General features: G+C 45.0%; 6 protein-coding genes and 1 long non-coding RNA gene across 14 annotated transcripts; 5 read left to right on the forward strand and 2 right to left on the reverse strand.

Moving 5' to 3' along the window:
• Nucleotides 1-8,564: 8,564 nt before the first annotated feature.
• LOC131578779 (uncharacterized) lies at nt 8,565-9,616 on the reverse strand. Its single transcript, XR_009277564.1, has 2 exons — nt 9,406-9,616; nt 8,565-9,029 (listed from the first exon to the last, which is right to left on the reverse strand). It is a non-coding gene; the product is annotated as an uncharacterized LOC131578779 (long non-coding RNA).
• Nucleotides 9,617-10,415: 799 nt separating this feature from the next.
• On the reverse strand, nt 10,416-25,505 carry RASSF6 (Ras association domain family member 6). Of its 3 annotated transcripts, none has more exons than XM_058837179.1 (11): nt 25,340-25,505; nt 20,645-20,734; nt 16,686-16,764; nt 16,195-16,346; nt 14,520-14,611; nt 13,907-14,079; nt 13,709-13,810; nt 12,489-12,540; nt 11,854-11,972; nt 11,670-11,767; nt 10,416-11,372 (listed from the first exon to the last, which is right to left on the reverse strand). In XM_058837179.1, the coding sequence occupies exons 2-11, from the start codon at nt 20,713-20,715 to the stop codon at nt 11,297-11,299; spliced, it is 1,014 nt and encodes a 337-aa protein (XP_058693162.1). In that variant the 5' UTR covers nt 20,716-20,734; nt 25,340-25,505; the 3' UTR covers nt 10,416-11,296. The 3 variants fall into 3 exon arrangements, with proteins under 3 accessions (XP_058693162.1, XP_058693160.1, XP_058693159.1); XM_058837177.1 differs by lacking the exon at nt 25,340-25,505 and adding an exon at nt 25,121-25,261; XM_058837176.1 differs by lacking the exons at nt 20,645-20,734; nt 25,340-25,505 and adding an exon at nt 25,121-25,332.
• Nucleotides 25,506-45,923: 20,418 nt separating this feature from the next.
• LOC131578475 (interleukin-8-like) lies at nt 45,924-47,866 on the forward strand. The gene is made up of 4 exons (XM_058837184.1): nt 45,924-46,094; nt 46,268-46,403; nt 47,171-47,254; nt 47,836-47,866. The coding sequence occupies exons 1-4, from the start codon at nt 46,031-46,033 to the stop codon at nt 47,864-47,866; spliced, it is 315 nt and encodes a 104-aa protein (XP_058693167.1). The 5' UTR covers nt 45,924-46,030.
• Nucleotides 47,867-50,738: 2,872 nt separating this feature from the next.
• LOC131578473 (interleukin-8-like) lies at nt 50,739-53,607 on the forward strand. The gene is made up of 4 exons (XM_058837182.1): nt 50,739-50,893; nt 51,522-51,660; nt 52,616-52,699; nt 53,309-53,607. The coding sequence occupies exons 1-4, from the start codon at nt 50,830-50,832 to the stop codon at nt 53,406-53,408; spliced, it is 387 nt and encodes a 128-aa protein (XP_058693165.1). The 5' UTR covers nt 50,739-50,829; the 3' UTR covers nt 53,409-53,607.
• A 5,332-nt stretch (nt 53,608-58,939) lies between these two features.
• LOC131578474 (interleukin-8-like) lies at nt 58,940-62,267 on the forward strand. The gene is made up of 4 exons (XM_058837183.1): nt 58,940-59,146; nt 59,926-60,061; nt 60,819-60,902; nt 61,477-62,267. Exons 1-4 carry the CDS (start codon nt 59,086-59,088, stop codon nt 61,505-61,507), a joined length of 312 nt encoding a protein of 103 aa, XP_058693166.1. The 5' UTR covers nt 58,940-59,085; the 3' UTR covers nt 61,508-62,267.
• A 10,237-nt stretch (nt 62,268-72,504) lies between these two features.
• On the forward strand, nt 72,505-73,433 carry LOC131578476 (growth-regulated alpha protein-like). Its single transcript, XM_058837185.1, has 4 exons — nt 72,505-72,559; nt 72,692-72,818; nt 72,937-73,020; nt 73,381-73,433. The coding sequence occupies exons 1-4, from the start codon at nt 72,505-72,507 to the stop codon at nt 73,397-73,399; spliced, it is 285 nt and encodes a 94-aa protein (XP_058693168.1). The 3' UTR covers nt 73,400-73,433.
• Nucleotides 73,434-79,705: 6,272 nt separating this feature from the next.
• On the forward strand, nt 79,706-114,420 carry LOC131578469 (epigen). Of its 6 annotated transcripts, XM_058837170.1 has the most exons (10): nt 79,706-79,880; nt 81,532-81,716; nt 82,047-82,169; nt 86,365-86,517; nt 87,194-87,301; nt 90,857-90,949; nt 94,929-95,054; nt 111,498-111,615; nt 112,291-112,443; nt 112,728-114,353. In XM_058837170.1, the coding sequence occupies exons 1-10, from the start codon at nt 79,741-79,743 to the stop codon at nt 112,780-112,782; spliced, it is 1,254 nt and encodes a 417-aa protein (XP_058693153.1). In that variant the 5' UTR covers nt 79,706-79,740; the 3' UTR covers nt 112,783-114,353. The 6 variants fall into 6 exon arrangements, with proteins under 6 accessions (XP_058693153.1, XP_058693154.1, XP_058693155.1 ...); XM_058837171.1 differs by lacking the exons at nt 111,498-111,615; nt 112,291-112,443; nt 112,728-114,353 and adding an exon at nt 101,911-103,569 and having other exon boundaries at nt 79,712-79,880; XM_058837172.1 differs by lacking the exons at nt 111,498-111,615; nt 112,291-112,443; nt 112,728-114,353 and adding an exon at nt 96,174-96,239 and having other exon boundaries at nt 79,712-79,880.
• Nucleotides 114,421-123,370: the final 8,950 nt, after the last annotated feature.

Here is a 123,370-nt window from a genome sequence, read left to right on the forward strand (position 1 = left end):
TCATAATGATACATTTCCCATATTGAATCAAATACCTGGAAAAAAATGGCTTGACAATGAAATCTTAAAATCTGCTGGAAGCCACAGAAAATTTTTGTTTTTGTGCTTTGAAACCACCTCGATATTCAACCATGCAGAGAATTCAGTGTTTGAGAGGGGTGTTTTTTTTGGGTGACAGAAAGGGAGTTTGCATTTCCCTTCACGCACTGAGCACATGGACACCAGAGGTGCAAAACGCAAGATCCATTCCAGACAGGGAAGGGAAAGGAGGGGGCAGTGAGAAGCGTGGAGACAGACCACGTAGGCAAAACAGGAAGTTCTGGCTGAAGAGGAAATGCTTTAATGCTATCTTAAAAACATTTTGCTGTGAAACTGCATGCAGCTATAGAGAGGTGAAAGAAAAGCAGCTTTCTGCAGATTCAGCAGTCTGAAGCTCATGTCCTGCCACACGTGGGCTGTTGTCCCTCTCCCAGAAGAGGGGAGGCAGCTTGTGCTGCCCCTGTACGAGCAGCTGGAGAGAGGAACCAGGCTTCTGGAAAGCAGCCTGAACACAGACACTTCCTTTTCTTGTGTGCAGGCTGCTTGTGTCCTGTCAGGTGGTTTCTAGAAGTAGGTGAGGCACGCTCATAATCCTTCAGCAGCACGTGCTCTTCTGCTTTAGAAGCAGCTTGTCCAGTGACCACATCAGCTACATCATGCAGCATCATTCCCAGTCTGGTTTTGGCTGTCAGGATCCCACACCAGGGCAATGTGGTTCAGCAGCAGCCTCAAAAGCCTCAGCAACACTTCATCAGCAGATTAGTTTCTCCAGGACTCCCAGAAAGAGTTCTGACATACAGGTTTTAAGAGAAAATGGATCAATGGGGTCACAGTGAACCTATCACAAGAGTCCCATTTAGAAGTGATGTACTGTTCATCTGCTTTAGCATATTGTACTGCCTGTGCAACTAGAGAGGAAGCACACTCCTTTTTAAGGGCCAGGAGATGAAAAGTGTGAGCAGTAAGAAAAGGCCAGAGGTGCCAAGTGTCTAGAGACGAGAAAAATCCTTGTGTATCAGGTTGTGATGTCAGGTAAGGCACAGATATCACTAATGACTCGCCTGGCTGCAGCCACACAGCTCCTTCCTTCTGTGAGTTATAATCATTACAGGCATTTATGCCTTCAGACAGCCTTTCTCTGAGCATTCAAGGGTACTCCCCATGAATGAATGACAGGATGAAAGTCAATGAGCACCGTTCTTCCTAATTCTGACATCTCAAGAAATAATTGAAACCTCATGGACCTCAGTTGTAACTTCCCATTTAGTTTGTTAAATGCCAGGACGCCTCTTGTGCCAAAGCAAGGCAGCCTCTTAAAGCCAATTTAGATAATCCCATGATCCACGGGACAACAAACAGGCAGAATTTCCGAGTACAAAGATAGCCCTGTAGTCAACATCTCTGAAGCTGAAAGACTCTTTGTGTTGTGCAGCCAGCATCATCTCTGAGTTTTCTCAGAAGCCAGTGGAAAGGGGCTCACTCCAGCCTCCTGTAGAGGGAAAAGCTCCAGTTCTCTAGAGGGTGAAGCTTCCTTGCCTGCTGTGCAGGGCTCCTCCAGCACAGAGTGCAGCTGCTGTAAGGCTCACACACACATGTACACACACACACACACACACACACACACACACACACGATCTACCCAAACTGCTTTTCTTGCTCTGGGGCTTCAGCAAAGCCTGTTATCTGTTTTGCTGAGTCGTCTTCTTTTTCTTTCTAATGATGGTGAAAGGCAGTTTTCAGTTTGCTGTCGGTGGTGATCTCAAAATGACAGGCCAGCGAAACATTGCGTAGACCACAAGGGAGTGTTTTCCTTGGCAGCACGCCCAACTCTGTCATATTAATGCTCAGCCAAGAGCTATTGTCCTTGACAAGTGACTCTGCACTGGCAGAACAGGATCCACTGCAAGAGTTCTTCCTGTGTGCTACACTCCTGGTGCCTTCTGAGCCTTTAGAAGGCTGAAACACCTGCCAGAGTCAGAAAACTCACATCCCCTAAAACCAGTTATTTATCTCACAGAGCTATGGGGCAGCGATTTGGTATTGGAGAAGAGAAGCTGTTCTGCCCAGAACTTAGCTACAGAACAGCACTAAATGCACCCAGAAGACACCTAGGCCAAAGAAAAGCAAGTAGGCTGTGGGACAGTGAGGGAAGGGCATTCCCACTGTGCGAGGGTACACTGCCAAGTGAGCAGAGTAGGCAGTGCACAGCTGGCTCCTGTACAGCTGGCTTAGGGCAGGGTGTAGAAAGCACTTCAGAGACAACTAAACCCCCATGTTTTATCAACACTGAAACATCCTGTCCTTGCTCTGCTTTGTTAATGACCTCTCATTTGTGATCAAAAAAAGTGCAGATTCACAAATACAAGATTGGAACATTTTCTTTTGGTGATGAACAAATCCTTCCCGTCACAGAAAACCTCCCACACAAAATTCTCCTTCCATTTATCTGTGACTTCCAATTAATAAATGCTTTGTTGTAAAGTCGTCAGCCCTCCTGAGTGGAGCAGGGCACAATCAAACTCAAATACTCAATATACTGACAGTAAGGATTTGCTTTTGAAAAAAGGAAATGAAAGAACACGATGTGAACGACAGAAAACAGACCTGAAAGGGATTCTGGGGAGCCAGTGAGACCAGAGAGTACAGCACAGGCATTTTGAGCACTTCAGATAGCTCTCAGCCTCAGTCCAGGGCCTGCATGTCAACAAGGCCTAGGGGAAGTGTGTACACACTAACCTTCACCAAGGAACAGAACCGCCTGAGTGGGCCTGAGTGTGCCCAGTTGGTGTTTAAGAGAGATGACTTTCCCCAGCAAAAGTTAGACCTTGGTTATGGCTGCTGCCTGTTAACACACTAAGCTGCTGAGCCCAAAGGAGAGGAGTCCCCAGCCAGCATGGTGCACAGAACCCCACTCACCTGCAGGCAGTTCCTGGAGCCCCCTGGAAGGTGTTCCCATGCTCTGGGAGGTGTTTGTGCTCCCTCCTACTAAGTGAGAATGTGGTAAGCTTGAGGTCATGACATGTTCTAGTCAGATAAATGCAGGAGCTAGAAGGACACCCATCCACGCTGTGCTGGCTGCTTCTGAGGGCAGAGGTCTCTGAGCCTGAGAAGTCAAATGGTTCCAATCTCCACTAATTTGTCTTTCAGCTGAAAACTTTCTGGTGCCTGTCTCATTCACTGGGGAATCTCACCCCTGCCACTTTCATTTTGCTTTTAAGACAGAAAAGGAAAGGAGACATTCTTTTTATTCTTTTTCATTCTGTAAGTCTTGGAACAGAACACTGTGTGTCTGTTTTATTTTTAATTGTTGATGTTGTGATCACTTTCTTATTTGGGATATTAGGCAAACCTTCCTTTCCCTGATGAAAGAGCGAGAACACCCACTGCATGTCTAAAGCAAGAAAATACAAGAGAAGCTCCACAAATGGTTTTGCTCTGTTTTTGAGATGGAATCTGAAGAGGAGGTTCGTGAATGAAGTCTGAGTTTTATGGAAATGCATCACACTTGTGGACTTTAAAGAGAAATCTAGTGTTGCTGTGCTCTGCCATTTGTAGCTTTTTGGTATTCTTTACATAGATCTTTTCTCTTTTCATACTTAGACGAGGTTGTCCTTCCTTTCCCACCCCAGGGGATTGCCACTGAGGTTTGAATAGAATAATTTCTTTTCCTAAGTTCAGAAAGTGTTACCATTTCTTTGGCTGAGTCACCTAAGCATGATCAGACACAATTTTCAAAGGTGGCTGGGGATTTGACTACTCAGTTAAACCAAGAGAAACGGAATCTCCCAATCCTCTGAGGTGCTTTGGGAAAATCTCTTGCTAAATGTAGCAGCTTAATGATGATCTAAAGATACATAAAGACATTCTCATCTCTTTAACTGAAAAAATCAAGGGCTACCTCCACACAGTGGAAACTTGACAGGCATTAAAGAACATCACAAATTCCATAGAGGCAAATATTACTCCATTCTTCTGGACTGCAGCTCAGGTAGTAGCCCTGTTTGTTTCCTGAAGCATGGCTATATTACAGGGCTAGGGCAGTATACCTGCTGTATTTTGGGGCTGCCTCTCCACAGGAAACATAGAGAATGGCATGTCAGAGGTTTGCAGCATGCTGTTAGGATACAGGAAGTGCTCATCTGGGTCAGGTGGTTTGATTCAAGTTCACATCTCCGTATTTCCATTCCTATTCATAAGTAAAGTAAGAATTGGCACGAGGACACTGACAAGGAAAGCTGTCAGAGCACCGAGGGCACCAGGTGCCCCTAGGTGCCCATTGGCCCAGCAGCCCTGCTTAGGCTCAGGCACTGGCTTCTTCTCTAAGTGCTATGCTCCCTGTTTAGTTTGTCTGTGTCGTGCTGTCCTGGCTGTGCTTGTGGCTTGTCTTGCTGCTGAGGAGTGGCCTGTTTCTCTTTAGGTGCTGCAGCTGCCTTCAGGAGGCCTGCTGTGCCCCGGGCCAGCGGGTGGCTAGCTGGACATCCCAGCTCCCCTGCTCCCGCTGCTGCTTGGACAGGCGTGCTGAGTGCTCACCTGACACCCATCCTTGGCACTGGGGAACAACACAAGGGCTTCAGTAAAACCCCTGGAAAATGCAGGCAGTGTGTTAATCTATCTTCCCACCAATTTCTAGCCAGTGGTTACTTTTAATCTGTTCCCTGTGTGGAAGGATTTTTGTCAAGGTGCAAGCCAGCCCAGTCACTGATTTTTCAAGAGGCTTATTTTGTTTCATTAAATCTTGTGCAGAGTTAAATACAGGAGCCCTTGGTACAAGGGAAGGTAATTGTTTTACAGACCTGGTCTGTAGGGAACTTAGTGGAGATGGCTTTTAATAAAAAGCATCTGGAAGGATGCCATGATTTAATTGAAAGGCCACCCCACGGAGCAAGGCACATGCTAAAACAGGAGGGTGTGGATTAAGCCCTGCACAGCCAAGTATGGCCATGAACATGTCATCCTGTGACAGCAATTTCTGGCCCAAATGGCTACCTGCCCCAGCAAGTCTTTCCCAGCTCCTGTGCTGGGAATATTTTCTGGAATGCTGTGAGGGGCTTCCCAGCTGTATGCCTGTGGGCCAGCTGGTCCTTTTAAGGGCTCCAAGTGTCTGAAATGAGACTCGGGGCTGGTGCCTTGTGCTCTTTTTGTTCAAGAGGAGCTGCCAGCAGCACTCTGGGGACACATCAGGGTGTGCCTGGCACAGCAGGCTGTGTGCAGTGCCAGACTGAGTAACCCAGCTTCACTAGAAACCAGGAGAAACTGTACTGCCTGGGTGGAGCTGAGAAGATGATGGAAGTTCCCTAAGCAGTCTTTCATTGAGAAAATGGCTAGACAACCTTCTCCTGCCCTTGTTTCTATGTGCTTTGGTTTGATGTCCATGTAGGAGTCACAGCAGTCCTGATCCCTGTTCTTACCTGGTGTGGTATTAGCTCTGTAACTGGCTTCCTATGGTCAAGGGTGGGCACAGGTTCATGGCAGCAGCTCTCCTAGGAGCGAAACCGGAGCCTGGATGTAGGAATACTGTGGAGCTTGGCAGACAGCTGTTTCTCCCAGTTTGATGCAGTGCCTCGTGTTCCACTCCCAGTGTGTTTCCTCTGGTGAGGTGACACCACCTGGTGCCAGCCTGCAAAGCTGCCTCTTTCTCTCCCTGGACACAGCCACCTGCTAGGAGCCTGTGCTGGTAGGGCACTAAAGCTCGGGCAGGGAAATGCAGGCACCGAGGACTCGAGTTTCTCTTAGCAGTATTCCCATCTTGGGTGGCAAGGCTGCACACAGGGCATGGGTTTATGTAGATCTGCTGAGTGCCTTCACGAAATCCTGACCGGATTTGGCACTTGGGAGATGAGAAAGCAACTCCTCTGCTCTGCACCTCATCTGGTATTTTGTACAAGGCCATAAGATCACAGGCAATTAGGGGATGACTCTCTCCAAACCCCAGAGATATAAAATCATGCCAAGGGGAGGGGGGAGAAAGTGGGAAGGTGTGGAAGAAAAAGAAAACCAAAACCAAACAAATCCCATGAAACCAAAACCAAACAGAAAAACCCACTAACAAAAATAAAACAAATAAAAAAGCACAAAGCAACAACAAACCCCCACAACTGGCATGTCCTTCCACCACAGTAACAGGTACCTCCCTTTTGTGGTAGCCTGGTAGATTTAGGGGTTTTCTGGAACACATGATTGGAAAGGGCTCCTTTACAGCCTACATCTTTGACTGCTAGAGGAAACAATCAGTGTAGCAGCAACCTAAATAACAATGAGGCATAAAATCAGAAACTGACACTCAAGCTTGATATAGAAACAGGCAACAAAGAAGCTCTGAAAAACTGTTCTCATTTCCAGAGAATTTCTGTGAGCATAAACACCCAAGCTGAAGTGGAAGTGACCATACAGAATCTGCAGCCATGAGAGGACAGGTCTTGCACCTTGGTCCACTGAGAGAAACAAAAACCTGTCCTGATCATGTGCTGGGTCCTGGGGAGCTGCTCTGTGAGCATGGACAGAATTGTGGGCAGTTTTACTTCCTCTCCATGGTCTTTGATTTATGTTGGATAGAGCAATGCATTGCCATTTGCTTGCCAGTTTGTTGTGACTTCTGCCCGCAGTCTCAAAATCTCTTTGTAAGGTTTTCCATCTCTGTTTGCTCTGATAATAGATATCAGGACAATCTGGAAACTTGTCCTTAAATGTCCAGCTGCGTCTCCAGCACTGGTGAAATCTGACTGGCACTTCCTAGCATGAGACAAACACATAAGTGAAGCAAAATGTCATACTCAGATATGAGTGGATTCACTGGGGAAGAATCCGAGGTCTAAGCAGTTCGCTGGCAAAACTCAGCTAGAAAACTGGGATTGGAGGAAGCTTTACCAGGTCGTGGCTCCAAAGTTATGTCACATTTCTTTAATTGCCACACAGCTGCTGTAGGGCTGGTAGTGCTTTCAAAGATGCTTTTATCTTGCAGGCAGCAACAGACTGTATTTGGCAGAACCAGCCTCTGATAATATTTAAGCACAGACCACAGCATGTGGCAAAATAACTGTAGCAACTGCCTGAAGAAAGCCATTAAAATAAGCAGCTGTTTATTCTGATGCTTAATGAGTTAGCAGTTAGAGTGTTGCAATTTTACACTTAGTGAAACATTTAAGAGCCCTTCAAGGCAAATGACACTAAACTGGGGTAATGTAAGTCTGGTGTTTATCTGGAGCTTACCTTCAGGTACCTGCTCAGAGCTTCTCAGCACAGGGGCCATGTGCAGCTCAGCAGTGTGAGACTGCCCGAGAGAGAGAACAAGTCAAACCACACGACAGGAAAGATTGGGGGGGTACTTCTGGCAGGTACTGGAACAACAGCTGTTGTTCTAAACATCAGTTTTTGCTATTGTTAACCTGCAACCTATCTTTTTTTTTTTTTTTTTTTTTTGACCTGAAAAGTGATGTGTGGAGGTAGAGATACTTGCTTTAAAAAAAAACCAACAAAGTTCTTGGGCTTGGGGGATGCGGGTTGGGTAGAAGATGACTTTAATTATTTCAGTGGAATTCATAATAATGAAAGATGGTGCTCTATAATAAACCTGCTCAGACTCACCTGTTGGAGGGGTTTTTTTTAGTTTGTTTTTTTCCCCCCTAATTTACTAAAGGACTAAATTTTTAGGAAGCTTGCTGGTGTTAATTGCTTGATAGAAAGGGTGGGTGGCCCCTGTTACAGTTTCTGAATTCTGTTGAACTCTGTTGCATTCTGTTGTTGAATTCTGTTCTGTTGACTGGCAGTGGTTTAAACAGATCCTAGAAAGAAGAAACAGTGAGTTGATTGTAGCTGATGTTTTAAGTTTAAATAAAGCTTTTTTTCTCAAGTCATTATGATACCAACTGCAATTTCTTTCCTAAGGAAGGCAGGTCCAGGCATATTTTAGGTTAACCTGAAAAGATTCCCATCTAGATTACAGGAATGCAGTGGTATTAAGGACTTCCTTAAAGAAATTGATGCCATGTCATCCATGTCGTAAGTAATGGTAAAAATCATAGGACTTAATCTAAGAGCTTTGTAATCTTCTAAAACTCAGTGATGACAGAATAGTGTTTGTACCTTTAACAGCTCATCTCTAAATTCAACATGTCAAAAGAAGGTGTGCAGAAACATATCAATAAGAATTTCACAAAGCAGTCTGGGTGAAGGTGTGCTTCATTTCAGATATGCATCAGCACCGCTGCTGCTGGCCTCTCCAGTGGTTCACATTCCTTCTGGGAATGTAGATACCTGCTCAGGGTGAAGGTGATACACTTACCTTACTGCCCAAAGTAAAAAAATACAACCAGAGTAATTACCCCAGAAATGTATCGGAAACAGATAGATAGAAATAATAACTGGAGTGCCAATATTTCATCCCTTTCAACATTGTGTCTCTCTCCCCAGAGTTCTCCTAGGAAGGTAGGCCAGCCCAGGCCCTGCAGTGATTGTGTTCAACAGCAGCAGCAGGAGAACTGACAGCCACGGTTCCCTCCCACGTTTTCAGTACAGCAACACACCCAAACTGAGCTTGGGAAATATATATTCACTGCATAATTTCTGTATCGCATTAACAAGCTTTGACACTAATGCTAATGCTTCATTAGAAGAAACATGACAAGTAGGCTGGTTCAGTGTGCATTTAGCACAGAAAGCTTTCTAGCACACACACTGAGACTTTTGTTGCCGCCTGACAGCTTCGGCTATTTCAAATCTGCTCAGTCGCAGGGGAGGTGCAGCCAGCAGTGCTTTCCCTCCCTTGGCTGTGCTGGGGTCCTGGTGCAGAGACCGATTCTGTGTGTACAGGCACGGACATTTCATCTCCAGGCCTGTTTCCTTCGGGATGTCCCTCGGCAGACGCTGCAGAGGAGCACAAAAACGGGGGACTGTGGCTTTGCCGGGCTGTTGAATGGGGCAACAAAGCCAGCACTCCTGACGCTGCGGAGAGTCCCGAGGGGGAAAAGTCGCCGTCTCGAACGTGGCAGTCCGACCTAGATCACCGCAACAACATCACCGAGATGAAGCGGCAAGAGCACTTGTTTCAATAGCTACAAACCCCGCCGTGCCGGGGTGTCTGGGAGCGGTGGCACTTGGGGCTGGAGGGCGCAGCGGAGCCGGCCGGGCCCCCCCAGCGGGCGCAGCTGTTCCACAAACCGGGAGTGAAGGAAGGGCCCGGCAGGGAGCCGGGAGCGGGCGGGAACGGGGAGCGCTCGGGATAGCGACTCCCCGGCCGCGGCGTGCGCAGGGCTCGCAGGGCCAGCGGGACGGTCCTGCCGCGGACTGAAATAAAGCCCAGGCTCGTGTCAGCCGGGGAGCTCTCGGTCACGGGTCTCTGTGTTTTCAGAGCTTGGGGGAGCTGATGCATACCTGCCTGAGAGCTTACGTCGCGCCCGGCCAGAAGACGGGAGGGGGAACCGGCTCACAGCACAGGAGCCCCGGCCCCTTCGCCCCGAGCCGCAGCCTCGGCACCGCCGCGGGGACCGCGCTCGCCCCTCCCGAGGAGCCCCCGTCCCGCCGGGAAAAGGCCGCGGGGCGCGCACGGCGCAGGCCCGGGCGGGGCCTCGTCACCGGCGCTCCGCCCCCGCCGCGGCCCCGAGCGCCGCCTGCGGGACCGCCCCGGTACTGCGGGGAGCGCCCCCGGAGCGCCCGCACGGCGGGCCGAGGCGGGCCGGGCCCAAGCGCTCCCCCGCAGCCGCTGTCCCGGGCCCCTCAGCGCTGCTCCCTCCCTTCCAGCGCCGCTCAAGCCGGCCCGGCGCTCACCGCGCGGTTCGAACGCCGGGCGCGACCAGGCCCGACCCCGCTGCCGCGGCTGAGGTGCCGCACGCTCGGCTCCTGTGCCCGCTCGGCTCCTCTGCCCGCTCGTTGCCCGCGGCTCCCGTGCCCGCGGCTCGCCCCTCCCGCCCCTGGACAGCCCCGCGTCCCTGCCGGGCCCTGCCCGCTCCCAGAACCGCACCTGCGGCAGCCCCAGCGGCGGCGGCCGGGTTCGGTCCCTGAGCATTCCCGGGGAGAAGCGATCCCAGCTCTCCCCGTTCCCGAGCGGCCGCCGCTGGCACAGAGGCCCGGTTCACGAGACCACACACGAGACCGGTTCGCGGTCCGAAGCTGAGCCGAACCTAGGAGCGGCTCCGAGTTCAGTCGAACCGAGCCGAGCTCGGCCGAACCCGAATACCGGCTGCGTGTTCAGCCGAATGCGGCCGAAGCCCGAAGCAGTTCCGAGTTCAGCCGAACCGGGAAGAGCTCGGGCGAATCTCGCGAGCGGTTCCGAGTTTAGCCGAACCGAGCCGAGTCCGATCGAACCCCCGAGCGGTTCCGAGTTTAGCCGAACGCAGCCAGCGAGTTGGAGTTCAGGAGACGCGGCCAACGAGTGAAGGAGGAGAATGAAGTGTGCAGAGATTTATTTTATTTACATCTCTATAATTCGAGCTCTAACATTGAACACGGCTCAGCCAGACAGGACCGGACATTTGGCTGCTGTGCCCTGACTGGAGCACTTCTCAATTCCCTTTCAAACAAAACACATCGAGGAACACAATCGTTTATTCCAACAGTAACCACTGAGATGCCTTTCAGGACCCAACAGTGTTTGGCCAGTTCTTTCTTGGCAGTTCACGAGGTATTTCATCGGTAAATTCCCTGTCATTGCTAAAGCAGGGCAGCTCCTAAGTGGGAGGGTTTCCAGTTATGTTTTTCTTACAGTAGCTCAAAGCTTAAGCAGTTTCAGCCTCCACCAGCCTGAAGCCGGTGGATTTCAGGCATCTTGCACGGATCTTTTATAACTTAAATGAAAATTCTGCCTGCAATCTTAAATACATAAATACCTTCTGCCACTTGGCTCTACTGAAAAGCTTTCTGGTAACATAATACAATATTTCTCAAACAGAGGGATGACCACATCCTTAATTTGCATATTTTCTATCAGCACATTGATTATTGCAACATTTTTCTACGCCAGCCTCTTGGTACCAGGTTGCACATCAGCAGGATTTAAAGCCTTGGGCTTTTCAGGGGATTTTTTGCCTAAGTTCCAAGTCAGATCCAGCATCTGCTGTTTGGGTGATGCAGTGTATCTCCTCAGGTGGTTCCTGCCTGCACCCAGCGCTGCAGGAGTGGTTCAGTGGTGCGGAGAGCCTTTCCCCACCTGGCACTCCAGGAGGCTGAATCAGCCTCAGTCCCAGCCCACAGGCAGCAGACTCTGCCCCCTTGAGCAGCCCAGGCTCTCCGAGGGGCCATTCCCGGGTGTTCCCAAGGGGCCAGCCCATCACACCGTAGTCTCTGTTTTTTTAACACTTCGACTTCGAAGGTGTTGCCGTATCAGGCTCTTCTCTCTGAGGTACCTGAGAGGGAGAATGCATTTAAATAACCTCTGCAAACTTTGGACCCAAATTCCAGCGAGCTGGTGAAATGGCAATGAAAACTTTCCCAACGCAGGCAAGATTAGGATTTTCTAAACATTTCCTGGACATTTTGATTCAACATGACTATCAGCCCATCATCCAGTAAGAGATCTATGGCTGCTGTAGCCTCTTAGTGCTCTTGGACTCACAGGTACAACCACATCTTATCCTCATGAGCCAGGCCACAATTGCACAGATTGCCCTGGACTCTGTGACACCTCACTCGTGTCTGTTTACCTTGCAACTGTCTGTTGGATCTCCTGCTCCTCCTCTTCATTTATTCTGTGCAGAATCGATTCCAGAAAGGGAAGATGAAATGAAATGTACTGAGCAACCTAACAAGGAGAAGACAAGAAAGGCACAGCTAACTACGGTCATGGGGAAAAATGCCATGGACTGTAAGAAGTGAGGATATACGTACATCACTGCTGATCTCTTCCACGTCCCCATCCATGAGAAAGAACTTGGCAATCTTCTCAGAGGGCCCCTGCAGCAGCCTGTGCAGCAAGGGAACATCTCCACTCCTCAGCTGCTTCTTTTCTGCAATTCATAAGCAATGTCATAAAACAGGGAACATCCCACAGGGGCTCTATCTACCGCCTGCAGCCATGAGCCTTTATTCTGACACAGATCCCATACTGACCCAAGTGCCATTACCACATACATAACAGTATTGTGCCATTTAAAGTGCCACTTCTCCCCCAGTTCCCTCCTACTGTCCCAGGCGTTCCCATTAATAAAGATCAAATCTCCCTCTCCCTCAAAAAGTAAGAGTAAACTGCTGTGGAAGTAAACTTTTTCCACTGAACAATGAGTACTTTTAACCATGGAATCCAAAGCTGTCAGCTGAAAGGGCCCACAACACAATTGTTCAGCCTTTCCTCTCCAGAGGAGACATCTCTGAAGCGTCCCTGATCAGGCAGAATGCCCCTCCACACACACAGTGAACAGACAAGGACAGAGGCCTGGGATGAGTCCTGTCACTCCAAGGGATACATTCCACACACACACAGAATGATTAGACATGAAGTGATCAGGCAGCAGTGGCTGGCTTACCTCCAGATGCATGGATAACGTAAAGTGCAAATTCACGGGGGCTGTTTTCTATCTGTGAAACAAAAGAAAATCCATTCAGGCTCACAGATCTTCCCAGCACCTCCCTCTCAGCACATTTTCCCTGCCTGTCTCAGCTCAGAGCTTTGGATCAAAGTCTGAGTCAGGGAGCCTGTCTGTGGAAGAGTTAAAGATACTGGATCTGGGTAAGGCAAAGCTGTGCTGCCGTGTTCACTGTGCCTGTGCCAGCCCCAACCCCTCATTCCCATGCTGCCCAAATCAGTAACACACTCCAAGCCCAGATCTTTCCTGCCTGGTTTCCTGGCAGCATCCTCAAGTGCTTCACACAGCTTACTTGTCCCATCACGTGCAGATGTGCTGCCATCAGGGAAAACACCCTCTGTGCCTGACAGCCACATTCAGAAACCAGCAGAGCTTCTGAACACTTACTTTGCAATTTATTTCCTACAACTTTACACCCTGCTCTGTAATTCCCTTCTTTATTCCTCCTAGAATTTAAGTTTTCCTTCCAAGACACAAGTCTTACTAACCACGTGAAGTAATTCTGCAATAGTGAAGTCTCTAGACAAGTTAAATGGAAAGTTTAAGACCATTAAAGTATAAATTAAACACTAAGCAGCCATGCAAAATCAAGATATTTGAGAAACACGCAGCAGTAAGGGGAAAGCTACTCCTGATCACACACGGCGTTGTTGGTGGGAGATAGCGCCAAAAAAAATCCCTTTTATAAAAAAAAAAAAAAAAAAAAATCAAATCCTTTTATCTCAAACCTTCGGGATTTCCCCCCACGCCTGGCTGTGAGCGAAGGCTCGAGGCATCCCCTGGCGCTGTCCCGCGTGTTTCACTCCAGCCGCAGTTCCGGGACTGTCCGCGGGAGGGCAGCACCGCCACGGACAAAGCACAGCCTTTGCCCGCCCCGGGAGCGCCGGGAGCGCGGAGCTGCGAGAAGCCGCCCTGCGATTCACGCCACGCACCCAGGGGAACTCCTCTGGCCTCTGAGAGCCGTGGAACACCGCTAAAATAAACCCAACCCGTGCATTTAAAATTGTCCGTGTGGGGCTTTTGTTCTACACTCCACTCCATGCACTATCCTCGCCCAGTTATTCCCCATCTTTCCCGCAGCGCTGGAGCGCACATCGGTGTGAACATTTCCAGAATACGGCCACACGACCACTGTGGCTTCCTCCTGCCAGCAGACTCACCTTAAACTTACGAAGGAGCTGCTCTATCACTTGTCTGGTTCTCATCTGGCTGTTGATTCTTATCTTGGTTTCTGACCCAAAAGCCGGAGTGAAAACCGATGTCTGGGAACAAGAACGGTCGCACCACGGCGTGAGCAAAACTCATTGGACAGGGTTCCCTGCCCCTCAGGTGACAAAGCCAAATGTAAAATTTCCCACCTCGTGGTTGTAGAAGTGGCCATTGATTGAGAACCTGTGAGTTTCTACTTCCATCCTGGTTATGGTGGGGAGCTTGGTCCTCCTGCGCACAGCCGCAGCATCGCTGCTGGTCCGGGGCAGGGTGGCACAGTCCAGCTCCTGCTCCCTCAGCGTGGGACTGTGACATGGATAACCTGGACAGAATAGAACCACACATCACGTGAGGCGGCTCACCGCTCCCTGCCAGCACCCCCAGAGGAAGGAGGCTCTCGGTGAAGGGCTTTATTTACTATTTATTATTTTTTGGAGCGGGGCGGAGCTGGTTAGGAACAAAGCACAGGCATAGGATAAAGAATAGAACTGATTGCAGTTGTTGTGCTTTGCTGTTTTGTTCCCTTGGGAATGATTTCTTGGATCAAAGCAGTGCTCATTCCCACTGGCTGTTCAGCAAGTCACCTGCACAGCACTGTTGGCCCTGAGCAGCCCTTGGTGGGTGTTTCCCCAGCTTGCAGTACAGGTCACACAGAGCAAAGAGATTTCCCTTCGCCGGTAGGGAAGGCCTGATGTGTGAGATCCCTTTTGCACTGTCACAGAACACAGAGCTTTTTGATCCCATGAGACCACCAACACTAACTTTGCTCCAGGTCTGGCTGCTCCTCAGTAGACTTCACTGTATCCCCGCTAATGTGATGGAGGTCATCAAATTCTCCCCAGCGAGTCATTCCCCTGGAAAACCAAACATGGAGTTATCATCGACTGCTCCTCATTAACTCTGTGATTTCAGTTTATCCTGTGGCCAGGGTTCCTGCCATACATTCCTCTCCCTGCTCAACTTACTGACTTCAGCATGGTAACTTCAGTTTAAGTCATAATAAAATCAGGTATTAAAATATGGTATGACCAGGGATCCCAGATGTTGCACATCCAATTTAGAACCTGTTGAACATCAACCAGGACATAACTCACGGTAATTCCTGATCTGTTTTACAACAACACGCTGGATTAGTCACACCCACACTACCAGGCAGGCACACAAAACACATACATTGTTGTTTAACAGTTACAGGTCTGTTACACAGGTCCACTTACACACAGCCCCTTGAGCTGCCCAAACCAGCTGTGTATGAGATAACACAGAATAACAGAAGACTGAAGATCCATCCAGCCTTTTGGAAAAACTATATTCATGTTAATATTTCCATAAACCATTGCCTAAACTCTTCAGCATAAGGTCTTCAGACAGTTACTGCTCTGACTGAGAATAAACCAATTTGTAGCACAAGATTAAAAGTGAATTTCATGTGAATGTATATATATATATTCCCAACAACATTCAGCTACCCCCAATTTACATGCCAAACAAGATCTTGGTTGTATTCCACACATTTACCAAGTTCATTTAAGATCAGACAGCCCAGCTGCTCTGCATACCTTAGAGCATGTCAGGGCAGCCCCACGTTTCTGGGACCATGAGTTAATGTTTACTTTAGGATACCGATTTCCACCAGTCAGGAGTTTTTTAAGAGTGCCATGTGCACCCTGCAGACCTGGTCAAGGTAAACCAAGAGCCAGATTTGCCTAAAACTCAGGTTCTTTCCTTGTTATTCCTGTCAAAATTCATCCCTGCATTTCAACAGCCAGAGATGGGGAGGAAGACTTTACTGGAACTCCAGAGCTGCAAAGGTGGCAGAATTAAATCCCCAGTTCCAACACGTCCCACATGCAGTCTGAGACAATAACTAATCAGAAAAATAAACTCTGCAATACACAATTTATCAGGGAGTCACTCAGGGCCAACACTGCCTCTGTATTACAAGATTCAGATTCAGCTCATCAAATTCACCACCCAAGGCTGGGGGAACAGTGGTTAAACAAAAATACACTGAGCACCTGTATCAGCTGAGCTCAGCACACTGGGATATAAAATGTCATTGGCAGCAGCTGGAACAGCTGGTCTGTGGGCATCTGAAGGGTTTTTTACACTGAATTCTGCACAGACAAAGCCACATTCATTCCTTGACTTGAACTTCACATGAGCAGCAATGGTTCCACACCTCACACAGCTGGGAATGTAAAGCTGGGACAGACAATCCCACAGCATTTACCCAGCAGATCTTGGCTTCATGCTCGAGTGTGTGCCCCAGCATGAAGCCTTGCAGGGGCTGTCACTGTCAGGTGCACATGGAAACACGTGGGGTTTGTTTGGTATTTTCATTTACATCAATTTCCCAGTCCTTGTATAGGAATAGCCAGTGCCCATGAAAAAGAGCAGCCTCGTGCAGCTCCTCAGCCTGAGGGCCAAATGTTACCTTTTAGTAGGGAAAAACCCCACATTCTCTGTTGACTTCAGGGTCACAAAAGCAGGAATCTGCTTCTCATCCTGAATTTTTAATCGGATAGGATGTCGCACTCCCCAGAATATTGAGAGGATTCCTTCAATGAATGGTGGGCTTCCTTCCCGCTGGAGAAAAACACTGAAACAGTTAATGCTGCACAATAACAGAGTAAAAATAATCCACTAATAACAATCTATCTCCCCTCAAAGAAACAGTAAATACAATGAAATCACTGAGGCCCACAGCCCTGGAACAGATTACTCTGAGAAGGTGTAACCTCCGTTTTGAGCAATTTCCAAAACAGCCAAAGCTGACCTGATCAGCTGAGGAAATCAGTTCTGGTTTATTATATTGGATGGAACATGTCATGCAACAAAAACACCACAGCAAGTTCTGGAGTCCAGTGCTGTGAGGGGAAGAGAGCACTCATTTGTGAGCAGAGTTTCTCACCCCTAAGTCCTTACCTGATTATATGTCAGTTGCAGATTCTCTTGATCTGAATAGTAAGAGTTATAATTCTTCAGAAGAGAACTGAGCTGCTCTCTAGAATAAAGATGACAGTGAAAAAATATTTTTAACACCTCTGTAAAATGCAGGAGGTACGTGGCAGGGTAACACCCCATCACTGTGCTACCCACTGCATCCTTGAATAGGTTTATTCATGATCCATACATCATTTTCTGAAGAGTAAAGTTTTGTCAAGGTACTGGTTGCTCATAAGTTGCTTCTTTAAAGACCCAGAAGAAATTACTTAGTCAGTCCCACATGACCCTAATAACATTGCCCCAGAACAGCTTGTACTTTGCACCTCTGCAGCAGTCATGAGGAGGAAGCAAACAGACCAACAGCCCCACACACCAATGTTGCAGGTTACTTTAACTAGGCTGCACCTGCCTTTCCCTGCATGATGGCTTCCAACTTTTAACACTGCTTCAGAGTCTTTTCTTATCTCCAGACACCTAACAGGATGTCTCACATTTCTCTTGCCCTCTATTTGAAACAAGCCAGCTTTGCACCACATCTTTGCTGAGAGGAGAAAGGAAGGAAAATGAAGAGAATCTCTGCCAGCAAGCAAGGAGCTGTGGAGACAACAAGCCAGCTGCAGCCCAGGCTGTGGAGGGCTGAACAATGACAGAATTAATTGAAATATACTTCAAGGCCATTGAGAATGAAGCACTCCTCCCCACACCATTTAAAGATGACTCAGACTGTAATTCAAGCAAGCAATTCCCACCAGCAGAGGTGGTTAGCCATGGGGAACAACTGCATGGAAGTGTACAAATTCTTCCCTATGGACTAATGATTCCAATGGTTTTGTGTCCTGTCTCGCAGTGATGTGTGCAGGCACCAACTCTGTTATTTCCACGTTTGTGAGAGCTGCTGGAACAGCAAGCCCACAGGTCAAACACACGGCACCTGCAAACTCTGCACCACACATTCCTCAGGGAGCTGCTGAAGCTCTTCAGAACTCATGTGCCATCAGAAACACTATTACAACTCCTCCACCAATTTTACATGAAAAGGTGCCCCAGAGGAACTGAGAGCCCAACGTGGGGACAGGCCCCAGGAGCGTGGCCTTCCCCTGAACCTGGCTGCTCACACAGCAGAGAGGAACCAGGGACATCAGGAGGGCAGGAAACATGTCCAGGCTGTGCTTGGGGCAGGCAACACGAGGACAAGGGCAGCACCACTAATCTCAAGGTTCATTGCATTCCCTGCTAATTCTGTGGATGTAAATTATTTACTTTACATTACTGCAATTCCACACACAAAAATATTTTTAACTAGCGTTATCATCTGAATTCTAAACAAGGATTTTCAATATTTACTTTGACTTACTTCAGTCTTAAATCCTCAGAATACTGGTGGCAAAACCCTTGGGTTGAAATAGCTCATTACAGGTTCCTTGAGTCCCGTGAGCCATGAGGGACTGCATTCAGGTCACCCCAGCAGAAGGGAATGCAAATAGATTTGGATAAGAATCAGGTGCCAGCCCAGTTCTGATCACGCTGGCTACAGGTAAGCAAGATTACACACGCCGTGGCCTCGTACGCAGGCAAGCTCCAGATGCAATTCATGATTAACAGGAAAGTAGGAGATAGGCAGTTCTGTCTGACAGATGTTGGGACAGACCTGCTGATCCTGCTCAAGAGGTGCTTCAAACTCCAGTCTCTTGGTACTTCACAGCATTTGGCAATCGTTTTATTGACAGCTGTTATTTCACAAGGTTTTCCCCAAGCAGGAAGTTGGGAAGGTGAGCTCCCTGAAGATGGATTGTAAATAAGGACTTGGGTCAATTCTCTGAGGCCCACCTATTACTCTTAGTCCATGTTGACTGCAAAGGCAAGTAAAATCACGGACTAACAGCAATAAGTGGTCTGGTAAGGGCCATCTCTGAAGCAGATTCTGTTTCTCAGAGCAAGCTCCCAAGATTTTCACACAGTTTCTTGCCTTGTCTAGAAAAACTTGCCATTACCTTCCTCAGAAGTTTGCACAAGTAAATCCTTCAGGTTTCAGCCTTGCATTAGTGCAACCAACATTGACAAACCACACAAGCAATTAGAAAAGCCCTGAGGGAGAGATTAACAGCAGCTCACTCTGACTTGTTTGTCCTTGTGCAGCAGAAAGGCAAGGGAAAAAAACACATTTTCCTTCTTTTTGCCCCAGAAGGGAATACGTGCACCAGCCTAGTTCCAGGAGTAGTCTTATTGTAACATATCTTCCCACTGCCCCAACCTAGAGACAGATGCCATCTCTGCTGAGTTTGGTGTCTGGAAAATCAGCAGCTGTTGCATTGCAAGCAGCTTTGTGACAACAGCCAAACACAGACATTAACAGAAACCAAAGCCAAGTAACTGGCAGAACAACTCACCCCAAAAACATAACGTGCCCTGCAGATTCACCACTTTCTTCAGTACCAAAAGCAGGACACAAAGGAGCTGCAGGATCAGGTGCCCCAGTGGTAAACCACAACAGAGCCCAGGCTGGATTTTCTCTGGAAACACTAACCCATGACAGCTCACCTGTGCCCTCTCCTGCCCAAGCCCTACACACAACCTGTGAATATTTATGGCAGTTATGCTGGAGATGCAGCAGCTCAGCCAGCCAAATCCTCCCACAAGCTTTGGTCAGCCTTTTGATCCAGCCATTGTGCAATTCCCAAACAGCAAGCTTGCCCCATCAGCAAGATTTGCAGGATAGAATTGGAAGAGAAGTAGTGTAACAGCAGATTCAAGGTACAGATGAGGGATGGCAGTCTGGAAATTGCATTGGAAGCAAGCCTGAGTGCATATGGAATGTCAGGGGTTCTTGAAACACTTATTTCACTTAACAAAGTTTAAACTTATTTCCGAAAAGAAAGTTTAAACCATAGCTGTTATGCAGAAAGGTCTCAACTGGGGTGCACATTTCATCACATGAACAGGCAAGGATCTAGGGGCGTAAAGCCCCAGGGACAATGGTTTGCTTAGTACATATCCAAATGCTTTTGCAAGCCAGTTTTTTGCACACCTTAACTACCTCTGACACGAAAGCACTGTGTCCCAAACTAGCAGCAGTATAAAGGAAACAACTCTTGAAGAGAAAGGGAGAGATGCATCTGCTGCCTGTGGGCGCTGGGAAAAGCCCTGCCACCCTTCCTTGAAAAGGGTGAAAACAGCATTGCTCAGGCCACATAGGAAAGCATCAGGATTCAGGAACAAATCTCTACTGCAGCATGACAAATTCCATTGCAAACCCCATCCCTGCTTGAGTCTACAGGTAGTTTCTTTCCCATGGGAAAACCAAGAGCGATGGAAATGAAGGGAAGCCCTTCCTCCAGCTCCTGTGCTCTTGTCAACAGGGAAAAATCAATCCCATAAGAAAGGGGATGGAGCTAAACGCCAGGTGGCTCAGAATTTGGGGCAGCAGTAGGAAAAATTCCTCCCGGGACACTGAACTGTGGAAAAGCATCCCACAAATGACAGATTGCACTTCCAAGCATTTTTTACAAGTAGGTGAAAGAGACACTGACCACAGCAAAGAGCTAGCAGCCCAAAAGTCTTCGTGCACAGACACCCTGCAATCTGGGGCTGCCAAACCCCAAGCTGCAGAAAAGCAGAGCTCAACTCTGGAACTTAAGGTCAATTCCAACAGATTCCCAAGACAGGAGGGTCTTCTTTCCTAACTTGTAGTTTTATTTCAGAATCCTCTAGAAGGGCTGTTGCCCTTAAGGAACAAAAACCCAAACCCAAATATTTAATGCTCTGTTCTCTTAATTCCATGTAAAGGCCAACTCTGTTCTGTAGGCTAAACTAACTAAGTGCTAGGGATTTCTGCTGCTACAGGCTCAGCTCTCTACAAGATCCCCTGTCAAAGAATAAATGTGGAATAACTTGAAAGAAAGCATGAAAGTTATTAAATATTCAGGGTTTTAATAATTTACCTGGTTATGAACTTCTCCTCATTGATGAAAACAGAAGGCAGATGCTGTGCCTTCATAGTCACTTTCTTCATTTACTCAGAAGAGATGAATCTAAGCAAAAGGTAAAAAAAAAGTAAATGCATTCACTAGTGCTACTACAAAAGATAGAACAGTAAGGACAAAGCTTCAGCTGGCCAAGTGAAACAGGCTGGGACACGCAAGCTGAGGGCTCACTGCACAATACTTTGATCACTTCATACAAAATTATCTCCCCCTCCTAATAAAAACAGCCATAAGCCATTCCCATCGAGTAAATAACAGCACCTTAAATCCCAAGTACTACATCTACCAGGACTTTCTCAAGCAGTTTCAGGACTACTTCAGCTCCAGGATTAGCTGTTAGCAGAGTGAGACAGCAGCCCATGTACCAGTCAGGATCCATGTGTCCACTATGGATGGAGCATCACCCAGGGTCACCAAAACACACCGTGACTCAGCAAACCACCTCATCCAGATTCCTAAAACTAGGCAAGGCAAGGAGTGCTGATGATTAGCAGGGTCCTGCAGCACAGCAGGAAAGCAAGTGGAATAGCAAAGAGAGAACAAGATGGTAAATTCAGGGAGGTAGCAATACAATTTACAGATTCCCACACTGGGATGCGAGTATATTATCATAGGCAACAAGCCAGACCCACGAGACTTCAAAAATGCCTTCCTCAATAAGCCCAGGCTCTTTCCTTCACCCTCAGCTACTAGAATAAAAGGACTGAGGAGTTAACTGAACAAGTGGCATCACACATGGCGGGGAAAAAGCCCTCAAAGAACTCCATGAAAAGCAGTAATAGCTCCAAAGACTGCCCTGGAAGTTGATCATTCCACTTCCATTTCTCTTACTTGGGCATGATGACAAAGGAATTTGGCTCACAGCACTCCATGTCCATTGTCCCTTATGCCAGGGGACTGACTTGAAACTGATTTCAGACTGCATTGGACAGGGCCTGGTCAAAGACATCTGCAAAGCAGTTGATTGTCTATAGCTCCAATGACAAGCAGCATTCCAAAACCTGATTTAGGGAACATTCAGCCTTGAAGAGATCATGGCTGGCCAAAGAGTAAACACCTCACCTCTGTGTGCTGCACTACTGAGCTGCTCTTTTAGATGTCACCAATTTTCCATAGACAAATAGCTTTTAAAAAACAACATACGTGGACAAGTGAGAAATACTGCATATAAAAACTATGATCTTCACCCTACAAAATATACAGGAAGTTATTTCATAACCCCTAAAACCAGAGTGCACTACCAAAATGAGCTTTACCTGAGCAGCTGGTGATTCCAGCAGTGCTCTGTCAGGAGCTCATGGAAAGGAGCAGCACTCCCTTTGTCCTTTGGGTGACATCCATCAAGACAAAACATACCTGAAAGCCAAACAAGCCCAGGGACTTCTGTACAGACATGAGTTTGTGTGTGAGGAATACACTGCTTGGCTTTTCCCTCTGAAATTACTTCAGGAGCCACACCCTGAAATCTGATTTTATGTGATTTACTTAAGACCTCTAAGGGAAGCAGCTGCCTGTGTCAGTGTAATGTCTGGCCTTTTTTACAAGATGCAGAGGAGTTTCTGTACTTTGGCACCTGAATAACTGAATGTGCACTTCAGCTTCCTCCCACCTGTCAGGAAACAACATATTAAGAGCAGTGCACAGCCAAGTCACCTCTATTGACTGGAGAGCAGTGGAAGAGACATTTCCACCGCTTCACTGCTTGTGGTTGCACTCTTTTCTACTGTATTTGGCCTGAAAATGATTCATCTGAAAGAAAAAGCTGATTTCTGAGCATGGAGAGCAGTGACCTTTACACACACAAAAAAGATATGAATGCTGTGTTTTCCTACACAGTGGATGGCTCCTAGTAAATTATTTGCCTTAAACACCTTGAACAGATTTTAATCAGCCCGCTGCCATTAAAATGCTGAAAATAAAGAGCTGACTGGAAGAGTGGGTGGTGATGGGGATACTTCTTCACCAATGCCTTTCTCTTTCTCTCCCTCACCCAGGCCAAAGCCCTTCTCTCCTATGGCTGGAGGAGAGACACAGCTCTCACTATGTTTTCCTCACTTATGTGACCTGCTGCACTTATCAGCCTCGTACCAAACACTTCCACACCAGCAGCTCACTCCAGAGATGATCCTCTTCTCCCTGGACCCCTCCCATGGGCACATTCTAGCTGCACATCTCTTAGACAGCCTATTTTTAGCCAAGCCCTAAACCTGTGGGTTGCCACCACGCAGTCACTTCCCCAACACCAGTACCCGACACAACAGATGTCAGGATATTTGCACTGGCGCTCCCTAAATGCACAAAGCTGTTAGATTTTCCATCACCTCCTGCTATCATGCTGCTTTCCATGTCACTTCCCTGTAGTCCTTTTGAGGAAGCAAGCAGAAGTGAAATGTCTCTTCCATTGCTCCCTTAGATTTGAACTAACCAAACCACGCTAATTTTCCAGCCACTCCAACCATATCTGCCTGTGTAATTTATTCAAAGCCATCTCCTGACTTACTTGGTACCACACAGGTGTCTTGACCATTATGTTAAACTGGTAGGCTACACCTGGAGAGTGGGATTTTGGCTGGACTAAACTGCTGGCCTGAGACTTAACCAAGTAGAAACCTAATGCTTGGAGGAAGACTGGCTGAAGCCTGAAACATGAAGTGAAGGAGAGAAAGGAAAGCAAAGGGAAAGTCAGGAGGAAATGAAAATTGCAGCAGCTGCAAACTGAGCATCTCTAGAGGAGGACTGCAACTATTGGAGGAGTCTAGGAAAAGCAAAGGGAAAACAGACCAGTGCACATCTCAGAGAGCATCAACAGATCAGGGCACAAGACACATCTCACAAATGTAATGAGCTGTACTCATCTGTAAGATTCATATCTTGCCTGAAAAGTGGGGTTTTCTTCCCAAAGAAAAACTCCAAGTGTCAGTGCAGAGACAGGTAAGAGGATTTTCTCCCTTCTATTCAGTACAGCGATATTTAAGTCATTTACTTAAGGGGACAGACCAGGGACAGTTGAGCGCAGGAATGACAAAGCAGAAGTTAAGAACAAATGGCTACACAGGTTTTTAGACAGGGATAAAAAAAGGCAGCTGCAGAGGAGGACTGGAAGGAGAGGGACACGCAGGACCCAGAACTGAGCCAAGCAGGAGCAGCAAGGCAGCACCTCAATTTGTGTAACGGCCTGGATGTGCTCTCTGGTGCATCCATCTATTAAGACAGGGCCCACAGAGCGCAGTGTGCTACACAGAGCCTCTGCCAGTGCTGGAGAAACTAAAACCCCAAACCTCAGCAAAGATCCCAAGGTATTTTGACCCAGTGCTTCCCAAAGCTCTTCCAAACTAGCAGGAAGACAGTATAGGGTGAACCTCTTCCATTTCTTTCATAGAAACCACAAAGCTCTCTGTTAACTCAGCTAGCAATCACACACACATGGAATATTTTGTGCAGCATAAAGCTTTGCACCATAGGCACAACACCATATCCAACTGAGTCATCTTCTAAAATCACAAGTGGCTGGAATTTAGCAAATCCTACAATCATGATTGGTTTCTATAAAGATGAATGTAAGGTTTGTTCAGCTAGATAAACTCAGTAGCAGCAGAACAATTTTACTAGTCACATACTCTAGTTACAGAACTTCATGGTCCCTTTGTTTTTTTGTTCTTTTTGTTTATGTTAGGTGTCCCTACCACCAAAGAAAAGGGTGGTAATTAAAGCAAAGCACTTACTCTGAACAACTGTGTTTTCCCCACTAAGAAAAAAAGGGCTTTGTTTTTTTTCTTGGGCTTTCAGATTTCTTCACACCTTATTTTAATAATTAGCTGTTCAGTACAGAGCATTAAGAGTACTCCTTGAGTACAAATCACAGCATAAGCCCTCTGCTCTGGCAGGCTCGGAATGGGATTTGCCAAAACCAGCAGTAAATTGGTTTATGTGGATACGGCCCCTTAACTTTTCCCTTAACTCTGCCAGGCACAAGGCAGGAGACGCACACGCTCCCTCCCCTGAGGCATCGCTAGAGCGGGGCTGGCACTCATCCCTTCGGAACGCTAAGTTACCCCATTTTCGGAGCAGAAGTTGCTTTGTTGGCAGCAGAGCGGCCCGGGCCGCTTTGAGGCGCCGAGAAGAGCGGGCAAGGTCACGGGTGTCACTTGTGACCGGCAGCCGTGGCGAGCGGAGGGCACCGCGGGCTGCTGGCCACGGGCACGCCGAGGAGCAGCCCTCCCTCCCTCCCTGCCTGCCCGCTCCCATCTCAGCTCACCCCCACAAACCGCTCCGAGACCTCTGCCAAGCGATTCTGAGCTCGCATTTCTCCTTCCCTGCGGCACCCCAAGAGCCCCAGAGCAGTGTGGCCGGAGATCGGGCGGCTGCGAAGGACCTGGCTTCCCCCGGAGCCGCAGCCCGCACACCAGAACAGCTCCAGCCTCGCCGTGCACTCACCTGGGCGAGCGATCCGAGCAGGAGAAGCACGGGAGGAGTTTCACGCACCTTTCCCCGGGCTCTGACAGAGGCATGGCAGGCTGGCCCTGGAGGACAGCGACCTCCGCTGCTGCATGGGACCCACAGAGCCCTTAATTCCTACTTGGCTTAACAAACCGGGAATGCTGGAAGCCCGGGACACTCCCCGCACCTCGGTGCACGTCGGGAATATTTACCTACCACTTTCCGTTCTCCAAGCGCTGACAGGAGCCCGCCCTTAGGGTTCCACCTCCAGGAGGCTCCGGTTAACACTTTAATCGCTAACTTTACAACGGGAGGCAACCTGCCGGTTCCCTGGAACCGTCTGGTGACACACCGGAATACATCCTGTGCCCAAAGCACTTGTTAAGCTTTAACCTCCTCGCTTTCCCAATCCACTGGATAAAGTATGCTTTCCCTCAGATCCATGCCCGTCTTCAGTGTTTGGGGGAATAACTGCTACAGTCCGTCACGCCCCAGGGTACACATATAGATTTAGAACATTATGACAAATTGTGACAGCACAGCTTGATCCCTTAACCCCACACAGTTATTTTTGGTGACCTGTGTAATACCCTTATGAATATTACCGGGCAAGAGTTGCATTTGTGAGAAGGAAAGCATTGCCTCTTTAATTACTCAGCAGTAAATTGCATAAGCAGATGCTTAAGCTAGAAAAAAGAACTGAACCAAGATACACCTTCCCAGCTCCTACTGTTTGCTCATCTGTTTCCAGCAAATAATTCATTCACCAGATCAATCCCAGAACAAGAAGTTACTGGGAAACAGAGAAGAGCAAGAAAAACACCAAGCCTGAATTTGCCTTCACATCCATATTATTGCACTGATTCATATCAAGTTACTTTTGCTTTATATAATTTGATGTTAGGGAGAGGCACAACAGACTCAAATACTCAAATATATTTGATTCCTGCTCACATCCTATCCTGTGGTATACTTCTCTCCAGAGACAGACACAGTGCCAAACACACACCACTGGAAACCTGCTATTTGGGATTAAAGTTTGTGCTGCAGTTTCTGGCTTTGCACCTTGAAAATATTGACACAAGGATTTAATTGGTATTTACTACATTGAGAATCACTCAAAACAGGAGGGAAGCAACGTGCAAGGTTTTTTTTTCTCAGTTCACAACAGCACAGAAGCTCTGTGCTGGGGCTTGGAGCTTCACTCTGAGCTCAGTCTCTGGAGCTGCTCCATCTCAACCGGGACAGTTGAGCACAAATCCACACAGCTTCCCAATTGCTGCAAAAGCAGAGCTTTGCTCTTGCCTGTCCCAGCTTCAGATACCTGAGCACACTGCCTGATGCTCTGGGATCAGGGAGCTGGAGCAGAGAGCAATAGCAGCCTGAGCCCTTCAAGCCTCAAACCCAAGATAATGTCAAATACCTGTTCCACCCCGCTGGACACTCACACCGTGGAGCTGCTGGGCACCAGGAGGCACCCAAGGGTTTTTATAACTGAAGACCACAGTATGTGGTCTCCACAGAAGCAGAATGTGATGTTACCCACCCCCCTCCCCTCAAGGATGAATCAGGTTTTCACCCCAAACTTTTCAACTTAAAAAGCAAACAAAGCCTCAAGTTTCTGAGGATAGCTCTTTTTTTTTTTTTTTTTTAAAGTTTATAACCAAGTTTTGAAAACCTGGTGCTTAAAGTACTTAGATTCATGCAGAGATGCCTCAGTAAGAAATTAATACAATAAAGCAACGAAACCTGTAATTGTAATAAAAAACTCCAGTTCCCATTTACAGTAAGACCAGATGTGTTGGTCCTTACCTTGGCCTGGCCAGCGTGGCTCTGGTTTGTTTCTAGTTTTGTCTCTCACCCTTGAACTCTTCCTACCAACAGACAAGTCTTGACCTCATGTGAGTCACACAAAATTACCTGGTGAGTGCTTGGGAAGGGCTGGTCAGTGCAGGCTGGGAACAGGTATGGGGAGGGGAAACACGTCTTCAGGGCCACAGAGCAGGAACTGCTTTACCATCAACTCCAAGAAGCAGAAGGCTTTGATTCTTTTCACAGAAATTAAACAATCAATGCGCAGAGACCATTATTTTTTGTCTTTCATAATCAGCATAGTTTGCATGCCCTGGAAATCTGTGAACAAGTCACAACTTGGTAATACTATTTCACCTCTTGAGTGAAAGGGTAACAATAATTTCTTTAGAACAGGCAGGGAATGTGATGATCCTGGAGTCTTTACAAACTGTGTTACACTTCTGCTCCTTGCATTATTAATAAGTAATTTGATGTTAATAAGTAATTGGAAGTTGGAGTCGAGCTGCTTCATAACCTGGCCTCAAATCATTAACAAACACACTGCTAAAGATAGGAGAGAACCTCTAACGGGAAAAACAGAGATTCCTGTTCTATTTTTGTAGTAGACAATCACAATAAGCAGGCTGCCATGGCAGCATCACATACACGTGCTGCACTTCAGTGGAAGGACTTTGATAAACACAAAATATTCTTTTGTTTTACAGTAAGAAGGAAAATCCCTACTCCTGTTTGTAAACACCTATTTCTAGACAACTCATTAACTTCAAACACAGAAAATTCTTTCAGTAATTTCTGAGCTAGCTACTCTAATGCAAAAGGAGATCCTCATCAGAAAAGAACTGAAGAACTTAAAAAACAAGTGATCAATTCTTTCATTCTCATTTCAAATGCTACCAGAGGGGTGGCATGATCATAGGAACAAATCAAGAAATTAAAACCTGAATTTAGGCTGCAGAGGGCCTCACACTCCTTAGCAAGATTATTTTCTGTCATCACAGCCAAGTGCCAACAGCAATACTTGTGTGCCAGGACATGCTCTGGAGCCACAACTGATAAGCACAGGAACCAGAAACTGGGTAAGAGATACTAGCTCAGACAATGAAATATGCAGTGCACACAGAGGTTTAGGCCCTGTCATAGGCCATAATCCCTCACACACACCATTTGGTGGATTTGAGGGCCACGAGTTTTTAAGGAATAGGAAAGAAGCAGAGTTGAAGTTGGCAGCAGCACATGTACTAACAGCTATGGCTTTAAGTATCACATCAAGAATTGGAACTTACCGAACACTGACCTTTGCCTGCATGGAAAGCAGCTTGCAGGTCTCACTGCTGTGATCCTCATGAGCCACTGCTGGAAGGGCAGGTCTGACCTAAGCATCTGAAACACCTTTAGTCATGCCTCGTGGCTGTCCTTGCTTATCCACACCCATGGAGTCATCCATTTATTATTACAGGACTTCATAGAGTCACACAAGGATTTTTACTGCCTGGAGCTACAAAATATCATAGAGGGCAGAACCAGAGGGGACTGCCCTGTCCCAAAGAGCTACAGTAATACAGCTTGTCACTCCCATTAGAGCTCAGCCAGGGGTAAAATCACTGCCTCATCACACCCAGCCACCTTGCACAGCACTTAGAAACTGTGACTCAGCCACACTCACGGTTTTCAGATATGCATTTTTCCTAAGTCCATAAAACATGATTTCTCCATATTTATTTTTTTTTTTCTGAAAGTCATGCTATATATCTGGGTTAGTCTGTCTTCAAGATACAAACCCCATGGTCTCCCTTACTTCTGTCAGCCACACTCAAGCCCCTCCCACTCCCCACAACAAACATCCACCAGTGCCTTCCTAACAGGATCCCTTTATGCTCAGCCACTCCTCTGAAATGACCAGTTGAGGCCATGTGACTGTAGCCCCTGATTCCCTTTTCCTATTTACAATGAGTTTTCTTCAATTTTTTCTTAAGGCAGGTAAGTCATCACAAGAACTGTCTCCTATTTTCTATTTCTTTAAAAAATGTCTGTCTAGAACTTCCCTCAATTGACCAGTCACTTCCTAGAGTTCTGGGGAAGATTCAGATCTCGATCCTGAACTGAAACTGTTCCCAGCATTCCTGGAAAGGCAGACTCACCTGCTACAGCTGGGACATCCTTGCAAAATGACCTGTCATTTTTTCTGGTACTTCCATTTAGATTAGGTATAAATATGCGTTTTCAATTCGAAAAGCGTTACACATCAAAGCCTCTCCTGTACAGACAAGAGGACAGTTTGTCCCTGCAGCAAAACACGCTGAAATAAGTGTCAGTGATCCTTACATTTGTAACAATTAGTGCAATAAAAAAGAGCGATAAACAGCCCTGTCTTGTTTTTGCTCTGAGTGTGCAGCAGGGGATCAGAGGCTGGTGGGCACTGGGGAATGCCGGCAGTGGGAGCGTGCCTGAGCAGCCCACGCTCCTGTGCTCAGCCCCTGTGCGCTGCAGGCATTCCTCACATCGTGTGCCCTGGCTCTGCCTTGTGTGCTGCTGAGCACAAATCCCTCCACTGATACCTCAGACTGCTGTGAAACCAGTCACATCTGAGAGCTAAAAATGTTCCTGTAGTGAGTAGGGGCAAGCAACAGCACTGAAGCATTAGAAAAATTGTTCACAGAGAGAATTATGTACTGTCTGTGGATTGGAGATCCTACAGACAGCAGAGCAGATGATCTAGAAGCATCCATGGCAGTTATTTCTTAATTTGGTCTTGAAAACATGAGCCCAGAGGGCACTGAGAAGGAGAAAGTGCAAAGCAGAACAGATCAGGCTGACTCACTGAGGCTCTGCCCTGAGCTGGGTGTGTTGAAGGGACCATTGTGACTCCTCTCTAAGAAAGTTCCTGCTCTGACAAAGACACTCCCCAACACAGCTCAGTCTTGGAAATCACCCTGCAGACACTGCAGTTGCCTGCTCTGTGTCGCTCCTGGCTTTCCTTAATGCTGCTTTTCCCTTATAGTATCAAAGAACCTCTTAGAGCTATCAAATAACCCCTTGGAGCACTGTGCTGTTGAGCATATTTTACCAAGAATAAATGAATTTATATACTTACTGCATCACATTCATATCCTTCTCCCAAGCCTCTGATTGTATGGATCACATTTTTCTTCTCATGCAGATATTCAAGGCCCAGATTCTTAGGGTCCTAGAGCTTCTGGCGGCATTTATATGTCCCCTCCAGGGCAGAGGCGGTGGCATTTCAGTGGCATTGGAGGAAACAATGGAGTCTCTAATTTGGAGGGCCAGCCCCTCTTTCATGCTTGGCTCCCACATTTACCAAACTATGCTAGGCTTTATGGGAATTAAGGGGGGCAAACTTCGGTCTGATTGTCAAGGACATCTGAGTGTCTTTCTGGCATAGAAATGCTTTGGAAAAACTAATCCAGATGAGAGGCCTGTGGAACATGGTGGAATATCAAACCACCAGCTGATTTGGACTATGAGCTCTGCCTGTGCCCGTGTAAGGCAATATAAATAAGTCAATATCTGTTTAGGAGATGCTGAAATTCTGGAAAGATTCTTCCCTGTGCGTTGTTTGGAGGGTGTGTCTTTTAATTTGGAATTTGATCCGACTGAAGCTGTCATTCTCAGCCCCATGGGCAAAACCTCGAGTCTAGCCAGTACACATGTCCTTACAAGTGAAGAATCTGAATGCACTGGGAAGGCAGATTCAGCCTCTGAGATGATGCTGTCCCTAGCTTTTAAAAAGAGCACAGGAAACCACAGGATGCGGGGTGGCAGAGCCCATCTCCAACAAGAGGATGGTCAATCAGCTGAAAAGCTGCAGTGTGTCTTTAGGATTGTTACCTGGAAGTTGTGCTAGCCCTGGTCTGTGCACAGGTGCAGGAATGGACACAGTTTCAGGCATGAAATATTGTGCAGAAGTTATTGCAGGAACAGGAACTGCACGGAGCGGTAAATGTCAGAGGCAGCTCCCAGGTGAGAGCAGAACCTTCTCGTACTTAAGTAGGTACATAGCTCGGGTGGAGTGAACTCGGTGTGCACGACCAGGGCCAACCATAGAGGCACATTTTGGCTCTGGTGCTGGACTGGCTGTACACAGTGAGGAGCGAGCCCCGGGCTCGGTGCCGGGGATGCGGCACCAGACACGGACACGAGGCGGTGCTGCTCACCCGCTCCTGAGCCGTGCCCGTGTTCCCGGGAGAAGGAAGGCTGTTCTGAGCGGGGATAGCTCGGACACGAGGCGGTGCTGCTCACCCGCTCCTGAGCCGTGCCCGTGTTCCCGGGAGAAGGAAGGCTGTTCTGAGCGGGGATAGCTCGGACACGAGGCGGTGCTGCTCACCCGCTCCTGAGCCGTGCCCGTGTTCCCGGGAGAAGGAAGGCTGTTCTGAGCGGGGATAGCTCGGACACGAGGCGGTGCTGCTCACCCGCTCCTGAGCCGTGCCCGTGTTCCCGGGAGAAGGAAGGCTGTTCTGAGCGGGGATAGCTCGGACACGAGGCGGTGCTGCTCACCCGCTCAGGAGCGGTGCCGGTGCTCCCGCGGGATGAACCTCGGTGTTCCCGAGGGGAGAGGTGTCCCGAGCGGAGATACCGCTGTCGTACACCTCCCCGCTCAAGCATACACGGGGGAGAACCTGACTTCCCGATTATCCCGCGCTCAGAGGCACTGTTGTTCCGTTTCACTGTGCTGTGCTTTAGGCAGTGGCCAGCGGAGGAACAGAGAAGGATGGACGCGGGTACGGCTGCCCTGCACACGCTGCGTGGCGCACGGTGAACACCCACACCAGCGGTTCCCTGCCGAAGGACTGCCCCTGTAGGGTCTGAGGCTGCAGGTGTGCATGGGAAACAGGAACGGAGCCCATCCTCAGGGATATTGGTGCATCTTCCCGCACAATAAGAGAAGGTAAAAGGCATGAAAGATTCAGTTTTGGTTACAAACTGCAATGGTTCAATGACAGGAAAGAGAATTGGTCCTAAACAATACGATACTACAGGCTCCCGCTTGGTTGAAGTTGTTAAAGAAGCACTTGCAAAGAGAAATCCCAATATTCCCAGAACGGCCAAATACTATTAAAGGAAAAAATGTGCACCAAAAAGGCTGAATCCTGGAGAAAACAAGAAATGGACATGGCCAGTGTAGCCTGTTCTGTCCTAAGGGCAAGATGCTCCTTCTGCCCTTGCTGTGAACAGGAAAATATCCTTTCTTTTAGCTTGCAGATCTGTGAGTTCCTAGAAGGGAAACAGAATCCCCTCCCGTCAAACACTGCAATCACATAAACAGTGATCCTATCAACTGGATCTAAAATGTTTGAGATACTGGTATTGGGAGGCATACTAGCATTGGGCCACCTGCAGGAAGTGTAGGAACTTGTTTTTATCCCAGCTGCTGCTCTCCTGTCTGTTAGACACTGTTTGCATTGGCTGTGGAACGGCACCTCATTAAACACTGGAAGTTTCTGACCCGTTATGATTCATCAGGATAACCTGACAATTTCTGGGTTCAGGCTGATGTGTCTGAAACTGACACAGCAAAACGTTACAAGCACAGACCTCAAAACAGATTAACAACACAACCCAGCACTTGTCTTCAAGAGAAAAGGCCCAGTTAGGCAGTCAGCAGCTTGCTATTTCCTGGGTGGTTTGTGTGTGCACGCAGGGACTTGCTGCTGCAGGTTACTTCTAGTGTAACTTCAGAAATTAATCTGTTTCTCATAAAATAAGACATGAGTACCTCTTTGTCATCATTTCTGAAAACCACATGGGCATCGGTTTGTTCTATTTCTGTAAAAAGCAATCCTCAAGGACACAATACAAGCCCACGTTTGGACACTGTTGGGGCAGAACCTGAAAATAAATGGGAAAGCTTTTAAATGTGTGATTCAAAGCCTCTACAAGATGCAACCATTTTATTTATCTGCTATTGTATTGTACCTTGTTCAAAAATAATTACCACACCAAAATGTGTGGTGAAACATTTAATTTAATTGTGTGTCATGTCAGGAAGAGCTACTTCTTCATTGTTTTTTTTGCTGTGGTAGTAAAAGCAATTTCCCAGGGAAAAAATGTGCAGTAGCTATTAATAGTAAAGAGCTGCCTCTATGTAATGACTCTCACTTGAGAACATGAATAAATTTAGTCTAAAACTTCCCCATTAGTGACTGAAGTATTAAAAACGTAAGGAATAGTGAAATCCATTGACAAGGATTTTTCCATACGCTGACATGACTTTGAGTACCTGTGATTCAAAGATACCTGGCTTACAAAAAGAAGGTTCACTCTGAAAATCACACCAGCCTTTCAGGAAAACCAAAAGCATTTGTAGACAACAAGTGGACCAGGAAGCACACTAGGAAATTTCTGCCACCACTTCCAAAGGACAGAAGTTCAAGCCTAGAGCAAGCACATGTGATTTAAAAATGTTCAGTGTCTCTCACTGAGCAAGGAACCTCACATAGGGAAGTAGTAAAGGCCTGTTTGCATTGAGACACCCATTGGAGACAATTTAAAAAAAAAAAAAAATCAGGGATATGTCTCTAAAGCTCAGCTGTTAATGAAAGATGGAAGGCCAAGAGATTCAGAAAAGGGTTTTCTGCTGTGCTCTAACTCAGAGGAAAACTTCTGTATTTTACCTTTGTTGTTCAGAAATTATATGATTTAGATGTGAGTTTTATTTCTGTTTAGAAGACTTAGGAAAAAAATCAGACATGCAGGAAGGTCACAGAAGGTATCACAAGCTGAAACTTGTTTGCAGTCTGTAGCTGAGGGAGGCTGAAGGAAAGTCTGTAGAGTCTTTTCCTCCTTCAGTATTTCCAGCTAAATCATTTCACAGCCCCTCAAACTCCTCTAGCAATTTACCTTCATAGTCCTGGGACCTCTCCATGCATCCCCTCTTGCCCACGGGCCCAGAAGCCCATTTAAGTTTGGTCTTTGGCAGTTTTCCTGGTTTTTAACTTGGTTGGAGGAGCGCTTGTGCTGGGCTCAGCCTGAGCTTTGAGTTTGCCTGGCCATGGAGGGCCCTGATCTGGGTGCCTGACCTGTCACTTGGTTTTCTGGCTCCACCTGGGACTGGCCTCATTGCCCTGAGCTTTCCTGGTGCTGCAGGCTCTCGGTTGGGCCTGGCTGTGCTCTCTGGGCCTGCCAGGATCTCCTTGTTCAGGTTCTGTGGGAAGGAGCCTGGGCAGTGAGGTGCCCACCCAGCCTGCTGGCTTTGGGTGCTGGGCTCCCAGTCCCTCGGGGAGCAGCTGGTCCTTCCTGGGCCCCAACATCCACCTGCTGGAACTTGCCCACTTGCTACAAACTGGAGCCCTGGCTCCTGGTAGCATTTCCTGGGGGCTGTCTCATGAAGAGGTAAAACCAATTGAAAATAAAAGTGGAAAAATTTGAATATTGTGATTCATGTAAGAGCAGGGGAGACACATAAAGATGCTTTCAAGTGGATGCTGTGAATTCATTTCTGCTCTAAGTAGCAACATTCCCAGTTGGTACTCTGCAACAGAATCCCTTTCTTACTGGTGTCTGGGCATCTAATGCTTCATCCTGGACATTTTGAAGTGAAATATTTCCGTGGACTGTCCAGATCATGGAATGATCAGATGCTTATTATATTCACCTCTTTCACACCTTCTGAAACAGAATCATTGAACCTTTGAATCCCAAAGAATGGTGAACGATGCCCACAAGAAAGGAATGCATCACGTGCCAACAGGAAGTCTTGATAGTGTTTTTAACTTCAGGGATCTTGTTAATGCATGTGAGATGGGAGGAAAATTATCATATTACAGAAGAGGAAAGTGGGACAGGGAAATCACCTCGATGACTTCAGTGGGGTGAATAAGACCCTTGCAATCCCCAACAATGTGTTAGGTCAAATAATGCAGAAGAGAAGAGAAATAAATCATGCAAATCCTTCATTAAAGGATTGATACCTGTGTAGCTTCAAGCAGGAAGTTCAGCTTTCAGGCGGTGTCTGTAACAGACACTGCTATGAAAACAAAATGGGCTGCGTTGAAACCAGTGTGTCACTGGTGGCTGAATTTCCTGGCTCTGAGGTGTGGAGTGAAATGGTAATCCACCTCAAATCCTTTTTCTTGTAGTAGTTTATTTGTTCATAAAATATGTTGAAGGTGAAATATATTGCTTGAATCCTTTCCAAAGGATTATAAGGCAGATCTGTCCCAGAAATAAAGAAAACAAGACACTATTTTTCTGAGTCACAGATTTACATGATTCTTTTTAAAGGGTTAAAGTGTCTGAAACATTAAAGATAAGATTATGTAAAGATAAGATTATTATTATAAGATAATTTGTGTTGTTTCACACAAAACTTAAAGAATCATCCAGAATAAAGTTGAGGTTTCTTTCAAGGTCTTCTAAATCCATACTTCCAAGTATACTCCCAAGCCCTACTTTTGAAAGAAAGAAAACCCAGTATCACTTACATTGTCCAAGGTCTGTACTACTTGTGTTTGAGAATTGTGCCAATTCCTTACTTAATCCATGTAATCCATGTCAATCCTCTACTCCTGTTTTTTAAAAATCCAGATATATGTATGGAAGTATGAAAATATTAATCATTAAGTTCTCAAGGCTGCTAACTTTTCTCCATACTGTGGATTTTAGTGTTTCTTTTTCTGAACCTCTATAAATGATCCTGAAAGCCTCGGTAACTCAAGACTAACTGGGAGACAGGCACCTTCAGTCTGCATGGAGACATGTAATTGTGTTGAGAAGTCAGGCACAAAGAAATTAAATTTCAATCTTCAGCAGTAATTAATTTGCTCTGGCAGGACCTTTGAAAATGACAGTCTCATCTTTGACGAGGATTTAGCAAATCCTGGCTTAATCAACTATCCCAGAGTCACAAACCTCTGTTCTAAAGCCAACAGCTGCACTGAAATCTCCTCAACTCCAGATTAACACTTTAGGCATGTGGTTGTCTTTTCTCTGAATCTATCCATCTTCCAAATCACGCACATGCAATAAGCATCATTTTCTTGGATACCCCTTATAGTTTTCTTTCACTACAGACTTGCCTAAAGCTGAAAATTCCTAATGAGTCCATGCTTTCACAGGCACACTTGCAAAGTAAAATACTGAAATTCTCTTGATTACTGCTTTCCCAGATACCCAGCAACTTCAACTGTAATTAAAAATGTGAAAATTGGGCCATTTATTTAATGGCACAGTTTGAAATATGAAAGACCAGACTGTTAACTTGCCTGTGGAAAGTTACCATCACATTCCATAGCAGGTAACACTAGCTAGAAAATAGGCGTATCACAAAGTGATTTGGAATGCTTGGGTTGAGCTTCAGAGAAAATTCCTGCTGCTGGGCAGGATGATGCCCTGCTCTCCTGAGAGGGATCACCACGGCCCTTTCAGTGCCACTGTCCTTGTGTACGTGCCGGGGCTGCAGCGGTGACGCCGCGCACAGGACTCCCGGGACGGCACTGCGATACCAGGACGTTGCAACATGATGTGGGGAGGGTTTGATTGTCTTGCTGGAACTCATTACCAAGTTCCTGCCTCCAAGAACAGGAATTACATGAAAATGGCCTTTGGATGTCCCAGCAATGAATCACTTTGAAAAGGGTGATTGCTGGTTCACAGATTTGAGGATGAGACCCCAAAAAACAGCAATGTACTGGCCTTTTGCAATTCCCCTGGGCAACAACTGTTCCTGTGCCTCCGGCCTGCTTGTTCTCCCTCTGTACCCTCACAGTCACAGGCAGCACCACACTGTAGCTGCAGTGCTCCAACTAGGATAGAAGATGTGCACAGGAAGTCATCCCAGTAGGGTCTGAGTGCTTCCTGGGCAGCACTGAGTGCTTCACACCCTCACTGGCTGCTGCTGAGGCTCATGGATCCAGCGTGTTATCAGAGATATCCAGAGCTGCTTTCATTTACAGCCATTGCTGTTAGCAGGAACAGCAAACGTGACTGAACTTGCCGTGAAATGAAGTGACCTGTATGTTAGTAAGGCCAGTTCTGTGATAAAAATAGCATTATGCCTTGGAATTCCATTGTGTTGTAGAATTAAATTAAATTAAGTATAATTAAATTAATTGTAAATGAATGGTACCTTGGCCCATAAAGGCTGTAGAGCCATTGCCACTAATCCTTCAGATATTTTCTGCCAGCTAATACAGTGTCTCATGCTTCATGCAATGCATCACAGTAAATATTTTTTCAGGCTGTGCTGTTACACTAATTGAGACGCACAGTTTTGGGGAAGCTACTCAGATGTTTTTATTTCTTTTCCAGTCCTGGCCTCTTCCCACCTTTGTAGTGCAGCTTTTGCACCATTTCCTCAGTTATTTCACCATCAGTGCCCTAGAGTCAGATTATCAAATGGACCCACTCAAAAAAAAAGAACGACCCTAAAAGCAAAATGACCAGCATTGAAACGAAAGAAACCTGTCTGTAATGATATTTCTGTCAGAAATCTCAGCCCATCCTATTCCCAGGTCTCAAAGTCAGTCCCAGAAGTCCTCCACCTAAAATCCACTTTGACTGCATATTAAGGAGAAGCACTATTCCTTTCTGGCTTAATCTGTTGAAAACACAGTAAAACAGCACAACAGCTGTAGATTGGGAACTATCTTTGATTCAGAAAACAAAGACAAGCAAATAAAGGAGGACTCTGAGGAACTCACAATGTTGTAACATAACCTCCCTTAATGTTCTGCTTAAAGAATAAAATGTGATTTTTGGTATCTTCAGAAGGAAGGCGATTAGTTGTCTGAACTTCTGCCACTTGACTTATGTTTCTTACTGTCAAAAATCACACAAATACTCAAAAAATGTGTTTAAAAACCAAATTTCTTTGATCTTATGTCTTCTGCTCCAGACACATGCTTTTCATCTGGAATTTCTTTTGCTAAATGATTACCATGATGTTTGGCATTTCCTTTTGGAATGGGCTGTGAAAAGGATAGGACATGCAGTGGCTTATACGGAATTACAAGCATTACTTTCAGAGTGCTTGGGATGAGTTCAGACCATGACACACAACTTTGTAAACAGGGATCACAAAACACCCAATCCAGAAAGTACACGATGAAAAATTCTACTGGGACAGAAAGCTTTGGACAGGATCTGACTGTCCATCATGGCAAGATTGCTTACACCGGAGCAACAAAGAATACAGCAGCTTTTTCATTCTGAGTGTATATTTCAGGGCTTTGAAGGTCGATAAATGGAGCCTACCTTGAAAGTGGACATGAAAAATGAAAAGTTTCGATGAGGTTGCACAAACACACTCCAGAACTCGTTTTCTGCTTCCTGTCCAATTCTGTACCTTAAAACGGAAGCTTTATTACTTAAAGTTCACAAGAAGAAAGGCTGCAAGTTCAAGTGTGATGCCCTTTCCCACATTTCTATAATGTACTTCAGGAACTTGTGTGAAAGGTGAACAGTGACGTTCAAGCCAACAAGTGAACATCCTGCACATCTTGCAACATTAGATGGAAGGAAATTGTTTACAAGCTGCAGTTTAGTAACCGTTCCTCGATCAAAACCACTGCCACATCGCTCTCACTAAAGTGTAAATCAAATCCTTATGTACTAATAATTGCGCACCGCCGCTGCTACAGAGCTGGAAATTGCTGTTTAAGACACTATTGCCTGAAAATTGTTTGTGTCCCAGCTCCTACAGAGCTCCCTAGGCCCGCTATGCTCATGCAGACGTTTGTCACTCGTCGTGCTCCATGTGCAGCCAGCACCAAAGTGTCACCACAAGAGTAACAACAAAGCTCCTGTGCAGCAGGAGGAAAGTTGGAGCCACCATGTCAATGAGCTGTGAGAGCGTTACTGGATTTGGTGGAACAGAACTTGGCCAAATGCCTCAAGTAGAACAGTAAAGCTAGAATGCATGGGGAAAATCTTTTCAGGAGAGAATCTTTAAAACCTCATATAAGCCAAAAAGTACATGAAGCATGAAGTCTAACCAAGAAGAAATGCTCCTAGCCGTCTTGCATTTCATATTTACTCTCTGACAGTCTATGAGACACTCTTCTGGAGGACATCTTACTAGCCAAGGAGTTTCTGTCTTCTAAAGCTGCCAAAACCCTGGGGATTTTGTAGGAGAGATAGAAATGTCCTCTAAACAATATGTGAAGAATATGTGTGATCGACGGGACGAGGCTTATGAAAGGCTGCCAGCTGGCGTGCAGTCACACATGCCACTTGAGAAATTAAAATGATAAAACAGTAGCTGGAATCAAAGCTCATAATGACTCTTAGCAGTTTCCAAGCTCTCCCGTGTTCATTACACTTCAGAGGAATGGGGAAGGGATATGTTTTTCTGTGGGTGATTAAACATTCGGCTCCATGCCCTGTGCTCATAATGGATGGTTTCCTGATTAACTGTACTGGCACTGGATACCTCAACTGGTCGGACCTAACCAACAGGTATTGTCAGACCTTCGGGAAAAAGGCGCTGGGGAAAATCAAAACTCCCTGCAAACCTACAAACCTGTAGGTTTGTATCCGTGATCTGCATTAAATATTCAGATGTTTGAGTTTGGGATCGATCACTGGTGTTCTGTGTCATGCAGCAATGCGGCTGTTTATGCTAAATAAAAGTGGCTCAGTTACTGGGTTCTAATCACATTGCTTCCTATAACAGGAAATTAACTCTATGCTGAAAGTAGGAGAAACAGTGATAAACAAGGGCGATTTCCACATTTCATTAAATCCAAATGACAAACACTTTTCCTCAAATGAAGAGGAGAATATCCCTTTAATTCAAAGAGAATCCAAGCCCAGAAATAGCAAATGCTGAGCCCTAATACTGAAGAGAGGGTAGGGTGGGAATGGCATAAGGATAGTAGAACTTTTCAAAATTCAGAACACACCTGAGGAATTGCTAAAGGTACAAACACACTTGCAGTTCTAACTGTGACTGATCTCGGTTGATGATGGTTTGGTAAACATCAGGCCCAGAGACAGAAGTCAGTCATACAGAGATAGGATCTACCTCTGATGAAGAAGATCAATTTGGGTAGGAAGTAATTACAAATCACTACTTTAAACTGCCCAGTCACTTTCTTTGAAAGAGTTGAAGATTACCTTCATCCTTTTCTCCCAAAGCACCAGGGTGAATTGCAAATGCACTAGGAAGTTGGTGCACAGAGGAGATATGATTCAGTATATAAATACCAAGATAAGTCAGGCAGAGATTTACACTGCTGAACAATGAGACTTTAAGTTTCAAGTTCCCAAAATATGAGCTACTTTATACACATATAATGTTGCTTTCCAAAAGTTCTGTAATTCTACAAGCAATCTACAGAGGCTTAGAAGAGTATGAATTCTGTCTTTGTACCACTGGGCCTTTAAAAATCTAGAGAGCTACCTGTGGGTGCTTGGAAAAAATCCAAGCTGCAAGTTCCCAAACTCTCCCTGTCACACAAGTATTCCTACACACAAGTATGTGCTGTTACATACCTGTGAGGGATGGGAGAAGGCAAACAGGTCATGCTTGAAGCATTTGTTTGACCTGCTGCTAACTCATGATCAGCGTTACAAAATTCACTGGAGTTAAAGGAAGTTCTTTAAGGCAGGAATTGCCAACAAATCAATATAATGTAAATTATTCCCTGGGGTTTTCCATTTTATATAGGAATGAAACAACAGGAAATGAAGGAAAGAAGAGGAATATCCAGTGATAAGAAAAATCAGTTTGATTTCCCTGAAAATCACCTTTCAGCACAGTGTTCCTGAGCAGGGAAAGCAGATGTTGGAATTTGAGGCCAATGCACCTTCTTTGTCTCCTCATAGCTCTTGTGCTTTGCACCATCTCAGTGCCTCTGAGTTCAGGACCTTGTTCTCTTCAGATCTACATCCAGTGCTGGAGCGTGACTCCATTGATTTTAATTTATTCCTGATTTACACCAGTAAGGGGGTGCTTAGAATTGCAATGCCCATAGCTTTGCCTTGTTAATTCTGCTTTGCTTAAATCCTTGAAAATACTATATCGTTGGAAAAGGTGTCATTATTTTATCCTCCTCTCCCAAGCAGGGGGAGAGGCACCCTAGAACACAGGCTTCTAATTTTGGGCCAGCTGAGGGGATGGATATAGCAAGGGAGGGAGCATAAGAAAGTGCTACTCCCAAGTATCTTCTCTGGTCCTTTCCTTATTCTCAGCTACCCTTTCTGCTCAGTCCTGGAAGTATGGCTTTGTCACACAGAATAAAATATTTTTCTGAGTAACTCTTTTGTTCATGCATTGTAATAGGTTTTCAGTTACATATGATGATTAATTTAAAAAGGTATCTATCCAATAGGAAAGACAATACATGCTGATACCAGCTGCAATACTGGAAAGTCCCTGAGTAATCCTACTGCAATTAGTTTTCTTCTTAAAAATGCAACTAATATAATGTAACTGGTCTCTTTTGTTCTTTGCAAAGGTCGCTGCATGCTGAGTAGCCTGAACACTCTTACCATGTTTCAGTCAGCATCCTGTCCATTTCTCTTTTCCTTTTTTTTTTTTTCCTTTTTTTTCCCCCAATATTACTTCCCTTTCTGGAGATGATTTCATTTCCTATGCAATTACTACATACATGGGGAAAACCCAGGAATACACAAAGACAGATATTTTCCATCAAACTTGATCAGTAAATGGCTTTTGTTGTATTGTGAATCTGCCAAAGGTCACAGAAAGGAAGGACTGCAATTCTGGAGTCCTTTAAAAAAATGTGAACCAAGTCCTGAGTTAACCAGAAATATTCTGCTGGATGCTCAGGGACTGCTGCAACAAAGCTCAGTGTCACCATTGCTGAATTTTAGATGTACAGCTGCAAGCATGGAGTATTAAATGCACAGCACTAGGACCCAGGAAAGCCAGCAGGATGAACACTGGGAAATCAAGCTGGCTAACAGAAAATTCAGGAGAGAGAGAAAGAAGTGCTAGCAACAGGTTCAGGTGTGCAGTGTAATTGTGTATTCCTGGAGCAGCTGCTTGTGCCATGTGCTCTCGAGACAGAATTCCAAAGCACTTCTGCCTCTGAAGCAGAGCTCTCACCAGCAGGGCAGGTGGAAAAAAATCATTCCCCAGCAGAAGTGTTGCAACTGTGCTTCTCTGCAGCAAGAATCATGGGCTGCATGCAAAATACAGGAATAGGGATCATCATCTCCTGTGCTGTGAGGAAGTAGTGCTGTGGTACAGCAGAGATCTGCCTCGCATCCTTGTTCGCAGAAGACTGTGCAATTTTATGACTAATTAATACTCCTTTCTTAAACCATTTGCACAGTGACCTTTGTAACACCTGCCCAGTGCAGGACTGATTTGGCAAAGACCCTCCACTCCACACCCAGCACTTCTAAAAATGAGCAAATGCTATTTCCATTTTTTTATTAATGAGGGTAAATATCAAAGCCGTTTCAGGAAGAGGGGAAGGAGGCAGCCACACAAATTTCAGTGAGCCTCTCCTGAGATGGAGGGGGCTCAGCAAAACAAATTAGGCTTGCAGAATTGCACATTAACTAAACAAAAGCGAATCCATCTTTTTGGACAGGGCTAATCAGAAGCTCATCAGAAGATAAATACTAAAAGTGACCCTCATGGTTACATTTCTAATTTCAGCCCTTTATTTTATGTTTTTCATGTAAAAGTCATTCAGTGTGAGAGATGGCAAACAAAATCTTGGGGAGTTTGTTGATATCTAATTAAGGAATAGTAGGGGGTAAAGACACAGAGTTATGGCATCTGTAACTATAATTAATTCTCTGTTTGGCCCTCTCAAATCAGCCAACTTGCCTCAGGAAAGGTTCACATTCGAGACCATCTCTCCACCAAAACACAGAGGATGCTAGAGACCCCAACTGCCAGGAAAAATAACACCAAGAAGTTGAGGTATTGCAGATCAAAAATATGAAGAGATTTTGCATACAGGGTCATAGAAGTGTAAGAAATTAAGAGGAAGAATTTGCCTAAAGGAAATCTAAACTGAAACAGGACTATCCTTCCCTGCCGAACCTATTGCTCTTCCAAAAAACCCCAGCAGGTCACATGGACTGACTCAGCTGCTCAGCAATTTTTAAATCATCTTTTACATGTTTGGATGTAAAATTCCAGGCATGAGGTGGGATTACTAAAGATAGTGGTGAACAATCATTGAGGGAAATGAGGACAAGGCACTGCAAGGAGCCCCCAGGGGAGAGAAATTCCTCACTGTTCATGTGAGCATAAGGAAATGTAAATTTCCTGGGCACTCAAGTCAGAGAAGAGCAGAAGCACACAGAAAATTACCTGAGAAACTGGTGTTTTCACTTGGGTACCTCAGCCTCTCTCCTGCCCTTTGTTAACTAGAGTATAACTGATGTGGAAGCCTTGATTAGTGGAATTACTGAATCTTGGACAGGGACTGCTGGACCACACACCAGTGTCAAAAGCGAGAGCAGGACAGCCTGGGCTCCTGTCTGTCACAGACTGCTGATAAGCATCAATACTCAGAAATCTTATCACTTGCTAGTGTTAAATGCCTTGGCACTCTCATGCCAGTAAAACTGAAGCTTCTCAATAACTGTATTTATGACCCTTATGACAAAAGAAGTGTTTATACAGCTGAAGGCTACCAGATATTGTTTATGACACTCATAGTTAAGGCTTAGCAATGGCTCTCTTCAGTGTGTGTGAGCTAGAATTCCAGCAGCTCTTAATTCACCTGCCTCATGTCTCCAAAACAAGGTCCTTTTAAATAAATTGGAACAAAGCTCCTCTCTTTGGCCCAGATCACACAGTTAGAATTAAACATGTTACCCTTTCATTCAGAGTTCACCTCTTCTGACTTCCCTCTGTAATCACAGGAGAGATTTTATCTTTGGCAACTCTGAGTTTTTTTGCAGGCCACTCCTGAGCACTCTGCTCCCTACATCCTAAATTACAAGTCAAAGTGCAGCCTCCAGAACACTACTCAGTTGTTCCCACTGCTCCACATCAAGATTTGTTACGCTGTAATCATTGTGTTGTCTCTGATAAATGTAAAACATCTAAGCCCTTTCTTTTATATTTGAGTAGAAACACACAGAACCACAAACGTCTGGTCTGTCTGGACCAAGAAAGCAGAAATTACATTTCCCTAAAACTGAACAGGCAGAAGATTTTGCACAAAGAACACACGGGATAAAAGATTAATTGCATATAGAGCACAGAAAGAATAACTTTTCTTTGAAATACTGAAAATCATTAGTGACATTAAAGAGGAATAAGAGTTTCCTGGATTGATTTGGAAAAAGAAATCCACACTCCTTAGGCAATGCAATTCATCCTTCCATTTTCTCCTTGTATGCAGGCCAGAAGACTTTTCCACTGATGCTGTAGCTTGCATTTCTGTAAACAGCTTGCTGTGCATGGAAATAGTGTGTGAGGGGAAAATCAAAAATCCAGAGTTAGGAACAAAAACCCAGCCTGTGCTGCTGTCAGGCAACAGGACAGCACGTTGTAAAAAGAGGCTCATCTGGAGACATGATAAAGGCCTACAGAATTATGAAGCCAGTGGAAACCAGGGTTAAGGATCAATGTCTACTTCTTGTTATCCTGTAAAAGAATCAGGAGGCAGCAAGTGAAACCAGAATCAGACTACTAGGGAAAAGTCTCAAAGACACTTGATCTTTTCTTACACGTTCCTAGACACCTGCTGATTGCCATGGTTGAAGAAAACAATCCCCAGGCAGACCTCAGGTCTGACGAGCAAGGGCTCTAATTAGGGATTTATCTGTTTATCTGTTAGCTAATCCAGCTGTATTTGCTGCAAGCTGTAAAGTGATAGGAAAACCAGATGCTTAATTCCATAGCTTCTGGAATAGCTACTGTTCAGTATTAACTAAGGCTATTTAGATCATATGCTCTAAGGCTATTTATAAACTACAGACAGTAATAGATACGGTTATGTTAAGTGGAATTCAGTCTGGCATATGTAAATCTCTGAGACCTTCATGATCAGTCAGAGAAAAATAACCTCCATTCATTCATATCTGGCCTTGTGCTTTGTTCCTTTGACTTCCCCATTACCTGGCAGAGGAACAGAAATGGCAGTCCTTAATGTTTAACCCAAATAAGGCAAACTTGTATTATAGTATTTGTCTCTGCTGTTAAATCAATGGTTGAACACCTCTGACTTCGTCTGAATAATCCTTTTTTGTGATTCCATCTTCAGTTTTCTTTATTTTCATCATAATGGGAAGAAATCCTCTCTTTACAGGGTCAAATTTAAATTTGCACAAGTGCCTCGTTTTATTTCAGAAGCAGAGTGCTACAGCAGCTTTTAGAATTTTCCTTTGCCCAAATTCAAAGCAGCAAATAACTTAGAAATTTTTGCTTTAGAAGAAGCAGTCATCCTCAAGAAACAAAATCCACCTTAGCTCAGGCAAAGCAACTCATCATATCATATTTACATATTCTGTGTGTTCTCAATGGTACTACAGAGTCTCAGTGGTACTATTGCTTATTTCAGTGAAGCTGGATTTGAATTCACCAAAAGAATACTGGAAATATTTCTGATGAAGTTATCTCAGCATATAAAAAAGGTTTTTTTAAATGTACATGAGTATAAGGACAAGGAGAGCTAGTATCTATAAATTTTAGAATTATTGGCTCCTACTTCTATCATGTCTTAAAACAGAAAAAATTAAAATTTAAGTCCAAAGACACGGAGACGAAAAATCACAGAGCAAATGCTTTTGACCTGTGGTGGAAAGTCACAAGGAGGACACCAGTACAGATTAATATTATCCCAAGAAATTACAAACTCTCTTCAGACTCCACACAGCTCAGTACAGGGCAATTCTACATGTCTTTATTTCATGAAGTGCTTGCTACTGATGAGAAGCAATTCTGTGGTCATGAAGGGAAAGGGGCTTACCCACTCACCTGTGACTCAGAGCCCAGCAGCATCTCGCAGGTTCGGAGTTTCCGTGGGTTTCTGTGAGTGTGACCTCCCCGTGATGCTGGAGTGCCCCGGCTGGCCCAGGCAGGATATAAACACGGCCAGTCCCAGGGCACAGGCACTTGCTACCCCGGCATCTGCCAGAGCTCACTCCACCACACAACCAGGCCCAGGCCACACGAGGAAGACAAGCTCTTGCATCATGATTGCCAAGACTGTGGCTGCTGTCCTGATCCTGCTCCTGATCTCAGCTCTTGGAACACGAGGTAAAGAAACCCTTCCTAAATCTCTCCTGTCTAATGGCCAGAGCAAACGCTGATGGGGACATGCTGTGCTCTTACCAGTGCACCAAAGGACTCTCCTAATGCTGTTAGCAAGAAACCCCATGTTGTGCTTCCTGGGAAGATAGTGAAACGCTCCACCTTTTTTTGTTTTCCAGCCGAGGCAGTGCCACGCTCGGCCGTTGAACTCCGGTGCCAGTGCATAAGCACCCATTCCAAGTTCATCCATCCCAAGTTCATCCAAAACGTGAACCTCACCCCCAGCGGACCTCACTGCAAGAATGTTGAAGTCATGTAAGTGTACATTGCAAAAGCTTCCTGATTACTTAACAAGAAGGAAGCAGATTTTGCTTTTTTTTTTTTATTTTTTTTGTGATAGCTGGCAGAAGCAGCTGCTCAGAAAGCAGAACAGCAACATTCCCTGCTCCTGCAGACGATGTGCTACATGTTGTGAACTGTGTGCTGTTTTGCCAATCTCTACTTGTTAAATACGTGCAATATTTTGACCTAAATTTGCAGTCATCAGGCAGCAAATAACTTTCTAAAATGCTGAAATCTAGTGGCTTGTGAAAATGCATGGAGCAATGCTGATCAAGAGATCAAAACATAATTTTTAAGGGCTAGGTCAAAAAAATTATCCCACTTCTACTCAAGTCAATGAAAAACACTACCATTAGCATACAACTCATTCCAGTTGCATTCCAGAATTTTACTGTAAGTAACCAAATTCCTATGAACTAGGCAGTACAATTTCTGAATTGAGATGGAAAGATTTAACTCTTCAGTGAAAGACTGACTCAAATACAAAGCCAGTTGGGGAAAAAAAGCAGTTTTGAAAAGAGGCAGAGTCCTGCAGATGGTTTAATGCATCAAACAAGCAGATATGAGAAGATAACTTTTTCACTGCCACGAAAAAGATCCCTTTATATTAGGCTACAACCTCAGTTCATACAGCTTAAAGTGGAACATGTCAGTGCATGCCTAGAATGATGTTATGAGAGAAAGGTGGCATTGCCTTGGATTTCACTAAATTGCCCTTTTCCCTTTCTTCCCTGTTGCAGAGCTACCCTGAGAGATGGCAGAGAAGTGTGCCTGGAGCCCACTGCTCCCTGGGTGAAGCTGATCATCAAGGCAATTCTGGACAAGTGAGTCATTTCTCCTCAATAAGCACCGCTTATTGAAAACCGGTATTTTAATTGAACTACCAAACAGGACGGGCAGAAGTGCTCCAAAATTCTGTCTCCTCAGGCACTTATTACCTTTTGTGTTCACTAATTGTGACAAACACTGTGATTGCTTTGAGCCTTAATTACAGCATTAGCTATTGAAGCCTTCCTGTGCCACACATGTCTGGCAAGGTTACTTTCTGCACAAGCATTTTGAAAACCTGCAGCACAACTGCTCAGAAAACCCAAGCATTAACTGGTTTTCTCATGCTTGCAATGGTAGAAAGCAGCAATCAGTTTTTTTAAACTAATGGCATATAGAAAAGTGAGGGGAAAATCAGGTTCCAGTTGTCAAGTGAAGCATCAAACTATGGAAATTCACTGCTATTGAATCCCTTTGGGAATGTTATGATGTGCCAGCGTCCCTTGAGCTCTGTCACAGCTTTTCAGGGGCTTGGGCACAGAAGCACGAAGTGGTGGGTTTCAGCTGACACCAGCAAGTCTTACCTGTTGTATGGTTGATTTTTAATATCTTCCTTTTCCATCTTCTTTCTTTCCAGGGCCAACAGCAAACCTGAGACAGTGTCCTAAAACAAAGAAGAAAAATGTCCTGACTCCTCCAGCGAGGCAAAAATAGGGAAGACACTCACCTGGCTTCTGACAGCTCACCTCCTCCTGCCTCACAGCATTCAGAATATGTATTCCCCAGTTTGTAGTTAGTTGACAAGAGTGCTTTTAGGCTTTTAAACAGGTCTCATTATGTAGGAAAGAAACCACTGCCACATCAACAAGAAGGCAGAAAAAGTGGCTTGTGAAGGAATATGGAGATAATTCTGGAATAATTTTTGCTAAACACTGCTGGAACAGTGCAATGTGTGCCCAGCAGAGCTCTCACTAAATGACTCCTTCCCTTTTTGCTAAGTTTAGGAAAAGACCAGCAATAACCTCCCCTGCAAAGCACGGACGACTAACTTCAACTGTACCTGGATCACTGCCACTCACAGTGGGCAATTGGCTGAAGAGGGGAGCTCCCAGAATTAACATGTCAAAATTCAGATACATCAGGTTCTGTGTCATCATTTTCAATATATTATTTATTGTGAATGAGTGTTGTGAAGGTATAAGCATATATTTTAATGCCATCTTTTGGCTAGAAAAAAGAACTTTACTTATTTATAAAATATTTATTTATTTATTTATTTATTTATTTATTTATTTATTGAAGATTTTTATGTTTACATACCTAATAAATGCTCATTGAAATGTTTTCGCTTCAATATTGTTAGTTATTAATTTTCTTGTTGAAACAGCAAACTGAAAAATAGAGGAAGCATTTTCTTTCAGTTTGTATCACGTCATGGGTTCCCAGAAGGGCAACGTGGGGATCTGAGTTGTGTGGGACAGCAAATTAAAACAGCAAATTATTTCGTCTGTAAAGTGTAGATAATTCAGAATCACAGGAATTATGGAAGTTATCTACTTTCTTCCTCTTTTCTTGTCTCAGACTCAGTATTTTCAGAAGTCAGGATGATAAAATTCCCAGCTAGTAATGAACAAATACTGGTTAGTCACAGAAATTGCAAGGCCATAGCAGTGTGGTGCTCTGACAGCACAGCAGCTGAGAACAAGGCAACGAACAAGGGTTTGGTTAACTTAAATAAACAGGCAAATCTGATAAACATTAAGGAAGTCACAGAGCATCCTCCCTAATTCCAGTCAGGAGGGAGGACCACACCAGAGGAAATTCTAAGAAAGAGAGCTCCATTTATATGGCCTCACATCTACCTGTAGCACAGCAATTTACAGAGGAATGTTGAAATTTGAGCAGCGGACACTTGACAAGTGGGAAAGTCAAGCAAATATTTTGATATTTGTTTAGGTTTGGCCTTTTCCAACAAGGAGCCACTCCATGGTCTGCACAATCAGCTCATGTTTGCTCATGGTGCAAGACAGAAGGGGTGTTTTGGCAGTGTTTGAGCAAGTTCTTGTGCAAGAGGACAACTATTCTGACCACACTTTGCTCCCTGCCCCACTGCACAGCCTGCCAGACCTCAGAATGGGAAGGAGTCAAAGTTTCTCAAGGAGACAGGTTTTGTTCAGACTTGTCTTACAAGTATAAGCCTTCCTGCTTCCCAAGGGATTTTTATAAGCTACCTTCTTTCAGAGATGTAATTTGGAGGTGAGGATGTTGCAAGTATCAGCCAAGAGTGGGGAGAGGTTGGGAAGGACCACTCTATCTGCACAGCCATAAAAGTATGGGTGTATCCTAAAGGACTGACATCAGTCCTCTACATTTAGTGTAATACAGATGCACGTAACCTTTGCCACCAGCAGAATCCCAGTCAGGTTATTGGGAGCTGAACCATGGCCACCAAAGCTCTTTTCCCATCAGTTTTTCTGTCCAAAATGGCCCAAAGTAGCTGCACTTGTAGGACCCCTGGCAGGGCATCTGCACCGTCCTCTGTAGGCTCATTGGTTAGGTGTGATTCCAAGGGTAGAAATGATAACATATCACATCTCTGTTCTGTATGCAGCCACAGAACACCTTCTGTAGAAATACAACAACCATCCTCATGCTTCCAGAAATGTGTTTCAGTGCTCTTGAAGACTGCTAGAAGTGCTGTGGCTCTTCCAACTTGGTGTCTCCCTTCACCAGACTTCTTCCTTGTCTGTAGAAGTGGCTTATGACGTGTTTATCTACCACCTTTGACACCTGTGATTATTCTAAATGCACGAGGTTAGAAAGAAAAACAAGCAACTTCCTAAGGGCTTATTTTAACCACGTATCATTACAGCCCTTTTTGCCAGATACTTTCTCCTTTCATATTCTGAACAGATGAAAGTTTCAGAGGAGCTTAAAGTGACTTTGGTGGCAATGTCACTCAGTCATTTTAAGCTCATCATTTCCTGCTTAATGACTAGAGAGACTTCTCAGTACAGTATAAAGCATCTAAATCCCTTTAGCCAAACTGAAAAAAACTAAATCCTTTCAAGAACAAGAGAAACTAGTTGTGTCTTGTCTTCATAAGACGCTGACTAAATAACTTTGTCGGATTCATATCAAAATACGGTGTGTAAGATTGGGATGAAGAATTCTTGTCATTATGCTGGGTAAATGTTTTTGCATGAGACACTTAAGCATGGTGCGAAGAGCTGAACAAAAATTCTGTATTCACAGAGGAGGGAAAAAGTCCCTTTTTGGTTCAGAGGGATGTCTGGCAATGCTGTATGGATTTCCAAATGCAAGCTTAGCATTGTCGGCTAAAGCCAATATCCCTTGAAGAAGTGCAAACAGAAAGTGATGGATAACAATAACAATTTCAAGAATAATTGAAAATACACAGCAGCAAAAGCCAGGGAAATTTGAAGTGCCACCCAATGGGCTGCACAGAGGTTTGGATTTCTTGTGCAACACTCTCATGTGGTAGGAAACCTGCGTGTGCAGAACCCACCTCTCAGCACTCAGGCTGCTGGGAGCGCACCTTTCAGGTATAAAACCCGATGGGAAACAGCACCAGAGCGGGACCTCTGTCAAGAAGAAAACGTGCGCAGCAATGGATGGCAAATCTGTTGCTGTCACTTTGGTTCTCTACTTGGTTTCAATGGCAGGGTCAGAAGGTAAGAAAATTATTTCTTTAAACTCATGGAAGAAATTAATAAGTACACACATGCAAATTCAAGTGGGCTTACATTATGTCCTTGATGGCTTTTTGCAAGAGAAGTACATCCTCAGTAAACAGTCATTCAGGAGTAAAAAGGATCATTTGTACCTGTTAGGATGCTGTGGATGTTTCCAGGAGTAAAACATGCTTCTGTCTGCAAATTAGTTTATTCCTATGCCACAGTATATGCTTTTCTCTAGATTTTAGTAAGTGTTTGAACTAAAACAGGACCTTTTCCCCTAAAATATGTCCACATGGCTCTTCTTTCAAAAATTACAATTTTATCCCTCTTGGTAGGCAGGTTGATGAGCGAGAATTATCCCGTTTGCAAGAAAGAATAAGGAATATGAGTAGATGATCACAGCAGAAACTTAGCAATCCAAGCGTAAATTCAAATGCACCTGCACATGAACAGCTCTGAAAATGCTGTGTTGTGCAGATGCAGTTAATTTTATCTCAGCATCCAGCAAATCAGAGTGTTAGAGGAACAAGAATGAGGCTCCGGGAGGGAATGCAGCTTGCTTCAGGGGAGCAAATAAAGAGACTGTTCACGTACCTAGACATAACAGAGTTTTGTTCCACAGGTAAAGCCCTGGAGAAGACAGATGAAAGAACCTCCCAATGCCAGTGCATAAGCACACATTCCAAGTTCATCCCTCCCAAGACTATTCAGGATGTGAGATTAAGCCGAAGAGGACCTCACTGCAAAAATGTGGAAATCATGTAAGCACTTTTCCTAAACAGCATCTTGCTTCCTACAGGAGGAACCGACTCAACATTTCTCATCCTATTTATTTATGTGCTTTGAGTGGCAAGCATGTTTCCCTAGCAAAGCCTCAGAGACATCAAGTATCAGGAGCAAGGCCTTATATCCAAAGGACTAAGCTAATTCCCAGACAGCATTACAAGCAGCTTCCAGACAGTATTTTATATCTCTTTCTACTTTTATCTTACTTATGAACATCATTAGAGGGGAGAATCAGATTCCCACAACACAGGGCACAATTAATAACTTAGACAAGTTATCAGTCAAAGATACGAACTTGATGCTCTTGACATGAATTAAAACAATCTCCTCTGTCTTGGCCTGCATGTTGCAAAGTCTGAAAGGCCCCAAGTTATTTCCTATGTCAGAATTGCACATGGAGCATTCCCCTGTTTGAGAAGTGGGGAAATTTGGATTATGCTTCACGTGGGCACAAAGTAAAAGAATACAGTAAGCTTTGTTTAAAACCACTCCTGGAACTAATCACAGACCAGCGCAGTCAGTAAACAGAAGGGCTCTGTCAGGCTTTTATGCTTTCCCTATGCTTTCTTAAGCAAATAGTGGTTGTACAATGACACCCTCTGTGTAGCACTGCATGGCACCCCGTTCCACCTCACTAGGAATTGGTAATTTAAGCCAGGTTTAGTTAAATAAAGTACTTTGCAAGATAATTAAGTTCCTGAAAGATCTGCCAAAGCACGGCCAGATAGGGAACTGAAACAAAATAGAAAATTCATTAGGCTCATTATAAGATTACAGCATAAACACCTGTACTGACATCATTCACAAAACCCCCCAAACACCTAAGACAAAAACAAACAGGTCCTTCATCTACTGGCTTAGAAAAATTTCCAGCCATTAAAAGTGTGGGGGACACACCTGGCCTTAGCTTCTCTGCTCCTTTCTCGGCAGAGCTACACTGAAAGATGGCAGGGAAGTGTGCGTGGAACCCGCTGCGCCCTGGATCCAGCTCACTGTAAAGGCTCTCCTGGCCAGGTAAGCTGTTTCCTTTCCTAGAACACCTTCACTTAAAAGCTCACTTTAGAGGGCTACTTAAATTCATGGCATGCAAATGTCCACCCTCTTCAGACCTTAGTAATTCCTTCCATCAGTTCTCTCTAAAGCAATATTTCTACATGCCTGAGGAGAGAAACTGTTTATTTTGATATCCTCCTTGTGTGATAAACCACCCAAAAGGCCATGGCTATAATGCCCCCTATATTTCTGCTGAGAGGCAACACATTTCATGTATTTGACACTTCCAAAAATCAAAGTCTCTCTCAAAGACCCACTTCCCCTTCCTGGGTATAATTCAGACATGAAGCTGGCATTTCCAAGAGCTTTCACTGCTGTGGACAAGGACAGTCAAATCCCTACTGTACACACAGGCAGACAGAAGTTCTTTCTGTTGGAGCAGTTCATGCAGGAACAGTTTTGGGGTTTTTTGTTTTTTTTTTTCTTTACAGAAATCTCAATTAGTTGGTACAGTAAAAATAAGTCATTAATAATTCTTGAGCACTTATTGCTCTCCCTTAACTTGTATATAAATAGTAATTGTCTTTTAAATTAATTTCTGAATTCGCTTTATACTTAATCTAATTACAGGGCCAGGGACAATGTTGAGTCACCAGTCAAAGAAAAGTCAAGGAAGAATAAACCTTGGATTTCTGCAAGCATAGGAAATGAGAGAAAACATTGCTGCTGAGAATGCCATCATTTCTGATGAGAATGCCCCTCTGCTACATTACTACAGTTGATTATTTTTCTTTCCATGAGATGGTTGCTGATTCATCTTATTTTCTTTGCTGTCGCTCTCTCTTAACTTCTGTCTGTGATAGATCAAGGAGTTCAAGGTTAATGAAAGTGTTTAACTGTTGTAGGGATGAGAATAAACAAGATGAAATGAGTTACCCTTGAAGTAGTCCTTATTTAAAGCAGAAACAGAATGGATACAATTAGCAAACACATGAATAAACACGTAAGGAAGCATCTGTAGCTTTGAAGGAAGTGATCTCTCACACACTCGTTGCAGTGGTTTAGAGGTGAAAACAAGACTGTGGATGTGGCAGGTCTCACAGGTAGAGTCAAACTGCCTTTCTGAAATCCTTTCACAGCCCTCACTAAACACTGGAAATAATGAAGCTCATCCATAAAGAACTGCAGAAGGACCTTAGAAGTCTCACTGATTAGGCAACAAGCTACCAGGTGAAATTCCCTGCAGGAAGTAGCCAAAGTGATTGACATAGGAAAAAAAATACAGAAGTAATTTAAAATTATAAATCATAGAAGTAAAATATAAGTAAAATTAAAGAAGTAAAGAACTCTAGGCTGACCATCAGCAGACAGGAGAGAGATCTCGGGATGACGCTGGGTGTATGATAAGAATATCAGAACACGGAATGAAGAGTGTTCATAAGTGACTTTAGCTAAATGGTATTTGACTGGGTGTAAGGAAGGTGCCAGAAAGCACAGGCTGATACCTAAACTACCTCCTGTCTCATCAACAGTTGCAAGTCGGTGTAAGCCTCAGGGTAAAGACTGGGAGTTCACAGCTTTCAGAAGAGGGCAGCTAAAAATAGAGAGACTACCTCATCTGTGTTCCCTCTATTTGTTGTGCTGCAGTTTCCACTCACAGACAGGAAGATGCAGACAGGGAGACACAGATATACATATATATCAAGAGAAGTTTCAGAGTCACATTTCTGAAGAAAATAACACATTATTTATTTCAATAGAGCAGAAAGTATTAGGTCAATTTTTTTCTCTCATGTTGGTTCACAGATTAGTCTGAGTTGGAAGGGACCCATAGGGATCATCAAGTCCAACTCTGACAGGAAAGGCCAATATCGGGATTGAACCTGTGATCTTGGCATTATGAGCACCATGTTTTATCTGACACACTAAGAGATCACATTTTTTGTTCTACAAAAGGATTTTGCAGCTTACATATTTATCCTGTGTTGTTTTTCCCAGAGTCCAGGGGAATGCTTTTATGGTTAAACATTAATGTTAATGTGTCAATTCCCACTCACACATGGTGAGGGTGATGGAAGACTCAAAAATGCCATGAGCGCCCTGTGGGGTTCAGTCTTGTGAGCCCCAGGGTGGGAGGTGGGGTTTGAAGTTTGACCCCCAGCAGCCCCCTCACCAAAGCAGCTCTGGACGCAGATCCGAATCCATGAGCTGACTGAACATATCCGCTGTTCCTCCCTGTTGCTTGAACCAGCAGGTTTTGGTGAGCAGCTAGATTTGACCTGCCCATCAGCTTGAGATCCATTGGATCATCAAATTTACACATTACAGCTTTTATGCCAAATAGATCTCACTTATAAGAGACAGAGATGAAGGTGTGATGTGTGTTATGGCCACTGACCGCTCCTAATTTAATCAGAAATTCCTAGCATGAACTTCTTAAAACTTACCATGTGTTTCCTCCTGCCACTTCCAAGTCTTACTTGAATACTCAGAAAATGCTTCCTGCCGAGCTGATGAGAGGCAAATGCAAGTAAGCAATAAATGAAGCCTTATAGGGCAGGTAAAGACCAGGTGCTGCTGCCTAACAATTCTCTAGGTGGACTTAGTATCTCTTCTGTTCATACCAGGTAGATAAATTTTATTTGTAGTATGTATATTTGTTAAGATTTTCTAGTATTTTATGTTAACACTACAGGTAATATTAATGCACCCTTTTCTAATATTACTTGTTACCTTCTATTAATATTTTCAATACATTTTTATATTCAGTTGGAGCAAATGAAACATTTCATTTAATCCACAACAATTTTTTAAGTGGAAGCTACAATACAGAATTGACTCTTTACAAGCAGAGCTGAAATATGTATCCAAAATAAATATGCAGTAACATAGTGCTATTTTTATAAATACATGTATTAAAAGGCAAATCAGCTTAAAAGCTGTACTGCTACTTTGTGATTCCAGAGGGATTCAGGAAAGTCCAGTACTTGCTGTGATCTGACTAGGGCCACATAATCATCTATATTTAAACACCAAAGTTTGAAAAACTCCACAAGCTGACCTAAGCCTTTCTCCTCTCCTTGCTGTAACTTCCTCCTATAGCAGTTCTGATGTCTAGCAGATATTTTGCTTTTTACGTGTCTGTTCCCTAAGCTTTGCCTCATGGCAGACTTCCACAAGTGTTTGCACAACACTGGGCACAGCTTCTGAGCAGCGGAAGCGATTATTTCCCAGCTCCTGTATTTGCCCCTTCAGCTCTCTGCAGCTCAAGTAGATGGCAGCTGAATGCCAAGGCCTTTGTGGGGAAAGGGAGGTGGTTTCAGAAGACAGAGTGAGGTTTTCCCTGGGTACAAGAGTAGCTGGAACAGGGGACACACAGGAGGCAGGGGTTGAAAGGCAGGCTGAACCTTCTTCCAGCAAAAGCTTTGCCTCCTGGACCTCTGGGTCTTGTGTGCACGGCTTCTCAGGGGAGAGGGTGGAATTTGTCTAAAACGAGACAGATTTGTAATTTTCTCAGAGTAACATTATCAGCCCAGGAGCTGGAGCACTCCTGTGGACCTGGAGCGACTCAGACCAGTAATGGACTGAAGCTCAGCCTCAGTCCAGCTGAATTTCCCTTAGTGTGTCCCCGGTGCAGGGGCATCCTTTGCTACATCCAAAGATTAATGGATTGCAGTCAAGATCCTAAAGGATGCCCTTTTAACTTTTGTGCTCATTAGACAAGGTGATGAGTCATGACAAACCACTAGTTTCCATCCTGCAACATGGAGAACACAAGCTATATCCTGCCTTAGAACATGGGCACGGGAGGTATTTGCTTCCTTTTTAGCAGTCTTTCAGTAACCAGGCGGTTGTGTAAGTGTTGTCTTGTTCGCTGCCAGCGTGGTTGTTACAGGGTTTAGCATGGAAGGTCTCTGCTCGCGGCAGTATCTGCTCACTCAGTGACGCCATCCCTCAAAAGGAGCAGCAATTCCATTTGCACAAGTCATCTCTGATGGCTGGCAGGAAAACAAGCTGCCAGAATCCCATCATGGATTTGCAGTTCCCATGACAAAGCCTGGATGAGATCTTGGGCGCAGTGTTTAAGGGATGTAGGGAGAACTTGGGCAAAACATGGCACTCCCAGAAATGCAGCTTAGGAGTGCCAGGCCTTTGGGCTTGATCTCATGCCTCGATGTTTTCACACCTCAATCGTCTCTCTCACTCCCCCTTCACACAGTCCCAATGAAACTGTAACATTGGTGGAAAAGTGCATGGATATATATTCCATTACAAACATCCTGCTCTTTTAGACAGATACTCACTCTTAGTTCAGGGGCAGGGCCCATCATAGGTGGAGCAGGCTCTTGGCTTCACTTCTGCCCTGGGGATTTCTCTGGATCCGCTACTGCCAGACGCAGGAAATAGCTGAGCCTGGTGGTCAGGAGCACAAGCACTCACTGATTTTGCTTGGGGATTTGAAGGGGAATTCTCTCTTTTTTCCTCAGGTATTAATAACATTTCACCACACAGCAAAATGATGTAATAAGGCTGCAAATAGTAACTAAGAAAAGTGTGATCTCTAATCAAATGTTTATTTAACCTCTGTGTGTGTGCACACATATGTGGAGACACAGAGAGAAATCAAAAGGAAAAAAAACAGCAAAACCAACTTCCAAGTGAGCTGGTTAAAACTCCAGCATCTATAACCTGGCACCAGTGAAACCACACACTAATACAACACAAGATATACATCATAATAGAACATAAGCAATAAAACATAACCCTAAGTTCCTAGCAGAACCCTCTCCTGGCTCACAGCTTCAGAGAACTACACGTATTTTTCATTGAAGTTCTCTAGGAGATACAGCTGAGGAGCAGCACAGTCAGGAGTCAGAATCAGTATCTTTTGTCAACTCAGTGTCAGGTAGGAGAGACAAAGCTGCTGGATCTTTTCCTGGGACAGCCCACAAAGCAATGGTCAACAAATGAATTTTTATCAACAAGTTCCTTTTATCAAGTTAATGACAGGTGGTACACAGGAAACTAAAATAAATTACGGGCAAAGTATTCCATTCTTACTGTAAATAAATTGCAATGCTTTACATGCTAAAGATGATTGAGTTTTTATGAAGTCCCCAGATTTGGGGAGAAGTACCTCGTTCCATCCACAGGTCCCAAAACCACAAAGCTTTGAGTCTGAAGACAACAAGCAGCAAAAATCATCATGTCAAAAGGGTGATGCTTTTACTGCACTGAAACAGAAGGCTTTCTCCTAATCACACACATTCCAGCTGGGTTTAAAAATACAGATCTTAATTTAAGCAGAAGTTCAGCATTTGAGCCCATCTTCCCTTGGAACTGTCTCCCTTGCAAGGTATTATCTCCAGCCACAGCAAATAAAAGCTCAGCAACCACTCAACAAGGGTCTCCAGCAGAAAAGTCTGTATAGTGCCAGAACTCTCACTCTTGTGTTCGTTTGCTAGGACCTAGGGTTGCTACCACTGAAAAAGATTTCAGAAAAGATGTATTAAAAATGTCTGGACTTAACGAAGGAAACAAATCAGTTGTGTTCAGCAGATCATGCTGTTTAGTTTGCATATGAAGCTTTCTCTGTTTATCATTCATTATGATAAACATATCATTATCAATCATACACATTCCATGTGTAACATGAAAAGTACAGGTATGATTTTCAAATCCATTCAGAATTCAATGTCTGCTTTCCACAGTAAGCTTTGAATACTGCAGAGTCACAAAGAATTAGTGATGAATTTACTTTGTGTCATGCTCCTTGAACGGAGGAAAAAAAATAACTAAAATGAAAATCTTTTATGCCAAAATAATACTGAGGTAAAATCCTGACCTAGTAAAGAGCTTCTCAGTAATTTCAGTACTGCCTGAATTCCACTCTGGTGGCTTATATCAGGTAAGCAGAAGCTGTTACTCTAAGTGGGAGTAAGAAATCCAGTATCTCAAGTATAGACCTGAAATATCTACGAAGAACAGTTGTAACATTGAAGAAAATAATAAGTGATAACATAAATGTAATTGAATCCATTCTAAAGTTATATTATTAAACAAGAATATGCTTTAGAAAAAGCACAAACTTACAAGTTTATTGGAAAAATTGGAACGTGTGACTATCATAGAAATATTTCAATAAATTAATAAATTGTATCACTATCTGCAGAATAATTCCTCGTCATCTAGGAAGAAGTTTCACAACAGTCATGTGACTCATTTTTACTGCAACTGGGAAATTCCTCTAACGCAATCTCCATGCCAGCAGAGTACAGAGGCTGGGCACAAAACCATATATAAGCAGGAATCAACAATGCTCACACACAGCAGGAATCAGCGATCCTTTGGGACTCGTGCTCACAGAACTAGACCTAAACAACCCAGCGAAAAACTCCTGTCCAACCATGAACGGCAAACTCGTAGCTGTCCTGGCTCTTTTCCTGATCTCAGCAGCTGTGTCTCAAGGTAAGTAAAGCTTCCCAAAGTCCCCTTGGCTGCAGTTTTGCCGAGGCATCAACTGAGCTGCTTGTCCTTGCAGAGTAGTTTTCTATTTCTCTCACTAAATTAGCCTCTTCTGAGAGATTTTCAGCACCTCTCTTCAGTCAGAAATCTACCATTGTAGACCTCAGATTGAAGAGCTACTGACATCTTGTGGGAAAAATTTTAAGGATGCAGTTTGCATTTGTTTCTGTTTTAGTTGCAGTGTATGTGGTTACAGAGGTTTTTCTGTGGTTAAGAAACAGATTTTTGATCTGAAGTATTTTAATGTGTCTCTCCCTTCCCACACAAATAACAGTTTATCATGTTTGTCGCTTAGTGGCCATGCCACCTCAAGCAAGTAATGCACAGGTGGAAAGGGAGAGCAAGCAATAAGAACAGAGAAACATGGGCAAACCTCCAATTAATGAACAAGTGCAGGGCTCTGTCTTTTGCAGAGTGGCCACGTTTTTTGATCCAGATATTAAAACAATGCAATTAACCATACCGTGTAGTCAGTAGGGTTAGTAACTACAAAATATGTGGGTTCAGTTTTAAAAGATCTGTTAATTTAGTTTCCAATATACTTGGGCATCAGCTCCCCTGAAACCTAAGTAACCCTCCCTATAACATGAGGATTTAGGCAGCTTGGACAAATGCAATGTTTTAAGTGAGAATGTTGTGACAAAAGAGCAGCTGTGCTTTATGTCTGATACACTGACCATCAGAGCGCCTGTCAAACCCCGATCTGCCTTTTCTGCTCACAGGTAGGGCCCTGGCAAGGATGGCAACCGAGCTCCGGTGCCAGTGCATAGCCACTCATTCCGGGCCCATTCCCTGGAATTCCGTTCAAGATGTGAAGCTGACACAGAGCGGCCCCCACTGCAAGAACGTTGAAGTCATGTAAGTAGCTCTGCAAGAGGTTCCTTCCTCTTCCCCTGCACTGCTGCTGGGCTTTTAGGCTTCACACGTACCACAGTCAGCATGCTGAACTCATGCAGTCAGACTTGGTTTTTATTTTGGGGGAGATGGTTTTAAGTGCAACACCATGTTTTCCACCATCTCCCTGGCCTTATATACTCCTGAAATGACCACTGTTTATCTGTCAGGGGACATATGAAGCATTTCTAGTAGTAGAACATGAATTTCATGGACTTACCAGCTCTTAGTACACAAGGTAATGATGTGGTTTGAATCCTGCATTTAAGAGGCAGGCAGTCTCAAGGACAAAAACTAAATTCCAGCAAGTAGATTTAGTGAAACAATGAACCAACCTAATCTGGTCTGAACAGCACAAAGGCACTAAAATGTTAAAATCCTTATTCTGCTCAAACACCTTTTCACCACTGTTTCACAGTTTCAATCATTGTGTAAGAAAGCTTTAGTAATATAAACAAAAATAAATCCAAAACAAGTATTCATATATAGGAGGATTTTTGGGAATATGTGACTGCTTTGAGAGCAGACACAGAGACTCACACAATTCTGGATGGTTCAGGTCTTCTCAGTTGTACAATGCACAAAGCAAAACAGACAAGTCTAACCTAGAGTAGTTGGGATGAATTTATACTATCCGATCTAAAAATGCCAGATTACTTTCTGTGAGCAAAACAAATCTGTGTAACAGTTTCCTGACTTTTCTTTATTCCCTGTTTTGCAGAGCTACTTTGAAGGATGGCAGAGAGATGTGCTTGGAGCCCACTCTTCCCATGGTAAAGCGGATTGTAAATGCAATTCTGGCCAAGTAAGTCCCATTCCCTCTCTCTCTGGGCAGCTGAGTGGCAAACCTCCCAGAAAAAGCCACTTTGTAGGATTCCATAGTGATAGTTCCCATTCTTTCTTAATCACATTTAAAGAACAGGAAGCTTCCTGCTTAATTATAGGATCAGTCTTAGTTATTCTGACTGTGCCTCAGGGTCCTTTCTCAAGCTGCTATGTCAGTAAGAAACCTCTGAGTACCAGCAACTCCATCTGCAGGGAAGCACAGGAGTGTTTGTCTCCCTTGGAAAAAAAAGGCTTTAAAAAGTCATCTTCCCCTTACTTAGTTGCTAATTTTGAGCTAATGAGTTTCTTGCTGTGAGTAACCCCAGAAGCTCCCAGCTGGGAGCAGACATGTAGAGTTTTCCCAGCTGGACACCAGACATGCACACACTGGGATTTCAGTAGTTGCTTTTGAAACATCGGCTTTATTCTCCCTGTGCTTCAAGATAGCACAGAGAACTGGAAAGAGACCCTGCATCCAAAATTGTTAGTGCAATGCTAAGCAGTGGTGTCTTGAACCTTCTTCTAAATTATCCTCTTCCCTCACCTCTTAACAGGGCTCAACAAAATTCTGACTCTCCTGTCTAAGAAACACCGGGACAGAAAAAAATCCAGGAACTGTTTCTGCTCCTCTGTCAAGGGAAATGTTTGGGAAGAGCATCATTCAAGCAGTGTACCATCTTCCACATCCTGCATCTGTGTTATGTTGTTAATTATGGATGGTTTTATTTATTTATCTATTTATTTAACCGTGTGTATTTAAGGAAGTCTTTCACAATGGTCAGTGTTGTCTGTGGGATATGCTGCCCATGGCACTGAAGGAAAAGTGATTTGCTGAAGGAGATTGAGAGCCCTTGGCAGCCACTTGAGCCAAGCATGTGCAGTGAGGTGCAATGCACCTGCAGCACTGCTTATTTACACTAAGCCTGATCATTTTGCTATTTCACCAGCAAACTGATGAATCCTCCTGCTCCCCTGGAGTGCACCAGTATGTTGTGTCAACAACAGCTTTCTGAAGCACGGTCAGCCTGTGGCCAGACTGTGAACTGTAATGTCTAACCTGAAAAACCTAACCTACAGAATGTGTAAGACTGTATTTGGTATTTATGTATTGTGATTTCCGTGGTATTTATAAATTTATTTATTGAGCACTTTCTATGTAAGACAGAAAATAATTATAATTTATGTAATTTCTACTGGGTTTTTCATTCCTGCTATTCATTTCTGAAGAAATACTCACAATCTTATTACTCTGTACTTGATCGCGTTTTTAATTAGCTACTGCATCAGCCAATGGAAAAAAAACCTGCATTTTACATAAATAAGAGTTTGATTGTGAGAGTGCAATTATTCCTATAAATGTACTATTAAAAGTTTTATATCTAATTTTTTTTTGTTATGTGTTTGATCTTTTAAATTTTTATTTGCTTTATTTGAAAATATGGCTTTATTTTTGCCAGCCTGATTTCTGAAACTGAAAAGAAAATTTTTTAATCCATGGTACCATAACTCCCCCTGTTGTGGTAACCTGGCACTCCCAACTACACTAACAGACTCTTAGGGTAGGGTAAGTGGCTCACTCTCCTCTTTTCAGGCTGTTCCAAATCCATGGGGACTGGTGGGCTCTGGGGCAAGGCCCCTTCTTTAATTCCCTTGCAGATAAAGGAGTGTTACCCCCAACTGCCTAAACACTGCTAAGTGGCCACTTCAGCCCCATAGCTGTACAATTTTTATTACAACAAAAGGCCACTCACTATCTGACCATTGAAATGGGGACTTGTTACCTTTACTTTGGACGCCCAAAGAGCAAGCACTTGTCCTGGTGTAAAAACTGCTTCCTATTCTGATCCTTGAAATGCAGGGTACTGACCACATGATGCCTGCCTCCCTTAAAGATCTTCCAGAAGGAAACAGGGAATAAGAGAGAAAGGGCATACGTTTAAAGACTATCGCTTTTAACTAGAGTATAAGTCTTTGTTTGAGGGCTGCACATTTTTATTTCGCTTTTCTCTACAATCTAGATATTAATAAAACAGCAGAATGGCCTGCAGAAGCCACGGGGGAGAAGTGCACACACTGGAAACATGCAGACTGTGCAGTCAGCGTCTGTGTGCGCGCATGTGCACGTCTGTGTAGCGCAGCAGGCGGCCGTGATTAAGGGTCAGGACATTTGCACCACAGTGAAAGGATGGACCCTGAGATCTCACTGCAGCTAGCTACGAGCTCTTGTCCATCTCCTCCTTTTCCCAATCTCATGAAAGTCTCTGCTCCCCTTGGTCACTTCATTTAGTGTCTAAACTGTCCTTCTACAGGACTGTCAGAAGACCGTTCCACTTTACAGCTGCTGTGTGCATTCATCACTTTCATTTCAGTGCCCTCCACATAACAAAATGCAGCAGAGGTGTTTACATATCCTTTCTGTCCTCTGCTGTTCTCTTGGCCCCTTACTTCACCTTCCTTTCAAATCACTTTTGTTTCCTTCTTCCACCAACAAGTTCATTTGGGGGGCAGGAGAAGTGGCGGCTACCAACTGACCAACAATGACCTCCTGTCATTTCCCTATCCTCAAACTCCCCTTCCCATGCCTGGTTGCTGGAGTCCTGCTCCTGTATGGAGAACTGCAATTTGCCTCCTCGAGTTTCTGTGGTTGCTGTCCTTGTAATAATGGAAGTATATTTCTCTCTAATGTATAAACACTGCAAACTATAGAGGAAGTCATGGGAAGAAATACTGGAAAGCCCCTGAAAAACACTTCTTAGAAGAACGGAGAATACAGACATGAGTTTATTGGCCTCAGCTTCTCTGTCTGTGGTGAATACTGGCTAACATAAACATAATATTGGCTAACACAAACATCCTGGTTTTGTGTTAGGTAGGTGACAAACACATAATCCATGCTCTACCTGCTTTTGATGCTTCCCATTCTAAAATGGTTGCTTTTCTTATGTTCTTAGCACACAACAAGGGAGAACCCCATTTTCCCCAGGAAAATCTCGCATAGGACGGACTTTATATTGCAGATAGGTTTCAGACATTTATTTTTGTTTATAACAAGATATCATGAGCAACTCTACAGGAAATGGATCCTTTGGAAATTACACAAACTGCCGTGGAAACTTTGGGGTCACCACACAGGCATTTTGTTTGTGTGTGCACAAGTGAAACAAAAATTTTGCCACCTATAAAAATAAACCTGAGATTTCTGCTGTTGAAAACTGTCATGAAAATTTACTTTAATACTACCTGCAGTTAAATTACTTCGAGGAGCAATCATTGGTGCCAGTCAGTGCAAAGACCGCTTCACAATTCCTGTAGAATTCTGGAGAGGGAGACTCTGTGGAAGAATCTGGAAGGTTATAGTTATAAACAGGCTCACTGACACTGTTTCCTCTACCCTTCCATGAAACAGGCAACAGTGTGACATCTCTACAACCTTCTGCAAGCAGATTTCAACATAGCTATGCTGAGTAACTTTTCATCCTTATGAAATATCATTTATTTTAACAAGCATCACCCTCTCATGGGTCCAATCACCTTATTCCATGGAAGCTCAAAGTCACAAGGACAATATATTTTTGAAAGGAAAGGGTTGTAGTAGGTTTCCCAGATCCCATCTCCACTGACTCAGCCAAGGACACTAGCAGAAGTGTGAAGCAGGACTGCACCACCCAGAGTGGGCATTGGCAATTCCAGTATCAGTCTGTCCATCTCTCCTATTCCTTACTAAGAGGATGGGTGAACTGGGGAAAATCTAACCTTTTTATCCTTTGCAGAAAACTTTTTCATACATAGACATCCTGTAAAAATCTGTGGAATTAAGAAGTTGTTAGGCAAGTGGCTTGAGAGCATGTTTGCACCCAGTTAATCAACTTTCCTCCAAAGAAGCCTTCAGTTTTTGAGAAGGAGAGTTAAGCAGCTTTTCTGACTCAGCTAAATACAAAATGCCAGAATTCCAAAAATAATTTTTAAGCATTGAAGTAACATTTACACTGCACTCCTAAGATTCATGATTTCTAGCTTTTTTTCCTTGCAATAATCTTCCAGAATGATGAAAGCTTCATAGCTCATAAGAGAAGCAAATGAAGAAGCAAAGTCCACCCTCTTAGCCTGATTTTTTTATTAAAGATGTATATTACATGTCTGCACAGAAATAAGGAGACTTCAAAAATACTGACAATTCTTCTTTTCTTCTTCTGTTTCCAATTTTTTATGAGTTTGCAAACAGACAGGAGAATCAGAATTCAACTATTGTGCTAAGGGCAAAATGTCAATAAAATTGCAAAAGCTTGAAATACCATTTCAAGTGTGTGTGTGAAGTGTGTCTAAAGCATCAGTGGCAGATTTCATGAACAGTGAGACAGGACATGAGAGTGAGATCATGGACTGCAGTGGCTTCTTTTTACTTGATGCAGAACTTTGTGAAGGAATAAGAATGAGAATGTGAGAATGTGAGAATGAGCTAATGCGGGGGGGGGGGGCAAAGCAGAGGCACAGATGAAACAATTACACTGTGGTTAAATGCAAGGTTTCTAATTGAAAGCCAGCAGGTATTCACAGGTACTCAGAAAAGGACAGCCACCTGCCACAGCAGCAGATAATCATGAGCAATAGAGGAGTGACTCCTGTTCTCCCTTTGGTCAGGCTTTTGCAAAAGTAAAAAGTAAAGAAGAAGCAAGATATAGTAAGCCCAGAAAAGGACCATGGAGCAGAACTTGAAACACCTCCTGCCATCTCTTGCTCTTACTGAAAAGTAAGAGTTTGTCCATGCAGGTGTCAGACCTCTGTGTGAAAGGCACTTCTGCACTCAGCACAAACAGTGAAGAGCATGTGACTTGCCAAAAAACCTGACTCTGTGAAAGCTTTGTGTTTGACTTACCAATAACCAATAAAGGAATGCATTGCCACCTGGCTGATTCATTGCTGAGCCAGATGCTGCCAGCAGCAGACCAATAACCAAGCCAATAGATACCCCCTTGCTGACTTACCATATCCCTGTAGTCAAAATTCCATCAGCTCCTCATTTTCTGCTTTCTTCTCTGCTTGGTACCTCACCTCTGACAGCAAAGCCCGTCATTCTGCAAAAGAAATTTACGCAAGCACTGCTCACTTTGATGGCAACCTCAAGGAGAAGAGCCAAAGAAAACAGGCTTTGCTGTGGCTGGTTCGTATTGAACACTGCAGCTTCACCCACTCCTTGTCATCACCAAGGAAAACCCAAGTGGTTTTTGCATACACAGGTCTTTCACCTAAGTCAGCAGGAGACTCAGCTGAGGAAGGAACATGGGGAAGAGCTGTCAATCTACCTGCACACACCAGACCTCTGTCATTTCCATGTCCAAAAGTTCTCACAAAAATTCCTGCCTGGAGGAAAGGATGAGGAAGAGCATGCAGTGTCTTCTGATCCTAAAATGACTATTAAAAAAAGAAGAAAATGCACGAAAAGTACCCTGTACAGTTTGTTTCAAATGGTGTGTACCAGGAATACAAGCCAGGGCCATCCAGATGCAAAGTCTGCTGGTGTTGGAACACTAGACAGCGTTCAATGCTCCCCTAGAAAAATGAGGATTTGAGCAAACCAAAAAAACCTCATTAGAAAGCAATGATTTTGTCAAATTTAGGCTTGTTTCAAGCCTTAAGGGTGAAGTTCATCTAAATTAAACTAATCTTAGCTCACAGCAAAAGAGTATTTGGAGCTAAGCGAAATTATTCTTTTCAGTCAATGTCCTGATCATTTTCATTTTATGGGGACTTTCACTGTTTAGAAGAAAACCAAAGGTAAAAATGTTGAATTTCAGTTAAATCAAATGTTGCATTTTTTCATAGCCTGTGTTCCATAGAATGCTCCTAGCTTTTTACTCTCTCCTGCCACCTTAGTTCACTCCTGACAGCAGCACTCACTAGCAATTTTAATTTCTTAGTTCTTAAGACAGAAAAAATGCTTTGCTCGTGTTTGTTGCCGTAACTTTTAGCACAATGTGTTGGCATAGTCCTGTACCCTGCATGTATTGAACCGATTTGGAGTCACACCACCTGAAAATTTAAAAAAAGGAAGAAAACAAAGAAAGAAATGCAAGATAATGGGGAAGATAACCACTGACAGTAAACCCAAGTGGTAACCACATTTACCGAAAATGTCATCAGCGTGTTTCCTCAAAACACCTCCTTCTCTAGACACCTCCCTGTAACAAGCTGAAAGGACACTTGTCCCTCTTGCTGCTTTGTAGGTGATTCTGGATAATTCAGTAACATTTAAGCAAATTCATAGGTATTACTTTTCCTTCCTTTCAGCAGATAGCAGTCATTGTTTGTTGCCAGGAACAATCCAATTCATTTTATTGCAGAGTCCAAATGCCCTGGAGACAGAACCTGCGTGTGGCACTCAAAGGGCTGTGAGGAAGTGTTCTCTGAGACGGCAGCTTCGGCGTCTCTGAGGGTGGAAGTCCACTACAATTCCCTTCATTGCCACACAGCCAATGAAAGGAACAGACAGGATTAAAGCCTGGGTGTCATGAGAGAAGAATTCAAAGATTTAGTGATGATGCCAATGAGTGTTCCCATTTTCTTGTGGTCAGATGTCTCGTGTCACTGTTTTCCGAGTGATGCCATCGCTTTAACCAAAAGACCACAACTATCCAAAGCACACTCCCCAAAATTACTCAACTCCATTGAGTCTGAAAACTGAAATTGCCTTAAGCCATGTTGGGGGGAATGCTGATTTTAGGGCCTCAGACTGGGGTTTTTTGGGGGGTGAATAGTTCCTTTTACAAGAGACTCATATTTTCTTTACTTCCAACTATCTGCAGATGGAAAAAAAAAAAAAAAGTATTTATTTCCAAGCAGCTCATTTCCACGTTGACTGAAATGTTTTTTATCCAGCTAAAAGCATAAGGATGGGAGGAATTTGTTTGCACAGCTTCTTTGAGGGGTCCCCATGGGAAGTAAAGGCTTCACCATAGTTAACAATGTCCTGGTAGGGGAACTGTATTTTACTGCATATGAGCTGTTCAGCTTGAACTGAAAACATGGATTTACGTTTTCAAACTGAAAAAAAAACCCCTGCTTTTTAAAATCAGTCTCTTGGTCATGCTCCCTGGGAGGCCCAGGTATTTCTATCCACTGCTGGCAGCATATCAGTGATTCTATTTCACTTCTGCCATGCTTGGGTAATACCACGGGAGCAACAGTTAGCTGTTAGAGGATACGCTGTAAATAAATGTAAATAAATGTAAAATGGATAGATTACACTGCATCACATCTGTGCAACCCTCCGGCAAGGTTTAAGTCCTGCTGTCAGATGGCAGAACCAGAATTCAATACAGTTATACCTGAATTCATGTGCAAACCATACAACCAGGATGTGCCCCAGCAAGCACAAAACCTGTCTGCAGGACCTAAGAGCCCAGAGCAAGCAATCCCTCAGTGTGCTGAGTAAAGGGGTGCTCCTGAAATTCACACAGATCCAAGGGCAAAAGCCTGCAGGCAGTTCATAGGATGAAGAGTATTTTCTGCTGCTGCTAAGTTCAGGAGGAGCTCTTTCTGCCTTTCAGAAGCTGTGATGACCTCAAAGGATTATCAACTGAACAACTGTGTGGGGGTGGAAGGAGTCACACAGTCGTAATCTTTGTCCGGGATCATGCCTGCCACTAAAAAGCCTCAAGATTCTTCCCCCTCAGCAGAGGCAAGAACAAATTGCTTAAACAATTGGGTTCCAAACTCAAAATAAAGCCCATCCTGTCCTTATATGTTAGGTGTACAATACCAGGAACCAGTGAGTCCACCACCAGCTACTCACTTTTTGGGAATTATATGTCCAGGAGTCCCACTAAGCAAGGTGACTGAAACTACAGTCCCTGCAGTGCCATCAATGATCTCAGAAAAGGTAAGCTGGCACCTGAAACTGAAAAACAGAGAAATGATGGCCAAACACACGGATTTCAGAGCCAAGCCATTCTATTTGCCAAGGTAATGCCTGAGTAATACAAACACATTCCTCTTTTCTATCAACAGTGTGTGTGTGCGTTCACGCTCTGGTTCCCAGCAGTGGGCACAGGTGAAGAACCTCTAATCCTGTGGAAGGGAAACAAAAAGACCTAAGGGTTCCTGAATGTTCAAGTTAGCTGAAGGTGCAGGAAGGCAGGCAGGAAGATACTGAGCGCCATTTGCTATAGATCATTATTTTAAATGTGAATTTTCACATCTCAAAAGGTATTAGAGAAATGAGCACACAGCACACACAGAGATGTGTCACGATACAGCTGGCAAAACAGAGTGGGAATTCTCCATGACACAAGCTGAACAACAGGACACTTCTTACATCTTCTGGTATTATTTTCAAGGGCATACGGGCTGGAAACATTTCAAACCTTGAGAAAAAAACAGGGAAATTGAAGGAAATAAAACATCTGATAGATACAAAACATACTTTGCACAAAACTGTAGTTTGAAGTTTGCTTACTGCCTCCAGCAAATATGTTTGAACTTCATGACAGAGCTGGATCCACAGGAGGATTCACAGCATCTCATCATAGCCAGGGAATACTATGAAACATAGTGGTATAGGTTAAAAAAAAACCCCATATGTAAGACATAATGAAGATGAGAGGATATCAGCAGTATATACCCTCTGACTTTAGACAGTACTAGGTAGCAGTGACTTGACATTTTACAGATCAGAACACAAATCATTCCTAATCAAAACTGTGGAGGAAATAATACTGCTCCTTCAGAGACTGGCCATGTTAAATGGTTTCTAGGCCATGATAAAAGTTCGCCTTACACTTGTGTCTGGGACACATGCTCCAAAGTAATTGTCATGCACGTAAATGAAGTCCTCACTTGTTGAAGTGAGACATCCCTTGTTTAATTGTCTTGTAGCTCTCCTCGGCCTGCTGCCAGTGAATGGCTCCCACTACAGGTGCCAAGCCAAATAAATACCTGCTGTGGAAAGGCACACAGCCAGAGTCTGCAACAAAGGAGCCAAATCACTTCCTGCAAGTGATGAATTAAGGACTGGATAACTTGAAGGCGGTAGAGCCATGGGTTTATTCTCTTTATGTACCTACTCAGGGCCTGCCTGAGGTGGGACTGCTTTCTATGTCCCAGTAACCCCGAGACCCATTCTAGGGACACAGAGATTTGACAGAATCACAGAATCCTGGTGTATCCTCACACAGCAGCTTCTGCTAAAGAGGTGGGTGACTTGAATGGGAACTTCAGTGAGGCAAATACAAACACTGTGGTGAGTTCTGTCCCGGCTACACTGACACCACTACTCACAATAACTAATTTTAACTTAGTTCAAGAGGATCTTCAAGGTCCCCTTCCAATCCAAACCATTCCATGATTGGAATCTGTACCACCTGCACCCAGTGCATGGCAAACTTTTCCATAATGAAAGAGATAGGGCGGTGGGCAGGGAAAAACCCAGCTGTCCAAAGTGATGCTGTCTGCTCCCTGTCTTTTCCATACTTGCTAAAGGAATTTTGACAAAGGTGGTGAAGGGAGACAGGGAAAAGGGTGTAATTCAAGAGAGTTCCTCCGCAGCTCAGCCTTGCTGCTGCTGTCATCTGGACCAAAGAGACCTCACTCACATTCCCACAGAAGGGAGCTAGGTGCAATCTGAAGTCTGCAGGTACAAAGCCTTGCCCAGGCAGATAGTCTTGCATGTTGAAATAGTCCCGGAGACTCCCATTTCCCTTGTTCCAGGCCTGCTTGTGCAAGTACTGACTCAGAGCACCAGGCTCTGCACCATCTGCTGCGCTTGCAGGGTGTCCATGACCTGGCTGCTGCTGTCCTTGGCGCACAGCTCTGAGGGAGAGCTGGCCGCAGAGTTTCACACATTGCTGCTCCATGTCTAAAAACAGTCTCACACTCCAGACCCCAGGAGACCTGTGGAATTTCCTCAGCAGTAACCACTGTGGAATGAGTCTGATGGGTCAGTTCTAGCGAGCAGTCATGCAAGCATAAAGCCAGGAGCTGTCACGTAAACTGTCCTTACTCATGTGTACTGTCCAAGCACAGAGTGTGATCTGACTGTGTATGAGTGACAATGAGTGATCTGCTCCCCACATCCATTCAGAGCTGGATCTGCCAGCCACAGCTGCAATGACCTGGAGCAGATTATCTGTGCATCATCCCACCTGCTTATTGCCTCAGCTTGCTGCAGCTGGGCAGATCCTTCTTCCTGAAAGGAACACAGCACCTCCTTGGTACCACCATATGGGGATTGTTCAGTCCGAGGCTTGTGTGGCTGTTACACGGAGGGAATGGTAATTCCACCTCCACGATCTCAAGGGATCCCAGTGAAGGTTTCTAATCAGTGCCTGACCCTAAGCTGACCATGTAACTTCCTCTTAAAACCAAGTTAAAAGCCAACTGCTTCCAAGGATGCTGTTACCAAGCTGCATCTGGAAAGGGGTCCAAATTAGTCATTAGATATTTCCTGATAACATGGGACAATCACCATTTGCTTGTGACATGCAATCTCCCCCAGGGCTGATCTGAGGGACTAAGCCAGCAGCTGCAGGAAGCAGCTGAGCCATAGGTGATGGAGCCCAGGAAGGTCTTTATGTTCCTTCAGCTTGCAATCTACCTAATCCCTTGCCATGACTGCTTTTCATGCTGTATCTTATCTGTTTGGTTTTGTTTTCAGACAGCACATCTGATCTAAGGCATTCAGGCAGATGAGGGAAGAGACACAGCAGCCTGACCCTGGAACAAATTAATTTGCTGAATCCCACTCATGTTCACAAACATCTGGGGAGGAAAACAGATTGGCTACAAAACCCCCAAACAATCCCCAAAACAAGACAAATAAAGTGAAAGAATATATTTCTTACTAAATATTAATACAAAAGAAAGTGTGCTGACCATAACTGATCTAAATCTATATGTAACTAAAGTTTAGAAAACCTGCATCTCATGTTCATTAAAAGTTCACAGTAAACTGCTATTTTGCTCCTTTATAACAGAGTTTAGCAAAATGCCTGGACAGAAATGAAGAAAAAGAGAGTGACTGTGTGTGCAGAGGAGTGGAACAGAAGGCTTTCAGTAGTGCAGTGTAGGTATAGAAACCTGAGGGTCTCCTAGTTACAGGGGAAAAAAAAAAGATTTCCGGTTTTCAAAAGCTGGGTGAAGAAAGGGGTGCTCAGGGGAGCAATGCCCACTGAATAAGAGAGCGTGGCGGCACACGGTCAGGCAGCAAGGCAAGCTCCAGAACCAAATTCCAAACTCCCCTTTGGCTCAACGCCCTGTACCCCGAAAGCTAACGGAGAACCCTCACAAAAAAGCCTCAGCTCCATTCAGAGAATGGGGTCCCAGCGGATCCTGGGCGATTCTCGGGATGGAGCAATACCACGCTTCCCTCGCTCCCAGAAGGAGCCGCTGTGCCGGGAGCGGCCGCTCCTCTCTCTCCGCCCTGCTCCTTTAGCCCCGCACACCCACCGATGGAAAGGGGCCAAAGGAGCACTGCCCGCCGGATCCACTCCGGGAAATTCCCCGGCAGCTCCCGGTAGGGAATAAAAGCACGGGAGGGAAAGGGGACCGTCCCGCCGGCTTCTGCACCCTCTCCGCCGCCAGCACCAGCCATGAACCCGCACCTCCGCATCCTCCTCCTCCTGGCCGCCGCCGTTCTATGCCAGGGTAAGCGACCGAGCCGGGCTCACCCATTCTTCCGCGGCCGGGCCTCCGCAGGGGTGCCTGAGGGGTCGGGAGGATCGGGGGGTTCCGGGGGACCCCGGAGCCGAGGCTCAGAGGGCTCCTCCCGCCTGCCAGGTGCTCCGCTGGCCGGGGAGCTGCGCTGCCGCTGCCTGCGGACCGTGTCCAAGGTGATCCCGCCGCGGCGCATGGCCCGCCTGGAGTTCCTCGCCGAGGGGCCGCACTGCGCCGTGCCCGAGGTCATGTAAGTGCCCGGCCCCGGCCCCGGCCCCGGTCCCGGTCCCGGTCCCGGTCCCGGCCCCGGCCCCGGCCCCGGCCCCGATCCCGGCCCCAGCCTCAGCCCGTCCCTGTCTCGCCCGCAGAGCCACGACGAAGCAGGGACAGATGGTCTGCCTGAACCCCGCCGCAGCCTGGGTCAAGCTCCTGGTCACCGGGATCCTCCGCAGGTACCTGCCGGGCCAGCTGTGGCCAGCGCTTGGGGCCAAACTAAGCTTTTGGAGGGGCTTAAACCCGAGAATTATGAGCCACATCCCGCTACTGATTCCTGTAGGGAATTCTGGTTAGTTAATACAAAAATGTGTCCAGAAAGTGGCTTCTTTGCTGGGGAGGAGACAACCCAGCAGGTTTTCAGGGAGAGTATCCACAACAAATGCCTGATTAATTGCAAATCTAGCCACAGTACGTTCCATCATCACCATCAGGCATCTTTTCCACACCTCCTGTGGGATTTATTATCTGGTGTATGCAAGAAAACCTGTGAAAAAATGTCCTGGCTGGCTTTACAATTTGAATTCTGCCCATTGCAGTTCACCCAACAAGCTCTGAGGGAAGGAGCACTTCGGAATGAAGCTACCTGTTTGACACCAGATACCAGGAAACAGATGCTGTGAGAACACAATAGCTCAGCTCTGTGGTTTTGATGAGTTTGTAGATCTGATGTTCTGTATTTCGATCCCTCTCCTCATGTTTGTTATTGCCTAATCCTATGTACGGTTTTATTGACTGAGATAAAGCGATTGAACCCATTTGATAAGGCAGTGGGAGCTTTGCTGGACACCTCTCAGCAACATCTCACAACTTGTTCCGCCTTTGTGCAAGCTCCTTCTTGCCAAATCCTATTTGCCAGTAAGTTATTTTAAAACTTAGGTATTAATATCTGAGAAGAGGACTGGCCCATCGTGAAGATGAATTTGCAAATGTCTGCAGACAGTGTGACAGGAGAGGTTTGAATGGATCATGCCAGTGCTTGGGGGTAATCCTTCTGTCAGGAATAACAAGGGTGCTGTCTGGCACTTAACATTTCAGTGCCTGTTCAGGATTACATGGGAATAAAACCTGGTTCAAGCAAGAATGTTTTGCCAAATCTCTTTTTCCTATTGGGACTCAACAGCCTTTAGTGCAGAATGCCTTGGACCTTTTTTCACAAGACACCATCTAATGAAATCACAATTTTTGCCCCTGAAGCCTTTTGCCCCTATTCAATACTTAGAAGAGTTTAATAATTTCTATGAAATTGTGCAATGCCTGGTTTGGTTTTTAACCGGTTCGTGTTGAGGTTGGTTAGTTGGTTTGTTTTTAAATGAGTTTACATTTAAGCATTTGGTATTTATGTGCAAGATCTAAAGGAACAGTAAATGTTCTGGAGTGACTTAGACATTTTATGTCTACTTGTATGACATACTGTCGTAACTCGTAAAGAATAACTAATTTTCATTATTCTGCTTTGGAAAATTGTATGTAAAGGGGTGGATTTCTCCTGGTAATGTAACGAAACATACGATGCAATAAAATTCTTTTCTTGTTGAAAAATATCCTGTCTTTTTGTGAATTCCATGTTAAATGGACCTGTGTACCCGTTGGGCTAGTGGGATGCAGGGAAGCAGTGACCTCTGTGTACCCAGGGATTCCTGGACACTCCTGCAGATCAGTTCTCTCTGAAGTGTCAGGGCACTTGGCATCAAGCAAAAGTGTTTCTACATTCAGAGGCACATTGCTTTGACCCTCTGATGTGAAGCTGACCTGAGCTGCTGATATGAAGAGAGATTAACCCCAGCATGGGTGTATTGACCCCCTGCAATCTGCAGGAATTTCTATCTGGGTTCACCTTGGAGTGGGCATTGTTTAAACACATTTTGCTGGGTGAGAAGGAGTAACAGAGTTTTCTATGGTAAGAAACAGGAAAAGTTTGCAAAGGTAAATTTGCTCCCAGGAAAAAAAAATTGCTCAGGTCCCAGCTGACACTTCTGAAAACCAAGAATTCCCTTGTCTGGATCCTTCAGTGCACATTCCTAGCGCAAACAATCTCTTGTCGTCACTAGGGTCACGGTACTTGTTTAGTGACAGACAAATCGACTGCCGTCCAACAAAACCTTGTCTGAAGGCACAGCCACATCCTGGCCTTGCTGACATGGGTGAGTTCTCCTGTGACACCTGAGGAAAGCTTGGCTCATCCCCAGAACATGGGACAGACAAATGCAGCTATATGGAAATCTGTCTCCTTTATCCACCCATGGGTAGGGTTCTTCCATTTCCTTGTCACCGTTTTTTTCCTGCCATTTAAAGGTGACCTGAAACTGTCTCTCCCTCTTCAGAAGCTTGAGACAGTCCTGTCTGCACTGGCCACCTCTCAAAAAAACTCCAGTGTGTCTGCACACATAATGGCCTTCCCCTGGGAATGGTGTCTGTCTGACATGACCCCACTGCCCTGTTACACCATGTCTCTCTCAGGAATAGCATGAATTCCAGAGAGAGCTACATCCAGCTTCACTTTATCAGAGCAGCAGATATTTGCAAAATCCCAAGGCAGATTTTTCACTTTCCCTGCCTAGTACACCCCAAAGACCATGAATAAAATGCTGACAATAACCAGATTCTTTTAGAAGCTGAAATGTAAAATTTACCTGCAGAAATAGATGCCTATTTTATATGCTGTTTTTGAAAACCATGGCTCACTACAAACTTCTACAATTCTTCCCTTCTGCTCTATGTCATATGTTTTTCTCCAGATGCAAGTCAATCTACTAAAACAGCAATGGAAATGTCTTGTGCAACTCTGGATTTTTGCCTCCCACCCAGTTTTCAGCAGGAAAGTACATTGCCCAAGAAAAAATGCTAGTAAAACAGGACATATCAAAGGCCTCTCAGGGTTTTGAAGTCCTCATGGGGCTCGGGAATCGTTATCATCCATTCTCTGAAATTCTCAAGATATTAAGCATGAATAAAGTTAATCTTCACTGCACCCTATGAGGTTCACATAAGTGCCGGTAGATAAGTCAAATGTACAAAGTCACAGTAAGACTACCATTGCAACTTAAAACTACATTTAACTCTTGAAATTGTTTGGGTTGTTTTTTTTTTCCCATGGAACTGGAAAGAGAGTTTGGTTTCCATGTAAAGTTCCAGCTTTGAGTAAATAGCATATTTTATACTATACTGTAACGAACTTGATGAACTGAAAGCATTTATAAAATATTTGGAGGAATGACTAGGAGATTGCTTAGGTCTCCATAGCTGCAGACTACGGAAGCAAAATGCTTTCATGGAGAAAATAAACATTCTTACTCTGCAAGGGTACTCAAAAATTATGACTGTCACCGTCTGAATAACATGTCAGTCGCTTGCAAAGACCTGTCTAGACTTTTATAGGAAAAGTCCTTGAAAAATATATTCCATTTAACACTAAAAATAGAGGAACATCTGCTTCTGCAAAAACCCAGCCGAACACTTTGTTACATGGATCGGAGCTCACTACCCTCTTCCACAGACAAAGAGCGCACTCAGAAGCTGTCACCCGACAAGACAGCAACAATAATTACAGAGTTTGGGGCTTTTCACCACTACTATTTGATTACAGCAGCTGAACACATCGCAAGTGAAGGCGCTACACTGAAAGGAGTTTTCCACAGTTACGATAAATAAAATGCAGGTTCTTACGCCCTCTGCAGAAACCGCTTGGCACAAAATAAATAAATAAATAAATAAATAGAAAAAAATAGCCGACAGGTTTTCTTAAAGAAAGCTCCCCAAGCGACTGCGGAGACTTACCTCAAGGATGAGCTCCTCCCTCCCTCAGCTCCGCCTGTCCCGCCGCGACCTGGATCTCGCTGCTTGTCCCGGCTCTTCCCCTCACGGCTCGGTGGCGGCGCCGCTCCCACCTGCGCGCTCCGGCCCACATGGCTGCGGCCCCCACAGCCTTCCTCTTCTTCTCCTTCTTCTTCTCCGCCCTGCTGCCCCCGGGCCGGGCGCCGCTCAGGGGCCGGCCAACCTTCACCTTCCTCCCGGCTCCCCGGGCGGGCTGCAGCGCCAGCAGAGCCCCTCGCAGCGCCCATCGGGGAGTTTTCCTCCTCGCTCCTTCCCCCCGGTGCCCCCGGTGCCCCCGGTCCCCTCACGCCGCGGCGGGAAGCGCGCGGAGGCAAAAAGGGCGCGAAACGCCTGAGGGGACGGCGAGGAACATTTTATCGGTATTTGGTGGGACATGCATAGGTGAAACAAAGGTTCTAAACTGCTTTTAGAAAGTAACTAAGTATCAGTAAAAGCAGTGATAAACATCTATAATGCCACGCACAAATATTACTGGATCATTTAAATGCATGTTTTCGTGGAGAAACAAGGAAATTATTTTGATCTGATTTATCTGAAATAGCAGTTTCTGTACTACAAAATAAGTGATAGAGAATAATAACTATTCCTGCTAGAAGTAGTAACAACTCTTTCTATATAGTCACAGTCTCCCAGTTCTGTCAGATATTTGCAGAAGTGCGTGCTATTTTGACGTTTTCTCCGGTTTTCATCATTAGACAAACAAACCAGGCAGTCCATTTGAACGGCAAGGAGCATAAAATGCTCTCTAAATTTAAGCAGGTTCTGCTGAGGCTTTGACATTTTCCAGTGCGGTTCAGATCAGCTCCATTTGTAACAGAGAGGAGTATTTGCTTTTCCACGACTGTGACTCATTATAGGAATCTGCAGGAGTGACAGTGAGGTGTCTCGTCGGTGCTTGAGCTCCTTGCCAGGACCACAACAGCAGAAAGCAGGGATTGTCAGCCTTAGGAAGCTTCTCTAAAGATTGATGGACGTATCCTAATTGGCTTTATGTCGTCTTTTACGTTATTCTAAAAGAATCGTTAAGAATGACAGATGTTGCCAAGAATTCTAGTGTGTAGTCTAACCGCGCATTACAAATTCTGTGTGATAAGGGGATCTTCCTGTGGATCTTACATTAAAGCTTATTCTATTTAAAGAAAAAAAAAATCACAGATCGAAATTATTTTTTTCTGATAATAAGTCATCAAAACAAACATAACATTTTATGTTGCTTTTACTCGGGTATGCAGATAAAATTAGCACTGCTGCTGAAGTCAACAAAAGATGTCTTTATGAATTTAAAACAAAGCAAATCCACATTGAAGTTCCCAGCAATCCCCATACCTGTTATTTCCATTCCCTTGTCACTTGCCAAATCATTCTTCTTTGGTTTTGATCTATTTGGTCTATTCCCCAGATGACTTTAAAGTTTGGGATAACACTCATTTACAGACAATCCCAAAAAGTAACTTCACTCCTGGTCAGTCACATAACTAAAAAAAAACCCTAGAAAATTACATGTCAGATCTCAATTTTCAATGTACTTTTCATGTTAAAAGTTTAGCAAAGATGTTGTATTCCTGATGTTATCTATGTAAGCATCTCTAAGATCGTGGCATTTACCTTATTGAAAGTGTGTGTACTTTTCCAAAGCATCTTGAAAATTTTATAGACTCCAAGAGAGTTGCGCCTGTGTTACAGTTGGTATTCCCTTCCATAAATTCACAATGTTACCATATTCTTTGTGGGTAATTAGAAACACTGTAGCAATAATGTCCCTACAGCTACAGAGTTCCCGACTCTTCACATCTGGGTTTCTGAGGTACTTTAAACAGTAGAAATTTTGTTCCCAGCAGAGATTTGAAAGTCTCTACCTTACCCTTGATGACCTTGTGTGTTTTTTCCTGTCAGGCAAGGACCTATGCATGTCCCACCAAATACCGATAAAATGTTCCTCGCCGTCCCCTCAGGCGTTTCGCGCCCTTTTTGCCTCCGCGCGCTTCCCGCCGCGGCGTGAGGGGACCGGGGGCACCGGGGGCACCGGGGGGAAGGAGCGAGGAGGAAAACTCCCCGATGGGCGCTGCGAGGGGCTCTGCTGGCGCTGCAGCCCGCCCGGGGAGCCGGGAGGAAGGTGAAGGTTGGCCGGCCCCTGAGCGGCGCCCGGCCCGGGGGCAGCAGGGCGGAGAAGAAGACGGAGAAGAAGAGGAAGGCTGTGGGGGCCGCAGCCATGTGGGCCGGAGAGCGCAGGTGGGAGCGGCGCCGCCACCGAGCCGTGAGGGGAAGAGCCGGGACAAGCAGCAGGACCGGGTGAGCGGCGGATAATGGGGTGCTTTTATCTAGGGTATAATTTGATAAGAATAATATTTTAGAAAGGCCAAGCCATTAAAACCCAGCAGGCACACTGTCTGTGGAAGCACCTGAGCCACGTTCCTTTTGGAAACACTGAACTGGTCAAAAAACTTTACCAGGCCCATAGCAGACCGAGAAGCCTCACTAAGTTGATGCACCTTTCCAAAGATTTTCCTAACTTTATAAAGGAATTTTCCCGCTGCCAATAGGGTGGTGAGGGTGGTGCTATTATTTTGGCCTGCTTTTTATATGCTATTTCAGATATTGTTTTGTTTTCTGCTTCCGCTCTGCACGGACGATATTTTACTATAAAATCTGCCATTTAACGTGACACAAGGCACCAATATGCGAGTTGCAAGCAATTCCACGAGACCTCCCCCTCAGAAAACACCAGGGTGTAGGGAATACCTATGAGGGGGCATCGATGCCTATCCGTGGAGCTCTGTCTGCCCACTCCAAACTGCGACGGGAGCAGCAGCTCACGGCAAACAAAGGCTACAGCCGAAGCCCGTATTTGCGGCATCGCTTGCCTGGCTCGAGCTGCGGCTCGACGTCCCTGTCACGACTCCGCCCGTGCCTCAGCGCCTCCCCTCCCTCAGGCCCGCCCTTCCCTCAGCTCCCGCCGTCCCTGAGCTCCGCCCGCTCTGGCCGCGGTCCCGGTGCCGGCGCTGGCCCCGCCTGCTCCCCTCGTCCATTGGTGGCGGCGGCGCTTCCGCCCGTGAGGACGCACAGAAATGGCGGCGGCCGGCGCGGTTTTCTCCTTCTCCTCCGCCTCGTCCTCCTCTGCCGCGCTGCTGCGCCCGGGCTGGGCGCCCCTGAGGCGGTGGCGAGCCCTCGCTCGCAGCACCAGCAGCTCCCCTCGCAGCGCCGCCAGGTACCTTGCGCCTATCGGGTATTTTCCTTCTCTTCATTCACCTCCCTCTCCTCATCCTCCTCCTCCGTCCTCGTACCCCTCATGGCGCGGCGGGTCCAAAGGGCGCGGAAAGCCCGAGAGATCAGCGGGCTCGGGTCCCCCGCGATCGCCCTTCGGTGTGGATGCCCTCGGATCCCCGCTGGGCTCCGCGGTTCTTCCCGGGGAAACGGGGAAGAGCGGGCGGCCAGGGGGCCGTGGCCCTGGCCTTGGTGATCCATCGGGGGTTTAAGCGGTGCTCTTTAAATTGAAGTGGCCTTTGTGATGTGACCTTCCTGCCCCCTCCCAGAGGGGCATCTGTGAGTACACCATGGCTTGCTCCTGCTACCTTAAAGAGCCTGTCCGTGGATTTATACAGAATTACTACATATATTCATACTTTGGTGGCAAACAGGGCATGCTTTGGTGCAGTGGGGATCAGTGTCTTGACAGTAATCGCCCCCCGTGTCTAATTTATTGCATTGTGTGCAGAGGGATTCTGGTTTTGCAGCACTGCAGCTCTGGGCTCTTGCCTGGGTGTGCATGGGAGTGTCTCTCTGAGCTCCTGCTTGTGAACCTTTTCTTTCGTATGTCGTTGTCTTAAGACCTGGCTGGAAGTTGACTTAAGAGATTCAGCAGGTCACAAGTGCCGATGCTGAAAGCACTATCTTTGTGATTTCAAGAATGAAAAGATGAGTGAACTGAACAGCCATTGAAATAAGCATGTGACCCCTCCGATGTTCTGTGTATTGAGAATTGATTTTGCCAGTTTTGGGAGAAACAGCTGTCTTTCTGCACCAGTGCATGTCCTGCTTCTGTTCTGCACTGCTAGTAACTGTATTTTCCAGTTCTACAAAACATAGATGTTCCTGCACTAATAAATTTCCGCAGGTTTTTATGGGGTGTGGGACATGTTGTGATGCTCGATATTATCTCAGGCTTTTAGAGTACAAATTGATCTAAAATAGCAGTGCAGATCTTTGTTTCTGTCATGCCCTGCATGCCACCAGATTCATAAACAATAAGAATTTTCTGTTTGGAGAAAATTAAGGACTAAAGGACTTAGACTATTTAGGTCTAAACCTAAGAAACATCAATGTATTTCAGTATTTGCTATTTTTATGTTTTACAAATGCGAGAAACGCTATTTCCTGACTTCCTTCCCAGCAGCTATGAAATAAGAGAAATATGTTGTTGAGGCTTGGACAAAAAGTGGTGTGTATAGTCCTATGTTAAATCAATTTTTAAGGAAATTAGAGGAGGCAAGGGTTAAGTTTCCTTAAATCAGTAAAACCTAAGGGCGTAAGAAGGTTTTCATTATTTATTCCAAATGCAGGAGTTAATGTAAGTTTAGGAGGCTGGCTAAGTGTGTTGGGAAGGTGAGTTGTGCCTGGTGAGCTCCTCTTCCATGTGCACTGATGGCACATCCATGCTCTTCAGATGAGAGAGTGGGAAAACACTTCTTTTCCTTTGTAGGTTTGTAATGTGTTAATGTTTTCCAAATAATATTTGAAATGCTAGCACGTGAATCAAGACATTTGGCAGTGTCTAAAATGGTAGATCACATGCTTTTAAAGGTGTCTCCTTCCTGGTGAAATTGTAGACCTCAATATTGTCTACTTTCTTATCTCTATAGTGACGAAGCAACCGTTATCTCAGGGACAAAGCTTGCTCACCAGGTTTTGAAAGAGGTCCGAAGGGATGTGGAGTCGTGGATATCCGCTGGGAACCAGAGGCCTCACCTCACTGTCATCTTAGTAGGAGACAATCCAGCCAGTCACATCTATGTCAGGAACAAGATAAAAGCAGCTGCAGCCGTGGGTATGTCATATATGTGTTCCTTGGGCAAGGGCAAGATACTCTTATTTAAAAAGAGAAAACTCAAGCAGGAGGAATCCCCTTAGTGTGCTAATTAAACTTTGTACCAATGTCTTCCATGTTTTCTCTGATGGCCCTCAGGAATTGCATGGATGTATGAAGAAGGTAGTTTTAATGTGATTTGAGTGGGAGCCATAAATTTTGTTTTGTGTCTTTAAATAGTGTTTGGAAGCAGTTGTTAAGAATCAGATTTTTGGACTAAAGGACTAAGCTGCACATCACTCAATGTCTTTATTCTAACATGTCTTCTGGTTGGTTTTTTGTTTTTATCAGGCATTTCTAGTGAGATCATACTGAGGCCTAAAGACATTTCACAGGAAGAGCTCCTGGATATGACAGCCAAGCTCAACAAGGATTTGAGAGTTAGTGGTTTATTAGTTCAGCTGCCTCTCCCAGGTATGTGATGTCTTTGTCCCACTCCTCATACACAGTCCACGTAAGAGCAGAGAGTTCAGGAGGTCTGGGCTGCAAGTGAACCTTGGGGACATAACAAACTCTTGAAAGAGGACATGCATAATGAAAGGTTAGCTGAGATGTTAATTTATTTTTTTTTGTTGAATGTGCAATTCATTTTAAAGAAAAGAACAAATCCTGAGAATAATTTCATATTTAAAACTTGCCTTTTTTAATGATGCACCAGGGTGGTGTTTCAAGGCATTTCACAGAATTTATCCAGTTTAATCATCTTTATTTTTTTATCATGTTGCACTGTTTTGCCTGGAGTTCCATGCTTTCATCCCCTATATCATGAAAAATTATGCCGTGTAGCAGATGATGCCGTAGCCTTTCTCACAGTGATTCCAGTTTTTGCCTTAAACATTTGTTTAGGTTTTCTTTGTTGGCCCTAAAGTTCCGGGTGAACTTGGTGCAAAGGCCCTAAAATCCTTGACTAAATTTTTGGGGCTTTTTATTTACCTTCTCCTAATTTGTAATAAAATTTCACTGAAGTATCTCTGTGAAGTAGCTGGCAAGGTGGTATTTTTTGCAAAGAAAAAAAAAAAACTGAACAGAAACTCTTTTTTATCTATAAAACAGCAAAAATGGGGCAGGTTCTGGGAGTTATGGAGGAAAAAGTGGTTTGGTTGCGCTTGTAATACTTTGCAATAAACAGCAGTGTTGGTGCTGAGGAGGGTTTGTGCTTGGTGTTAGGGGGAAGTAAACAGACCATGTACTGAGATGGATTTGCCACAAGGTGGGAGTACAGCACAGGTAAGGAGCCACATCCTGGCCTTGAAGGCAGGAGCTGAGGGAATGCGGTCGGTTCCCTTGGAGCAGACGTCTCTGGGATGAGCAGAGGCAGGTGGTGTAATCAACAAAGGTTCATTGCAGCCATGAGAACTGCGGAGGGTGGGGCACTGGCAGCCTAGGGATGGAGATCATCCTGTCTGGTGCCTCTAGCAAGGGGTGCAGGCTTCTGCACTGGACTCCGTGTCCAGTGCTGTGTTCCCAAAAATGGGAGGTGTCAGGTGTCTTAGTGGTGAGGGTACTCAGGGAAATGGTTAGGTACCGCTTGCAGAAATGCATTTTTTGTTTATGAGGAGGATGTCGGGTCACTGCAGTCTGGTCTCCAGCTGTCTGCTTTCACCAGAGCACAGTTCACAGCTTCTTGTGGTTTTGGAATGTGGTGGGTTTAAACCTGGTCCATGTGAGAAAAGAAAAAAAGCCTGAAGATAATTTTGGCTGTGTCAGTGGAAATGTTTGATGCTTCTGCACTGAAATGCTGAAGTCCTTCAATAAGTGTTAGTCCTAAAATTGGTTGAAGATTGTTCTCCAGAACTCTGTCACATCTGTCACAATAAGTACATGAAGACTAATTATCTTCCATGCCACCTGTCAGACAGGCATGGCTGTTGCTTCTGTTAGGAAAAGCCCCAGAACAATTTAATCAATAACAGAAGTTTGTCAATATTGCAGTATAGTCTGTGTAGTAAAGTTAAATGTGCAATTTATCATGAACTGGAAATGTTCAGTAAGTTCTTTCCGTAACAGATGTCAAATATAACTCAGATAACTGAATTATTTATATTTTTCCTCAAAGGAACTTAATAAACTAAGGGCACAAAAGCTAAGTTAGCTCATTTTCCATTTTTTTCTTACTTGCCTTGTAATGGAAGGAGACAAAGCCTAGAAGTAGTGAAAACTTCATCAGTGGAGGCTCCTTATCCCAGAACTGAGGTTGTTGTGTGGGTTTGGGGCTTTTTTGCAGTAAACACACAAAGCGTGGCTTTTGTTCAACATTGGGTTAAAAATGGAACCAGAAATAGCTTAGTTCTGTTGCACTGTTGTGAGCTGGGCCAGCTTAACTTGGAGCATTGTCATCTTTGCCTGGGGAGAGCAGCTTTTCTGTGCACCTTTTGAGTGCATTACTTGTGACAGCTCTGTGGAGACTTTCCCGTATCCTAGTTTGGATTGCCTGGGAGATGGCCACGAAATGTTAATCTCTTTGAGACAGAAGGTGGAAATCCTTACAGTGTTTTTTTCCAAGTCCCTTTTGGGCTATGTTGTTATTTTCATTAGTCTTCTCTTTGGAAAAGCAGTCTTTATTTTTCATGTGCCAGCACCGGAGGCAGTTGTTGTGTAAACAGGACTTGGTCTGTGTGCGAACGCTCGGCAAGTGATGCCCGGTGTCGTCCTGCAAGTTGAGCTAACAAGGGAGAGGAGGTGCAGGGAGGAACTTGGCCTGGAGAGTGGCTTGGAATGACAGCAAGGAAATTTGTATGAGTATCAGATGATGTTTTATGAGACTGACATAAGATAATGAAGGGATTATTTTATTCCTCTGGAAATAGAGAAGCCACGTGGGAGCAAACCAGGAAAAGGCATTTCTTGGGGCCAAGAGAATCTGCTCATTAAGTAACATAGTGGCTGTCTCTGCAGGTGGGTTGGTTGGTTTGTTGGTTTGGGGTGGCCTGCCCAGGACAGTGCTTTGAAAGCTTCCCTGAAGGAGAAGGGAAGTGTCCACATCCTCTTCCCAGGCCCACAGCTCACTTGTCTCCAGCTGTGTAGCTGCATTTCTTCCCAGTAGTGTAAACCCTGTTCTGGAATTCTGCAAATCAGTTTTGAGTGTGGAAAATATCCTTGTACAGCATGAGTTATTTTTTTTTCCTTTTACATAATTGTGTCTATTATCTGTCTGTTTCTGGGAAACTAAAGACACAGTGTGGAGGAGGTGTTTTTCAGAGCAGTCCTCTCCTCATCCCAGGCACAAGGAAAAGCATGGATGCCAAGTTTGTGTTGCATGAACAACTGGCTTGCCTAAGGGTAACAAGTTCTCTTTTGCAAAAGCCATTTAATAGGTTACTCCACATTTCTTGTTTTGTTTTTTCTTTGTTTATTTGTTTTTCTTTAATCCCCAATTTTGCATAAAAACAAGGTTATGGTTGCTTTCAGTCTCTGTGAGGCAAGTTTCAGTTCTTTCATCAATGTATTTAATATCTTAATTTCTGAAGTCTTTTCTCCTTAGGATTCAGAAGGAGACTTCCTCTCATCAGAAAATGGAGAATCAAATTATAAATGATAGCAGCCTGGTTTAACTTTAGGGGTTTTTTAATTGGAAATCTTTTAACTGGAGATTACCATGGTTTCAAGTTTATTACATGCTTATCTTTTAATTATCTAGCTCCTTTTAATGCAAAACCGCAAAATCCTACTGAATTAGAACATCCTGTTTGTGTCTCTAAAATATTTTACTGGCAACATCTGCATTTCTTTGTTGACACTCAGTTTGCTTTTTGGGCCAGTATGGGATGTTCTGTGGAGCTGTTCCTCGGGGGTGTTCAGCACTGCAGGTTTACACTTGGGCTTGTAACTCTGCCCACAAGGGTCTGGCAAACACATTTTTTCATAATCAGTACTAAAGTTTGTGCAGTATAAGCTTTAAGCAGTGGCAGAACTCTCCCATATCATTAGTGCACATGAAAAATACTGACTTTGAATTGATATGCATATGAAATTATGTACAGGCAATGCCATATAAGCCATATTCAGTGTTTTGAGATCCCCAGTATCAAGCAGTTCTGTGTATTCTCAGTTTTCTAATGAGGCAGGATATGTTTTGGTCCTACTAATCAACAGTTGACTAAAAAAATAGTATTGTTAGAAGAGGAAGGCTAGACCTGCCAAGTTATTTCAGCTTGAGATTTCCATGAATTTGTTTAAAAATTAGCTCATGTATGCTCTGTGGGCTTAGAAACCAGAAAATTGCATATAACTGTTCTCCTGTGGTTTGTTGGGGTTTTTGGGCTGCTTCATATTTAAGACTTCCAGATTGCAGAAGTGACTCTGATGTGACTTGCTTAAACATTTCTTCTTGTAATGACTGTCCTCGTTCTCAGCTGAGTTCTGGGCTCTCATGTTTAGACAGAATCTGTTGTATTAGCACTGTGACAAATGCCTTAACCTAATTTTCAGTAAACTGCATGGAAAGGTGGAAGTGCCTCTAGGGGGAGTGTAGCTTGTTCAATCAAGGGCAGTGATTAATTACCCTGGCCGTTAATTACCGGGCTGTGTGCTGGCCTGTGTAATGACTCTGTTGGTGTTGATGGCACCTGGCAAGTGCAGGAGCTGTAGCTGAGAGCTGTGTGCCCCCTAGATCACATCGATGAGCGGACGGTCTGTAACGCCATCGCCCCTGAAAAGGACGTGGATGGCTTCCACATCATCAATGTTGGACGTCTGTGTCTGGACCAGCCTTCCATAATCCCTGCCACCGCTGCTGCCGTCTGGGAAATCATAAAACGGACAGGTAAGGGACACACCTGGCCTCAAACTCCTTTTGTCCTGGCAGACCAACAAAGGATTAGCTCAGCCGTGAGCTAAAAGGTCGGGGTTATCCCTAAATGCTTTGGGCTGATGGAAGAGCAAATGTTTAGTGTATTAATCTGGATAATGAGCTGCCAACTAGATGGGCTCTTGTGCCATCAGCAAGACTACTAATCAAGTGTAGACAGTAGTTCTTGCTGGAACACTGAATTTTCTGTGCTGTTCTTGGCACCATGATTATTGTCAAATAGGAGATTTGAATGCCTAAGTTCTTGCGGAGAAGGGGCAAAAAACAAGAACAGAAAATGGGAGCACTTAATTCAGTACTGAAAGGGGGAAAGTGCATATGTGTTCAGTATTTGTAATTTTTTATATAGAACATTCACACATAAGTGCTTCCCTTTGTGGCTGGAGGAGGGAAATTAAGTCCTTGCTAAGGGTGATTCAGATAACCTGAATGAGCTGTCAGTTTTCTTTCTCCAAGGTGAAAGCTGAAAGTTTTGTGGATTCATCCCTCAAACTCTGCCTTGTGGGTTTTCAAGTCGTGTTGATGTCAGCAGTCCACAACAAGAAATAATTTGTCATGGGGGTTGAGAAGAAGGGTTTAGATGTATCAAAACAGTGGAATGTAACTTTTTAATTTTTTTTTTCCCTACAAGGAATACAAACATGTGGAAAAAATGTTCTTGTAGCTGGAAGATCTAAAAATGTTGGAATGCCTATTTCAATGCTTTTACACACTGATGGAGAGCATGAAAGGCCTGGAGGTAAGTCCAGGAATATTGTCCCAGTGTTTCCATTTGTGAAGTCCTGAAAGTAAAGCTGATTAGAGGACTCAGATTAAAGAGAAAGCTTTCCCACTCCTGTCAATATTTGCAACCAGACCAAGAAAATAAATTTGCTAGCACATTTCCTGACTTATTCTCAGGAGAGCAGTTTCTGGACCTGACTTTTTCTGGCATTAAGTCACACACACACACGCATATGTGTACCTAAACACGCGAACAGAGCCATGTGTGAATAAAAAAAAGGTGTGCCATGACCCTTGTGTTGTGCCAGTGAGGTGTTGCCTGTGAAAGTACAGGAATGACCAGCCCAGGAACTTGTCAGCGTGAGCTCTCGGATTGCTTTCTGCAGTGCACTTTATATCCCCCTGGAAACTGGGAGTTGTGGTGGAAATAGTTTTAAGTAATTCTAATTACACAAGCCTACATGTGCTGCTGTAATTGTGCCGTAGAAATGAAAACAAATATAATTTAGATAGAATGCTGCCCTTTTGCAACTTCATTTTGATGTTAGCAACTGCCACGGTGGTGTGCACGAATGAGGTAAACATGGACGTTTAATCCCAGGCCTATTTAATTGGAGCAGAGTGAAATCTGTTATTAATATAATAAAACACTAAAAGCTTTATACTAATCACAGAGTTGGTTTTTCCATTCAGCCTCTGTGGGAAAGTTACTATTTGGAACTTCTCTCAGTGCTTGAATTGTAATTACCATTGGTGCATAGTTCTGGTCTCATCCTCATTCCCACGAAAATTAGTGGCGTTCTTTGCCATTTGCTGCAAATACTGGGTGACATTTGTTACTGGCGGTGCAGCTGATGTTTGAAGTGGGCTTGGTACAGCACAAAGCCACGTTACAAGCTACTTACAGGTTTCCCACCTGGAAATGAGGAGACCTGGTGACCTGTGATGCTTTCAGCAGCTTGTTGCAAAACCCTCAGCAGCTGCATGGGCAGTTTTTGGCTGTACCTAAATACTGCTTGCGGCTTTTGAGCTGATTGGATCCATGGCTCAGCTTTCTTGGCTCATGTCCTGGGTTTCTAGTTCCTGTTTGACTGTCTGGTGGTGCAGCTCATTTTGGGGGCCCATCCATGAGGGTTGTTTTGGTGCTTCATGGTCTCCTGCTGATGTTCTGGTTCCTGACATGTCAGATGACTTCCCTGGCAGCCCTGCGTTGCCAGTGGTTCTAAGTATGTCACGTATTTGGTGTAGGGACAGAAGAATGTTCAGGTAGTCAGAATGTTACTGACACTGGAGTCTAGGTACAGGAAGAGTGAACTCATCCAAGTTATCTTAAGATAACTAATCTGAAGAAATGGATTTAATTCTCGAGTAGTTTTCTAGTTTTCCAGTCTGCTAAGTGCTGGCACACAGTATAAAGCAGCTGGCAATGAGAAAACAAAAGAACAAGTACTTCTCTGATAATGAGCTGGCATTGAGTGTGTGTCTATATGCTGTGTACATGATGATAAATACTTCTGTATTTGGGTGGATTTGGTGGAGTTTTCCTCCCTGACTGACAGATGGGGCTCTCCTTGAAGATCTGGTTCTTCTTCTGTGCTTGGGTTCAATTTCTGCTTCTGCTGTGAGCAGAGCAAGAGACAGGCCTGGGTGGCATGTGGAAAGGAAGGCAGGCCAGGCCATGGTTTCAGATTTTTTTTTTTAATCTTTTTAAACTCAGGAGGATAGGGACCAGAGAAGACCTACAATGAAATGCTGAAAAATAACTTTCTCAGGTTATCAGTCAAGAAAGCGTTTTTTCAGCAACTGGGCTGATTTGATTAAGTATTTTTTATTGAGAAGTGATGCAAGGGGTGTGGGTATGGTACTATTTTTTATTTCTTTTTTTGTTGTAGGTTTTGGTTGGTTTTCTTTATAGATCATGAATAAAAATTAAAAGTTGGGGGCTGTCTTCATTTGTGATGTTTCATATGTAGGTACAGTCATGTCCTGCAGGTGGCAATATCTGATCAGATGGAAAAGCTATGTCAACCCCTTCCAAAATAAATAATGTTCTGTGTAGGCAGGTCAAGAGACTATCTCTGTTTTATAAGCTAGGGAACTGACTTGGGAGTATCATGTGGGATCTTAATTGTTAAATATATTCCTCTTCTTTCAGCAGAAGTAGCAGTGTAAAAATAGTTGTTTATTTTCTGTTTGGGCATGATCACAAATAAATGGAAAACTTCCCCTTTCTGAGGTGTCTGTAAGCTTCTGGACTGCTATTCTCAAGGTAGGGGCTTTTTTTTTTTTTCCCCCCCCTTTTTTCTCCTTTCCTTTTTGGTAGTAAAAGCAATTACTTGGTTTCAGGAGCTGATTACAGACACATTCCTCACGAAAATCTTAGGGGCAAATTAGAACCAATTTTATTCCTCAGAGATCACCTTGTGACTTTGGATTTTATCCATTGGTTTTTCTCAACCTTAGTGGTGAGTAATGATTGTGATTTTGGGCAAGACATACTTTTACTTAAAGCAGGAATCAGAATAGACTCCTCTATTTTTTTCAAGCCTGTGCTTCTGTGTTTTCATTACCAGCAAATGTCTTGATCTGCTTGTCTTTGGGGAGATGTTGTGTGCTGCAGAGCCTGAGGAGGAGGGATAAAAGGTGAGGGGAAAGAGCAGAGGAGCCAGAGCACAGAAAAGTTGAAGATGAGATGCCTGAGAGAGTTAATAAAATGAGGGACACGGATTAGATCAGTCAGACACGTTCCAGAGGAAGCAGATGTGAGGGTAATGTCTGAGAAAGCAAAAGGTTTTAGATGAATTGCGAGTAACATGGCCTAGGTGTCTGTGAGGAGTGGAAGGCAGTGATGGGGCTATGTAGCACCTGAACACTGTGCAGTACAAATAATTGCAGAGAGGGTTGGGAGGAGTCTTCTCTTGAGAGCTGTTCTCTTTGCTGCTTGCTTGGGCAGTCCATGAGGGAGTACCTCACTTGCTGTTGGATGCAGTAGGAGACTTCAGACCCTCTCCTTGTGACTGGTTGTGTTTGGGTCTCTCCCCAGTATCTCAAACAGCACAAGGGTTTTTTCCTGTCTTACTGGGAGGGTGTATTTGTAGCTCTTGCCAAGAAATGTGGGTGTCCACAGGAGCAGAAGGATTTGTGCTTCTGCTGGTGGTGTTGTATTGAAGCTTTCGTGTGTGGCAAACAACTGAGCCTTGTGGCACCCTGTACAAACTGGCCTTGATAAAGCAGACACTGGTTCTGAGCTGGGTTTGCTTTGTGGAGTTCCACTCAACCTAACGAAGCCATGGAAGAGCTTCCCTTCTCATGGAAGGGAATTCAGTCCCCAGTATAAAAATGCATTCATCCTGGGAGAATTTTTAAGAACGGGTGGTTTTTTGTGTGTGTGAGCAGTAAGTGTTGTGAGTGTTCTGCCTATGCTGATTTAAAAGTCACATCCCAAGACAAATCTGATCATCTCTATGGTTGTTACTGTACCAAAGTGAGTAATTTGAGCCTGAGAGTAAATGTTGTACTTTTTTGTAGCATTTTATATCTGACAGTTAATTGTTTTTCTCTTCCCTTTCAGGTGATGCTACAGTGACCATTACTCACAGGTACACCCCAAAAGAGCAGCTCAAGATCCATACGCAGCTTGCTGACATAGTAATAGTTGCTGCAGGTAATGCAGGTTGTTGTTAATACTCCAACTGCAGCATTTCAGACCCAAAACAAGGGCTTTGCAGTCTGTGTCTGTGGCACTGGCTGTGTCACTGAATAATCAGTGCTCGTGCTCGCTGGGGCTGTTGCAGTGGATAGGATTTCTCCTTGCAGGAAGGCCAAGTGATTTGGCTTTGTTCTTGCCCTTCACACTTGCAGACTCATAAACTGTTTCTCGTCACATGTGACACCTTTCCCTTAGGGAGACTTCAGAGTGAACTCAAGATTGGGAACCAGTCAGTGCATAGTTTATACAGGTATAATTATGCAAATTAAAACATTCTCTGTGCCATGGAAAAATCATGAGTCATTTAAATTTTGACAGGAGGGTTTCTTTAAATCAGCTGGAGGCTGCATTCATAAAACCACGGTATCATTCCCCTGCTGTTAGAATTAAGGCCAACCTTGCCAAATAAACCAGAGGTTTGGGTAACCTATGCTATTAATGGCTGGGTTTTTTTTCTTTTACAATTAACCATGTCAAGAGAAAGAGAAGGGTAGTTGCCTAGAGGAAGGGGACTGAAAGATCAGGATCTATACTCTTAAAGCTGTGAAAACTGAAAAACAGTTTAACTAATCTGTCCCAAAGAAGCAAGTGGAACTGTGCTTCTAAGCAGCCTTTGTTATTTGTTTACAGGCATTACAAGTAGAAATCAAAATTAATTTTAAAAAATCAAACAACCCAACTTACTATAACCTTAGTAAAATTCTGGGTCCCTTTGCAGTTCAGGGATATCATTCTTCTCTTGTACCATTCCGTAGGACTACAAGAGGATTGTGTCTTTCCTCTTTTCTATTCCCTTTCCCCCCCTTTCTCATCCTCAAGACCCAAGACTTCCGTATGTACTTTCTAGACGAAGACAAGCAGTCTTTACCTGTCTGCAGCTTTTCACTTCCTGTTGAAGTGAGATGCCCTTTCCTTCAGGGTTTAACTTGACTGCCTCTTTCCTAAGGCAGGCCAGGAGCAAGAAACAGCTTACTTGTCCCACATCTAATTGTTCATCTGCTGTGGGCCTGACCAGAATTCACCACTGTGAATAAAAGGCAACAATGGTGTGCTAACTGGAGATAAACCTGTAGCTTTTCATCCAAATTCACTGCTTCTGATTTCATCATCACTTCTGATTTTTTGTGCTGAACATGGTTTGTATTTGTTTATGCTTGGAGTTAAACGGTCCAGTGTCAATTCAGCCTTGTTTACCTTTCACATTATTTTCCTTGTGTCATTTGTAACAGGAGGGTGATACAACCCTCATTACACAACTTGAGATATACTTGGAACGATGAAAAAACCTAGGGCCAGGTTGTGCAAAGAGCACACAGCGCTGCCCCAGTGGGTGCTCTGGGGAAGGCTGTGCTTTAGACAGGTGGAATCACTCCAAGCTTCCTTTTGTTACCTGAGAACTGTGCACGTTGTACCTCTGGGATCACACACTCCCCGGAAATGGGTGACCTGTTCAGCGAGGGTTGCAAAAAAGCTAACTTGGGCCTTGCCAGATGGGAAGAGCTGCTTTTACAGGCCACTGCCGAAGATGTGCAAACGGAAAAGAGTTTTTTTGTGTGTGCCTGCGCGGAAGACCAAGATTCCTTTTCCAATGTGGTGCTTTTACAAGAGCCATCTGCATCCTGGCTCCTTATTGGTGACTTGCTGCTATGAGTCTATTCTGATCTGGTGCTCCACCTCTGAGTTCTTTTCTGTTCACTTGCATTCATGGTTTTGGTAACGCTTCAAATCAGGTGCTTCTTTTCTCTGTTACTCCTGACTGTGAGAAGATCCGTCTCTGTGTGCTGTCTCTCATTTGCCCCCAGGCTTGGGGCACCAGTTTTCTTCCTTACTTGGATTGTAGCTATCCATGCAGTTCATCCCTTCCTTCTTGTTCCTATCCAACTCCTTGCACCTTAAGTTGCAACAGTGCTGCTCTTGTCCAGCCTACCCCTCCCTAAAATCTCTTTCAATACCACACAACTTTTGGATTTCTATCCAAAGCATCGTGTTTCCTGTTAAGCACACCTGACACTTTGTACCCCACCACAGCCTTTCCCATCTTGGCCTGCTCTCCCTGCCTGTGTAGCCATCCCATGGAGTCTGTTCTCTTTGCTGTTGGCCCAGCCCCGTGGCAGAAGTGTAAGTGCAGCCCCACCCAGCGGTGCTCCTGGAGCCACCACAGGACAGCCGAGGTGGTGATGGGAGCAGCAGCACTCTTGAACAGGTCAGCTTGCTGCTCCTGCTCTCTGGGCTTTCCATTCGCACAGAGAGAAACAGGACTCATCCGCCTGCTGCGTTTGGGGAGGGGGTCAAGGGGAGAAGTGATGACTTTTGTGTGCCAAATGCCATATGAACTTCTGCTTGGACTACTTGCCCTGTCCCTACGGATGTGATCAGTGGTCCTCTTAGGTTGGAAGTGCTGATTAATCAGACCCTTTATTCTGATTCGCTTTCACAGTCCTTGTACCTCAACTCAGATAAGGTAGGGCCTTGTTTTTCCTTTGTTCAAAATGTGATTCATCATTTTCTACAGAGATTACCAGTGAAAGGTTTTTCCATATTCTTCAGTCAGTGCATTTTAGGAAAAGCTGCTCTAATGTTTATCCCTTCCTACTTGGTATGTAAAGTAGGCTTAAGTAAATAGATACACTCAGGTAGTTTGGGGGTTAGTTCATTTGTTGCTATTAAGTATTTGGCTTATTATCAAACCATTTTACAAAGGGTGTAACTGTGCAGCTTCCATTAATATGCTTCCAACCCTATCATGCACACAGATCATTTACCCCCATAAGGCTGAGGCATTATCCAGTTTCCAGCCAGGTTGCCATGGATTACATCAGAGGGGGATGAAGGAGGTGCAGTCAGATGTTATCAAATGGGCTAGGAAAGAGTTGGAGATCTTGGCTTGCTCAACATGAGAAGCAGAGTTTCAAGCGGGTGTCTTATGGGGGAGTGAGAAATGGAGAGCAAGGAGTGTTCCAGTATTGCCTGTATCCAAATGACTAAGTGGCTGTGCTCCAGCACTGCACATGGAGCCAGAGCCTCGTACACCAGCGCTTCCCTCCAATAAAACTGCGGTTTCAAAACTATATGGATTCGCTTTCTTTTCCTTTTTGCCTTCTCCCCACCTGAGAGAAAGCTCTTTGGTGTGGAGAAGGGAGTTCAGACTCCCTTTGTAGAGACACTCTAGCATTCCTCTCAGAACAAAAAGACTGATGGAATTTCTCAAGAAGCAAGGTGAATCGTAATTTTTAGTTTGGGAATTCCCATTACTGAAGGTTGGAGGTTGCATGGTAGGGGAGGAATTCCTGACAGGAGTCATACGGCCATGGATGTGTGTCATTATGTAGACTTTGATGGGACCTTTCAGGTTTTCGGGGTCCTGACTGAAGCACATATTTGCCATGAATGTCAAGATGCTTTACATTTAAACATGCCGAAGAAATACGGTGCATATGAAAAGGCTGAGGTGGCTTGTTGTGGCTGTTTTAGCTGGAGTGTCTTAATAGCAAAAAACTCCTACCCCTGGCCAGCACAGAGATGCAGCCCACAGGGTGTGCAGTGCCCAGGCTGGGTCAAGTGCAGAGGTCTCCCAGAGTGCTGTAAATAGCAAGAAATGGTGTTTTGTCCTCTGTGGATGCTCAGCCTTGTCTGCTGGAATTACCATAACAGTTAAAAGTTGTTATTGGCTGAGTGTGTTTCTTGAACCAAAACCAATCCCATGGCGTAACTTTTGGTGGGATTTTTTTTTTTTTCTGTAGTATTAGCAGTAGTTACAACCTGTGTGCGGTTGAGGAGTAGTTGTTTTCAGTGTGGGGTGTATCAAGAAATATTTAACTGAACGAGTTCTATTTTGTGCATGCGTAGCTGTGCATGTACACCCCTTGCTATCATTCAAAACTGATAACCTCAGACTACCTGGCCAGGGTAATTAAATATGTGTTGATGATTCCAGGTATCCCAAAGTTGATTACAACTGATATGGTCAAAGAAGGTGCAGCTGTGATTGACGTAGGAATCAACCATATCCATGATCCTCTTACAGGAAAAACCAAATTAGTTGGGGATGTGGACTTTGAAGGTCAGTGAAACACTCTTTATGCAAATCTGTTGGATAAATATATTGAATTTTGTAGGATTCACTCATGGTAAAATTTTGGACTAGGCAGTATCTCAAATAAGACCATGTTTTCAGGATTTCTTTATAATTTATTTACTTAAATAAGAACAGAAACCTATGTGCTCTTAAGAAGTTGTATGTTAGTTAGGAGACAAAGTGTTATGATTACAGGTACCAGCAACCTGTAGGAAAGACACTTATGAGCTCCTCTGGCAGTGGTGCAGAGTGCCCAGTTTCTTTAGTCCTTTGAGTGTGTGAAGTGTTTGAAAAGTTATCAATGAGAACAGTTTCTGCTCTTTCTCAAACACAGGGTCTCGCACTGTTCATGGCAATTATTATTAAACCACAGCTTCTCAAAGCCTCCTTTTGCACTCTTCCTCTGCACTGGTCTGTGAAAATGTTAACTTGGCTTTAGAAATAACCTTTATACTAAAGTTTAATGTGGGTTCATGTGAAAGTGCTTAACATCTTGGTCCACGCAAGGCTAGCAGATAAAAAATGTTGTTACATATTGATATACATATATTGATCTTTTTATGTTTAACTTGTTGCAGAGCAAGTTGACAATGTAACCTGAGTAAATATCTCTGCTCTGGAGGAGCTCCAGACTGGAATAGCAGGATTGTTGCACTTATTGGCAGGGTTGAGTGTGGGAAGCTTAGACAGCATTTACCCACATTATTAATGGTTCTCAACAGTTCCTTATTTTGATAAGTATGAAAATCACCCACAGGTTTTTTTTCACAGTTATTAACATCTTGGCTGGCATAATGTCTCAAAGCTTAATTATATTCAGAATGTTTTTAGCCAGCTGTGTGTATTTGTAATTACATCACTCCCTTAGTTCCCTGTGCTTTTACTCACCATGCATGTTAGCTGTCTGTTAAAGTCTGTGAAATTACCTGCATGAGTGTAGCTGAGCGACTGTCTTGGAATGTGTTTGGAAATGTGTAGCTGGATGTGTGCAGCAGAGCTCCAGGAAAACAAATCTTTTGGAAGACAACTTGAATTTTTTTATTTGTTTGTTTTCTTTTCCTGCCTGTGGTATCACAATTAAAAAGTTCTATTTTCTTTTTTCAGAGCTGAACTAAAGTACAGAGAATTTTCAGGTGTTTGCTTTGCTTTAGCACGTATGGGAGTATTAAAGCTGTAACTTTGAGAAGCGAGAACCTGCATCCTCCTAGTTTGTTTCTCTTCAAACACGGGACCTTGTGCCTGTAACAAAGGTGTAGATTCAGTGGCAAGGCCGTGATTCAGAGTTTCAGCAATGCGCTGTATCTGTCTCGTCATGTCTGCTGTGGGTTCTCGAGATTTTACCTGGGGGGAGGGAAGATCCAAAAACGAGGGAGGAACTTCAGCTTGGATTATGCCACTGCAGTTGCAAGTAGCATTTCACTGTGCATTGCCAAAGGGAAGTTGTTGTTGGTTCATTGGTATCGGTGAAAGTTTCACTAAATCTTTAACAACAACAAAAAACATCCCAGTGTATACAGTTCTGAGCGCTAGCAAGTAAACCACCTTGGGCAAGCGTTTGGTCTGGCAGTTAGGAAATGGAACAAGCTAGCATGTTTGTGTAGCCAATAATTTTATCCTTTTCCCCCTTCTTGATCACTTGGCTGAGCCTATATTTAAGGGTAAGTGAAAATGGTTTCTGCAGGCTGAGGCCAGGCACAAAAATGGCCGGCATGACACGTGGCACCTGTGTAACATCACGTAGCCCACCAGTGTCTACTGTCTCTTTATCCACTTCTTCAGGAGAAAAATGTGGCTGTGGGGAGAGCAGAGGTTTAAGGGGGTGATCAGAGTTCAAATTTCATTTACAAAAACAGATGGAAATGGCTTCCTTCACCAGGTCATCTGGCTGAAAAGTTCCTGTAGTGGAAATTAGTGTTATTAGATGGGTGGAAGGTGTTTTGATTCAGTTGCTTATCTTGCCAGTACTTGGATCCCATCTTCTAATCTCTGCAGGGTAGGTGAGAGAGTGAAGGTTATTTTTATCTCTTTAACAACAAAAGGATGCATTTCAGTTCTTCTTTTTTGTGTCTTTCATTGTTAAATTCAGTGTACACATGTGCAAAAATAATGGAATGCTTTTAAATAGTATTTGCCATTTCCCACATGCCCATGTGTCCTCTTCACTTTGATGCTCCAAACTGCGCCCACACCAAAACCCAGTAATTGTTTGGTCCAGAATACTTTGCTGCACAGTTCCAAGGTATCTAAAAGAAGAAAGGAGAACACTGTGCATGTGGAGGGCAGCTGTGAAGCACTAAGCTACCCAGCCTGATACTGCAGGGATGTATTAAACTGCAAGTGCAGCTCTCCATGTAAAACCACCACAGCACATGGAGTGTACCTGCTCATGTTAAGATGAATTTGCCAAAATCTGCGGTTTGGGGAGTTGCTGTCCAGGCTTCTGGGAGCCTCAGGAGGATGAGTGAAGTGCTGGGGAGGAGGAGAAGAAGCGGTGGCATCCCTGTATGATCCCCAGCACCCTTTAGGTGCTTTTGGGCAGCAAGTTTCAGTGACAGAAAGGGAGATGTGCTTCAGTGAACAGTGTGGTGCATGTGTGGGTGTACTTGGCACTGTTTTATAGGCTTTTGTTGCCACGGCTATAATGCCAAGGGAGGAGGAGGGCTACAAGGACCAGGAACATGAAATAAAGCAACAACTTACCCAGAACATTTAGCTGAAACAGCTCTTTTGGGTGGAGCATCATTTCCAGGAGTAACTGGTAGAGCAGGGTAGTAACACGCCACTGTAGTAGCTCACCTTTGCAAGTGGAACTGGAAATACCAATTAAATCAAAGTTGCTTGTATTTCTTTACAATTCCTTCCACAGTTTTGACAAACAGCACTGCTGATTATTGGGTCTTCATTAGATGCCTGTGTAGAAAAGAAATCCTTTGTGCAAGATGTTTGTTAGGTGATGTAGTTGTGGTATCAGTAGAGGGCTTTACACGTGGGAACTGTTCTTTCTGACTTGACAGTGTGGAAGAGATTCTGGAACATTGGTGCCACCATGAGCAGGGAGGGATTCCCAGCGCTGAGCAGCAGAAGAGAGAGCCCCAACAAGTAACTGATGTGGTCTAAGGTGATGGGCCTGTATTATGCATTGTCTCTGAGTGAGATTGACCACCACAATCTTCAAATCTAATTAATTAATGGAAGCGGTGGTCCTTCAGCTGTACCTTCACAACAGTGTGCAGGAAGCCTGGGCTCTGTGACAGCAGCTGCATCTGACGGTGTTTGCTGCCTCTCCGCGTTCATTGTGGTACCTGCCTGGCTATAGGCTGCTCCTTACTTATTGAATCCTTTCCAAATTAGCTCCCTGTGCAGCTTTCACAAACAGTGGTCACAAAAACAGAACATGCATGTCCCAGGTGCTTTCGCTAGAGCTTTACTTAGTTGTTAGTTTCTCAGCTGATTTGGAAGATCTGGCATTCATTTTGCCACGAAGAAGAGCCCAGTCTGTGTAATCACGTCACCATTCTGCTGCCCTGCAGACATTAGGGGAGCCGTGGCCTGTTGTTTTGCTCCGTGAGAGCGAGGAATGAATGGGAAGGTTTGTGTTAGGCTGTGACAGAAGCCAGAAGGTCAGGCTGGCTGCTGGCTAACTGTGGGGTCAGTGAGCTGCTGCAGGGCCAGTCAAGGTTCTTCTGCACTGAAGAGGGTGGTGTTCAGGGGCCTCACTGATACGTACTGTTTGAATCACGGCACTGAGCCATAATTCCTTGCTTTTCCTTTATATTGCAATTAAAATAGCTGCAGTAAGAGAAGCAAGGATAAGAAAAAGAAGGAACTCTGAGAAACGGAGTAGATGCTCACTGGTTGGTATCCCACAGTGCGTAGTGAGAAGAATCCCAGAACATGGGATATGTGGTGTGACTGCTGAGCACATGATTTCACACTTGGGCAGTGCTGCAGAGATGCAGGGATCTGGTGTAGCTTTACAGGGACTCGTAAAGCCGTGTGGAAACAGTGCTTAGGCAGGAATTCCTCTGCATCACTTAATGCAGATGCACAAGACCCAGAACTGCCTTCAGGTTGAGACTTGCCATTGGTTTGTGTGATTAACCCTATTAGGTGTCTGATGTCCTCAGCTTTAAAGGAACCTAAGAATGAAGGGCTGTTTCCAAAGCAGTGGATCCTGTTTTTCAAGGAAACAATCTACATTTCATTTCTTCTGAAGAATCAAAGGAAGATTTCAAGGTTCTACAGAAGCTGCAAAATAGCAGCTCCTCCCCCATAAGCGTCTAATTTGCACTTTCCAGATTGTCAGGGGAAGGCCTGGGAGACCAGCACCCATCTGGAGAAAACAGGAGTAAAGCTGTGGACAAAGTTACTTTATTCCCGAGAAGCGGAAGCGGGACCCAATGGAACTGGCAGCACAACACCACCTCCCCTGCTGCCATGAGATCAGTCACACGTTTACGTGCTGTGTGAGAACTGGGCTTTGGCCTGTTTCACTTGACAGGAAAGGAAAGCCTGGCGATGTTTTTGAGGCCAAGCTCTCCTCCCCCTTCGGTCACTGGCATTCATCTTGGAAAACTGCACTCACTGTATCCGTATTTACTCTTACCCATGGAAACTTATCAGATGGCAGTTTGCCCAGCACAGACACCGGATGTGTGTTCAAAATCTGGATCAGCTTTTGTGCATAAGCTGTCAGGGTGGTTTTATGCCAACTGACACAAAATCTGGCTTCTGCCACACCTGCCCACAGGGATTTCCATAATGGCAAAATAGGGGCAGAGGAATTTCCCAGCAACTTGGGAAAACAGTGCACTGTGTGTTTCCTGCTGGGTAGAGTTACTGACACCACAGGCAATGCATGTTGTACCTGACAGTCATTAGAAGGCTTTCTTAAGGAAATGCACGGTCTGGTTATGGCTTATCCTCTTTGTAGGTAAGGCAGGAATAGTTTGAATGACACCACAAAAAGAGGTAGGTAACATTGCCATGGAAACAAACATATTTCAGTTTAAAGTGCCTACAGTGTTTTCTGTGCTAGTGGCTGTGTTTTCTTCAGATGTGGATACATTTCAATAATTATGATGTTAATCTGGGAATTCATACTAACTGTATTAACTGTAAGCACCAGTCTAAAACAGTAGGTGCTTCAAAATAGCATGACTATTAAAAAGGTTAATTGTTTGTGTTTGAGAATATTAAGAGTAACTGTCGTATGACAATTAATTAGTTGTATTTTACATCTGAAGAAAAACCGCATTGTAGCTTGATTTCCTTTCCATATATTTTAACTGTATATGTCAGTGGTGGTGCTAGTCAGCAGAGTAATTAGAACCCTCCTGGTTGTGTTCACCATCTCTCCTCAAAGAGGGTCGAACTTCTGTTCTTCAGTTCAGTGAGATATTCGCTGTTAACTTTGCGAATGCTCTCGTGAGATCCCTGCTGGGGGGGGGGCGGTTCAGACAGCATTTTATTAATTTAATTTACCCCTCCTCTTCAAAACTAATGAATATCATTTCCCAAAACCCCCAATATCCAATTTTTCCAATTCTTATGTAATATTTCTGTTTTTGAGACCTTCTTTTTCCTGACATTTAAGCACTACATAGATTCAGGAGATTCAAGATAAATACACTAAAAGCAGTAGCAAGTGATTTTGTTTATTCCAGAGCCAGGTGCCTGGGTTTCCATCTCTTAACCTCTTCCCACAGCCAGGCAGAGTCTGCTCTGTAGTGACTTCAGTGGAATTGAAGGTGTTTGTGTCAGTCAGGATTTATTGCTAAATTATATGAATTCCTCATACAAACAGGTTAACTTAATGCTCTCAAGATGTACACTGAATTTGAATGATCAAACATGGCTCATGGTTGGAGCTAATTCATCATTAACACTTTCCTTTGTGCTACTTTGGAAAGACCTGCCCCTTTGCAACTTTGCTGGATTTGGTTTAATCCAGGCACCCTAGTAACACTAATAAAAAAAATAAGCCTTCTCTGGAGGAACTGAGTGTTTATGGCTGAAATTTCAATGGGAGTTTTGCCACTAGAATTGTATTTTTCCTTGAAGGCAACTCTCATCTTTGTTGTCTACATTGTGGAGCAGGAAAACAAATCAAACAGAGGACTGTACTCTTTCCCTCTCTGGTTTTAAGTTTCCTTCTGTGATCTCAGGGTGTCTTTATAGGATGTGTGGGATGGAGGCTGACAGGATGACTCTGCTGCTGCTGGTGCTCTGCTGTCGATGGCAGCAATTCCAGCAGCCTCCTGCTCTGCATGCTGCTCCTCAGGATCACAGAGCTGGGGGGGGGTCACCTCCTTCCCTACAGAATGGCATCCCCAGCTTCCATAGCTCTCCTGGATACTGCAGGTGCAGTGTCCCAGCTGGCAGATGGGAGTGATGCACATCCACTCCTGGCCTCATCCTGACCTGATGCCACCCAGATGTTCCTGGGACAGCTGGTCAGCCAAGGTCATGTGTGAAAAAATTGCCCCTTCCCAAAAGAATTTGTTGGGATTAACCTTCCATCTGTCTGAGCAGAGGCTGCGTGAGTGCCTGTGCTGCCATGGGGAAAGGGCAAGGTGCTGCAGGTAGATAAGCTGCAACAGGTTGTGAAACCCTGGCCCAGAACTAGCCCTGGGTAATGCATTCAGATTAGGAGAAGCAGCTCGCAGCCCCGGTCCTGGCCGTGTTCCAGCCCTGCCGTGGCTGCAGTAACGCTTCTGCCTTGGCTTGTCCCTTCCCTGCAGAAGCTGCCAGTCACAGCCCTTTGTCCATGTGTGGGCTGTGGAAGGGAAAAATGATTTGGAAACCTTCTTAGTCAATGCCTGTTTCTCTTTTCTCTTAGAAGTGAAGAAGAAGGCTGCCTTTATCACTCCAGTGCCGGGAGGGGTAGGACCTATGACTGTTGCCATGCTTCTGAAGAACACGCTCCTGGTCACTAAAAAGCTCATTTACTAGAGCGAACGGGTTACCTTGGAAGAGGAATCTGAACTGGTCTATTTATTGATACACAAAACGTTTATTTTTTACTACAAATATATTTATTTCTACATTGTATTTATTTTTTCATGTCAAATATGTTAAATCTGATGGTTTATAAAATGTTCAAATACTTTGTGTTACCTCCTACTGACTTATTGTCAGCGAAAGCAAACTTGGAGAATGCAGCCTACACAGGTATGTTGGTGGTGGTGGTCAACTGTGTTTTTGAGAATGAAGAATGAAGCGTAAATTACAACTGTACCTATGTATTGGGGCAGTTGTCAAGACCTTGTAAACACTTGGGAGCTGTTCAAACAATTTAAAAACTAAGACATGCCAGATATCTTTTAAATACATGGTTTGGGTTCTGAGGTCACTAAGCACTCTGGATGTAGTTCATAAGTCCTTAAATGTATTTTTTTGAACGCTTAGAGCCAGCAGTGGACAGGCAGTGATGTTGACATAAATGCAAATGTTCAGTAAATGTTTTAAAACAGTCAAATAATCTTGAATGGTGGTGAAATTCTGGCTTTAAACATCTGTAAGAGGTAAGCATGAATAAGTAGCTAGAGTTGAGCCTGGAATTAATTTTGTTTCCATATCTGGACAAATTGTTTTGGTGCATAATACCCCCATCTCACAAAAACTCTTTGAACCTGAGCACTGAATTTGATGGAAATTGAACAGAATGCATTTAAATTGAATGGAATGGAGTGCAATGTAGTTAAAATTACTATATACCTACAACATATGTAGCGCAGCAGAAGATGAAGAGGAGGAAAAGAAAACCAAAACTTTATCCCTGTGTTGGAACTTTAAGCCATCTAACTATTCTCTTATTTTTTGAAACTGCATGAGGAGGGCATTTTTTCAGTCTGTGTTGCAAGCCTTGGCTTCAATGGCCACAGTATTTTGCTGGCTAGAGAAGAGCATATGGGATAAGATCAGTATGTTTCCATTCCCAAAGGCTGGTTCCTGGATGGATCTAGAATGGTCCTATGCAGTGTAAAAGCTGTAGTGGAGTGTCTGCTGAGATGCCAGGTGGGCTGAGTGTGCGCACTGGTGACATTACCACTGAAGGCAGTGATGGCCAGTTTGGCTGGGATTACTGATTTATTTTCATCGGGAGCCTTTGGTGTTTGCCAGTGGGCCAGAGATGGCTGGAAAGGGGAAGGAAAAAGACTGTGGCCGAGTTCTACTGCCTTTAGAAGGGAATAGGAAAATTAAAGGGGAAAATGCACCTGCTGTGAGAAAGAAGTCAAGGTGGAGCGTCATTTCTGTGCTGACTGTTCTTGTGATGGACTTTGAGAGTTTGCTTTAGCACGGTGTTTGCAGAAGTTTGGCAGGATTATTACTGAATATGTAATGCCAATGATGCAGACACTTGCTTGTCTTTTCAAATGTAAGTGGTAATATAAATTTACGTGGTAATATAAGTGGTAGGAGGATCAAGGCACCTATGGAGACTGTACTTGGACTGATCAACCCGTGACTGAAAGATGGAATAAAACTCGCTCACAGTTACCTTCATCTTGCTGGAGGGTGTTGATGTGGTTTGTGGCATGGTTGTGTTCTACCTCTGTTTACTGTGTGTTGGAAGCACAGTGAGGGGGGAGACCCTGCTGGTTCAGACCCTGCTGTGTCCATCTGTTTGCACTGCTGTTTGTTTTATTTGATTTGACTCTGATCATCTCTGTGTTTTTTGGCCGAGTAACCATTTAAGGTGCTGTGCTTGTGTCCCTCGAGCAAGCCTGCCTGTGTCATGCCCTACCAGCAGGTCACTGTGCATCACAAGCCTTTTCCCTTTCTCCTGTGATGGCTGGCTCAGCATTACAGCCCAGCCAGCGAGGCCTGGCTTGGCTCCACAGCACGCTGTCTGCAGAGCTGCTGGAGGCATCTGTGAGAGTGCTCTCCGCTGGGAGAACATCCAGAAGGAGCATCCAGAGGGAAGGGCCCATTAGACAAGCCAAAAGGCACGCTGGTGTGCCCGACCTGGTCAAGGTTTGTCCAGGGACAAACGCCCTGCGGCAGGAGGAGCACAGCCTTGCCCACTGCAGCCTTGTCCCGGGCCTACCGCACCCATTGTGTTGCCTCATGGTAAAGCCTCCTCTCGGATTCGGGCCAGATTAAGCTGCCATTGTGCAGCTGAGTGTTGAAAGCAAGGCTCACGAGCCTCATTCCTGCTTGGGACTGAGAGCAGAGGTGAGCCAGGTAGGCATAAACGCTCCTGTCCGTCCAGGGAGTGTGCAAGTTGCACTCCATCAGTGTGCAGGCATGCAGTAATTCAGGATAGCAAAGGAAGGGAAAAGCCTCCTGGAATGCAGTCCACGAGCAGGAAAACGCGTAATTAAAATATGCATAACTAGCTTGTGTTTTTCCCTTAACACGTGAAGTGGTTAGATGTAATCCTACAGATGGCTGAGGAGAATGCAGTGGAGGGGAAGAACGTGAGCCAAGCGGAGTCACTGGGACACTTACTGGAAGACTTTTGGTTATAAAATATAAAAATTGTGAAATGTTTTTGTTACTTGGAGCTCACAGTTGAGGAAGTGAGAGTTGTTGCTGAGGTGAAGTATGTAGCTCTCCCTTGGTCAGTCAGGTTGTTGATGTCTCTGTGCGTTCCTGAACTGGGTTTTTCCAATTACCTGCTCTAGTCTGGGCAAATCAGTACCCTTGAGAGAGACCAGTCCTACTTGTTCCGAGCTGCCTGTGACCAAGGAGGCTGGACAAAGGAGCGTTTGGAGCTGTGGAGAGTGGTTTAGTACAAGAAGCATGTTTGGCAGGTCTGTTCTAGAGACCCTGCAAACACTTGACCTGAAAAGTATGATTGTTCTCATTAAGCACAGTCACTTCTTGGAGAGGCAGAGATGGGCTTTTCTGGCAGAAATGAGGGGATCTACTGCTATAGGAGGCAAGAGTTTATCTGCTCTTTCAGTCTGTGTTTCCTCAGTGCTTGTGCCTGGCCAGCTCTGGGCTCGTGCCCCGCAGCTCCAGCCGCCAGTCCCAGGCCTCGCACCGGCCAGTGGGCCGCCTTGCTTCCAGGGCTGTGCGCAGCCAGGCTGAACGGAAAGTGATTAGCACAGCCCTCAGGCTTGCAGGGCTTGGGATCAAAGGGCTCCCGCTGGCAGTCACTGATGAAGAACATCATCCAGTATCTTTGTGTCCGATCGCTTCCTAATCTCCGCACTAGCTGTACCCGAAGTTCCTCCTCTGGATGGCCGGCATCGAGGGACAGGGAGGACCCTGGGAGGAGCACTGGCAGAGCAGGGGCTGGTGCTCTGCACTCTGAACTCCAGTGTAGCATCCTGAGGGTGAATAGCCTCCTGGAAGTAATAGAAGACCTACATTGTGAAGGGGAAGGAAGGGCCACATTTTCACATCCTGGGTTGGTTTTTTTTTCCCCTCACCTTTATTTTGCTGGTTTTTTTTGTTCTTCTGCTCTGTCACATTCCGGGTCTTGCTCTAAAACTGTACCTTTGCCTGCACAATTATGCCCACAGGTAATAGGAAACCAGGGTTTCAAAAGAAAACCTGATGCCATTGCTAGATAATAGCAGTTTCCTAAATAAATGTGTGGTTGCCCTGGGGGTTAGGTTGTTACCAGATGCACCTTTTCTTGATTGGTGAGAACAGGAGATGACGCTTCCTGGCGTATAAGTGCAGGCGAAAACACGGGAGCACAGATAAGCAGAGCGAGCAAGCCACCTGGAAAGAAGACCTGAGAAGGTGTTAAAGCAACTGCCTGCCATGGCATTTGGAATGCTAATCTATATTTTGCTGAAAGGTAGGTTTGGAAGAGGCTTTTCTGTGTTGAGAGGCCCAAGGCTTTGTTGAACACTATTTCCTTCTGAAATAGGCGGTGGGGTGGGAGGTGTGCAGAGACACTGAGGAGCAGAGCTACTTCAGCAGTTTGAAACCTGGATGAAATTTTAACTGATAGGGTATAATTTAGACTCTTGGAAAATAAGCTACTTAAACTGGTCAGTAGGTGTAGGGTTGTAGTATGTTACATGTATCTGTGTTGTAAATTGTGCAAGATGATAGAATGGAAAACAGGATGGATTTGTATTTGGGAAATTTGCAAGCCATCGTTTGTTGTCCCACAATCATAATTACGCTGTGTCAAAAGGAAGTTTGAGGCAAGAGTGTTTTAAATTAATTGTTATTGTATTGCTGCCTTCTCTGGGGTTTGTTTGAAGTGCATCTTGTATGAAGTGCTTTCTGGGTGAAATGAACCTTGAATAGATATACTGAGCTTTTCTGTTCCAGTAAGCATCTATTTGCATTACACAGCAATGGGGGCACTGAGTGAAGAGTCAGCTATTACTGCTTCATCCCTCAGCACTGACTTATGGAATAATTGGACAAAAAACAACACTGAAGGTATTGCTTTTTTGTTCTGTTTGTTTCTGTTAATCTGTCAATTAGGGAAAAAACCCAACCAACAAACCAAAACCTCCAGCAAAATCTGTGATGTTAGCTGCTGCGATGCTGCATCCCTTGGACACTGTTGGATTTGTGGGTTTTATTTGTGAGATGAGCTGATTTCTTCACGGAGCCTTTGAAGCCTCTCTGGAGTAAGACCTGCCACCCAGCTGGGGTAGGCTCAGCAATGAGCAGCAGAAGGAACATTTAACTCAAGTTCAGTCATAATTTGAAGAAGACATTTTAAGGCTGATGTTGTGGGTTTCTGATGGCAATTTCTGTTACTCTTACCTGGTGCTTGGTTTCTGTCTGTCCTCAGCACACACCTTAATGCGCAGAAGTGAGAATGAACAGGCACGGCTCTGAGCGATGCCTCTCACGAGTTGTTACTCAGTAGTTTCTGTCTTAGTTGCAGTTTTGCTTTTGGCTGTCTGGGCTTTCACAGCCCTCCTCAGAGTGCTGGCTCTCTCCCTTCTTCCTTTCTCTTTTCTGACTGAAATGTGAACTCAGGCTCTTTTTCCTGCCAACATCTGAGAGCAGAGCTGTGTTTACCCTGCCAGCTGCATTCTTGATGTTACCTGAGATGCTGGTGATGTCATTGCTTTCGGAGAGCTGAGCGATCCGGGAATGAGGTTTTGGCAGGTCAGTAAAAGAGGAGAGGAATCTAACTGCAATACTTTTTAATGTCTCTGGACTTTAAAAGGCATATAAACACGCACACAAATAATCTTCTGTCAATTCTAAGTCATCACAGGGTGTCTTCCAAGCTTTTTTTAGTAGATCCATAAGGTTTTTGTTATTTTCTTAGAACAAGACCAGCTGTTTTATTTTCATTTCTGATCTCTCAAAGTGGTACAGTGTTGTATATACGTTCATCCATACACACAATATATGTGTGGGTTCCTTATATACATATATATGTATATATATATATACATAAAATATGTTTCCAGACTCATATGCATGTGAAGTCAGTAAGGTGTTGATTTTTGACCGCAGTCCTTGGGTTTATCAGTGCAGCACTGTGGTCTGGTGTGGTCTGTCTGTGACATGATGCTTGCAGAGCTGCATACAGCGAGCAGGAGGATAATGAAGCGGGAATACGTTTTTGTGACCCTGTTTGTGTTGTTTCTAGAAAGCAGGAGTGATGGGTCATGTTTCAGCAACGAGGAGGTTTATTTACAGGGTCACAGCCATGTCTGCAGTAGTCTCTGAACCTTTGTGGCAGCTGGAGATGTGGTAGTCAACTGTATGTCAGCATTTTCTTTTGAGAGAACTCTACTCAAAGATAGATTCAAATTCACAAACACTCAGGCACACATTTACACAGGGAGTTAAAAGTATATTTTGGTGGACCTCTTACAAAGCCAGTGAACAGTTAATGAACAGCCTTTTCAGAAAGAAGATTTCAAAGAAATGCTTCAAAGGGCACCAGAGAAACTCACTGAATCTCCCCAGTTTCCTGGGAGCTTCTATTCCCATGCACTGTAAGTTCATAGTTAAGATTTACTGCCAGGGTTCAGTAATACTGGGTTCTAAGAACATGAATTCTTGGTTCCATATCACTGGAGGAACTGGCAGTTTATGTGGGACTCAAATTGTTTAGGGAATTGTTTGTGGAAAACCATTAATTTCTGCTCAGTCTCTTTGCCTGCTGTTTACAAGATCTGGCCTTGTTTCCTTCTTTTGTGTCACATAGGCTTCACTTGTCACCAGTGCTGGAGAATTTTGGGCTCGGTGATGAGCTGAGAGGGGGAAAGGTCATGGAGAGGAGCTGGGAGCTGGCACGGCATGGACAAAGAACTTTCAGTGATGTTCGGGCTGACGTAGAGCCTTCGTAGCAAAATGGGCGGCCAGGAGTAGGGAAGGACTTGGTTGCACTGGGATGGAAATCTCGATTGCCATCAGCTGGTTCCATGCAGCCAGTAAAGGAGGCCCTGGACCTGGGACTGAGCCCTTCCCTGCCTCCCCTTTCCCACTGCTTTTCCTCCCTGGTGCACCATACTTGAGGACTGAGCTGTCATGGTCTTACTGGCTGACTCCTTTTGTTGCCAGTCTGTTAGTTTTGGCAAGCCCAGGCTTCCAAGTACCTGTAGCCTTGATTTCATGTCAGATCTTGCCAGGTGTATCTGTTCAAATGACTCAGTTGCAGGCAGCTGTCAAGTGCTTACACGGCATGTTTCTGTCTCCTCACGTGACATGAAAGGGCACATGGACCTGTTTATTCAACAGCTTGTTTAGTATCTAGGCAGACAGCATGATAGGAATTAACATAATGCTCTGGGGCAGACTAGGAAATCATCCTTTTTGTTTTCAAGACTCATTCTTTCAGAGGTAATTTGTACTTTTGCAACGTCAAAATAATTAGCGCACGGAATTTTTGTGTGCAGACTGAATAGCTGATCTCGCCCACAAAGGACCAAGCTGTTCCTCCAGAAGGCGACGAAGGAATGTGTTGGTTTGTCTCAAGTGCTTTCTAGGCAGGCTGCTGCTCCAGGCTGACCTGGGTTTCTAATGACAGCAGCACTCAGGGAAGAGGTTCCTGTACCTGCACAAAGCCGGGTTTCCTGCAGATGTGGCTAGGTGCAAGTCTGCCACCTCTCGGCAGCAGTGGCGTGAGTGAGGAGGGATTTTTGGGATGTGAAAATCCATCTGGTGGAAGTTGAGGTAGAGGTGGCTGGGGATTTTGTGCTTCTGGGATGTGAATTTATACCTTCCTCGTGTTTATTTTCTTTCTTCCCCTCGAGAAAGAGATGGAAATGAGCTAAACCTGTTCAATAGACACCTTCTCTGGGCCTAGCAGGAGAGCGGTACTTTGGGCAGTGGGAAATGCTGGCTAAAGGCTCCCACTGAAGGGTTATTTTTGGTGATTTTTCTAGTGCACTTGGTGCTGAAATGGTGATCCAAAACAGTTAGTGCCTGAGTATTTGAGGAAGCTCCTGGGAAAAGTGCCAATGCGCCATTGCCTATTTTCTGAAACTCTTCCCTGAGAGCTTCCCTGGTAGCTGTTCTGCAGGTACTTTAGACCTAACCAGAATGGGCTTTTGCAAGACCCCGGCATCCTGGATCTGCTTGGCATGCTGAGCCCTGCAGCTGTGCTGACCACATGCTTTACCTTGTGCTTTCCTTATCAGCGAACAGTGTAGTGTGCCTGTGCAGCCAGTAGGGTCATCCATCACCTGTCCCAAAATCTGTATTTTCTTCACGAGAACTGCCCTTACTTAACTTCTTCCTGAAGTCTGTCCCTCTAAGGCCTGGTCCTTTGCTGACTGTGCTCTTAGCCAGCAAGCCTCTGTCTCCGGAGGTTGTCAGCAGCATTCCCAGAGCCAGCCAGAAGAGAGCCAGAGCTGATACTGGAGCTCCTATTTAGCCAGCACCAACTTCCTCCTTTGCATTGTGTTTCCAGGCCCCACAGTGTGCAGAGAAACTTGTGGGTAACTTTTTCTCTGTGGAAGGATGGATAAGATGCCCTTTCCTCAGCCATTAGAAGTCGATTCTAAAACAAGACATCCTTCTCCTACCTCTGTAGCTTTTCCTGAGGAAGTGCAGTAAGCCAACATGTCGTTTATCAAGCAGACCTGCATTGTCACTTGTTCTCCCCAAGTCTCTTGCTAAGCTGGAAGTCTGATTACTCTCTCAGGTTTGAGAGGCACTGTTCTCAAAGGAACAGTGTTTGATCTGAGTGTCAGTGATAGCATCATGCCTTTTGGGTGTCCCAACCACATCATTCACAGCTGAAGCTGAGAGCTGCTCTAGTGAGAGCAGCTGTTTGCCATTGCTTGTCATCTCTGATAAAGCTGCAGAGAGGAGGAAGGAAAAAAAAAAAAACCCAAAACTGCTTAGAAGAGCACACAAAGGAGGCTGCTGTCATTAAATGGCTCAGGCTGGAATTTGGGAATTTAGGGGGTTGGTGCTGCTAATCCTGAAAAGTGTGTGGTGGGATCACAAGCTGCCCTCAAGGGGCTTGTGTCGGTGGCAATGGTTCCATGAGTGTACTATCTCCAGACCTTGATTCAGCACTTAGTCAGAAAGGAAGGGTTCTGCTTGCTGTACCTTTGTTGAGTCACCTTTATTGAGCAGACCTTGTCACCTTGCTGCAAGATGTTATTTTTCTTGTGGTCATAACTGAAAGCTGGTGTTGGCATGCACTGGGTTAGGAAATCACCTTCAGCTGTCACTGAGGCAGTCCCCTGAAATAGTAAGTCATTGCTTGGACACCCCACCCCACCAGGGATTCCTGTACCTGGGTAGAGAGACCAGTTGGAACAGATGCCTGCCATGATGGTGAAGCTTTGGAGCTTTCTCCCCACCTGCTGCACCCCTGTTCCTGTGATTTCTTTATTCCCATTTGAGCTGCAGTTGAATAGGGGAATAAGGTAGCATTTTCTGTTCAAGAAGTGTGCTTGCTGACCCGGTTGTGTAGAATTTAGCACAAGTTCAGAACCTTGGTAGCCATGGACTGTGCTTTTGCACAGCAAAACCATCCAGGCAGTCTAGGCAGCTTACAGCTGTGTCATGGGACACTCAGCTAACATCAAACCATGGAAAACCATGGCTGCAGAGCTGGCAGGCAAAACAGGAGCACTAGAAATGCAATAGCTTGTCTTGGGATAAGGAAAAGAAAAAATTAATGAACTATTCATTGAATTCAGACTGGGAAGGATACTGAGACTAATGTAGTGATCTCATCGTGTCCTAAAGCCCTGCTGTTGCTAGGATTTCTGATTGGATTGCAGGTTGGATAGCGCTGATGTCAGGCTGTGTAGTGTCCCATAGTAATTTCTGTCCATGTTCCTCAAGAGCAAGTGATTGATTTACAGCTGTGCTTTCTCAAAGCTGTGCCTGGCTGGTTCTTTCTGTGCTGCTTTGCTCAGTGCTGACTGAATCAGCTCACGAGACTCTGCACAGTGAATTGACATGCTGAGTGTTTGCTGCACACAGTGTCTGCTCTGCTCCAGGTGTGAAAATACCTTCAAATGATGTTTTGTCCTTAACATAACATGACTTTATCCTGTTCCACAGTAGATTATACAGAGCAGCCAAAGCTCTTGAAGCTGATGCAGACCTGCCTTGAGGAACACCACAGCTATTGTATCAATGGGCTCTGCGCCTTCCACAGCGAGCTGAGGAAGCCCATATGCAAGTAAGGAACCCCGCCTGTTATCACATCCTTCTTCAAAAATGGCACTGGCAATGATTCTTCATGTGCTGCACGTGCAGCCTCACAGTGTCAGCCAGGTAGCTGCAGGATGAAAGTCTGGCACAGTGCTGAGCGCTGTGGTGCCTCAGGACTGCCAACAAGGCTGTAGTGATGGCCATGGTGCCATCTCAAATCACAGCTGGTGCTGGAGGAAGTAGTAGAGGAATCAATAGATGCTCGCAGTAAGTACTAAGAAGGGAACAGGACCTTCCAACATGCCAGCTACAACTCCCTTATTCCACAGCCACATACCAGTCAGGACCATGGTGTCCTTAGTGTTCTCTGGGATGCCCAGTGGGCAGCCTTGGCCTTTGGAGACATTACAGCAGCCAAGGATCAGCAGAGCACAGGGCTCTTGGTCCACACCCTGCACGACGAGGGGAGTTTAGACTGCATTGCTGCTGTGCCTGCAGTACTCGAGCTAGCTTGAAACTAGATAAACTGGGACAACTGGTAGTCTTGGTGGAGGGAAAAGGTTCCGAGTGAGCACCAGGCTCAGCCTTTGCTTGTTTGGACTTCTTGTGATTTGTTTAAAATTGATGAAAACTAACGCATGTTTGAAATAGAAAGCAAAACAAGTCCTGAATAATTTTTGCATGATGTGTATTTATTTTGTAGGTGCCTTGCAGGTTATAATGGAGAAAGGTGTGAACATTTAACACTAAATTCATATGCACATAATTCCTATGAGCGCTACATTGCAGTGGGAATTGGCATAGGAATACTGACCAGTGGAATACTCGCCATCATCTACTACTATGTAAGAAAGAGGTACGGGAAATATGGAACTTTCTGGTTGCATTGGTCTGAATTTCAGCGGGCAGAGTTTTGAGGGCACTGGGATTGTGTTTTTGCCTGCTACTAATCTGTGGTGTGATCTTAAAGGAACTAACACTCTATACCTGTGATTTCTGATGTACCAGTGGGGCCAGCGGTGCACTTGTCTGAAACGTGGGGTTCCTCTGGGCTGAGTGAGTGACTTAGGGGATTAGGTTTTGGCTCTGCTGCAGTTTCAGGTTTGGCTGATACAAATCCCGTGACGGTGTCCGCTTTAGATGCAGGAAACTGAAATCCCCCTACAAAGTGTGCGTGGGTGAGACAGCGTTGTGAGGCCCTGGCGCTGGAAGACTCACCAGTTTGCCTGCTGAGGAGCAAGGCCCCCCGCGCCATCGGACAGGTACCCTGGCCTGGCTGAGGAGACGAACTCGAGGGAGCGGCAGAGGAGCGCGCCAAGGGAACTCCCGCAGGACTGACAGGCTCTGTGTGTTGGTGAAGAAAGACTTCCTCTCTTGGGTGAGGGTGGCTCGTGCTCAGGTCCGAGCAGCTGAGGATGCTGGCAGGCCTCTCGGCGCTCTCCTGTGCCCGGTGCTTGCCGTGGGGAGGACTGGTTGGTTTTAGCTGTTTTCAGTCATTTCAAGTGCTCGTACAGTGTTCTGCTTTGGTCTTTTGTGTCTTTTGTTTGGTTTTGTTTTGGTTTTTTTCTTCTTTTTTCTCCTCTGGAGGATAAGCACCACCTTCCTCACAGTGGAGCTGTGTTCTGGGCATCATGCGCTGACCACAAAGCATTTGGGTTCTGATTTTGGTGTCTGCTGGCTGTGTGTGTGGAGGATCAGCGCTCTCCTGACTCAACAGTTACCTTTGGTGTGCTGGGCCAAGTATGGGCTTCTGGTGCCATAAAGGACAAAAAATGCTTTGGACCGAGGAAAATGTCTGGTTCTCGAAACCTTCCTTAAATTACAATATGGAGAGTAGGCAATTCCTGGAAAATCAGACCTTGACACCTCTGGGCATGGCATGTTCTTACTGTTTTCAGAAGCAAAGCAACCAGACGCCTTTCTCAAAATGGATTATGGAGTATGCTCGTGACAAAGGCCTCTCCTCTTCCCAAACATCCTGTAGCAGCTCCTCAGTTCCATGGAATTTCAGGTAGAACATTGCCTTGCTGCACCCTGATTTCTGCACAAGACTTGAATTGCTAGACAAGCTGGAATTTCATTGTGTAACTTCAATACAGCTTTTCCCAGGAAACAGACTTTATCTATTCTGTTTGCACATTATGGGCACAATGTGACCCCTCAAATAAGAATGAAATTATTTTAGGAGTTCAGTTCCACCCTGGACTAACAGATTTCATGTCGGATGCTTGGTTCTATTCGTCTTATCTACAAAGAATTGGGAAGGTACAAATATTTGGTTTAAGGAAAAGGGAAGAAAATTGGTTCTGAAGATGGTGGCACTAACTGGGACTTCTCACTGGAGTGTTTGCCAGCACTAGAGATGGCTCTCAGAGATTTTCATTTCAGCTGTTGCACATTGTAGACTCATCTGCTGTGCTCAGCCATCTACCAGAGAAAGGCTGCTGGTACTTTGAGACCTTGTGGGGCAATGTCGGCTCCTAAATTCAGGTGCCCTGCTGAAAGCTCAGTTTCTTTGTTATGTGAGTTAATTTTCACAACAAGGATGCATCATGTTGTTTGTTGAAAAAGCTCTCTGTTTGTGAGGCTACGGTGACAATGCTGAAATGTGTATGAAGGGTGGGGTTTGGAAGGGTAAAGGTGTGTGTGGCACTTGAATGGTCTGAAGTTCAGGGGGCTTCTCATGTGGGGATCCTGATCAGTACCTGAGCCATCTTGGCTCTGTGATAGCAGTAAATAAAGCAGCACATCACACACTGCTTGGACTCCCGTGGAACAGAGGGAGCAAGCGGCGTATGCACACACAAAAAGGATTGCTGGTGAGCAGTGGGTGGACACCAGGCCTCTGCTCTGCACATTGACACCAACATTTTCCAACTCTCAGCCTTTTTGTCTTCTTCATCTCCAGTCAAATCTTAGCATTGTTTGCTCCTTTCCATTCTTCTGACCTTTTCTTAGGTTCCACTGCTTGATAATTTGTGCTCTTCACAGTCTTCAAGTCAGCTCTCAGTAGTGGCCCTAACATTTTCTATCACACATTGGTGATGAGAAGGCAGTTAGGTGTAAATTAGAGTCTGCACATCCTCACAAACAAAACCCACCCTTCACCCATCTCACATGGGAATTTCAAATGTGCACGTTATTAGGAAGACACAGGTGAGAGATCTTTCTCCTTGGTCTCTGGAAAAAATTGTAGAGCTGAATATCCAAAGGATGAAAAGCCTTAGAGCTTTTGTCACATGAGTGCATCTCCCTCTCCCCAGTGTGTTGTCTCTTCCTGTGCTCCCACTGCAGTGTTGGATCCACTTCCCAAGGACCAGCTCTTCTCCGTGGCAGAGGCTGTCTTGGAGCAGATGCACCCCCTACACAACTGCCTCGGGGGGTACTTGTCACAGAAGTTCTGAGCTACTGGACTTCACCTTGCCCAGAGAAAACTGCTGGGGAGAGAAGCATTTTGTTTGCATGTCCTCTTACTGATGTTTGTTATGCGCTTTGTGTACCAGAGGCCAAGCAGGTGCCCTGCAGGATATGCAAGTGCCTCTTCAGTGGTATTTACTCATTGCAGTGAGCCATTTTGTACCTACAGCAGCATACACTGACCTGATTTTTTTCAATGTTTGGTTACACATACGTGAAAAGGAAGTTCTGCTTGAGGGTCACAATTTAGCAGGAGACTGCATAGTGAAATATCTTTTTGTAGTTGGCTTTCAGGCCCAAGGCAGCTTTGGAAGTGAGAGTTTGCTGATATTGTTCTGCTAGTGGAAGAAAAACTGGAGAGTGAAACACAGATAAGCCCGTGCCATGCAGAATGAGACTTTATATCAGGGCAGAATGAGAATAAATTGAAAGATGAAGATGGGAAGAAGGGAAGGAAGGCAGGAAGGAAAAGAAGATGCTTGATTTATCTTAGTTTTCTTTCTCCAAGTGGTGTCATGGCTTCCAGCACTGGGTTCCTCACCACCTGGGTGCTGTGTGCCCATCCTGCAGAAGCAGAGCCTCAGAGAAGCCCCAGCTGTGTGCGAGGCATGGCTGCAGGACTGACTCACGGTGCAGTTTGGCTGAGGGAACCTGCATGGCCTCAGATTGTTTCAAGGAGTCAGCCCTGCTGAGCCCTGCCTTGATAAGTGACAGATGCTGCCAGCCTGGAATGGTGTGTTGCTGCTTACAGTGCTGAATTTCCTGCAGAACTGGCCCGTCAAAGGATCAGGATCATCTTTCCTAGCTCATTTATCAGGCTCAGACTCTTTCTGTAGTGGCATAATTAAGAGAGTTGTAAGCTTCTCCTTCCCATTCCGGCTGCACGTGCCAGAAACTGTCATTTCAAGAGGAGCCCCTGCTTGTTTGTGTGACTTTTAGGCAGGGCTGCCTCAGCTGTGAGGAGCAACAGCTCAGCCCGGCCAAGCTGGACCAGGGTCTTCCTTTCTGAAGGACACAGCACTTGCCCTGTGAATGATCCGGGCTGGTGGAACCACACTGGCTTTTCCTGCAGCACATCTCTCAAGCTGAATTGCCCTTAAGCCACCCAGCCCTGAACCTGCTTCACTGGCATCTGCAGCCACTGTGCAGGTGTGCTGGGCTGCCACTGAACATCTTCTCTGAGTTCAACTCCCATTTTCTGATCAGGCGTGTGGGTGGCCTGCAGTTTCCCTGATCCTTGCAAGGTCTGCTTCAAACAGTGAGATGCGAGTCTGGGAAAAAGATGGCTTTAAAGACACTACCTTTGGTTTTGGAGGGAAGTGTAAGGAACTGGATTGATGCTCTGGGTGTACAGTGTCCCTGTCCTGTGGGCCTGCCAGGGCACGCTGGTGGCTGGCAGGCAGGTGGGAGACAGTTTTTCCTTGGAGGTTTTTCTCTTATCCATAGTAACCCACAGTCTATTTGGATAATGACACAGCAGAGTTTCTTCTCCATGCCGCTTACAGTAAAAGTGCAATTCTGATTCATGCTGCTGCAGCAGTGCAGTCCTGCCTTGTGTTTGTGTACTAAGAACTAGCTGTGGAACTGCTTACTTCCTAGTGCCTCTCAACTTCAGGCAAGAAAAAGAAACCAAAACAAAACCCCACCCCAACTCTCTCCCCCCTCCAAAAAAAACCCCAAACCAAAAATCAGACCCAAAAAATCATTTTCCTCTCAGCAATATCTTAGAGGTTTGTAGTTCTTTACACCCATTGTATGTTTTATTTCATTTCTGGTTCATGAAATACACTGTAGGTGGCAAAGCATCCCACAAGAATTTGGCAATGTAATTGATTTCACAATTAAGTTCAGAATATCTCCTGTCACCCCTGAAGGTTGCAGTTCTTAATGGATTGCCTTTAGACCATCCCAAGGAAGCTAGGCTTTAAGAATGATGTTCTGTGAAGAGCTAAAACAAGGAGGAATTAAGGTCACATGATGGAGAGACATCAAACTTTTTTTAAAAGCAGATTATTCTTCCGTGAGTTCTTTTAAGGAATGGTTCTTGGGTAGGTCATCAACACAGTAAGTGTTGTGAGAGGGGAAAGACAGGTCAGATTTGGTAAAATGCAACTTTGGTGACAAACAGCAAGAGTTTCTTTTTGAATGTTCACTTCAGTCCTCTCGTGTGATATGAGTGCAGATTTTCTGTTTGTGTTTTAAGTTTTAGAGCTATTCTGAAAACTATCATGGCAAAGTGTAAGTGTTTGAAACCGGACATGCTGCAGGATGCAGATAAATTATCTGAAGGCTGCATTCAGTCAGCTCCAGCCTTGTCATAGGCAGGGTGCTGACAGCCCTGCTGATTTCAGTGAGTTCTGGCACAGAACCCAGTGCTGGCTGTCCCACAGTCTGTGTGTCACTGAGCTCTGGTGTGGCTGCTCTTACCTCTCCCGAGCCTTGCTCTGAGCGGGGAAACGCCTGTAGAGGTCCCTGTTGTACTGCAAATCCAGGGACTCCTCCTTTATGACCCAGTTAGGAAGGAAGCAAAAAAAAGTGCAGGTAGTCATTAAAATCTCAGTATAAGTAGTCATTAATTATCATGACAGCAATAAAATCTTGTACTATGACTAGACTTGGGGCTGCTCCTACTCTCGCTGAACTGAGTGGAAGCAAGAGCAGGTTCTGTGAGAGACCTTGTCGAGCTGGAGGAGGTGTGCACGGGAGGGAACTGTTCACTGGGCTGGTTTGGGAGCACTGGGCCCTTTTGGCTCTTGGCTGCACAGCTGGGAAGAGCTCAGTCTGTGAGGCTGCTGGGTTGGGAGCTGGGGCACTTGGTCTGAGAGCAGGGTTTGACTTGGTATGAAGCCTGTGGCCTGTGGGCAAGCAAACCTCTAAATAAGAGGTTGCTCAGTCAAATTAAAATTATAATTCCATTTTTCATAATTATAAACATAAAAATAGTCTATGAGACACATTTTCACAGACATACTAGGGTTAAAACTGCTTTTAATGCTTATTCTCTGGAGCAGTTTGGGATGAGCTGAGCTTGGTAGTCGAGGTGTGTCTCGCATAGCCACTCTGGGGGAGTTTTCCATTTGATGGTTTGGGGGTTTTGCCCTATTGTGAAATTAGAGCCATCTGTGAATGATCACCTACCTTGGCTCTGGGCGCAGTTTTCTAATTCATAAAAAGGTTAAAGGTATCCAAAGGTGAGGTTTTGATTCCATGTCTAAGACTGAGTCACTTAAATGCTAATTTTTAATCAAAACTTCTTGTTGAATTCGTCTGGTGAATATTGGCACGGAAGTTTCCTTGTACAGATCCCCTAGTGGCATTTCTTTATGAAGGTATTTTGTCCTTTAATAAGCAAAAATACAGTTTAGTGCATTTTGGATACCTGATATTCAAATGCCAGGTGTGTTTGCTGGCCAAAATGTGTCATGGCAGCATTGCCCTTGGCTGAGCCAGCCTGGGGTGCCCAGCATGGGGCAGCCTCCTAGGCAGGGTATGTCTGTGAGCCCAGAGCTGTGTGTCCACACCTGCTGCCTCAGGCCTGAATTGTTCCTGGGAGCTCAGTTTTTGGAGCACTCTTGCTGTGTGCCAGTTCATCTGCCGTCACCTTCAGCTTCCCAAGCCGAGGGGGGAACATTACAATCCAGGTACACGACTGCGAGAGCACGTGCCCTGTTGCTCCAAATCTGTTATGCTCTTTGCCTTTTTAAAAACGGTGATTCAGGTTTTTTTGTTTGGGGGGCACAGGGAAAGCAAGAGCCCTTCCTTCCTCCTCCTCATCCAAGGCTGTTGTGCAGAGAGGCCTCCCCACAGCTCCCTCTGGCAAACTGCACAGCCAGGCTTGAGACACGAGAGGACAGGGCAAGAATGTCCTTGCAAGAATGTCTGAGTAACTCGGGCAGAGCTAATTTGTTTGACATCATTTCGGTACGTAAGGCTGAGTCCGTTTGTGTCCCATTGTTACGGCAAACCCCACGACAAACGGCATTTTATTGATTCCTGCCTCCGTTTGACAGAGCGTGGCAGCGGGTTTGGCCGTGAGCACTGTTCCGGGAAGCTGTCTTCATAGGTGCCAGCACCCAACTCAAAGGCTGTGGGGCAACAGCTGGGGCTCACAGGGAGCCGTGGCAGCTTGGCCACACGGAGGATCCGAGCTCTTCCCTGGAGTGCAGCCCTGATGTGCCAGCAGCAGCCACCTCTGGGCAGGGGAAGCAGGGCGGGATGAGTCAGTGACACGGGGTGGGGGAGCGGAACCTTGAGTTACGGGCCGTGCCACAACATGCAAGATTGGGCTGAGAATTTTGTGCTTTTCCTCTTCTTCTCAAGGCTACGGCATTGCGTGTTCATGGGCGTTCCTGGGGGAGATGCTCTTCAGGAAGGGCAACTCAAGGAGGGCCTCTGAGTGGCCTTGTCTGTGTTTGTGATTTTTGGGAAGTCAGCATCTCAGGTGCCGAGTTTTTGGGTGTAAGTCTTTGTAGTTCTGACACGGTGCTTTGGTAGCTTTGTGTGTCAGGATGGATGACTCCTGCAGCGCAGGTTGCTGCTGTCAAAGCAGTGCCCTTCCAGGCCATGAAACCAATGTCCTGAAACACGGGCAGGACTCCCAAGGAACTGAAAGAGAGGAAATTCTCTTGCCCTTTCCCCTTGCCTTATGAATGCTTCTCTTGACTTCCTTGGTGGTATGTTGACGATGTCTCTTGTGCAAATAGATATGAAACTTCTCCCTCAGGCACTTCTCAGCCGTCTCCTGAATTCCTTTCTCCATCACTAACGATGTTTTCCATCAAGATTACAGCAGGAAAAAAATGTTCTCTATGGGCTAGGTGCTCCCCTGTGCGTGAAAAGTGTGTGCAGGATCCAAGAAACATTAGGAGTTTCTTCCTGATTGTTCCCAAGAAGAATGGAGTGTGACGCAGGGGATGGCATGACCTTACACCAACACACACACACTGCAAGACCTGCACAGAAATGTCTGTGGCCTCAGCATGACAATGAAGAATTTGGGGGTGTTCTGACCCAGCTGGGTGTCCCCTTGCATTCCTCCCTGACCTTTTCCTTCTGGTCCAGTGGTGTTCTTTTCAGCCTCATCCTTCCTGGCTTACCCAAAAGAGGTGCCTCCCCACACCAGCAGGTGGTCTCGTGTAATTTGGGTTCCATATTCAAACTACAGCCTGAAGGGACTTTAAGAGGGTCCAGCAGCATCATTTAAGATGGTTCTGAGTAAGGGTTAGTTTGATTGCTTTTTAAGCCATTAAGGATTTGTGAAATGCACTGGCAGAAGGCCTCCACCAAAGGCTTTTCAAGACAATTAATCATGAAGTAGGGCTCTGTGATTTTCCCAATCAGCTCTGGCCCAACTCCAATCCCTGCTGCAGGCTGTAATAAAGTATTTGTTGCCTTCAGTGGGTGCAGACTCAGGCTGCTTGCACTGCCTTCAGACTGGGGGTATTTAGGTGTTTATGGCTTTTGAGTGCTGTGGGATTCTTAAAAATTCCTCTTTGTCCGTGCTGGTTTCTTGAGTGAGAAGTACCATGATACATAAGAAGAGCAAGGTGAGAGAAACAAGCCAACGTGACCCTCAGTGACAGCCACTCAGAGATGTAAGTGTGCTTTGAATGGTACTTGAAGGTTAAAAACCCTGGGTGGAGGAGGAAACTCAGGGGCACTCGGCCCAGCGTGCGTGTGTGTGTATATAGGCGCAATTTGGGTAAAGCCTGTCCAAGTCCTGGGCTGCCACAGGCTTCTTGGGGAATGTGCATTGTCCATAATTTGAGTGAATTGAAGTGAGGCTGCTGCTCTCCCTCAGTACAAGTAGTTCTGTGTATGTGCATTAAAAGAGAACATGACACAGAAGGGAGACGAATTCCCTTTGTCTTCCAAACACTGGAATACATTTGTTTAGGATTGTGCATTGCTTCATTATTTGCACATCCTTCCTTCAGCACCTTAGCTGTGTGCTGAATTCCTATTATGCCAAATGATATTTTCTGTGATCATTGTCCAGGTGACACGGAAAAACACGGTCAAATATTGACAGAGGTGCCCTGTATGTGTCAGATAAAAAATCTCCGACTTTAACGTGCATACCACACCTTGTGCTGATGAAGAGCTGAGGCTCTGCCTGAGATATCGGGTGGTTTGGTAATGCTGAACAGCAAGTTTGTCCTTATTTCTCATAAAAATAATCTTTGTTGACCCAGAGCTGGGGTTCATGCAGATCAGTACATGTGCAGAAAGCCCTGCAGAAAACGTTCCATTATCCTTCAAAGGACTCAGGGAAACCCAAGCCCCACCAATGTGGGGGAGGGTTGGACCCCCTGTGCCCCCTGCCTTGTCCCTCCTGCAGCCTGTGGCACAGGGGCAGGTCTGTATGCAGAAGCTGCAGATTGGGGCCTGTGAAATCTTATTCTGCACCAGAGCTCTGGTCCAGTCCTTTCCACATGCAAATTCCCCCAGGGTCTATGGTCCTGTGCAGAATGCAAAAATTATCTCTGACAGAAATTGCAGTTAATATAAATAAGACAAAATTACAGTTCTGTAGGATTTAGTGCAAGTCACTGCCAAAGAAGTCCAAGCAGAGCTTTTCATGTATCACGGAGAGTGAGATGTTACAAAAGCAACTTGATCTGCTTCAGGTGGCCTGTTAGTTCAGAGGCTTGAGCATGGCTCCTATCTCTTTTGTAAAGCAGCAAGCTACCTGTGTGCCAGGCAGGAGCTAAACATTTCATTTCACCTGTGCTAAGGGTGAACAAGCAGCAAAGGGAATAGCACGGATTGTTGGGCTGAGCCCACCGTGCACCACGTCTGACGTGTCCCAGGGGCCCAAGGGACAGAGAGGTTGTGGCATAGGAATATAATGACCTGGTGGTTTTCCCCTCCTGAATCTCTCTGCATGGTCGTGTTTAAATTTCCCTTCTCCCACAGTATGGATCAGGACTGCAGCACCAGGAACAGGAGCCTGGGAGGCAACAGTGCTGCTCCGGCTCAGCATCCGCTGAGGAAGTGAGATCCACAAGAGGGGCAGGAGTGGAGCACAGGGACAAAAGTAGGAGTCCCTGCCTCTGCACACGTTTGATAAGTTAGAGACCCTGTGCCATCAGACAAACATCCAAAACAGCTACAAGGATGCCATGGGGATCAAAGTGTTACAGACTTTGAAGGTAGTTCAGAGGTGCTGGGGTATGGTAAACCAATGCTTAGTTCATACCTAACACTGCATCTGTACATGGAAAACCAGTCTTGCTCCCAGTGTGAACTCTAGGGGAAGCAGGCAACATTTCAGCAGCCAGCTGAAATTATCCAGAGACTCCCCTGGCCTGCAGAGAAAGTGGAGCCTTCTCTGCCTCTGCTTTGGCTTTTGCTCCTTGCCTCCTTCAGCCCTGCCATCCATAAACAACTGGGGGGGAGTTTCGGGTGTTACTAATTTTAAGAAAGTGGTTTTAAGAATGTTTTGCCTCTCCAGAGCTTTCATAACATATAGTAATAGAGGCTTTTGGCAGGAGCAGTAAAGCAAATTGCTCCCACCCTCCGTCAGCATGCGGTAAGCTCCGTGTGTGTGTGTGTGTGTCCCAGCAGCCACGTGACTGAAAGTCTGAACACGGCACCTGGGAAGCTGGGAATGCCCGTGTGAAGCACGCAGGCTCCGTGTCCTGCACAGAAGCACTGGCCTCTGCTCTCCCACGCTCACTGGGCCCATGATCTCTGCCAACTCATGCAGTTCTCTGGAATTGCTTATTTTGGAGGTGATGGGGAATGTTTCTGTCACCGGGGATGCACATCCTTGCACCACGGTTTATTCTAAGCCTTAATTTTCTTTGCTTTTGAGGCTTGCATCAGACTTTCAGGCACTATTGAACAGAGACATTTGTGTTTATCTGCCTGCCTGGTAAGGGAAAGGTAAGCAATTTTTATGCTTCAAATGCCTCTCATATCTCCCCAAGGGCATTTAGTTATCTCGTTCCTTGGCTGTAGGTACAGCTGTAGTGGGTGTAAGTTACAGCTTCCTCCTGCTCTATCTGCAGAGCAATCTGGATTTCAGCTGAGTTCATAGTGCAGTATGCAGTGATCTACCTTAGAGCAAGAAGGGTCAGGACTTCACACTGCTGCCTTTTCCCCCTTGTTTTAAATTGAGCCGGTTCCTGATGATTTCCTTTACAGCCAACATCTATTTCAGGTGTGGCTGTCGCTGTTCCAGGGGTGCTAATGATGGGTTAGACAGGTGTAACACAGGCATGACATTTCCAGGTGACAGTAGGGATGACACCAGAGCAGTCTGTGCCACTCACAGGAGCAGAGGGGAAGAAAATGGTGTCCTGTCTATGAAGGTTTTGGGATCACCACCGAGGTTGTGCTGGGAATCAGACTGAAATGAG

This window comes from Poecile atricapillus, chromosome 4 (genome assembly GCF_030490865.1).
Source record: "Poecile atricapillus isolate bPoeAtr1 chromosome 4, bPoeAtr1.hap1, whole genome shotgun sequence".
Classification (NCBI taxonomy): Eukaryota; Metazoa; Chordata; class Aves; order Passeriformes; family Paridae; genus Poecile; species Poecile atricapillus.

What these genes read in the sequence shown, in the direction of transcription:
- LOC131578469 (XM_058837170.1), top strand. Translation starts at nt 79,741, where the DNA reads ATGGCGGCGGCCGGCGCGGTTTTCTCCTTCTCCTCCGCCTCGTCCTCC. An exon ending in AAAAGCAGCTGCAGCCGTGG is followed by an intron (nt 81,717 to 82,046) that starts GTATGTCATATA and finishes TGTTTTTATCAG; the next exon opens with GCATTTCTAGTGAGATCATA. An exon ending in TGGGGATGTGGACTTTGAAG is followed by an intron (nt 95,055 to 111,497) that starts GTCAGTGAAACA and finishes GTTCCACAGTAG; the next exon opens with ATTATACAGAGCAGCCAAAG.
- RASSF6 (XM_058837176.1), bottom strand. Translation starts at nt 25,194, where the DNA reads ATGCCTCTGTCAGAGCCCGGGGAAAGGTGCGTGAAACTCCTCCCGTGC. An exon ending in TGGAAGAGATCAGCAGTGAT is followed by an intron (nt 11,768 to 11,853) that starts GTACGTATATCC and finishes TCTCCTTGTTAG; the next exon opens with GTTGCTCAGTACATTTCATT. An exon ending in ATCCAACAGACAGTTGCAAG is followed by an intron (nt 11,373 to 11,669) that starts GTAAACAGACAC and finishes TCTCCCTCTCAG; the next exon opens with GTACCTCAGAGAGAAGAGCC.
- LOC131578474 (XM_058837183.1), top strand. Translation starts at nt 59,086, where the DNA reads ATGAACGGCAAACTCGTAGCTGTCCTGGCTCTTTTCCTGATCTCAGCA. An exon ending in TGCAAGAACGTTGAAGTCAT is followed by an intron (nt 60,062 to 60,818) that starts GTAAGTAGCTCT and finishes CCTGTTTTGCAG; the next exon opens with AGCTACTTTGAAGGATGGCA. An exon ending in GTAAATGCAATTCTGGCCAA is followed by an intron (nt 60,903 to 61,476) that starts GTAAGTCCCATT and finishes ACCTCTTAACAG; the next exon opens with GGCTCAACAAAATTCTGACT.
- LOC131578476 (XM_058837185.1), top strand. Translation starts at nt 72,505, where the DNA reads ATGAACCCGCACCTCCGCATCCTCCTCCTCCTGGCCGCCGCCGTTCTA. An exon ending in CGCCGCCGTTCTATGCCAGG is followed by an intron (nt 72,560 to 72,691) that starts GTAAGCGACCGA and finishes CCCGCCTGCCAG; the next exon opens with GTGCTCCGCTGGCCGGGGAG. An exon ending in TGCGCCGTGCCCGAGGTCAT is followed by an intron (nt 72,819 to 72,936) that starts GTAAGTGCCCGG and finishes TCTCGCCCGCAG; the next exon opens with AGCCACGACGAAGCAGGGAC.
- LOC131578475 (XM_058837184.1), top strand. Translation starts at nt 46,031, where the DNA reads ATGATTGCCAAGACTGTGGCTGCTGTCCTGATCCTGCTCCTGATCTCA. An exon ending in CTCAGCTCTTGGAACACGAG is followed by an intron (nt 46,095 to 46,267) that starts GTAAAGAAACCC and finishes TTTGTTTTCCAG; the next exon opens with CCGAGGCAGTGCCACGCTCG. An exon ending in ATCAAGGCAATTCTGGACAA is followed by an intron (nt 47,255 to 47,835) that starts GTGAGTCATTTC and finishes CTTTCTTTCCAG; the next exon opens with GGCCAACAGCAAACCTGAGA.
- LOC131578473 (XM_058837182.1), top strand. Translation starts at nt 50,830, where the DNA reads ATGGATGGCAAATCTGTTGCTGTCACTTTGGTTCTCTACTTGGTTTCA. An exon ending in TGCAAAAATGTGGAAATCAT is followed by an intron (nt 51,661 to 52,615) that starts GTAAGCACTTTT and finishes CTTTCTCGGCAG; the next exon opens with AGCTACACTGAAAGATGGCA. An exon ending in GTAAAGGCTCTCCTGGCCAG is followed by an intron (nt 52,700 to 53,308) that starts GTAAGCTGTTTC and finishes ATCTAATTACAG; the next exon opens with GGCCAGGGACAATGTTGAGT.